At 36.9% G+C, this 130,831-nt stretch overlaps 2 protein-coding genes and 2 long non-coding RNA genes across 30 annotated transcripts; 2 read left to right on the top strand and 2 right to left on the bottom strand.

Annotated features, from left to right (window-relative positions):
• The first annotated feature begins 20,411 nt into the window (after nucleotides 1-20,411).
• On the top strand, nucleotides 20,412-24,330 carry MOS4 (modifier of snc1,4). 3 transcript variants are annotated; one of them, XM_079031999.1, is made up of 7 exons: nucleotides 20,412-20,785; nucleotides 21,437-21,612; nucleotides 21,766-21,849; nucleotides 22,445-22,514; nucleotides 22,611-22,744; nucleotides 22,825-22,885; nucleotides 24,026-24,330. In XM_079031999.1, the coding sequence occupies exons 1-6, from the start codon at nucleotides 20,537-20,539 to the stop codon at nucleotides 22,871-22,873; spliced, it is 762 nt and encodes a 253-aa protein (XP_078888125.1). In that variant the 5' UTR covers nucleotides 20,412-20,536; the 3' UTR covers nucleotides 22,874-22,885; nucleotides 24,026-24,330. The 3 variants fall into 3 exon arrangements, with proteins under 3 accessions (XP_078888125.1, XP_078888124.1, XP_078888123.1); XM_079031998.1 differs by having other exon boundaries at nucleotides 24,014-24,330; XM_079031997.1 differs by having other exon boundaries at nucleotides 23,997-24,330.
• A 790-nt stretch (nucleotides 24,331-25,120) lies between these two features.
• On the bottom strand, nucleotides 25,121-26,272 carry LOC145093761 (NDR1/HIN1-like protein 10). The gene has a single exon (XM_079031996.1). The coding sequence runs from the start codon at nucleotides 26,059-26,061 to the stop codon at nucleotides 25,315-25,317; it is 747 nt and encodes a 248-aa protein (XP_078888122.1). The 5' UTR covers nucleotides 26,062-26,272; the 3' UTR covers nucleotides 25,121-25,314.
• A 23,251-nt stretch (nucleotides 26,273-49,523) lies between these two features.
• Nucleotides 49,524-77,871, bottom strand: LOC145093758 (uncharacterized). Of its 19 annotated transcripts, none has more exons than XR_013703064.1 (11): nucleotides 77,097-77,658; nucleotides 76,843-76,920; nucleotides 76,592-76,675; nucleotides 76,443-76,491; nucleotides 76,148-76,325; nucleotides 75,988-76,026; nucleotides 75,825-75,896; nucleotides 75,526-75,571; nucleotides 74,981-75,015; nucleotides 74,750-74,902; nucleotides 49,524-49,642 (listed from the first exon to the last, which is right to left on the bottom strand). It is a non-coding gene; the product is annotated as an uncharacterized LOC145093758 (long non-coding RNA). The 19 variants fall into 19 exon arrangements; XR_013703065.1 differs by lacking the exon at nucleotides 49,524-49,642 and adding an exon at nucleotides 56,166-56,400; XR_013703071.1 differs by lacking the exon at nucleotides 49,524-49,642 and adding an exon at nucleotides 77,738-77,871 and having other exon boundaries at nucleotides 74,596-74,902; nucleotides 77,097-77,250.
• A 307-nt stretch (nucleotides 77,872-78,178) lies between these two features.
• Nucleotides 78,179-80,296, top strand: LOC145093759 (uncharacterized). Of its 7 annotated transcripts, XR_013703082.1 has the most exons (6): nucleotides 78,179-78,319; nucleotides 78,409-78,488; nucleotides 78,708-79,057; nucleotides 79,198-79,264; nucleotides 79,800-79,850; nucleotides 79,934-80,296. It is a non-coding gene; the product is annotated as an uncharacterized LOC145093759 (long non-coding RNA). The 7 variants fall into 7 exon arrangements; XR_013703080.1 differs by lacking the exon at nucleotides 79,800-79,850; XR_013703081.1 differs by lacking the exon at nucleotides 79,800-79,850 and having other exon boundaries at nucleotides 79,910-80,296.
• Nucleotides 80,297-130,831: the final 50,535 nt, after the last annotated feature.

The raw sequence follows: 130,831 nt of genomic DNA, 5'->3' as shown, positions 1-130,831 counted from the left end.
TGATATTATTTGTTCGGATCTACAGTTTGTTGCCAACCAGATCTGGAGACCTTATGTGTTTAGGATTCTAAGCGTATGATTACGGTATTAGAACTAGCATGTAAACGTTTCGGAGTGATATGGATGATTTAAATATTTATCATGAATGAGGATCTAAATTCACCTTATTCGGTGTATAGATCAAAAATGGAAAGAACTAGAAGCGGAGATGGAAATGCAAACGAAAACAAAAATCAACCACCTGTAATTGAACAAGTACCTGTTGTAGCAGTAGCACCTGAGCTAATGACATTGGCTAGGGTACAAGCGATGATTCAAATGATGTTGAATCGTTAAATAGAGGAAACTAGACATCTGCTTCAGCAAAATCATGAAGAATTTACAATACCAATTGAACAACAGAACTGAATGAAGGGCAGTCGGAAGGAGGAAACTTCAGTGGGATTGTTGGCCAAGCCAACCCACCAATAGATAGACGAAACAACCAAGATGGAGGAAATGATGGACTTGGATGCAAGTACAAAGATTTTTTGACTTTCAAACCATCGACATTCACTAGAAAGGAAGATCCGATCGAAGTAATGGATTGGATCTCGGAGATGGAGTTGGCCTTCATGACATGTGGTTGCAAGGGAAAACTACAAACCACATATGTAGTACGTCAGTTCAGAGGTGGCGCTGTTCGTTGGTGGAACACTCTGGGGAAGTCCCTAAGCCCTAATGAGCCACTGAAACTGACTTGGGCAGAGTTCTTGGTGCAATTCAAGCACAAGTTCTGCTCGGCCCAAAATTTGCTAGAGTTGGAGAACAAATTTCTGACATTGAAGAAAGACAACATGTCAATTGATGAATACACTAATGCCTTCACAGACAAAATGTATTTTGCTTTGCGCATCATCCCAGACGAGCAGACAAAAGTTGATAGGTACACAAAGGGACTCCTATGGGAGTACGCGGTGCCAATACGTCAGGCACTTACTCTGGAGGCAGCTATTTGGGCTGGCAAGTGTCACAACCAGGAAATTCTATGCTTTTGTAAGCATTAACAAGGACAAAATGGTAACCAAAACATGAAAGCATGCATGATGTTTATTCAATGACAACAAAATTCCATCAAAAACTCTATACAAATACTTCAAATGGTCAACAAAAGATTGGAAACCCTAAAAATCCCGATTTAAACCCATTATGGGCTAGGATTTCCTTATTGGGCCTAACGGACCAATAAGGTTCTAAATTGACTAATTTGGGCTTAGAACCCTTAATTGGGCTCTAATTGGACCAACCTTCATGAGATTTAACATTTTGGGCCATATTGGGCCTAAAATGGAATAAACTACTCTAATGAGCCTTATTGGGCCATAACTAACCTAATTAGCTTTAATGGGCCATAAAACCCATTCATTTATGCAATTTGGGTCGTGAACCATCCAAGGCAGCCCAATGGGCCGAAAAATAATAATTTGGGCCTTATGATTTCGAACTAAGACAATTAATGGCCCAAACTATTCAACTCCTTTCTCCTAGCCCAATTCTCGGTCGATATATATATATATATATATATATATATATATATATATATATATACAAAAAAATAGAAATGAAGTTAAATTGTGCACATCACACATCATCTTTGCATGGTGGTTCTCCATGCAACCATCACTTCAAGGTCTCTCTCTCTTTTCTCTTATTCTCGGCCGAGAACAAGCCCACACACACTCACATCTTCAAATTTTCTTTAAACCTCTCAAGAACACTCCTTCTTCCATCAAGATTTTCGAGATTTTGTGGGTGCTTTCAAGAGGATCCTTCACCAAAAATTGTCATCCTTGGTAAGTTTGTGCTTAGAACCATGGTTTAGTTTCTTGATTTCTTAAAAAATCTCCTCTTAACTCATGCAAATTCGTGATCTTGCTTCTTATAACCTATCTAAGCCCAAAGACCTCTCAAGAAGTTTGCTAGGGACGAGAATCACATCATCTTCTTCCATTTCTTTTTCAAAACCGAGAACAACTAAGAAAGGTGAGTTCATACCCCCCTTGTTTTCGGTTTTCACTTGTTTTTGGGGGAGAATACAAGTGTTATGTGTTGATCTATGTGTTTATGTATGTTTTATGTGATTTCTTTGGTTAATATTGTGAAAAATGTGATAATACTTGTTATATTTCGAGATCCATAACATAAATGTGTGAGATTTACAAACTAAAACATATTAAACAACATACTTCAAAGATAAAAGTGTTTACATGCTTAAGATATGAAAATTTTAAATAAAATCTTGTTAAGGATCTAATTTGTCAAGAAAACAAAAGTTAAGGGCAAAAAGTGATATTACGGTTCTAAAAGGACTAAACAGGTCCTACATATATGATAATAGATTTTATTGACAATCATTTTTTCAAAGGGTCAAAAATGTAAATTTTTAGCAAATTGGGCCTAAACAATGGGCCTCACGGTTTTGGGCCCAAATTGCAAAGTTGTGTTTGAGTACAACTTACCATCCACAGACTGATGGTCAGAGCAAATGAACGATACAAACACTTGAAGATATGCTGAGAGCATGTACCCTAGAATTCCTAGGTAACTGGGATGAACATTTACCTTTGGTAGAATTTTCCTACAATAATACTTTCCACTCGCGCATAAAGATGACACCTTATCAAACTTTGTACGGACAGAAGTGTCGTACGCCGTCTTGTTGGCTCGAGACATGGGAAAAGCAGTTAAGGGACCCGAGATAGTCCATCAGACTGTTGAGAAGTTGAAGGTGATAAGGGAGAGAATGTTAGCAGCTCAGGATTGTCAGAAGAGCTATGCTGACAAGAAATGACGACCGATAAATTTTGAAGTTGGAGATTCGGTTTGCTTAAAGTCTCACCGTGGAAGGGACTTATAAGGTTTGGTAAAAGGGGAAAGTTAAGTCCAAGGTTTATTGGACCGATTAAAGTTCTTAAGAGGATTGGGAACCCAGCTTACCAGCTAGAACTACCAGAAGAACTGGAGGGATTCATAACACATTCCATGTGTGTTATTTGAGGAGGTTCACGGGAGAAATTCCCGACATAATTCCAATTACTAAGTTAATGATTGATGAAAACAAGAGGTTAACTGAAGAACCATAGGCAATCATTGACCGTAAGACTAAGAAGTTGCGACACAAGATGGTCGAATTAGTGCTTGTCCGTTAGAAACATATGAATGGGCCAAATCTTACCTGGGAAAAAGAGAGTGATATGATGAGTTGTGACAACCCGATATTTCGAGACAATGTAATGTAACACCAGTCAAACTTAGGTCAAAATATAACATTCCTAAAAACTTATTTGGGTTATATAAAGTGGTAGGAATCGTAACAAGGTTTTTATACATATAAAGAACTAAAATCCGAGTTATAACGAAGAAGTTATAACCATTCTAAGATTCCCGACAAAACCGGCAATACGGATAGACGTAAAAGCGCAAAGTTTCAATACAATAGTTTTTAGCTTTAAGTATCTAAATGAAAGTTGTAGATAACATTAAACCGTAAACATACGTAAAAAGAACATCCAAATCTGACTTCGTATCAGGAAGTTATGATTTTTCCAAGATCCGGATATAGCAGTAGACAGCTAAAAACTCAAAATAGAGATCGAGAGACTGTTGTCCGAAACAACCTAAATAAGAATCGAAGGTATCAACAATGGTAGTGCAACGGTGAAAAGTCTGACGAAAACGGACGTCAGATGAAGGAGTTATGGAATTTAAACGGACTTTTCCAAGTCTGACCTGTTAAAAATAAATAATTAAAAATAAAATCATAATTAGCCGACGAAGTCTAAACGAGAGTTGTATAGTATATTCTCACCTACGCGTGCACATAAAGAATGTCGAAAACGGAGCTCGTACGCGAAAGTTACGGATTTTACAAGTTCGAGACTCGAAATCCGAGGCTGTCAGGCTTGCCACGATGTGGCACAGTTGGCAGCGACGTGGCAACATGACTGATGGCGTCTTGTCAATGGAAGAGGATAGGATTGCTCCCCACGACGTGGCCATCCCTTTCCAGGATGTGGCACCCAAAACTGAAGGCTATAAATAGAACTCAAGGGTTCCGGGTTTCATTGCTCAGTTCTCTTCTTTCTCGCGTCGAAGCTCTGCGTTTAAGCTCCCGAAGCCATCCCGAAGCCCCGGTTTTCACATTCAAATTCTGAAGGAAGACTTTGCATTCCCGAGATCCCCGAGATTCCCGAGATACCCGAAAAAATCAACTCTTCCAAGTCGAAGTTCTGCTCGATTATCATCTCGCTTTCTCCCAATCAATCAAGTGAGTTCATACCCCTTAATTAACCTTTTAAATGTTTTTAAATGTTTATAAATGCTTTATGGGGGGAATACAAGTTGAATCATGTTTAGTTATTATATCAATCACATGTGATTAATAACTAGCATGCAAATGGATCTACTATACGTTAACTATTTTACCAAACAGATTTCTTCAAATGACTTTCTTAAATGTTTTTACATGTTTAAAACTCTTTATCAAACTGTCTTACACACTGCAAGTTTCCTTTCAAACTCTGTTACAAAGGTGTTTTCGAACAAAGGTTTTCCTTATACTTAAACTGTCTTATCAAACAAAATACTTTCAATCGTTTTATAAACTGACATCAGGTCATCGTTTCTTAGTATTAAACTTTTCAAAGTTTTTACAAAACTTCTTTTGCGCTTTTATATTGTCAAATGCATGCCTACATATGTATAGTTGTATAAATAATGTTTAAAGGACTTAGGATGGTTAGGTCGCTTTATTTCCTTTTCCTCGTTGGGATGTGGCCTTAGGGCATCGGTTGCTCATCCGAATGTCGTCTAAATATTATTTATATATCATGTATACATATATAGGTATAAAGGTTCCATTAGTCAGTTCAGCACCTTTGGGTAGCAAAGGTATACTTCCGGTTATACTCGTACATTACTAGTAACTATAATAGGTATAGTTAGGAGATACTACTTACAATTCCAAGTACAAGGAATCACACATGAGTCAGTTCATTCATGAGTCTATACTAATACATTATATGTTACATGAATACGTTTACATATATACGCTTACATGAATACGTTTACATATATACGCTTACATGAATACGTTTACATATATATGTTACATGAATACGTTTACATATATACGCTTACATGAGTACATTCACATAGATACGTTTACATGAGTACATTTACATTGATACGTTACAGAGATACGCTTACATGAACACGTCTACATTAATACGTTTAATAGATACTATTACATAGGATCTGTTACAAATGTTTCGGGACTTACCATTCCACACCCAAAGCTGTTAGCTACAGTAGGGAAAAGGAGCGTTGACGGGTGTCCACGGTTGTACTGTTCGGCGAGTTTCCACGCCATGAATATCCTAATGCAAAAGGATACATCTTTAGTTATTATATTATTCTCCTTCCTTTACTTTGTGACACATTCACATGAACGACGAGGTAGGATATATTTGATATAGATAAACTGTTTTTCCTTATTACCTTTATATTATGACTCATACACATAATCGACGAGGTAGACTATAATTTTTATAATAATAGTTAAACAGGGAAAACTGTCACATTTACAATGATGCTTTCTTACAACACAGTCGGGTCTTGGTAGAAGACTACTTTCAAAACAGTCGAGTCTTGGTAGAAGACTACTTTTATACTAGTAGGAAATATAGGATTTCCTAGGGTTTTCAAACGTTTACAATTGCTTACAAACATTTTCCAACTTTTTCCAAATGTTTACAAGTCTTTACTTTACAGTTTTTACGAATCAAAGACACATTAATACTAATGAATTCACCGGCTTTATTGTTGATACTCGCTTTCAAAATAACTTGTCTTCTCAGGTCATCAGTAGACAGGTACGATGACCAGGTTTTGCGAAGACGGAGCAGTCAAGACTCGTCTTTTATTTTGATTACTTGTTGTAATGTCTTATTTCTATGAAAGAACACACATGTATTAAACTATTACTATTAATGCAATGGCCGATGTTGTTGCTTATTTACTAATTTGCATTGTTATGATACTGTATGTGAAGTCATCCACCCTCGAACGATTCCTCCGTTCTGGTTTGGGGGTGTGACTTGAGTCGTTATTTGTATTTCTTTGCTGATGTGTGATTCTGGGGACGGAATCATACTAAGGGGGAGAGAATTGTAACACCTGTGTTTCTAGGCTAGGCATTAATGACGATGTAATAGTCTAGGTTAACCTTTGTAACCCGTTTTGAAATAATAAAAAATGTATCATTTGAGTATTATGTGTTTTATGCTTAATTGTTGTGATTTAAATGAATTAAGGATAAAAATAAGCATCAAAATAAAATGTTAGATAAACCCAATATATATGCATAAAGACGTGGTGGTCATGAAAAGGATTTCGGATATATAAAGAATGCCGAAATCCGAGTTATAACGAAGAAGTTATGACATGTCGAAGTTTCGCAACAAAACTGGCACGACATTGCGCGATGTAAATCATGAATTTATGATAGAGTGATTTTTAGCCTTAGCGATCTAAACGAAAGTCGTAGAATACGTTAAACCGAGAGCGTTCATAAAAAGAACGTCCAAAATCTGACTTCTTATGAGGAAGTTATGGTTTTTCTAAGTTTCAGCTTAGCAGTGTACAACCCAAAATTCGAATATGAGATCGAATGATTTTCAGCCGAAACAATCTAAACGAGAATCAAAGATCTAGTTGTAACGCCCGCAGATCCGGGCTAGTTAATTTAGAGGCAATAGGGGTCGAAAACGACTTTTTGACAAAAAGATTATTTAGAATAAATAATCTTAACCAAGTTGTAGAATATGTCACAGGGTTTCCGTACATATAAAGAACGCCGAAATCCGAGTTATAACGAAGAAGTTATGACCCGTCGAAGTTTCGCGTCGGAACCGGCACGGCGCCGGGAAGCGTAAATAGTAAATTTATGATAGAGTGAGATTTAGATTTAGCGCTCTAAACGAAAGTCATAGAATATGTTAAACTAAGAACTTCGATAAAAAGAACGCCCAAATCTGACTTCGTATGAAGAAGTTACGATTTTTCGAAGTTTCGGATTAGCAGTGTACAGTCCGAAATTCGAATATTAGATCGAGCGATTTTTAGCCGACACAACCTAAACGAGAATTGAAGATCTCATTATTAGTAGCGTAGCAATAAAAAGACAGACAAAAATGGACATCGGATGAAGAAGTTATGAGATTTTAACGGACCAATCCTGTCCCGACCTGTTAAAAATATAACTTTAAAAATAAAGTCAAAATTAGCCGACGGAGTCTAAATGAAAGTTGTAGAGTACGTCTCCACCTACGCGTGGATATAAATAACGTCAAAAACGGAGTTCGTATGAACGAGTTACAAATTATAATAGCATATTTACGTATTAAAATAAAGTATAAATCATATATACGTACACATATATATACATATGTATATATCATTAGAAAGGTATCGACGATGCGGTCATTATAATACTAATGTTGAGTTCTTTCGACATTAGTTTAGTACAAATATCTTTAAATCTATTTAAAATAGTATTATAAAGGGGTGTTTAGTTGTTTATATAACTATAAGGTCATTAAGTAATTATGGGGGGTAGTTTTTGTAAATTCAATTACTATAAATAAGAGGCTTGGGCTCTCATATTTCTTGCACCATTCTCTTGATTCAAGAGTCTTTCTCTCCTTATCCCCCGAGCATTTCGGTCCCTCGTGATTCGACTTCTCTTTCTGTAGCTTAGTATAGTAAGGTGAGCGCTGAAGCGTTGTACGAATCTTTCTTAGAAAGATTCAGCGACGAAGTTCTGCCCCTGCAGAGCCCGACTCCTAGCTAAAATCCCCTTGTAAGTAAGTTATGCTTACCCTATTTTAAATATAGTTTATATTTAAAATTAGTATTGTTATTATAAATTTATAATAAATATTTGAGCTATTATTATGACTTATATAAGTGTCGTTATAATATCTTTTTAACTACTCGCGGTACGGGGAATCTGGTTTGAAGGGCCGCATAGGGTTGTTGGATTTCAGAAGTGCTATATGCCAAAATGGTCCTGCCCTCCGGTGTTTTATGTCTGGCCCCTGTCTGTACATAGTGGTTGGAAAGTATTGTTTAAACGCTTATATAATAATAATAATAAGAGTAATAATTAGTCACGGTAAATATTAGACTAAAATCTAGTGGTAATAATACTAGGTTTCGTCGAAGGAAATTACTTTAAAGTAAACGAAGCGCTGTTCGAGTACCGAGTCACCACCTTCTCAAGTGAGTGCATAGTTACTTTCATCTTACACATAGATATGAAGTATTTAATATATATTACGTGTTGTGAGTGCATAGTTACTTTCATCTTACACATAGATATGAGTGCATAGTTACTTTCATCTTACACATAGATATGAAGTATTTAATATATATTACATGTTGTGAGTGCATAGTTACTTTCATCTTACACATAGATATGAAGTATTTTATATAAACTACGTGCTATGTGTGCACATTATCTGAATACTTGCTGTCTATGCTGGTTGAACGTTTTATACATGTTTTAAAGGACTTAAACTGTATACGTATTTTATATATACGAAAATGTTGGGTATGAGATGGGTAGATGAATGATGAGAGATAGAAGATGACGTGAGTATACATTGGCAGCTACAGACTTAGTGCCTATGGGACAAACACCGGTAGCTATGGACTTAGTACCTTTTAGACGTTGGTAGTTATGGATTTAGTACCTGTAGGAATTGGTAGCTATGGACTTAGTACCTGTTGAACATTGGTAGCTATAGACTTAGTACCTATTAGATAAAGACTGGTAGCTATGGATTTAGTACCCGATGAATAGACTATAGCAGCTATGAAATTAGTGCTTTATGAACGAACATTGGCAGCTATGGATTTAGTGCCAGTCCCATAACCCTGGAAGTAAGGGACTTCGGAATAAACGAATGCAGGATAGATGACTCTTAGGTTAAATCCTTAAAGAGTAAAGAAGATAATGGGGATGGGTAATTGGGTTGATTGTTTGATTGAACATAATAATTATATTATTGTGGGTTGAAAACCCTATGTACTCACCAGGTTTCCCAACCTGACCCACTCAGTTTATGTATATCACAGGTGACGAAGTGAAGTGACATTACACTGAGAGATTTAAAAGAGATGTAGATCACTAGTATAAATCATTGTAAGTCTGTTTATGCTTATGTTTCGGTATTAACGATGACATCCCAAACATTTTAAAATGAAATAAATACGTTTCTTCGAAAATGTTTTAATAACGTATTTACCATGTTTTTCTGGGAACAAATTCCGCAACCTTTTTATAAAATGAAGTACTCTGATTTTTATAAAGCATAAACAAAATCGGTCTTTTCTGGCCGTGATTTTGGGGATGTCACACTAGTTAATAGTAGTGCAACGGTAAAAAGACAGACGAAAACGGACGTCGGATGAAGAAGTTATGAATTTTTAACGGACATTTCTTGTTCCGGCCTGTTAAAAATCTAATAATAATAATATTAATGAAGTCAAAATTAGCCGAGTGAGTCTAAACGAAAGTTTTAGAGTATAATCTCACCTACGCGTGTATATAAAGAACGTCGAAAACGAAGCTCGTAAGCGGTAGTTACGGATTTTTGAAGTTTAATAAATAGGAGTACGCCCAGGGTATAGGTGTACGCCCAACGTACTCGTGTTCATGGTTTGAGTTGGGCCACGAAGTCTACTCCATCACATGAGTGCTACGAGTTCGTAGCCTTGACATATCCGATCTGATCCACTTCGTACGCCCATCGTACCTGAAGATTACGCCTAGCGTACATGTCGATAAGGCAGTATGCCTAACGTACCAGGTGTACACCCAGCGTACATGTCGATGAGGCAGTACACCCCGCGTACAAGGATGTTATGCTCAGCATAATTCGAGACATTAGCCTCCTATAAATAGAAAGCAAGACCTCCAGATTTGGTTGCCAATTTCTAAACCTCTCTCCTACTTTTCTCATCTTTAAGCCCCTCTATACTGCCCCGAAGCCCCGGTTATATATCGACACCAAAAAGCAAGTCCCGAAGCCCCGAAGATCCCGAGAAAAAGAGTTGTCAAGCCGAAACTCTGCCCGCGTGAAGCCCGGTTTTTTAGAAGATATCCCGGTTTCATCGAAGAATATTACTTTAAGAGTCGTAGTGTTGTATGATCATCGTCTTATCAAGTGAGTGTATAGTCACTTTCTTCTAACACATAAATATGAAGTATTTTCTATAAAATACGTGCTATGTTTTTATATATTATTTGTTTATTTGAGATCGTTGTTGAATTAATGTTTTATACGGGTTTTAAACCGTATATGTATTTTTATCTACAAATATGTTGGGTTAAACATGGAGATAGTTGATGTGTGATGAAATAAAATGATGAGAGACCTCGATGTTGTTGTTGTTCCAGTCATCTAGCGGAGTATGGATGACGACCGCAAACTTTTCTAGACAGTCAAGTGGAACGCTGGCAGGCTCGCAACCTGTAGGTGTTATTGAACTTGGGTGTTCGTTTGTTGTACTCTATCCCTCCATGGTTGCCTTATTTGACATAAATTGCTGGGAAACCCCCAAAGCAGTGTTGTCGCCCGGATGAAAATCCTTAGGCTAGATCCCTTGTGATAGTTGTTTTAGGGATGTAAAGTGAGGATAACGAGAATGGGAAATTTATGTCACGCCCTAAAACCAAGAATGACGAAAACGTTCTGGGGCGGAGGACGTCATGTAAAGTATCACAACAGTGTAAAGTAGTAAACAAACAACAACATCATCCATTGCATTAATAGTAATATTTTAATACATGTGTGTTCTTTCATAGAAAAAGACATGAAAATAAGTAATCAAAATAAAAGACGAGTCTTGACTGCTCCGTCTTCTCAAAACCTGGTCATCGTACCTGTCTACTGGTGACCTGAGAATACAAGTTATTTTGAAAGCATAGATCGGCATAAAGCTGGTGAATTCATAAGTATTTTAGTGTCATTGATTTGTAAAAACTATAATTAAAGACTTGTAATTGTTTGAGAAAAAGTTTGTATAAGTATAAAAATCCTATAAAATCCCATATTTCCTACTAGTATAAAAAGTAGTCTTCTACCAAGACCCGACTGTTTTGAAGGTTTGAACCTCTGCAAAAATGAAGGTTTTTCCCTTGTACAACTATTATTATTAAAATCTAGTCTACCTCATCGATTATGTAAATGTGTCACAAAATAAAGGTAATAAGGAAAATAATATAATTATTGAAATCGTGTCCTTTTGTCTTAGGATAAACACTGCGTGGTAACACGCCGAATAGTACAACCGAAGACATCCGTCGATGTGCAGTTTCCCACTGTAGCTAACAGTCGGGTGTAGAATGGTCAGTCCCGTATAGTATGTAATAGTATCTCTTCATATAGTATGTAATAGTATCTCTTCCTATAGTATATAATATATTTGTATAGGCTCATGAATGAACTGACTCTTGTGTGATTCCTTGTACTAGGAATAGTAAGTAGTATCTCCTAAATATATCTATTATAGTTACTAGTAATGTACGTGTATAACCGAAAGTATGCCTTTTCTACCCAAAGGTACTGAATTGACTGATATAACTTTTATGTCTATGTATGTATAAATAATATATAGGCGTGCATTTGACAATATAAGAGTTTAAAATAAGTTTTGTAAAACCTTTGAAAAGTTTAATAAATAAAAATTGATGACTTGATGTCAGTTTATAAAATGATTTAAAAGCAGTTTGTTTGATAAGAACAGTTTAAAGTATAAGAATCCTTTGTTTGAAACACAGCTTGAAGTACATGAAAACCTTTGTTTGAAACGTAGTTATAACAGAGTTTGAAAGGAAAGGTATGGTATGTAAGACAGTTTGATAAAGAGTTTAGTATGTAAAAACGTTTTGAGAAATCATTTTGAAGTAGTATACTGAGTAAAACAGCTAAAAGTGTAGTAAATCCATTTGTATGCTAGTTATTATTCACATGTGATTGATATAATAACTAGTATGATTCAACTTGTATCCCCCCATAAAAAGCATTTAAAAACATTTAAAATGTTAATTAAGGGGTATGAACTCACATGTAGTGAGTGGATTGGATGGAAGTGTCAGACAAGGTGCTAGGTGTCAAGTGAAGACTTGAACACACACAATGATCCTAAATAACATATAATAACACATATATGTATCCAATTAGTCATTTAACAACTAATTAACTAAGTTAAGACACCCTTGGACATGAAAACACTTTGATTCAAGTGTTATAGATACCAAAGGGTTGCATCTAAAGGTTGTATGGCATTGCATTTGAGTTTATGGCCCAAGGACCACTCCTTGAGGAGTTTACGGCCTAAGGTCATTTCCCACATGATTTTACGGTCGTAAACTCATGTTACTTAGTACCATTTGGTGTTTTGAGGTCTTATAAGTCATAAATATGTATCCTTACTTCAAGTCTAAGCCTTAGGAAGCATTAGGGGCACAATGGCACCACTTTATAGAGTTTACGGCCAATGGACCATTCCTCATGGGTTTACGTCGTAAACTCTATGGGTTCATGGTTTTTTTGATGTTTAAGGTCCTAAACACTTCAAAGAAGTGATCTAGACTAGTATCCAAGGCTAAGGAAAGGACTAGGGTTCACTTTGTCCCATCTTTTAGGGTTTACGACCCAAGAACATTCCTTGGCCGTAAACACCTTTGATCTTGTGATTCATTGTGTTTTCTAGGTGCAAACAAGTTCATTTCAAGTGTATAATAATCTAGGATAAGTTTACTTACAATCTAGAAGCTTGGTTGGGTGCTTAAGGTCCATCAACACTAGTGTGTGTTCTTGGTGTTTTGAAGAACACTTGAAGATCTAAGTAAAAATGAAGAATTCATGGATGAAATGGAGTATACCAACTAGATGAAAGGTTATAACAACAAATCAAACAAGGAAAACACTTACATTTGGGAAGATTTGGACGAGAGGGGTTATGATACATGAGAGAAAACTTGGGAGTTCTTGAACTTGGAAGTGAAAAGTGAAGAGTTTGGGGAGTAAACTCATGCCTTAAGCATGAGTTCACGGTCAAGAAGAGTTTACGGCCCAAACTCCCCAAGTTTGGCCGTAAACACCTTGTTATGGTGGGAAGTGTTTATTTGTTATATATTAATCCTAGTAGATACTTCCTTTTATTTGTTCGTTAGACGAATAAATATTAAAAACACTCAAACGAACTTTAAACCGGCTAAAAATTAGCAGAAATGTATTTGACTTTTATTTGAAGTGCTTGACTGTAGGGTTTGTACGAATGAAAATTTCGGGTTGTCACAATCTGGTTATTGTTGTTTGATGAAATTAATAAATTTATTTATTGTGGGTTGAAAACCCTATATGCTCACCAGGCTCCCAAGCCTGAACCACTCAGTTTTCTTTGTATTACAGGTAGTGACACAAGAGCATAAGTTGGATGACTTGTCAAGATATTTTGGATTATAGACCAGTAGTTGTAAATTACTGTTGTAAGGTCTATATTATACTGTTTATGCTTTTGGTCTCTATCGAAACATGACATCCCGAGATTTTGTTATATATTGAAAATACATTTCCTTTAGAAATGCTTTGATAAATTTTTACCATATTTTGTTTTGGGAAAAAATTCCACAACTCTTTTAATCAAAGGATTACTCTGATTTTATTTTAAAATCATAAATTAAATCGGTTTTTTCTGGCCGTGAAATTGAGGATGCCACAATCTATATATATATATATATATATATATATATATATATATATATATATATATATATATATAACCATAAACCAAAACAAATACACTCAAACCCACTTTATTAGTTCTAAAAAAACATCTCATAAAAATGGCAAATCCATTAGAAAATTGTAAATTGTTGATGAGCGTTGGTTAGGCTGTTATGAAATCATGGGAAGTGATTATGGATACGGTACAAGAATAATAATAATAATAATAATAATAATAATAATAATAATAATAATAATAATAATAATAATAATAATAATAATAAATCAAACCTAGGACGCGGAAGATGCTTCTCAGAGATCATTGGGATGCACACACCCGTCTAATGGCACACTATTTCGATGAAAATTTTGTTTACAGGGAACACCGGTTTCGTCGTCGATTCTGAATGGCAAAACATTTATTTCTTCATATAGGTGGTAACGTTACTAACATTTCTGAATATATTAGACAATGTCGAGATGCAAGAGGTGCGGATGGGTTTTTAGAAATACAAAAATGTGCAATTGCGGTTCGTCAATTAGCTTACGGTTCTGTTTCTGATTCATGGGAAGAATATTTTCAAATGCCCGAGCGTGTAGCTAGGGACAGTTTAGATGAGTTTTGCATATGCGTTGTCACTATTTGCGGTCTAAGGTATTTGTGTAAACCCACTTTTACTAACGTTCAATCATTATATGCTCATCATGCTAATGTTCATGGCTTTCTTGGTATGCTTGGAAGTTTGGATTATCTTCATTAGGCTTGGGGTAGTTGTCGTAATGCATGACATGTTAGAAATATGGTTTAGTGGCACTTGGAAATCTGAGAATCGTGATAATCACTTTCAAATCGAAGTATATGGGTGGTACTCCCAAATCCTCAATTGGATAAGACTCAGATAAAATCAAAGAGAAAAGAAAGAGAGAGTGAGATGGTGTAATTTCGTGAGTACCAAAAAAGTGACTAAAATTGGTTATAAACCTTCCTTATCTGAAAAACTGTCAAAACTGTCATATAACAGTTTTTTTTAACAGTAAAAACTGTCATAAATCCGGGTTTTGTATAAAGATTAATTCAAAGTCAAACCCGTTCGTTCAGGGGCTTCGCCCCTAAATGACAGTATACTTTAATACTTGCTTAAACTTAAACAAGTGTTGTCACACCCCAAAACCGGAACGGCGGAAACGTTCTGGGTGGATGACGTCATGTCAAGTATCACAACACATGCATTATAGTAATCAAAGTACAACAAGACATTGCATTAATAGTAATAATTTTACATGGTTACATTACAATACATCAAAGAATACAAGTGAATATAAGTAAGTACAGCAAGGTACTAAGCCATCTTCATCAACAGCTCCGGGGGTGTACCTGTCTAATGCTAACCTGAGAATACAAGTTATTTGAAAAGTGAGTATCAGCATTTTTACAAATGCTGGTGAGTTCATAAGTATTTAGTGACATTTATCCAAATAACTTTATAAAGTAGTAGTTTAAGTGGTTGCTGTGTATTAGAGTTCTTTCCAGAAAATCCTATATTTTCTTTAATAAAGCAGCCTTCTACCAAGACTGGTCAGTGTTATGTGGTAAAAAGTAGTTTTCCCTTAATTGCTATCATTATCAAAATACTGAATTTGATTATTAAAGAAAGCACGAGTCGTCAGGGAAATACATATGCCTCATCAGTGAGGACTGCTGACTAAGGCAAAGGAATCATAGACTCCAGGAGAGTATCGAACAAACGACACGCCTGGTTCAATCTAACAATAGAGACTCAGACCCCAGAAGGTACCAAATGAAAGGTACAGCTGGTAAGGTCTAAAACAGTGAAAAACAGACCCCAGACAGTATCAAATGAAAGATACGTCTTGTAAGGTCAAAACAAAGAAAACAGACCCCAGACAGTATCAAATGAAAGATACGTCTTGTAAGGTCAAAACAGTGTGACTCTGAAAAAGTGTTACCAGCATACAGTGTAAATTGTCGGTGTGATACCGTTACCTTAAGGCCAAAGAATTATAAGGTAACTCGGGATACTCGTAACCATACTGACTAGAGTACTAGACGCCCTACGAGCGTCTAAGATATGACATTTGTCACCCGTTGGCTTGGTAGGTCGGGACTGTAGCTAGCAGTCTGGGTGCGGGGTTGTCAATCCCGTATAGATCTATACACACAATGTCCGCTCTCCCTACAGAAGATTCTGGTTACCAACTAGACGACGGAGAAGGCCGTGTCCTGAAGATGCATCCCAAATAGTGGGTAGAGACTTCCAAATAGTGGGTAGTGTGTAAGTGCTGAACTAGAGGTAGAGACTTCCCAATAGTGGGTTTCTAATGTAAGTGTAGACTAGAGGTAGAGACTTTTAACTGAACTGACTAGAGAATCCCTATATGTCCATACTTATATACATAATATATAACTAAAGAATCAAACGACCTTCGGACGGCCATCCGATCCCACCAGACCACATCTCAACGAAGAAAAGGAAATAGGGCGGAAGAGCCTTCCTAAGTCTTTCAATCATTACTTATATGTACCTATATAAGCACATGCATACATCTAACTACGACTGAGTGTGTATCAAGTAGAAGTGATTCTTGTGAAGTAAGAGTGTCTAACAAGTGAAGTAGGAGCGGTCGCAAGTGAAGTAGAAGTGTCGAATAAGTATAAGCGTATCATGAAGTAGAGACAACAATAAGTGAAGTAAGAGCATATCGAGTATAAGTGAAGTAGAGGCGATATCAAGTATAAGTGAAGTAGAATCGTATCACTAAGTAAGAGTGTGAATAAGTATAAGCGTCCATCAGGTATAAGTGTATCACGAAAGAATTGCGTTATCAAGTAGGAGTTTTAAATAAGTAAAAGCGAAGCAGCAGTAACAAACAAGTAAAAGTATACATCATGAAAGGAACTTTGATGAAAACCTTGGAAACCTTTATATTTAGGAAAATCGCATTTTGTATTCTTTGGTAAAATCAGTGTGAAAACCTTTAGAAATCCTTGGAACCATTATAAATCGGTTTGAAATGATTTTGAATAAAACAGTATAAGTAAGAGTTTGAAACAGTTTGAAAACCTTTTTGAAAGTCATCATAGTATCCTACTCGGTAAAACAGTGTACAGTGTGGTAAAATCTTGTGCATGCGGGTTATCAATCACATGTGATTGATATGATAACTGGCATGTTTAACTTGTATTCCCCCCTATAAAACATGTAAAAACATTTAAAAGGTTCATTCAGGGGGTATGAACTCACCTGGCGCAAGTAGGTCCGACGACGGTGCCGTTTGGGCGTTTGGTGTCACGTAAGGACTTGGACACACTTAGAGACCTATTTAACATATGATAACATATGTTCACATACAATTAGTATATTATATACCAATTAAACAAGTATACGCGCTCAAAGGAGCGGAAAACACCTTGGATAAGTGTTTGGGTGTCCCGGGTAGCGTCTAAAGGTGTGTATGGCTAAGGAATGGAGTTTACTCTCCAAGAGTAAACTCCCAAAGCTTAGTTTACGGCCCAGGGACATCTCACCATGAGTTTACGGCCGTAAACTCATGGTGAGGGTATCTAGTGTGTTTCAAAGCTTAATCTTGTTAGTAGGATTTTTCTAAGTACAATTCTAAAAAGGCATGAGTGGGTTTGAGGCTTCGAAGGGCATTTTAGAGGAGTTTACGGCCGTAAACCCTCATTCCTTGAGTTTTGTGAAGTTTCAAGCCCTTATATCACTTCTAGTAATTTATTCAAGGCTATAGGGGTGTTTGGGGTTCCAAGAGTGCATTCCTTTAGAGTTTATGGTCCAAAAGACCAATCATTGAGAGTTTACGGCCGTAAGCTCTATGGCTTGGCCGTGAACTCTCATACACCCACCATTCTTTGATTTTAAGCCCTTAATACCTTCCTAGCATTTTATAGAAATAGTCTAAAGCCATTTGGGGGACAAAACTTAATGTTTTGGCATGTTTAAGGGTGTTTACGGCCCTGGTACATGCCTGGGCCGTAAACTCCTTTTGTCCCTTCATTTGGTTGTGCTTTATGGCCCTAAGCATTTTCTAAGTTCATGTCTAAATTCTATCATGCCTTAGATGGGTTTTTGGGACCATTTAACATGGAAATTGGGTGTTTACGGCCTAAGCATAAGCTTGGGCCGTAAACCCTCTTTTAGGTCCTAAAAACTTGTGTTTTGGTGTCCAAACTCATCTAGGTATATCCCTTAATTAGCATACAAGCCTAAAGGATTGAAAAATTGGGGTTTGGCCAAGTTTTGGGGTGTTTACGGCCTAAGGAGCTTCTTAGGCCGTAAACTCCTTGTTTACCCCTCATGCTTATGATTTTCTAGATATAAACACTTAGATGTATGATTAGAACAAGTTAGGAAAGAAAATCTTACATTTGGAAGCCGGAATTCGCGGTTTTGGAGTCGGATTCGGGTCTAGAGAGAGAGAGTAGTGAGAGAGAGGGTGGAAAAGCTCCAAATGGAGTTTAATCTCCTTTATATATGGGTGGGAGTTGGAGCTCAGTGGAATTCTACCCAATACTGCCGTTATACGGGGCTTTTGGTCGCACCCGATTTAGTGGTCGTAATAATAAAACTTAACATTTTCCAAATAAATGGAAATGTGTGTTATGTGTTTTTATTTCCTTTTTATCACGACTTAACGGCATATTAAACATAAACAGCTGAAATGTTTATTTAATTGACGACCTCTAATTAACGGAACTTTTATAAACTGGATTATTCCGTTAACGGTAACGGGGAATTGTAACGGGACAACTTGGGTTGTCACAAGTGTGTACTCCACACCTTCCTTGTTTAATATTTATCAAGATCATTTTTAGTCAACAAAGTAATCCTTATTACACTTAAATAACATTGATGATAACAAATCACCAACATGACAAGGGCACTTTACACGGGGTGATAAGGGTCACCCGACAGTGATACTTGAAGTTGTTGCGTTACAGGATTTTTGGATTTGACATGCTTTTTTTGGTGCTCCCGGCTTAAACAACGATATTAATGTTTTAGACATGTCGCCCATATTTAATGGGTTTTGTGATGGGTCCGCACCTAAGTGTCCATTTCAAGTGAATGGAATGACGTACAATTATGGGTATTATCTTGTTGATGGTATTTACCCAGAATTTGTTGTGTTTGTGAAAACGCTAACATGTCCAGGTGATCCCACACGCATAAAGTATAAAACGTACCAAGAAAAGGCTAGGAAGGACGTGGAACGAGCATTTGGAGTCCTCAAGAAGCGTTGGCGCATACTACAACATCCGGGTCGTCCTCGAAGTGTAGACAAGCTCGCTTGTATTATGTATGCGTGTATCATTTTATATAATATGATTTTGGAAGACGAGCACAAAATAATTTGTCAGTTTTAACCAAATGACAACGCATCCTCAAGTGCATCATCTAGTACATCAATGCCGCCTGGTTCCATCCCATGGCGTGCAAGAAGAAGGGTGATACGTGACAATCAAAAACACCACGAGCTTTGAAACGATTTGGTGGAACACATATATCAGGTTAATGAAATTGATTTAAATCAGCCAATTGACAATGATATCGGTGATTATTCGGACTGAAATATTTTATTATGTTAGTTAATGTAATTTTCGTTTTATGATTGTTAAATCAAATGTAATGTTTTCAATTTATGAAATGTTATGTTAGTTTAATTAATATTTAATTTTAAGTTTTATGTAATTATTTAGATTTTTGAATTAAAAAAAATCGTAGGCACCACACCCTACCTCGTACGTAAAAAATCTAACAAAATGTAAAATCCTATGTGGCGCTTAGGTGACAGCCTTTTACCATTGGTACAACCCATTTATTTATACATGTTCACAGGTTGGCGAGTTTGTGAGTCAGATTTGGGTTTGTGGATCAGATTCCATAAATAAAATTGACAACTAAACATGAATAAATTCTTGATGGTTGATGCAAACATATCCGAATTTTAAACACTTAAGTCTTAAACATCCAAACGAAAATTAAAAAACTTCATAAAAACATGTTCAAACTAAATATTAATACAAACATAGATAATTCAAGTGCTAAAATATTAGCCACAATTCCCATTTTTTTCTCCTAAAAAACAAAGTCAATTCTCCAACACAATTTTCTTCTTTATAATGAACTTCAACATTCAAGTAGAAACAATAGTCAAGGTTAAAACACACACATGTAAAATTAAAAAAAAATGTATGGTTGTCCTTAACAATTTAAAGTTTATTAGAACTTGTAACCTTTGTTTAGTCTTCGGCAATGTTCATATCCATGACGGTTTGAATTAGTTTATTGATATTAAGATGAGTATTAAGTGGATAAGGAAGATAAAAATAAAAAAATAATACAAAATAATAATTAATATAAGTAAACAATAAATTATAAAATACTACATTTTTCTCCAAATAACCGATCATTATATAAATAAATTTAAAAATAAAATAATTTTTTTACTAAAAATATAAACGGGTTAATAAACAGATTATTTAATAATGGGATTGAGATATAAAAAACTAACCCAGTTTTAACCTCATCCGTATTTCCCTGCCCTATTCCTGGTTCCCAGTTTTCACTTCCCACCCGAAATTTTTTGCTCTTCTATTTTCAGAACCGATCGTCGTTTTATACTTGAAGAAGTCGCAAGTGCTAAAACAGCGCTCAACAATGGCGACGTCAACCACCATAAACAACGGAGAAAAGGTTTTGCTGCTAGACGCTCCGCCATCTTCGCGGCCTTCTTGGTCCAGTAGTGCTGCGCAAATCGACGCATTGCCCTACATCGATGACGAATACGGCGACCCCAAAGTGAAAGCAGAAGTTGACCGTTTAATCGAAGAAGAGATGCGTTGTAGCTCTAAGAAACCTTCGGATTACCTTAAAGACCTCCCTCCTGTTGCCAAGTTTAATTTTGAGGTATTCTCTCATCTTGCTAAATTTTCTAGGGTTTTACTACATCCCCCGATTCTTTTTGCAAAACTGTACTGTGTCTGCTTCTGAATTTGCATACATATGTGTACAATTGTGCAAGTGCAATTCTTATTTTGTTGTTATACGATAAGCGAGTTTGATAAGTGCAAGCTACCAATTGCAATTATGCTGTTGTAGTGCCTAGTGGAAGCAGTGTTCAACATAGTCTTTTAGCAAGTGAATACAAAAGGTTTTGAAACATATTATGAGATCTTTGATGTAAATCCGGAGAAATTGGATGAGTTGTGTACGAAACAGATCAATATTGTACAGAAGATGAAGGGAAAGAAGCGGATGCAGGTGAAGAGACAAGATTTAAACTGTGATGTCGCCATAGTTCTTTTTGGGCCTGAAAGAAATTTCCATTTGAGTTATTAGTGGTAGAATAGCATTGATCAAATTCATCACCTCCTTATGAATAAGAGAAGAACATGATCAACAACATCTCACTATTTTTAGAACATAAATTACTTATTTGGTTTCTAAATATGTTGTAAAGTACTCTTTGACAATGGAATTGATGTATGTAGCAAATTGTTAGTTATCGATCAAATGTTTTGATACATGTTCTAATTCTTTTTTTTTTCTTTTAAAAAGAATTATCCAATGCTTGCAAGGGAGTATGAAAGGGTGAGATCTGGTAAACCAATGGTGCCTCTTGATATGTCAAGATATGGACTTGAGACTCCATCACTTAACAAAAGGAATGATGAAACTGCTTGGAAACAAGCACTACAGAAATCTCAACGTTTGCTTCAGCATCAAGTTATTAGGTAACAATTAATTTATTTATTTGGTTTTTAAAGCTCTGTGGGATTTGGTTGGAATTGGAATTCAATTCCATTCCAATGATCCCATATTAACAGATTCATATTCTTTACTTTTTCAATTGATTTTGTATTTAACTTGCTCTTATGTGATGCCAGGCTGGAAAATCTGGATTTAATGTCAAAATATGGAGCTGATGTATGGAAACAACACAATCAGAGACTAGAAGCATTTTTATCAAGGTCAGTATAATCAATCTCCTTTCCTTTTAATATATATTTTTTAAAAAAATCTGTTTCTACGTCTCTGTTAAAATTCAATTTTTTCATCATCTTTATACTTATATTGCTTTAAGAATATAATTAATTTGATTGTTGGGTTTGAACCACAATTATCAGTTTTAAATTCTTTCTCTTATGTGATTATTTTAAAGCCCTAATTAAAATATTTTGTTTTTGTTATAAGGAAATTTATACTTACAACCTTAGATTGTTTTTAGAAAGAATGGAATCTATCAAAAGAATTGAATATGGAGATATGGTTAATGACTGAATTACCCTTGTATTGATTTTGTTTTATAATCTCTTGCTTGGTTTATATATAGTTATAATTTAAAAAACTCTTTCTGGTTATGATTAAAATTAATGTTGAAAAGACGTGAATGCCCTCCTCATCTTCATCATCAAAACAATGAGTTAAACATTCATTTGAGTTAAATTTGATGGAATTCAATTCCATTTCTTGACCCTTTGCATGTGAAGGACTAGAGTTTGATGAAAATTCAATGCTGAGGGTATTTACGTCTTTTTCACACACAACATTTGTTGTTTTCTACAGAATGCAAGCACAAGCAGCTGAGTTAAACGAAAAGATAGAAACCGTTAATCGAGAAAGAAAATATCATCAGGTAACTTTTATTTAAATATAGCAATTAATCTGATTTTTTGTCATATACATATTTTATTAATTTCAAATATACATTTTATATATTTATTTAAAACAGCAAAATACAGCATATGAGCTTAATGCATTGTCAGCACAATGGAAGGAGCTCTGTTATAAAAACATAGCAATTGAAGCTGCATGTGTCAAGATTGAAGCCAACCTTGAAGAATTAAAAGCAGAAGCTGCAGAAAAGTATCAAATTTCTTACTTTTTCCATTTATAAATTTTTGTTAAATTTAATATTAATCATGATTTTTTTTTAAAAAATGTAGGGGCTGGAATCTTGATGTTAATATGGAAAATGGCTCTTCGTTGCCTTGAGATTGGTAAAAGGTATGAAATTATGATTTAGATTTTGATTCTTGTTTAGTAGTAATGGGTTTTATTTTCTACTTAAAAATGTTTTTTTTTCTACATGATTTTGTAGTTGATTACATTTAGATTTTGATTCTTAACATAAAAGGATTTTTTTTTTTTTTTTTTTTTTTTTTTTTTTTTTTTTTATATTTTATTTTATTTAATTTCTATTACTTTGCATGTTTGTTGTATGTGGAGTGAAATTGTGATTGTTTTGGTTCTTATTAGTATAATATTGTATTTTGAAAAATCTGTTGGTTGAATTATAGTAGTGTCATCCAAATATAAAGTAATTATTAGTGTTTTAATGAGTAGATTTTTTTGAAGTATAGTGCCACTAATGATAAAAGAATAAAGTTTTTATGATATAATTTGGTAGACTTTTTGAAGTATACTAAATGTAATAAGAAAAAATATATATATATATAAAGTATAATGTGATAATATAAAGAAATAATAGTAACGTGTTACTATAATAAGAATATAGCTGAAAATATGTTGTTTCTTGCATTTAGTGCTACCTTTATATCGACATTAATGAGAAATAACTTTCATATGATTAATTTCTTATATAAAATTTGATGAAGACGATACGCATAAAGTTTTAAAGTACAATAAAATCAACCCAATATTACGAATATATATAAATACGCGATTAACAATTCAATGCTTTATTTTTTCTGTGGGATAATACAAAAATAACCACATGATTTTGGAAAATATAGGCAAATCACACAGTTTTATCCATTTTTGCCGAAATAACACATTCTGAGAACGAAAAATTCTGATTTTTTTCTCGTTTCCATAGAACACTTATATTATTTCTCGCATCTTAAATCTAAAAGTTTAACTATAATCATTTCATTTCAACTAATTGACATTTTTATGCTAGTGTATCTTAATCTACTTTGCTTTCTCAATATTTGTTAGATTTTGGATATGTTATTGAAATTTCGAAGTACTTAATATTTGCTATCAAAAATTCTTTTAATTAAGGGGCACATTTTATAACTATTTAGGTTGTGGTGACATAGTAAGACATGTAAAAAAAAATGTATAACCATGTTTAAATCCTAACACTACTCAGTCTTTGTGGCCATGGAGTTTCGTCTGCAGTGACTACAAGACAAGAGACATAATGTCATATTTACAGCGGGAGATTAGTCAGTGTGCGGAAGTTGGTCCAGAACCCATTTAAGGAAGTTCCCTTTCAAAATAAAAATGGTAAAATTGTGAATTAGAAATGTATTTTTTATAAAGTATATCTAAATGTTTCAAATGCACAAAGTTGATGCTATTTGGGAAATACGAAATTTAGAATTTCGTATTACCTTAGGAAAACAAAATTGTGTAGTTCTTATAATATTTCCAAAACTCATTGAAATTTCGTCTAAATTTTAACGCAATTGCTGCTTATTTCACATTATTTTCGGATTTTGTTGAAATTTTGGGTTGAACTTGGCACACCGGTTTCATCTTAGGGCACCCACTTGCAAACACAACCATAGCATATGAAGTAAAACAACACCACAAATGTATGTACAATCCTAAAATTTGTTAAATGCATGAATGTCATGATTTCATACAATCCAGAACGATGTGAAATGCATGAATATGTTATGATTACGTACATAACATGAAGCAAACAGTTTAGAAAACATGATAAAAGTATGCATGAAGAGGAGAATTGTTTTGAGCCTATATGAAGGAGTTTGTCCCACCATAAAGACAAGTACAAAAAAATTCATGAAAGAAGAAATGTACTCCTTTGTACAAGAATTACAAATGGGAACTTGTTGAAAATCCTATAAACCAAAGGTTATTAGACTTGTGACAAAAAGGGTACACACAATTGTTTAAGTTACAATGCCATATATTTGAAACGAATAAGTTAGTTTATCTTAAACTTATGAATCATACATTAATGACTTACACTTTTTTTAGTTAATCTAATGACAAAAACGTTATATTAGTATTCAATATTTGATAAAAGTATTATCTATACATAGTCAAGACGTGTATTAATGTATCTAGTTGCATGACCCAATTGCTTGTATACATACAAATTACCTCCAAATTATTTATCTCCAAACAAGAAAAAAGAAAACCTAAAACCTCACTTATGGATGATTGGATTCTCACCTCTTAACCATTAGCTAATAAGAGGTAATAATCAATCATTCAAAACATATACAAACATAGCCTCCAAAATCAAGGAATATATAAACATTATTAGAACCTAATCGAATTCGAATTCAAGATTCAAGAATATGCAATTGGTTAACATTATATCAAGATACCAAAAACTAGGGTTTATTCACATCATTCAAACTACCTCCAAATTGGTAGCTTTTCAATTGATAAGTTGAACAACACAAGAATATACCTTGAAACTCATTCACTACTCAAAGACCCACCCTGCATTCCTTCGAACCACCAATCAGAGTTCCACCATTACTATTTGAAGAAATCCCAATTGATAAATTAGGGCAATAAACCCTCAAGATCCTCCGTCTAGCCCACCAAGAACCAGCCCTAAATCGAACCCTAGCCATCATTCTGATATTGAAATTAATCGACCCATGACTCCTCTCTCCAGTAATGCTATCTCGATCATCAACATACGCTGTCAAAGAAGCGAATGTTGCTTTAATGGAAGTCTGATTCTTCGTCCCCTGCACAAAAGGTGGCACAGTAGTCTCTGAAATTGAATCCGATTTGTGGAAGACGGCAGCTTCAATTTGATCATAGAAAAGAGTAATTTTGGAATTAGGGTTCCGAACAATGAAACGCGCGTCCCAATCGCCGGAAACTAACGAGTTTGATGAAATATTGAAGTTAGAAAGGGTTAGTGTTTCGACTCGGAACTGAGGGATTTGTGGGCGGAGGATGAGCCACATGGTGAAGATGATGATACCGGTGATGAGGATAGAACCGATTAATATGGCGAAGAAACGGTGGACGAAGGTGGCGCGTTGTTGGGACGCGTATGGATCGGAGTAGTAACGGTTTCCGGCAACGTGGAAGTATGTCCCGTGATTCTGTGGGGCAGTTGGAGGGGGAGCAACGTAAGGGTATGCGGTGGCGGTGTTTGGGTAGCCGGTGGCGGAGTGAGCTGGGTAGCCGGTGACGGGTCTGGATTGATCCGCCATTGAAGAGGTGGATTGGGATTGAAATTATGGGGAAAATTTTGATGATTGGTAGTTGGGTAAAGTATATAAATCATTGTAGGGGAAAGAGGAGCATCAATTTATCTCTTTGTGATCCGAATCTTGAAGCCTAACTCCACTAAATATCTACAGGATTTTCAAAAAAATGTCTAAGCAAATTGCAATCTCTTTCTAAGAATTTTGGGTTTGTTTTGAAATTAATCAACCTCTAACTTTTTCTTTAAATTTCTATTCATTGATACGATGTTGACATATTTTTTTTAAGATGTCAAATTCGGTTTTGTGTCACATATATTTGAAACGAATAAAGTTATTCTTTTTTGAAAGATTGATATGATGTAACGAATATTGTTGTCAATGATATGGGACAAGTGTTTTCTTAATATTATATGGACACTTGATGATAAAAATTATTATTATGTATTATCTTTGCCACTTCCAACGGTGACTTATCATCACCATACCGATCTCTCAACTTTTTTTTGATGATCATTAGGTTTCTCTTTGAAAGGCTATAATGGATTGAATATTTTCAATTCTTGAGTTGGGTGTAACTAGTTTTAATAAATTCAAACCTTAATTAAATGACATTTTTTTATGAGATAATAATAATTTTCAATTTCCTCAACATCAAAATGTTATATCTCTCCAATTTAATTTCTAAATATCATATTTATATTTCATAAAATTTTAAAATATAGTATATATCATTCTTAAATGTGACAACCCGAAATTTCTATCTTGTACAAACCCTACATTTCAATCTAGTCAAACTTACTTCTGCTAACTTTTAGCACAGTTTAGAGTCTATTTGAGCATTCTGAGCTTAATTCATCGAAAGAATAAGTGAGAGGAAGTGTCAATTGAAGTTGTAAACTATCAAACAAGCCCTAGCCATCATCATGAGGAGTTTACAGCCACACCATGTGAGTTTACGGGCGTAAACACATGGTGGCCATAAACCCCTAGTATATATATGACACTTAGTCATTTTTCATTCATTCTTCACCTTCCAAGTTAGAGAAATCAGATTCTCTCCCAAGGATCTTCAAGATTTTTCTTCCAATCTTCACAAATGTAAGTAAATCCTTCCATCTATGTGTTGTTACATCACTTCTTCTTGATTCATCCTTGAATCCATCCACAAATTCCATCTTTTGATCTAGATCTTCAAGATCTTCAAGAACACCAAGAACACAAAAGTGTTTTGGGCTGAAAACACCCTCCATTAGTCTTGAAATTGTAAATCTTTACCTCCTTTACATGTTTATTAATTAGGATAATGAGTTAAGGACTTGAAAACACCAAGAATCCAAGAACAAAGGGTGTTTACGGCCAAGGCAATCTCCCTTGGTCGTAAACCCTAATGATGGGTGCAAAGTTGCCACAACTCTTTCCTTAGCCTTAGAACTTGGTCTAGAACACTTCCAACTTGAGTTAAGGACCTTAAACATCAAATGGTAGAAGTCACCATGAGTTTACAGCCGTAAACTCATTAGGGCCGCAAACCCTAGGCCGTGAACTCATGGAGAGTTTACTCTTGGACCGTAAACTCCAAAGCAAGACCCTACAACCCTTAGATGCAACTCTATGATCTTCTAACACTTGAATCAAAGTGTTTTCCATGTTCTAGGGTGTCTTTACTTGCTTAATTAGTGGTATGATCACTAATTAGATACATATATGTGTCTTTATATGTTAAATAGGATCGGTGTGTGTGTGTTCAAGTCTTCGCTTGACACCCATCACCTTATCCATCTCTTTCATCCAAACCACTCACTACAGGTGAGTTCATACCCCTTAATCAACCTTTTAAATGTTTTTAAATGCTTTTAGGGGGGGGGATACAAGTTGAATCATTATAGTTATAATATCAATCACATGTGATTTATAACTATCAAACAAATGGATTTGCTATACTTTTAACTGTTTTATCAAACAAACTACTTCAAACTATTTATCAAACTCTTTTATATGTTACAATCTTTATCAATCTCGTTCTTAAATGCCAAGCCGCTTTTAAATCGTTTTATAAAGTGACATCAAGTCATCAATATTTATTATTAAACTCTTCAAAAGGTTTTACAAAACTTCTGTTAAACTTATATATATATATATATATATATATATATATATATATATATATATATATATATTGTCAATACCATGTCTAATGCATATATAGTTATATAAGTAAGGTTTGAAGGACTTAGGACTGATAACTCACTTTACATTCCTGTTCCTTGTTTGGTTGTGGACTTAAAGTACCCGGTTGCTTGTCCGAGTGTCGTTTGATCCTTACTTATATATTATGTATATATGTATAAGACATAATAGTTTTTATCTCAGTTCAATACATTCAGTTATACTACAATTCAGCTAGTAGACTATAATAGGTATATTTTAGAAAGATACTACTCATTACTTCTAGTACAATGGAACATACAAAGAGTCAGTTCATACATGAGTCAGAACATACTATAATGAGAAACAAACATAACTTACTATTATGAGTAACAAACAAGAACACATACATATACAAGTACAGAGAAGAGAAAATATACATATACATTTACAAGAAAACAGAAGGAACATACACCAACATAACATTTAGAATATGGGATTTACTTCTACATGACGCGGATTCCACCGTTATCATGTTGGTAACCAGAGTCTCCTGAAGGGAGAGCGGGCATTGTATGTATAGATCTATACATGACAGACTATCCTGCACCCCGACTGTTAGCTATAGTCCCCGGCCAACCATGCCAAGGGGTGACAAATGTCACATTTGTTTCGACGTCTTTCATCGTCATGTCCTATAGCCGTCAATCGGTATGGTTACAAATCTCACCTTACCTTATAATTCATTGGCTTTAAGGTAAGTAGTACTACGGTGGTTTTCACATACAAAACTACAGTTCTATAATATTTTCCCTAATACATTTACCTTGAAACGTTTTCTCATTAAACGATAATGTACAAACTATATTTTGATAACGACAGTTAGACTTGGGAAAAATACATACTCTTACAAACAAACAAACCGAACATTGGGTCTTGGTAGAAGACTACAATTTAGTAGAAAATATGGGATTTTCTAGGAAGATACGAACATTTTACAAACGGTTTACAAACATTTATAACGAACATTTTACTACAAGTAAACACTTATAACTTTACTACAAACATTGACAAACTTATACATTCAAACACTCACAAACATTTTCATACAAATAATGACACTAAAATGCTTATGAACTCACCAGCTTTAAACCTGATAAACTCTATCAAAATAACTTGTATTCTCAGGTCATTAGTAGACAGGTACCGATGCCAGGTTTTGAGAAGATGGAGCTCATTCAAGACTCATCTCTTATTGTGATTTACATTTTTGGTGTCTTATAAAATTCATAGAACACACTTGTATTAAATTGTATTATTAATGAAATGGATGATGTTGTTGCTTGTTTACTACTATGCTTTGTTGTGATACTGTACATAACGTCCTCCGCCCCAGATTGTTTCCGCCGTTCCGGATTTGGGGTGTGACAGATTGGTATCAGAGCATCGTTTATAGTGAATCGAGTGTATCAACCCATAAAAGATATACAAACTATAAACACAGCGGGATTAAAATACTCTGATCAAGAGTTTATACTTTTAAATAGTAAAATATTTAACCAAGTATACATACCTGCATTCATACTAAAACCAGTGTCTCTAGGACAGAACAAAAGTATTACGATTGTTGAACATCACAAGTAGAATCGGGGATGTATGGTCAGTTCTGGGAGTGACATATCCTGATCAACTATGTTGATCCGAGAAGTGATTAGCATATGCTCGAGAATGGTTGTGATGTGGCAACAAGTCTAAAAACTTACCAATACTACTACAATGAAAACATTAGAACAAAGCATAAACCTAAAATACTATAAGAGTATTTTGTTACCTTAATTACTTATCTGAGAACTAAAGGTCTTCATTAGTAGGTCAATAATTGCTAAGTGGATACGCTAAGGTTATATGTAACTAGGATGTCATAAACTTAGAACCTGTGACCTTTGCTTTACTCCCTGTTCCTTGTGGATTTGGAGTTAGGGTCACTTATTCGAAGGTCTATCATGTTTTGATTTCATATAACTGGTATGCACTATACAAGTATTGATGTAAATGATAAAGATCATCTTATAATTATCTAATTAGTACGTCTATTAATTATTTCTTTATCCCTATTCTCGCGTAGATAACATGGCTGGATTCCATCCCCACGACGACCCATACTTCCCAAACGAAGACAATGATGGATGGCTTGAAGAAGAGCCATAAGATGATCATCCAATCCCTTTGAATGATCACCATGCTGAGGGATTTTTTGATGGTTCTAACTCTGAGCCAGAAGTTGAGAACCTACCCCTGGTGGCTCCTGTCCCAAATCCTAACCCTCGTCAGGCTTTTCAAGGCCCGACGCCTCCTTAGGTAGAAAGCTTGGAAACATGGAGCCAAGAGTAGAATCAACCTATGCCATTCAATGGAGACCGAAGCTTTTACGACCTGAGCGAAGGAGGCTCAACAGACATGGTCTTGCCAATCTTAGTCCGCCGGGTTGCCCGAAACGAAATCCAGGGCAGGACATCTCTCCATCGCATCACGGAGGTTGAAGCCAATGCAAGAATGCATACTGTAACGCCCGTGTTTCTGGGCTTGCCATTTTTAGCAATGTAATAGTCTAGGTTAACCTTTGTAAACCCAATTTGAAATAATAAAAATGTATTATTTGTGAATTATGTGAATTACGTGATTTATGTGTGTTTTCTTAATTTTTATAATTTAATGAATTAAGAATAAAATGAGCGTCAAAATTAAAGTGTGAGATAAGCCCTATATCTTTGCATAAAGTTGTAGTGGTTGAAACAAGGATTCCGGAGATATAAGGAATGCCAAAATCCGAGTTATAACGAAGAAGTTATGACCTGTCGAACTTTCGCGACAGAACCGGCACGACGCCGAGTGACGTAAAATATGAATTTAAGATAGAGCGATATTTAGCCTTAGCGATCTAAACGAAAGTCGTAGATTTCGTTAAATCGAGAGCGTGCATAAAAGGAACGCCCAAATCTGACTTCGTATGAGGAAGTTATGATTTTTCTAAGTTTCGACTTAGCGGTATGCAGCCCGAATACTCGATTTGAGATCGAGCGGTTTTTAGCCGAAACAATCTAAATGAGAATCGAAGATCTCGTTGTTAGTAGCGAAACGATGAAAAGTTAGGCGAGAACGGACGTCAGACGAAGAAGTTATGAATTTATAACGAAGTTTTTCTGTCCCGGCCTTCTAAAAATAAATAATAAAAAATAAAGTCAAAATTAGCCGACGGAGTCTAAATGAAAGTTATAGAGTATGGTCTGACCTTCGCGTGGATATAAAGAACGTCGAAAACTGAGCTCGTATGCGAAAGTTACGCAATTTAGAAGTTCGACGAGTCAATTATGCCCCGCGTAATTTGAGTACGCCCCGCGTACTCAGGCGGATGCAAGTTGCCTGACCAATACTCGAGTGCCACAGATCGACGCATGCAGTGACGTCAAAGTACGCCCCGCGTAACCGAGTACGCCCCGCGTACTGAGTACGCCCTGCGTAAATTGAGATTACGCCCCGCGTAATCCCAGACCCTCAGCCTATAAATAGAACTCGAAATCAGCCATTTTCTCTTGTTCAAACTCTTCCCTCTCTCTAAGTTTTGCCTCGATTTGCGTGCCAATCATATCCCGAAGCCCCGGTATCATTCCCGAGCCCCGAAGCAAGATCCGAAGCCCCGAGGATCCCGAAGAGCGTTATTCCCGAGCCGAAGCTCTGCCTGCGAGGAGTTCGATTTTGGTGAAGATCTTCCAGATCTATCAAAGTATACTACTTCTATAAGCCGTAGTGCTGTCGGATCATCTTCTGATCAAATGAGTGTGTAGTTATTTTCTTTCCAACGCAATATTATGAAGTATTTAATATAAAATACGTGCAACGTGTAAATATTTTGTGGTTATATGTGTGAATGTATATTCACTCTCTTCTATCTCATAGATCTAATATATTCTCTATGAAATACGTGATATGTGTGTATGCCTCATCTGTTATGTGGAATATGTATTGATTAAAACATGCTATACAGGTTTTTAAACAATGTATAAAAATGTATATTTTTATCTACTAATATGTTGGGTAGAACATGGGTAGATAATTGGTGTGAAATAAACAGATGAGAGGCCTCGGTGTTATTGGTGTTATTCTAGTCATTCAGCAAAGTATGGATGACGACCACAGACTATTCTAGACTGTCTTGTGGAACACTAGCAGGCTCATTACCTGTAGGTGTTGTGAACGACGTGTTCACCGGTGTACTCTATCCCCCACATGGTTGCCTTTAGGACACTTATTGTTGAGGAAGCCCCTCTGCAGTAATGTCCGTCCCGATGAAAATACTGAAATAAGTTCCTTATAATAGACGTTATTTTTAGGAACGTAAGGTGAGGATAACGGGAATGGGTAATCGGGTTTATTGTTGATTGTTGTAATTAAATATAATTATTTTGGGTTTGAAAACCCTATATGCTCACCAGGCTCCCAAGCCTGACCCACTCAGTTGATTTGTATTACAGGAAGTGGTGCAAGAGCTTAAGATGGGCGAATCATCAAGTTGTTTTGTTTACAAGTCTGTATATGTATATATTTGTTGAACGACTTGTAATGTTATCGTTTATGCTTTATGATCTATATCGGAACATGACATCCCGACTTTTGATTATGAAATGAAATCATATTTCTATATGAAATGTTTTGATAAATATCTATTTTATCATGTTTTGTTTTTGGGAACAAATTCCGCATCTCTTTTAAAATCAAACGGATTTACTCTGAAAATGTTTAAAAAGCATAAATGAAATCGGTCTTTTCTGGCCGAGATTTTGGGGATGTCACAGTTGGTATCAGAGCATTAGTTTAAGCGAACTAGGAGTTTGTAGGATTTCTAGACTTAAACTTAATATGCTAAGTGGAGATTGTGAGATGTGTGTCTGATAAATTTTAGACACGAGCACTAGTTTATTTTAGGAAAGTTGCCTAAAATGCTTTTATGTGCTAAAAGTTATATGTTGCCATATATGATATTATTTGTTCGGATCTACGGTTTGTTGCCAACCGGATCTGAAGGTTTATGTGTTTAGGATTCTAAGCGTATGTATACGATATTAGAACTAGCATGTAATCGTTTGGAGTAATAAGGTGAAATTATTCGGTGTGTAGATCAAAATGGTGAGAACAAGAAGCGGAGTTGGAAATGCTGATGAAAACAGGAATCAACCGCCTGTAAATCAACAAGTACCTATTGTAGCTGATGCACCTGAGCCGATGACAATGGCTGGTGTACAAATGATGATTCAAATGATGTTGGATCGTCAGATGGAAGAAACAAGACGCCTGCTTAGGCAGAATCGTGAAGAACCGTCAATTCAAGCGGAAGAGCCCGAGGAGAATGGAGGGCAGTCTGAAGGAGAAAACTTTAGTGGGATCATTGGTCAAGACGAACAACCAGTGGTTAGACGCAATAACCAGTATGGAGGAAATGATGGTCGTGGGTGCAAGTATAAGGATTTCATGGCATCCAAACCACCATGTCTATCCGGAAGCCCGACGCCGGTGCAAGTTATGGACTGGGTCTCTGAAATGGAGACTATGTTTGAAAGTTGCGAATGTAGCAACAGGCAGAAGACCGCTCTTGCGATCCCTCTGCTAAAATCTGGCGTGTTGAGTTGGTGGAAGCTGTTAGCTGACTCTATGCCCAAGGGAGAAGCAAGCAAAATGTCTTGGGAAGACTTTGTGGAACAACTAAAACTGCAATACTGCTCCGAGCAGGACCTTCTGGAAATCAGTAATGAGTTTTCAGAATTTGAAGAAAGGGAAATTGAGCGTTACTGAATATGCTGCAAGTTTCACAGAAAAGATGAAGTTTATCCCATATTTGGTGCCTACAGAACTCTCTAAGGTCAACAAGTTTGCCCTTGGACTACCAGCGGACTATGGTCCAATGGTTAAGCAAGCAACCACATTGAAAGCCGCCATCTGGGATGCTAGAAATGTTGAGACCCAGATTAGGGAAAAAGGTCTGGAAAGGTCAGAGGTTGGTGAAAAGAGGAAAATCGATGGATTTTCAGGTTCCAGCAAGAAAAGTAAATTTTCGAAGTCTAGTTCGAAGGGAAGTGGAGGAAAGGTAGAGGCGAAATGGTGCGACAAGTGCAAGAAGAAGCATCATGGGAAGTGTGGCGGGGAAACCACATGCTTCAAATGTGGAAAGCCAGGGCATTATGCCAATGACTGCACCTTCACCAACAATGTTTGTTATGGTTGTGGTGAGGAGGGGCACATCTCAAGGGATTGTCCGAAAAAGAAGGAAGCAGCAAGACCCAACATTCCGCCAAAGCCAAAGGCGAGAGCATTCCAGATGACACTGGAAGCTGCTAAAGATGAAGTTGATGTCGCTTCAGGTACCTTTCTCGTTAACAAATTGCCTGCCCAAATTTTATTTGATTCTGGAGCCAACTACTCCTTTATATCGCATGAATTTGGTAGAAAACTAGCCTTGCTTGTTGTTAGACTAGATAATGTTTTATTAGTCGAAGTTGCTAGTGGCAAGTTTGTACCTGTTAGCTATCATATGAAAAACATCTTAATTGATCTGAATGGGAATAAGTTCCACGAGGAATTATTGCCTATCGAACTTAACGGTTTCGACATCGTTTTGGGAATGGATTGGCTTAGCGCCAATGATGCCGAAATTTTATGTAAGAAGAAAATAGTGAAAGTGAATCCGCCTGGGAAGGAATCGTTTATGGTGTATGGAGATAAATGCAGAGTAAATTCTGGGATCATTTCTCTAATGAAAGCTAGAAAATGTTTGACCAAGGGGTGTACATCATACTTAGCATTCGTGATCGATGCTAAGAAGGAAAAGAAGGTGATGTAAAATATTCCTGTCATGTGTGATTATCCGGAAGTATTTCCCGAAGATCTTCCTGGATTACCACCCGATCGGCAAGTAGAATTTCGTATCGACTTGTTTCCCGGAACAACGCCAATTGCAAAAGCACCTTATCGATTAGCACCGACGGAGATGAAGGAGCTGATGATGCAACTTCAGGAGTTATTGGACAAAGGTTTCATAAGACCTAGTTCATCACCCTGGGGAGCTCCGGTGTTATTCGTAAAGAAGAAAGATGGAAGCATGAGGATGTGCATTGATTACCGAGAGCTGAATAAGGCAACAATAAAGAATAGATATCCGTTTCCGAGGATTGATGACCTATTCGATCAGCTACAAGGTTCAAGTTATTTTTCAAAGATCGACCTAAGGTCAGGATATCATCAGCTAAAGGTAAGAGAGTAGGATATAGAGAAGACTGCATTCAGAACGCGATATGGACATTACGAGTTTTTGGTTATGTCGTTTGGACTAACCAATGCTCCAGCAGCATTCATGGATTTAATGAACAGGGTTTGTAATCCGTTCCTTGATAAATCTGTGATAGTCTTCATTGATGACATTCTGATTTATTCAAAAAGCCAAGAAGAGCATGGCAGACACTTGCGAGAAGTGTTGGAAGTCTTGAAAAAGGAGAAGCTGTATGCGAAGTTCTCCAAATGTGATTTTTGGATTCGTGAAGTCCAATTCTTGGGTCACGTGGTCAACCAAGAAGGGATAATGGTTGATCCAGCGAAGATCGAAGCTGTGATGAAGTGGGAACAACCGAAAAGTCCCACGGAGATCCGAAGCTTTTTAGGATTAGCCGGATATTACCGAAGATTTATCCAAGGCTTTTCTTCGATCGCTAGTCCATTAACAACTTTGACCCACAAAGGAGCTACTTATGCTTGGAATGATAAGCATAAAGAAGCATTCGAGAAGCTAAAGAAGAAACTATGCGAGGCACTGATACTTTCTCTACCCGATGGAGTTGAAGACTTCGCTGTTTATAGCGATGCATCTGGGGTTGGATTGGGTTGTGTTTTGACCCAAAGAGAAAAGGTGATAGTATATGCGTCTCGACAGCTGAAAGAGCATGAAAAGAACTACCCGACTCATGATTTGGAGTTGGCAGCGGTAGTTTTCGCTCTGAAAATATGGAGGCATTACCTCTATGGCACGAAGTGCAAACTTTTCACTGATCATAAGAGTCTCCAATATCTCTTTATTCAGAAAGAATTGAATATGAGGCAACGACGATGACTGGAATTACTTAAAGACTACGACTGTGAGATACTTTACCACCCCGGTAAAGCCAATATTGTTGCTGATGCTCTCAGTCGGAAAGTCAATCTTGAAAGGAGAAGGCCAAGAGCGTTGAGAATTGAAGTTGTCTCGACTATTTTGGAAAGTATCAAGAAAGCTCAAAGCGAAGCTTCTGAGAAGAATGACCGAAAGGAGGAACGTTCGTTGGTGTTCGGTATAAACAGTCACAGACTAAAGGTGTTCCAAGATCGGATTTGGATACCTAAGACAGGAGGAGTCAGAGATCTTCTGATGGAAGAAGCTCACAAAACCATGTACTCGATTCATCCCGGTAGCACAAAAATGTATAGGGACCTGAAACCCTATTATTGGTGGCCGACGATGAAGCTTGACATTGCGAAGTATGTGGCCGAGTGTGTGACCTGTGCAAGAGTCAAGGCACAACATCAGAAACCATACGGCGGTTTAGAACCATTACCTGTGCCTATGGGTAAGTGGGAAGACATTGCTATGGATTTTGTCACTAAACTACCCAGAACAAAAAGTGGTCATGACATGATTTGGGTGGTCGTTGATCGATTCACTAAGAGTGCGCATTTCATAGCAGCCAACTAGAAATGGTCTATGGAAAAGCTTGCGAATTCTTACGTGAAGGAAATTGTGAGGCTTCACGGTGTTCCGCTAACGATTGTGTCGGATCGTGATAGTCGTTTCACCTCACGATTTTGGAAAAGTCTACAAGAGGAATTGGGTACCAAGTTGTGTTTAAGTACAGCTTACCATCCGCAGACTGATGGTCAGAGCGAAAGAACGATACAAACACTTGAAGATATGCTGAGAGCGTGTACCTTGGAATTCCTAGGTAATTGGGATGAACATTTACCTTTGGTAGAATTTTCCTATAATAATAGTTTTCACTCGAGCATAAAGATGGCACCTTATCAAGCATTGTATGGACAGAAGTGTCGTACGCCGTCTTGTTGGCTTGAGGCTGGGGAAAAGCAGTTTATGGGACCGGAGATAGTCCATCAAACTGCTAAAAAGTTGAGAATAATTAGGGAAAGAATGTTAGCAGCTCAGGACCGTCAAAAGAGCTATGCTGACAAAAAGCGAAGACCGATGACTTTTGAAGTTGGAGATTCAGTTTTGCTTAAAGTCTCACCGTGGAAGGGACTTATAAGATTTGGTAAAAGGGGAAAGTTAAGTCCAAGGTTTATTGGACCGTTTAAAGTTCTTCAAAGAATTGGGAATCAAGTTTACAAGCTCGAACTACCAGAAGAACTGAATGGAATTCATAACACTTTTCATGTGTGTTACTTGAGGAAGTTCACGGGAGAAGTTCCCGACATAATTCCACTTTCGGATTTGAGGATCGATGAGAACAAAAGGTTGATTGAGGAACCGGAGGCAATCGTTGACCGAAAGACTAAGAAATTGCGACGTAAGATGGTTGAGTTAGTGCTTGTCCGATGGAAACACACGAATGGGCCGAATCTCACCTGGGAGACGGAGAGTGACATGATGAGTCGCTATCCGCATTTGTTTGCTGGTGTGTGATTCCGGGGACGGAATCATTCTAAAGTGGAGAGAATTGTAACGCCCGTGTTTCTGGGCTTGCCATTTTTAGCAATGTAATAGTCTAGGTTAACCTTTGTAAACCCAATTTGAAATAATAAAAATGTATTATTTGTGAATTATGTGAATTACGTGATTTATGTGTGTTTCCTTAATTTTTATAATTTAATGAATTAAGAATAAAATAAGCGTCAAAATTAAAGTGTGAGATAAGCCCTATATCTTTGCATAAAGTTGTAGTGGTTGAAACAAGGATTCCGGAGATATAAGGAATGCCAAAATCCGAGTTATAACGAAGAAGTTATGACCTGTCGAACTTTCGCGACAGAACCGGCACGACGCCGAGTGACGTAAAATATGAATTTAAGATAGAGCGATATTTAGCCTTAGCGATCTAAACGAAAGTCGTAGATTTCGTTAAATCGAGAGCGTGCATAAAAGGAACGCCCAAATCTGACTTCGTATGAGGAAGTTATGATTTTTCTAAGTTTCGACTTAGCGGTATGCAGCCCGAATACTCGATTTGAGATCGAGCGGTTTTTAGCCGAAACAATCTAAATGAGAATCGAAGATCTCGTTGTTAGTAGCGAAACGATGAAAAGTTAGGCGAGAACGGACGTCAGACGAAGAAGTTATGAATTTATAACGAAGTTTTTCTGTCCCGGCCTTCTAAAAATAAATAATAAAAAATAAAGTCAAAATTAGCCGACGGAGTCTAAATGAAAGTTATAGAGTATGGTCTGACCTTCGCGTGGATATAAAGAACGTCGAAAACTGAGCTCGTATGCGAAAGTTACGCAATTTAGAAGTTCGACGAGTCAATTATGCCCCGCGTAATTTGAGTACGCCCCGCGTACTCAGGCGGATGCAAGTTGCCTGACCAATACTCGAGTGCCACAGATCGACGCATGCAGTGACGTCAAAGTACGCCCCGCGTAACCGAGTACGCCCCGCGTACTGAGTACGCCCTGCGTAAATTGAGATTACGCCCCGCGTAATCCCAGACCCTCAGCCTATAAATAGAACTCGAAATCAGCCATTTTCTCTTGTTCAAACTCTTCCCTCTCTCTAAGTTTTGCCTCGATTTGCGTGCCAATCATATCCCGAAGCCCCGGTATCATTCCCGAGCCTCGAAGCAAGATCCGAAGCCCCGAGGATCCCGAAGAGCGTTATTCCCGAGCCGAAGCTCTGCCCGCGAGGAGTTCGATTTTGGTGAAGATCTTCCAGATCTATCGAAGTATACTACTTCTATAAGCCGTAGTGCTGTCGGATCATCTTCTGATCAAATGAGTGTGTAGTTATTTTCTTTCCTACGCAATATTATGAAGTATTTAATATAAAATACGTGCAACGTGTAAATATTTTGTGGTTATATGTGTGAATGTATATTCACTCTCTTCTATCTCATAGATCTGATATATTCTCTATGAAATACGTGATATGTGTGTATGCCTCATCTGTTATGTGGAATATGTATTGATTAAAACATGCTATACAGGTTTTTAAACAATGTATAAAAATGTATATTTTTATCTACTAATATGTTGGGTAGAACATGGGTAGATAATTGGTGTGAAATAAACAGATGAGAGGCCTCGGTGTTATTGGTGTTATTCTAGTCATTCAGCAGAGTATGGATGACGACCACAGACTATTCTAGACTGTCCTGTGGAACACTAGCAGGCTCATTACCTGTAGGTGTTGTGAACGACGTGTTCACCGGTGTACTCTATCCACCACATGGTTGCCTTTAGGACACTTATTGTTGAGGAAGCCCCTCTGCAGTAATGTCCGTCCCGATGAAAATACTGAAATAAGTTCCTTATAATAGACGTTATTTTTAGGAACGTAAGGTGAGGATAACGGGAATGGGTAATCGGGTTTATTGTTGATTGTTGTAATTAAATATAATTATTGTGGGTTTGAAAACCCTATATGCTCACCAGGCTCCCAAGCCTGACCCACTCAGTTGATTTGTATTACAAGAAGTGGTGCAAGAGCTTAAGATGGGCGAATCATCAAGTTGTTTTGTTTACAAGTCTGTATATGTATATATTTGTTGAACGACTTGTAATGTTATCGTTTATGCTTTATGATCTATATCGGAACATGACATCTCGACTTTTGATTATGAAATGAAATCATATTTCTATATGAAATGTTTTGATAAATATCTATTTTATCATGTTTTGTTTTTGGGAACAAATTCCGCATCTCTTTTAAAATCAAACGGATTTACTCTGAAAATGTTTAAAAAGCATAAATGAAATCGGTCTTTTCTGGCCGAGATTTTGGGGATGTCACACATACCATCCACACAAAATTCATCTTGAAGATGCTCGTGAGAGGTCTTGGAGAGACCACGAGGCCCTGCTACAAGCACTAGTTGAAACTCGAGCTGAAGTCATAGAGCTCCGAGTACGCTAGAGGGTGTATGAAAGACATCTTCTTGATATGGAGCACCAACTAGCTGAACTAAGGGTTCACCCGAGGGATAACCGTCACCAGTAGGAGATGCTCTACCTTTCTTCCTTAGGTATAAGGAATCGTTTTCCTATCTATGCCCCATGTAGCACTTTTCTATGTAACTATCCCTGTATTGTAAGTACTTTTTAGTTAGGATTTTATGCTGTCAAAGCTTTTCTACTTCGGATATGAAGTAAGACCTACTCCAAGGTTAATTTTCCCAAACTTATTACATCTTAAATATCAATGATATTGACAGCCGGCTAATTCTTGTGACAATCCTGGTTCAAATACTTTCATTCTTCTATCAATAGAATTCTATCTAAAGCTCACTTTCGTCAAATTATTGAGTTGTGGTAATTTAGCTCAAGGATCACTTCCAAATCTTGTCAAAGGTTGGATCATGTTATCCACCAACCAATGATAGCCGAGTTCGAAATAGCAATCGTCTAGTGACCATTCTACGAACTTACTTCAACTCTTTACCAGTACTGCATCATAGGGATGTAGGTCAAACCATCGAGAACAGTTTAACAAAACGAAAAATTTACATTCACGTGAAAAAGTAGAATACATCTAGTACGAATCACTCACGAACTCCTTTATTTCGTATAATCATGTCGTCATCCAGAAATAGTCAGCCGAACGACGAAACCCCGATCCTTCATATAGACGCCACTACCTTCCAAGCCATGGTAACAGCTGCCGTGGCAGCTGTCCTTGCACACTACAGCGCTGGCAACGCAAACAAGGCTGGCAAAGGTGTTGAAAGTTCAAATTGTTGTAACAATCCGGGAAGTCAACAAATGATAACAATCATATAAACACAAAGCCACAAATCTGAGCATAAGAAATGAAAGCGTCAAGCCCAAAAGGAGCGTAAGCGATCCCAAAGACTTGCCATGCAACAACAGCAAGTGGCGACCCCTGCCACTTCAGCACCGATCAAACCATATAAAGGAACACTCCCGGAGTGTGACAAGTGTAATTTTCATCATAAAGGTGTTTGTCGTGATTTGCAATGCAACAATTGCAACTGAATGGGGCACACTACTCGTGTCTGTAGAGCGCCGTCACGAACCATCTTCCAGACCACTAGCATCGGAGTCAGCCCAACTTGCTATGGTTGTGGTGAAACCGGACACTATAAAAGGAATTGTCCAAAAGGGAGGAACAACGAAAGCACTCGTGTCCACATAACTCCGACCCGACACATCACTTCCACCACCGACGCTGGTACAATCCAGATATGTCATATATGCGGTGGGATAGGACATCTCAAGAAGGATTGTCCAATAACAAAGAACTCTGGCGCAGACGGGAAGATACTAAGGATCACTGCTGCAAGAGAGACTACTCCGGACCCACGTTGTAATACTAGGGCATTTCAATATAGTAGACTTATAACCTGTTAAAAACTAGTGCAACTCGAGTCTTAACTTTTGCGAGATCCCTTCAGTCAAGGGACTCTCGTGCTACGTATACTTGCTTTTTGTAGTATACTTTGTTCGCAACATTAGTTTCATAGATAAAACTAAAATACTAAAACTCCGTCAAAGTTGAACCATTATGTTTTGTAACACCTTTATGAACTAGTCTAACGCCTCTTATTCCGAGTAGTCCAACATTATCATGTAACTTGAGTCAATTCGATCCTCACAATGCCAGTTTCGTGCGCAAATATCTTTTCCCCGTAATCGCCTTTCTAGCGAAGCCGTCATTCCAAAACTCCGAGGTACTCATGCGTAGAGTATCTTATGTTTCGTATCCTTCTGAAGGAACCTCAACAAACCTCCTCGATATACCGCTCATGCAGTACATCAAGTTTAATCCGAAGACCCATACGGTTAATCTATTGCTGATGAATGTATACGCAAGGGTGGTATATAATCAAGCTTCTACAGGCTGAGAATTGATGATTCCGCTTTAATTTCTTTTCCTTGTTTGGATGTGAGCTTAGAGAAGAATCATTTATCCGATTGCCTTTTCAATCTTAATTATATACGACTCGTATACGTGAAGCTGTGATTGATGAACCAAATATGACTTCTATTATGAACTTCAGGACGGAGACTGCTCAAGACTATGAGTGATCGTGCTGCCATGCGAATAAACTTAGGAGCCAAACAAAGGCCCTTCCCGCCGATCGGGACAAGAGATACAGATAGAATAGAAGTACTTATCCTTTCTTTAATTCATGAGTAATTGTACTTTCTTTTAGAATTCCCCGACACCTTTCCAGGAGAGCTTCCACGATTTACCTCCGCTATGTCAAGTCGAGTTCAGAATCGACTAAATTCCAGGGGCTACCCCAGTAGCCAAATCGCCCTACCATCTAGCACCTGCAGAGATGCAAGAACTATCCGGTCAACTTAACGAACTGCTTAGCAAGGGCTTTGTAAGACCAAGCTTCTCACTCTGGGGAGCTCCGATCTTATTCGTCAAGAAGAAAAATGGATTGTTTCGTATGTGCATCGAAAATAGAGAAGCTCTATGCGAAGTTCTCTAAATGCGAGTTTTAGATTCGAAGAGTTGAATTCCTGTGACAAGTTGTTAGTGAAGAGGGAATTCATGTGGACCCTTCCAAAATCAATGCCATTGAGAACTGGTCAACACCGAAGACGCCTACAGAAATTCGCAAATTTCTAGGCCTCGCTGGCTACCATCGTAGGTTCATTTAGAACTTCTCTTGATTCGCGAAACCTCATATGACTTTGACCCAGAAGGGCGTGGCCTTTGACTGGGAAGAAAAGCAAGAGAAAACATTCAAACGCTAAAGTGAGCCTTATGCACCGCACCGATACTATCCCTCCCATAAGGAATAGAAGACTTCGTGGCCTGCTGCGATGCATCCAATCAAGGGCTTGGTTGTATTCTGATACAACGAGGTAAGGTCATTGCTTATGCCTCTCGGCAGCTTAAGACACTCGAAACCAGCTATACAACACACGATCTGGAGTTAGGGGCAGTGGTATTTGCTCCGAAGGTCCGGGGATCATTCGGGAAACGACAGAGAAGATCGTTCAGATTCGTGAACAATTGAAATCCTCTAGAGACTGACAGAAAATCTAGCTAACAAGAGAAGGAGACCTTTGGAATTCCAGGTGGGAGACCGTGTTCTTTTGAAAGTCTCACCCTGGAAGGGCTTGATATGCTTCAGAAAGCGTGGAAAGCTAAATCCAAGATACGTAGGGCCTTTCGAGATTCTCGTTAGAATTGGCCCTGTAGCTTACAAAATCAATCTACCCCGCGAACTCAGTAACATACATTTTACTTTCCACGTCTCGAACTTGAAAAGGTGCCTATCTGACGAGACTCTTGTTATCCCACTTGACGAGATCGAGATCAACAAGAGCCTCAACTTCAAGAAAGAACAAGTAGAGATCATGGACCAAGAGGTCAAGCAAACGAAACAAAGCAGTAGCCCGATAGTGACGGTTCATTGGAGCGCCAAGCGAGGACCTGAATTCACATGGGAGTGCGAGGATCAGTGAAACTGAAATATCCTCATCTTTTACTTAGTTATTTGTAACTATTTATTTCTTAAACTCTAATTTCAGGACGAAATTCCCTCTAACAGGGGGATGATGTGACAACCCAAAATTTCTATCTTGTACAAACCCTACATTTCAATCTAGTCAAACTTACTTCTGCTAACGTTTAGCACAGTTTAAAGTCTATTTGAGAATTTCGAGCTTAATTCATCATAAGAATAAGTGAAAGGAAGTGTCAAATGTAGTTGTAAACTATCAAACAAGCCCTAGCCATCATCATGAGGAGTTTACGACCACACCATGTTAGTTTACGGTCATAAACACATGGTGGCCGTAAACCCTTAGTATATATATGACTCTTAGTCATTTTCATTCTTTCTTCACCTTCCAAGCTAGAGAAATCAGATTCTCTCCTAAGGATCATCAAGATTTTTCTTCCAATCTTCACAAATGTAAGTAAATCCTTCCATCTATGTGTTCTTACATCACTTCTTCTTGGTTCATCCTTGAATCCATCCATAAATTCCATCTTTTGATCTAGATCTTCAAGATCTTCAAGAACACCAAGAACACAAAAGTGTTTTAAGCCGAAAACACCCTCCATTAGCCTTGAAATTGTAAGTCTTTACCTCCTTTACATGTTTATTAGTTAGGATATTGAGTTAAGGACTTGAAAACACCAAGAATCCAAGAACAAATGGTGTTTAAGGCCAAGGCAATCTCCCTTGGCCGTAAACCCTAATGATGGGTGAAAAGTTACCACAACTCTTTCTTAGCCTTAGAACTTGGTCTAGAACACTTCCAATTTGAGTTAAGTACCTTAAACATCAAATGGTAGAAGTCAACATGAGTTTACAGCCGTAAACTCATTAGGGCCGCAAACCCTAGGCCGTGAACTCATGGAGAGTTTACTCTTGGACCGTAAACTCCAAAGCAAGACCCTACAACCCTTAGATGCAACCCAATGATCTTCTAACACTTGAATCAAAGTGTTTTCTATGTTCTAGGGTGTCTTTACTTGCTTAATTAGGGGTATGATCACTAATTAGATACATATATGTGTCTTTATATGTTAAATAGGATCGGTGTGTGTGTGTTCAGGTCTTCACTTGACACCTAGCACCTTATCCAACTCTTTCATCCAAACCACTCACTATAGGTGAGTTCATACCCCTTAATCAACCTTTTAAATGTTTTTAAATGCTTTTATGGGGGGGGGGGGGGATACAAGTTGAATCATTATAGTTATAATATCAATCACATGTGATTTATAACTATCAAACAAATGGATTTGCTATACTTTTAAATGTTTTATCAAACAAACTACTTCAAACTATTTATCAAACTCTTTTATATGTTACAATCTTTATCAATCTCGTTCTTAAATGCCAAGCCGCTTTTAAATCGTTTTATAAAGTGACATCAAGTCATCAATATTTATTATTAAACTCTTCAAAAGGTTTTACAAAACTTTTGTTAAACTTATATATATATATATATATATATATATATATATATATATATATATATATATTGTCAACCATGTCTAATGCATATATAGTTATATAAGTAAGGTTTGAAGGACTTAGGACTGATAACTCACTTTACATTCCTGTTCCTTGTTTGGTTGTGGACTTAAAGTACCCGGTTGTTTGTCCGATTGTCGTTTGATCCTTAGTTATATATTATGTATATATGTATTAGACATAATAGCATTTATCTAAGTTCAATACATTCAGTTATACAAAAATTCAACTAGTAAACTATAATAGGTATAGTTTAGAAAGATGCTACTCATTACTTCTAGTACAAAGGAACATACAAAGAGTCAGCTCATACATGAGTCGGAACATACTATAATGAGAAACAAACATAACTTACTATTATGAGTAACAAACAAAAACACATACATATACAAGTACAAAGAAGAGAAAATATACATATACATTTACAAGAAAACAGAAGGAACATACACCAACATAGCATTTAGAATATGAGATTTACTTCTACATGACGCGGATTCCACCGTTATCATGTTGGTAACCAGAGTCTCCTGGAGGGAGAGCGGGCATTGTGTGTATAGATCTATACGGGACAGACTATCCCGCACCCCGACTGTTAGCTACAGTCCCCGGCCGACCAAGCCAAGGGGTGACAAATGTCACATTTGTTTCGACGTCTTTCATCGTCGTGTCCTACAATCGTCAATCAGTATGGTTACAAATCTCACCTTACCTTATAATTCATTGGCTTTAAGGTAAGTAGTACTACGGTGGTTTTCACATACAAAACTCTTATCTTATTGTGATTTACATTTTTGGTGTCTTATAAACTTCACAGAACACACTTGTATTAAATTATATTATTAATGCAATGGATGATGTTGTTGCTTGTTTACTACTATGCTTTGTTATGATATTGTACATGACATCCTCCGCCGCAAAACGTTTCCGCCATTCCGGTTTTGGTACATCACTAAATCACTGGCTGGAGTATATAGCAACATCATGAATTTGATACATCACTAAATCACTGGCTGGAGTATATCAGCAACATCATGAATTTGATACATCACTATCGATTTTTTGTTGCTTTCACTAGAATTACGTAGATGAATAGTATCAAAAGTGTCTCCATGATAAACGTCATTGTTGTCATCGCCCACTGCTTCATGAAGAGAAAGAACATCGACCAGGAACTCCATGAATCATAAGCCGATCACTGTAATACATGTTCAGAAATGTGATCGAAAGTTCATTCACCTTCGACTTTCTTTAAAAATTAATCTAAATTCCTAAAAATTACTAAAAAAATCATAAATGATCCCACTCTTTAATCTACAACAAAAAATTTACAATTCATATAATCATTCATAGAAACATATTTTTAAATCACAAACCAACAATCGACATGATATGAAAAAAGTCAGCAGGAAACCGTTTCAAAGCAACAAAATTGTAAATCACAAATCAACAATCGACATGATATGTAAAAATCAACAAGAAACCGATTGAAAGCAACAAAAAATCGATTTGAGAAGTTATCAGAGGCTGAAAATTTTGGATCAAAAGTGTCGGAAATCGATTTGATTGTAACTTACCTGGTTCGTTGTGAACGAAGACAAACTTCCAGATTGTGCATGCGATTTCATTCCCCAGTGTCTTAACAATCTATGAAGTGGTGTTTGTAGACAACGATTGTAGGGGGAAATTGGTGGTGATTGTGGCGTAAATCAGTACTGACTGAGGTTAACAATCGATCCATAGTGAGTGCGTCCAATTCGATCCTCAGTGTGGTGTTGAAAGTGGTGGAAATCAACATCAGAGACATTCGTCGGACGGAGGCGAAGACTGGAGAGGGGAGGCATGAAGAAGATGAGATAAGAGAGAGAAAGAGAGAAAGAAGACGTAATAGGAGAGAGAGAGGTTCAACTAAAATTAATTATAACTAGAAAGGTTACCCCCGCTACGCGGGGGCCAAAAGCTTTCAATGTTGTTTCCGAATCGATAAATATGACAGACGTAGAAAGTGCGAGGATGACAAGCCCGGGCTTTGCCCCGGACTGTTTTGTTCATGTTTTTATGAAAAAATGTAAAAGTTTTGACTGCAAGGACCAAAAGTGTGAAAATGGATAAAGAATTAAAGCGGTAGGAATTCGCAAGTTTTTAGAATAGGGATCTAAGTTGTCGAACCGTTAAAGTTTTGTGGCCAAACTTTAAATATTAAAAGGTTCCTAAATAGAAAAGGGATCAAAGTTGTCAAACTGTTAAATTTTTGTGGCCAAACTTTAAATATTAAAAGGTTCCTAAAAAATGTAAAAATATCGATTATAAGGACCAAAAGTGTCAAAATGGCTAAAAAATAAGGACCAAAGTTGTAAAACCGTTAAAGTTTTGTGGCCAAACTTTAAATATTAAAAGGTTCCTAAAAATGTAAAAATATCGATTATAAGGACCAAAAGTGTCAAAATGGCTAAAAAATAAGGACCAAAGTTGTCAAACCGTTAAAGTTTTGTGGCCAAACTTTAAACATTAAAAGGTTCCTAAATAGAAAAGGGATCAAAGTTGTCAAACCGTTAAAGTTTTGTGGCCAAACTTTAAATATTAAAAGATTCCTAAAAAATGTAAAAATATCGATTACAAGGACCAAAATGGTCAAAATGGCTAAAAAATGAGGACCAAAGTTGTCAAACCGTTAAAGTTTTGTGCCCAAACTTTAAATATTAAAAGTTTCCTAAATAGAAAAGTGATCAAAGTTGTCAAACCGTTAAAGTTTTGTGGCCAAACTTTAAATATTAAAAAGTTCCTAAAAAATATAAAAATATCGATTACAAGGACCAAAAGTGTCAAAATGGCTAAAAAATGAGGACCAAAGTTGCCAAAGTACAGGGACCAATTCTGCAAAAAAAAACAACATAAAATCCAAGGAATAAAATAGACAAAAATTGTGGAAGTTCACTATTCATAAGAAACAATTTCCATAATATATATATATATATATATATATATATATATATATATATATATATATATAATTAGTTAATAAATTGAAATATTGATATGTTTTATGTCCATTGTGCCCTTGTGATCTTTTTCAAAAAGTCTAACATACCATTAAGATTAGCAATAATTACAGTTATACCATCATCAATCTAATCCGTCCAAAAAATTGATCAAACGTTTTTAGTTCTTGGAAAACTTTGAGTTCTCAAATAATCATTCCTCTCTCTCTCTCTCTCTCTATATATATATATATATATATATATATATATATATATATATATATATATATATATATATATATATATATATATATATATATATATATATGCTAAGTTAATTTCCTTATTTGCCCTTTAACGAAAAAATTAGTTGTCCCTATTAATATGCTATTCCTTAATCCTCAATTTATGGATATCATATTTCAAATCTTCCTATCTTCCTATTATAATAAAACTGCATTAAAAATCACATAAAATCAGTATGAATTTTCGGATTTCGTATTCTATACAAATTTAGCTCTAAAATGTAATCACCTTAAAGATAAGGGAAATCTCCGGAAAAGTCCCAATATTTTACCCTGGTTTACAAAAATTACCAAATTAAAATTTGTTTACGAAAAAGTCTCAATTACTAGAAAAAAATGACGATTTGGTCATTTTTTCCCGGTTTCATTACTTACTCGTTTTTAATAAAGTCCCATTATTTTACCATAATTTACAAATAAGTCCTAAATTATGGTAAAATAATGGGACTTTAATGAAAATTATGGTAAAATAATGAGACTTTAATGAAACCGAGTAAGTATTGAACCGATAAACCGGAAAAAAGGTCAAATCGTCATTTTTTCCGGTAATCGAGACTTTTTCATAAACCAGTTTTAGTTTGGGACTTTTTCGTAAATTAGGATGAAATATTAGGACTTTTCTGAAGATTTCCCTAAAGATAATGCAACATCTTACCTTAAATTTTCGGATTTCAAATTTCAAATCTTCCTATTCCAATAAACATGCATTAAAAATCACATAAATGCAGGAATAATTTTTCAATTATATTTCGTCTATCTATATCTATATAATTCTATACAAATTTAGCACTAAAAATGTAATCACCTTAAAAGATAACGGAACATCTTACCTTAAATTTCGTAAACATCACAATCCTTTCAGTTATTGAATTATATATTCACCGGTTACTTGGATATATGGTATTCTGCTTCGTATTCTTTCTATTTCGACTGCATCTCAGAATTTCTGCTTCATCAAAGTTCAACGCATAAGGTTAGTATTTATTCTATCGTTCATATTTCTACATTTATTTGCTTCTCCTTCATCTTCTTCATGGTTTGTGTTTGATATCGAACCTTCATTCTTATAAAATATACTATACATGATTAATGGAATTAGCATTAATCATTTGATTCATCCTATTTTGCTGGAAATAATATAGCAATTAGTATAATGTGATGCTAAACCGTCTTTTTTTTTTCTTCTGTTTTTATTCCACTATAAATGATTAATGCAATTAGCATTAATCATTCGATTCATCCTACCTTGCTGGAAATAATATAACAATTAGCATAATACTTTGCTAGAAACAATATAGCAATTAGCATAATGTGATGCTAAACCGTTTTTTTTGTATATACTCAAAGTAGTATCCAGAAAATACGAAAAATAGACAAAAAGAAACTGTAAACATGTTCCAAAGTTAACAATGTACTTTTATGAAATCCAACTTTATCCATCTGAATTGGATACATTCGATTTTGTGTACATCTTACTTTCCATATCTGGTTTCTTTTTTTTCTTGAATATATTTTGTGTTTTTTGGTAGGTTAGTGTACATTATGTTTTTTTTATTAAGACAAAATAATTTGTTATTTTGGAGATTTTGAAAAACTGGTTGAATATGGATGTAAAAACATATGCGAAAAACATCAATGGATGAGAATTTTCAGAAAGTAGAATTTTATAGTGTTTTTTCTACTCTTGCTGTATTTCAACATTGTACTTTGATAATCTTCTTATTTTATGTTTGGTCCTATTTCTACCATTTTCAACATTGTATATTCATAATCTTCTTATTTTAGCATTATACCTTGAATCTCTTGCTAAAGTATAATAACAATGAATATTGTTATATTTTTCAAATAATCTGTTATTTATGTTCTCAAGGAACTTGAATTCAAGCTAATGGTTTCCAAAAGTTTGAATGATTACATAAATAAGGTGGTGGTAAATACAGTATAAATCTCACAATAGTTGAGAATGTTAACAACTTTAAGTGTGTTGATCATTCACACAAAGTTAGCAAGGTTATAAAGAAACCGTGTATTACACATGTTTTAAAGAAGTTTTTAGAAATTTATAAATAATTTGTGTATTTTTATTTTTTATATAACCTTTTACTTAATATAGTAAATCAGACTTTATCATTTTAATTTATAATTTATTGTGTTATATTTATATACGTTTATTATTGTTATGTTTACTTTTTCATGTATCAAAGTCATTACATCGTTATTTGTCATGTTATTTCATTGTAATTTTCATGCTTAAATTCATAACTATAATTATATCTTTGTAAATTAATAATTTGTTTTGCAAATATTTTATTACTTATTAGGATTTCCAATTATGATTATTATTATCTAACAAAAACATATATAGATTATTAAAGTTTCTTTCTAACATACAATTTTATGTATATATTCAACCTACTTCTCAAAATAGTCAAAACCACACAAAAAAAATTATAAAATCTGCTTTCAATAATGATTTATTCATGTATGAACATAGGCAATTTAGGTGTACCATTTCTTTGTTTTATCATTCTTAAAATCTGCTTTCAATTGTTTGCAGGAAATGAATATAGGTAATAAAGTATACCTTAAAAACATTGAGCATATTAATGATGATTCCTATATCAAAGTGCGAGTGTTAAAGATGTGGAACTTTATAAAGAATAATGCGATTTTAGCAATTGAAATGATTGTAATGGATGTGGAGGTTTGTTGTACTATTTTTTTAATATACCACTCAATATTAAATATGTTTCAAGCAATAAAATAATTGTTATGGATAACTTCGTGATTGTGTTCATTGATGATAAACTCGTTTATTCACGAAGTAAAGAAGAACATAGCCAACATTTGCCGTGGGTTTTAGAAACACTCAGAGCGGAGAAGTTGTACTCAAAATTCTTCAAGTGCGAGTTCTGGATCCACAGAGTGGACTTTCTGGGACACGTGGTTAGTGAAGAGGGAATACATGTGGACCCATCCAAGATCAAAGAGATTGAGGGTTGGGCAACCCCGAGAACCCCGACGGAGATTGGACAATTCTTAGGCCTCGCTGGTTATTACAGGAGGTTCATTCAGAATTTCTCCAAGACCGCCAAGCCACTCACCGTTCTAACCAAGAAGGGTGTACCCTTCACCTAGGAGATGAGACAGGAGGCTTCCTTTCAAACCCTGAAACAAGCCCTCTGCGGTGCTCCGGTGTTGTCTCTTCCTGAGGGAACAGAAGATTTTGTAGTGTATTGCGACGCATCCAATCAGGGGTTAGGCTGTGTACTTATGCAGCACGAAAAATTTATTGCCTATGCGTCAAGGCAGCTAAAAACCCATGAAGAGAACTATGCCACTAACGATCTTAAGTTGGGAGTTGTGGTCTTCGATCTAAATATTTAGACGCACTACCTCTATGGGACGAAGTGCACCATTTTCACAGACCACAAAAGCCTCCAATATATCCTTAACCAGAAAGAACTAAACATGAGACAGTAGCAATGGGTTGAGCTGCTGAACGACTATGAATGTGAGATCTGGTACCATCCGGGCAAGGCCAATGTGGTGGTCGATGCCCTAAGAAGAAAAGAATACTCGGGTCGCCGAGTGAGAACACTAACGATGACCCATCCATTCCCACTAATCTTCACAAATCAATGAGGCTCAGCTGGAAGCCTTGAAACTAGAAAACGTCACAAACAAAGCCATGCATGGAATGGATAAGAACCTTACAATCAAGGATGACAGAGCCTACTACCTCATGGATCGGATCTGGACCCCTAAGTTCGGAGGTTTCAGAGATATGGTCATGAATGAAGCCTACAAGACAAGATACTCCGTCCATCTGGGTTCTGAAAAATGTACTTGGATCTCAAACAACATTATTGGTGGCCGAATATGAAGGCTGAAATTGGTACCTACGTGAGCAAGTGTCTGACTTGCGGTAAAGTAAAGGCAGAGTATCAGAAGCCCTTGGGTCTACTGCAACAACCCAAAATAACCGAGTGGAAATGGAAGAGGATAACGATGGAGTTCATAGCCAAATTACCCAAGATGGCAGACGGGTTGGAGCTGTCTGGGTGATTGTCGATCGGTTGACCAAATCTGCCCATTTCCTGCCAATAAAGGAAACATATAAAATGGAAAGGTTGACGTGAATCTACATAAAGGAGGTTGTAAGATTACATGGCATTCCAATATCCATTATCTCGAACAGGGATAGTAGGTTTACCTATCTGTTTTGGCAGTCGCTACAGAAGTTGTTGGGAACCCAGCTCGATATCAGCACTACCTACCATTCCCAGACAGATAGGAAAATTAAGAGGACCATCCAGACATTGGAGGATATGATAAGGTCCTGTGTGATAGACTTTGGCAAGGCATGGGATGTCCACTTACCACTGATTGAATTCTCATACAACAATAGCTATCATACAAGCATAAAAGTTGCTCCCTTTGAGGCCCTTTACGGACGAAATGTCGATCACCTCTCTGTTGGGCGGAGGTAGGAGACACACAATTGGCGAAGGGACTGGTACCCAACAGCACTCTCACAGGTCCTGAAATTATCTGAGAAATAACTGAGAAGATCGTGTAGATTAGGGAACGACTGAAGGTGTCCAGGGACCGATAGAAGAGCTACACGGACAAAAGGCGAAAGCCTCTGGAATTTTAGGTAGATGATCACGTGCTGCTCAAGGTCTCTCCCTGGAAAGGGATGATACACTTCGAGAAGCAGGGGAAATTAAATCCTAGGTACATCGGACCCTTTGAAATCCTTGCTAGGATTGGTCCGGTGGCTTATAAACTCCAACCGCCACCTGAACTCAACAATATACACCTTGTCTTTCATGTGTCAAACCTGAAGAAATGCCTATTTGACGAAACTCTCGTTGTTCCACTTGATGAGAATGAGGTAAATGAGAACCTTCATTTCGTTGAGGAACTAGCCGAAAAAATGGATAGAGAAGTGAAACGAACAAAGCAAAGTCGCATTCCCATTGTGAAGGTCCGATAGAGCGCCAAAAGAGGACCCGAGTTCACCTTGGAACGCGAAGACCAAATGATGCAAAAGTACCCCCATCTTTTCTCTAGTTCTTAAGGGCTACTCTCAAATGAACTTCGGGACGAAAATCCCTCAAACGGGGGGATGATGTCACAACTAGCAAAATTAGGGTAAGAGGGTGTTTCCTGTACAAAAACTTCCTCTATGTAAGCTTGCAACATCAAATTAGTGAAATTCAAACTACAATGTTATTTGAGTTCATACGTTCATACATTTAGAATCAAGTTAAAATAGCCTCATGCAAACCCAAACTTGATCCAATAGCTAAGCCCAATCCATTTTGGGTCTTGGTCCAAGAATTCTCGGCCCAACACCCTATTAGGCCGAAAACTCTTTCCTTGGGCCTTATTTGGCCGAAAATTTCTTTTTTTGCCTTCCATTGGACCGGAAACTCTCTTATTGGACCCAAATAAGCCCGACAGCTATACACATCTTATTGGGCCGAAAACCTCTCCTTTTAGGGCTTTCCTTTGGTCGAAAACTCCTTTTACTTGACCTAGTTACACCCAAAAAGCCCCTACAATCTTCGAAACCGCAAACCCTTATTGGAATTAAGGTGTTTTCGGCCACCATTAAAACCAAAAACCCCTTGAGAAGCCCTTAAGGCCGCAAACCCCATAGTTTCGGCTAGAGCTTGAGTAAAACAAAAAAAACAAAAAAAAAAGAAAAACCAAAAAATGCCCTTGCCACCTCATGTTTACCTCACGTACAACCAAGGAATGGACCAACATGCATCCATGCTAATTTCACATCAACCATCAACAAAGTTAAACCCCCTCCCTCTCTCTCTTATGTAACAACCGAACATCACCATTCACATACACAAAACATTTCCATTTTCGCAATTTGCTCTCAAGAAAATCCTCTCCTTTGTTCTCTCAAAATCTCGAGCTTCATCACCACTAAAAGTCAGTTGTAGGCACCTTGGTAAGTTCTTTATGAAACTCAAAGTGTTTTGTTACATATTTGTGCTAAAATCATTGCATTCATCCACCATTTTCGTGTGTATGACTCTTAGAACTCCATCTATTTTCTAGTGGTCTTCAAGCTACACAAAGTTAGGTCCAACAACTTCTTCTTCTTCTTCTTCTACCACTCGAAATCTTCAAGGTGAGCTTCATATCCCCATGTTTTTGTATTTTTCATGTTTTTCGGGGGGAGGGGGGTGAATACAAGTCCAATTTTGTTTAAACTTTGGATAATTGCATGGACCTATATGTTATGTGTTTAATCTTTTGGTAATTGCATGCACATTAGTTATGTGTGAAGGATGGAACAAGAACTTATACAAAAAAGGGGATTTTATCTTATGCATCTTCATAAAAATCATGAGAAATGTGTTTGTTAACATATATGTTACATGAAAACTTGTGGATATGGGTTGCACACTAAAAAATGGCGAAAAATGAGTGTTGTGCTTAAACATGCTTAACTTTTGGACATATACATTTTAACACTTATACACTCACACAGATATATGCATATAATAAATTTCATGGTCATATATGTACTTTGTAGAAATCGTGACTTGCTAGAGTCACAACAAATTAGAATATTTTGTGTTACAAAACTCTCAAACTAATTTTTGGTGTATTAAACAAACTACAAAACTTGATATTTTGCTAGAAATAATTTTATTTGTAAAATATTCTTAACTATGTTGCCACTATTTTTGGATGGCTTAAAAACTTGAGAAATTATGCTATATGACATGTTCACTAAGGATTATTTACAAAAAGTATTATAAGTAATCTAACTAAGATGATATACAAAACAGTTCATGACAGAAAAATAGGCGTGTCGTAAACTGTGTGTCATAAAAACTCTAAAGGCATGAATAATAATATGCGTGTCATAAAATTTGTAAAACATGCGTCATAAACTGAATAATATGAAATCTGCCAATCCTGTGTCATAAAACATCCGTCACGAGTTAATCGATAAAGGGACTCAAAATTTGTGTAAATTCGTTAATGCTCTAGTGAGACACTTTCTTTCATCGTACCTACCTAGCATACACCGTAAGTGCTTTAGTTATAACTAGAGTCTCATGGAGGGAGAGTGAGGTAATTGTGTATAGATCTATACGGGGGTTGACACCCCTATACCTGAGTTGTTCGTTATAGCTAGACGGGGCCAGTCTAGGGTGACAAATATCTTACCGAAATCGACGCCTGAAGAACGTCAGGACATGCATAACAGTCACATCAAGCATAATTATAATGACTCACATAGGGAATGACACCATTATTTTGGATTTGCATAAAATATACACTTCACTGGTTTATAAAATACTAAACTACGCTACATTTCTCAGCACACCATTATTACCACTCTAGTCTTAGGGTTTTAAGACTACAATTTTGCAAATAACAGTAAATATTGGACTTTCTGGGAGCATACACTTTACAACTACAAATAAAAGAAAACAAAGGACATGTATGCAATTATTCACAGTTTTAGAACGAGACTTACAAACCATTTTCACCGAAAATATTGGATTTTCCTGAATCTTACAAATTATTACAAACAAAGATGTTACAAATCTTTTCATACAAATATGCTTATGAACTCACCAACATTCAATGTTGACGATTTTCAAATGACTTGTATTCTCAAGAAACCAGTAAGCAGTTACCTAGGAACCGAATTCGCTGCATTTTGAAATTTCATACATTATGTCATTTTTGTTTAATTTCATGAACATATACAACATGTAAACAATGTAAGTCTGTTATCTCAATGTATGTTGTTTGGTTGTTATGCTTCATTTATATTCACTTGTTGGGATACTATACAATGACATCATCTACCCCCGAACGTTTTGCCGTTCTTGTTTGGGGGTGTGACAATAATATTAAGTATAATTTTGATACCTTGAAAAGTTTCAAAGTATAGCAGAACGAATAAGCAAAATCCATTGGGTAGAAAGTTAAAAGTTGCTCCAATCTGAAAGGAAAGGAGTGTACTTTAGTATCATGTTTTATGATCATCTTAATGATTTAGGAACCATGTCAAAATTGATCCTCTAAGGACACCTTAGTGCATTTATATGACTAACAATAGGAATTAGGAATTTTTGTGTGACAACCCGAAGTTCATTCCGTTATTGTAACCCGTTTCTGTAAATTAAGCCGTTACGTTCCAAATTTTCCGTTAGCTTTGTTTTAAATTAATTTATTGCGACTTCTATTTGGGTTTTAAAAGTGTCGAGAATACATTTTTAAAACATTAAAATATTTTCTATTTTCATGTAGAAAATATTTAGTTTCATCTAAGTCGTAATTACGGCAACTTTATCGGGTGCGACCAAAAGCCTCGTCTAACGTCAGTATCGGGTAAAATTCCACCGAGTCTCAAACCCAACCCCTATATAAAGGTTGAGTGGACAACTATTGAAGAATTTTGCCCATCTCACAACTTTCTCTCACTACTCTCTCTCTAGAACTCGAAATTGGTCCAAACCCCCCCCCCCCCTTTCAAGCCTCAATTTGGTAAGCAATCTATCCTAACTTGTTGTCTAACTTGATTGACATACAAATCTATGTTTGAATCACTCAAAAACACCATGAACATGTGTTTACGGTTTGGGGACCCTCCCAAAACCGTGAACACCCCTAAGGAGGGTTTTGAAGCCCTAAAACCCCTCCAAACCACTTCTAGTGCTTAGATATGGCTTAGAAACTTGCATGCATGAGCTTAGGACCCAAAATCACACCATTTGAGGCATGGACACGAGTTTACGGTCCGAGAACATGCTTGGACCGTAAACCCTCATACATAGACCTTAAACACCTTTTAAGTTGCTAGTTTGCCCCTAAACACCTCCAATGAACTTTCATGAGTGCATAGAACCTTATAATCCTTCAAGAAATGCACCAAAACATACACAAATGGAACAAACTTGAGTTTACGGTCCAAGAACATTCTTAGACCGTAAACTCATCTCCTTAGACCATAAACTCCTCAAATGGGTGTTAAAGTGCCTTTAACACCTTGTATGGCTTGGAATTGGACCTAGAACCTTGTATGCTTAACCTACAACCACTAAAACCCATGAATCTTGGAAAAACATGAGTTTACGGTTGTAAACTCATGTGTTTAAGGTAGTAAATGCCCAAGAACATCTTCATAGACCGTAAACTACTTTTCCAAGGTCAATTCAAGTCCCAAACACTTCCTAAGCCATGGAATCCACCCTAGAACCTTCCTTTGTGCATTGTAATTGACCCAAGACCACCAAAACACATTAAAACATGTCACACAAGTGTTTACGACCGTAAACTCATATTTTACTGCCGTAAACTCCTCAAATGGTCCTTAGGATGTTCAAATCTCATTCAAAAGCTTTGAAACCAAGTCTAGCATCAACCTGCAAGTGTTATAAGGCTATTTAGCAACCAAGAACACCCCACCATGAGTTTACGGCCGTAAACTCATGGGGAATGGGTCATTTGGACTGTAAACTCCCAAAGGAGTTTACTCTTGGAGAGTAAACTTCATATCCAAACCATACTTGTCCATAGATGCTACCCGAGTCACTCCAAACACTTGGATTGAAGTGTTTTCACGTCTAGGCAGATGCGATTGGAACTGCCTGATTTACCCAAAATCGTTCCATTCTCAATAATCGATTCTCTGTCACTCCATAGGAAATCATAAATAATCGCAAACCTAATGTCAAGTTTTTCCATGTTTTTGGTTCCAGGTGCTTTATCTTCAATTCAAAGGAGCAAAGGAACAAATTCGATGAGAAAGCTGATGAAGGTATTTTCTTGGGGTATTCTTTGACTTCTAAAGTGTATAGGGTTCTCAAAAAAAGGTCGAAAAGGATAGAAGAAACCTACTACATTCCTTTCGACGACAATTACTTGAAGAAGTTTCAAAAGAATAACAGTCTGTCACAGGAGATCTTTCCCAAACCGAATCCTGCCACCATTCCACTCTCCAATGTCTACGAGGAGTTCATAAGCTTATTCGACAAACCTGAAAAGGCCATCTCCTCAGAATCCAAAGCAACAGAAAACAAGGAAGATGAACTGAAGAAAATCATTGAAGATGCTGCGAAAGATATGGAACACGAGCACCCCACTCTGAAAGAACCTGAAGTTCCATCTCAACCAACAAGTCCGAATGCTACACCACAAGGGGAAGGGTTCTACTTCCACCTCCTGACCTGATACACCTGTTCAGGGGGAGAACAAAACCCCTAATGTCAGCTCAGAAGTTTCCAGGGGGAGAATCCAAATCCAGAAGAAAATCATCATCAATCATTCGAGGGGGAGAATGAGAATACGAATGATGATTCGGATGTACAGTCTGAGTTTGAAGATGTAAACGCTGAATTGGATCCAACATATGATCCTAATTACCCTTCGTTGGCTAAATGGACCAGAGATCATCAAAACACTCAAGTTATAGGAGATTCGTCTTCAGGAGTTCTTACGAGAGCACAACAAAAGGCGAAACGAACTACATTGTTCTCTAAAGTGGAATATTGAATGTTCAATTCCTTTATCTCCAAGAATGAACCTAAAAATGTAAAAATTGTGCTTGATCATTCTGATTGGGTAAATGCAATGCAGGAGGAGCTCAATGAATTCGAACGAAACAAGGTCTGAAGACTTATTCCCACTCTAGAGGATGCATCGGTAGTTGGTCTAAAATGGGTATTTCGCACCAAGCTAGATAAAGAAGGAAATGTGATAAGGAACAAAGTGTGACTCGTTGTTAAGGGATACTGTCAGGAAGAAGGCATCGACTACGAAGAAACCTTCACACCCATTGTAAGGTTGGAATCTGTTCGCATCTTTCTGGCATACGCAGCACACAAGAATTTTGAAGTATATCATATGGATGTCAAGTGTGCATTTCTGAATGAGGAACTAGAAGAAACAGTGTATGTGGAACAACCACCAGGGTTCATAAACGAAAAGTGTCTAAACCACTGTTACATTCTGGACAAGGTAGTTTATGGTCTAAAGCAAGCTCCGAGAGCCTGGTACGAAACTCTAACTCGTTTTTAAAAAAAGGCTAAATTTAAACAGGGATCGGTCGACCCAACCTTCTTTCACAAGAAAGATGGTGACCACTTGATGATCGTCCAAATTTACGTTGATGAAATCATCTTTGGGTCATATAAACCCAGCTTAACAGTTGAGTTCCGAAAGTTGATGGAAACTAAATTTGAGATTCGCTCCATGGGTCCGATTAACGTTTTCCTTGGCTTGAATATAAGATAGAGTCAGGAAGGTATCTTTATCAATTAGGAGGCTTATACAAAGACCTTACTCTCCAAGTTTGGAATGGTGGGAGATTCAAAGGTGAGGTTCCATTGGCATTCGAAACGAAACGAAACACATCTCTGGACAAGCCAGCTACTGATATGACTCTCTATCATCAAATGATAAGTTTATTGATGTATCTGACTGCTACTCGTCCAGATATCATATTTTCTGTCTGCTATTGTGCCAGATTTCAAGCGAATCCTAGTGAACCTCACATGACCGCAGTTAAGAATATCTTCAGATATCTCAAGCGAGCATCCTCACTTGGAATATGGTACCCTTCAAGTTCGGGTTTCTTTGTGCAAGTGTTTTCGGATGCTGATCTTAGAGGTTGCAGTTTAGATAGAAAGAGTACAACGAGAGGATGCTAATTTCTTGATGACAAACTCGTAAGTTGTCAATTGAAGAAGCAAACTTGCATCTCCCTGTCAATTGCTGAAGCAGAGTACATAGCCGCTGCCTCTTGTACTTCACAAGTAATATGGATTCAAAGTCAGCTTCGCGACTATGGTATCAACATGAAGCGAATCCCCTTATATTGCGATTCTGAGAGTGCCATTCGTATTTGTCACAACCCAGTGCAACATTCAAAGACGAAACACATAGCATTGAGGTATCACTTCATCAAAGATCATGTGGAAAATGGTCATGTAGAGATACATTTTGTTAGATCCACTGATCAATTGGCCGGCATCTTCACGAAAGCCTTGCCTGAGCAAACCTTCAATCACATTATTCAAGGCCTAGGAATGATAAAGGTTGAATCTGTTCCGAAACAACCTTCACATTCGTAATGTTTTAACTGCGAATTGGTGCGAACGCTCGTAGTGACTTGCAGTCTACTTTTCATACTGTGAATTGGTGCAAATGGTCGTAGTGACTCGCAATCCACTGTTCATTCGAAGGTTCAGAACTTCATGTATCCTTTGTACACTTTGTTAATTATTTGTTTCTGTTTCTTTTTCAGAAAAAAACAAAATCCAAAAATATTTTATTTGTTTACGTTTTTATTCATTTTCAGAAATTCAAAAATACAAAAATATTTTCTTCATTTTTGTTCTTATTTCTTTTCATAAAATAATCAAAAAATATCAAAAATATTAGATAATTGAGCAGGTTTGAAGATCCATATCTTGGTGATCTCAATTACAAATGATGGGGTAGATATAAAATTCTTAATCTATGAACCAGTTAAGTGTCCCTAGAAGCATGTTGTTACATGTAGTCCAAAGCCTCAAAGACTCTATGTTGAAGCCTTAATGAATCGATAACACTAATAGTTTCTTCCCAATTAGGCTGTTTATTCACATAAGTCATGAGCTACCTTACTCATCCCGCTTTGAGTTAAGAGTTTGCTGCTTAGTCACTTTCGCATAGTAGAGGTACACTATTTCTTTGGAACCACCTCCTACTACTTCTCCATCACTTTCGCATTCATGAACGTAACCCTTGAGACTCTTAGAAATTACCACTGAGGTTTATGGTTACACAACTTATGTGTTTATGATCTTAAATTTCTTATTACCACAAATTGAGTGAAACCCAAAATTCAACACATACTTACGAATTGATGGTGAACAATTACATGTTCTAGATTTTTCACCAAGGAATTAACGAATCTCCACTTTCGTGGTCTGTACCAAGAAATTTATTTTTCTTTTTGTGAGATCTTCATGAAATGTTCTAGTCCTAAGACGTTTTTGCCAATAGATCCAGTTTTATTTTTCTTGAGATTTCTATATTTATCCTAGTCATTGAAAATTATTCCCAAGGATACTTGTTTTTATGGCTACACTGGTCAAACAAGTACTTCATACGAACGTTCAGACCTATGTTGAGTTTTGGATTTAGTTGAAGAAGAAGCCACCAAATTTGCCTTATTAAAAGAAGCCTTTCACTGTTTCTCTACAAACAAATGATCGTAATTCAACGAGACACCACAAAAGCACTTCAAAGTCTCTCTTGAGTGGGAAGGAAAAGACCGTTTGTGACAACCGTCAAATTTCCGGTCAAGTCAACGTCAACTTAAGTCAACAAGTCAAACCGGTCAACTCAACTAACCCTTATGTACTAGGGCTTACGTTGTATGATTACTAAACAACTCGCTATTCTAATGGGAGATCATAAATCGAAAAGTGCGTACATCTAGATCTTCTTAACCTAAAATTGTGGAACGTGGCGAGCCAAACCGATAAAACAATGTTGCATACTCATCGGGAGTGTGTAAGATCCTTAAACAACGCTTAACGGGGTTTACGAACCTTGCATTGCGAAGCCAGACACTCAAAAAGGTCACAAATGAAACCTCTCTCAATCGTTTTCACTCTATCTCTCTCTATTTGAAATCTCTCCCAAATCTCTCCAAGTATGTGAAATCTCTCCCAAATCTCTCTAAGTATGTGAAATCTCTCCCAAATATCTCCTTGTATGAGAAATCTCTCCAAGAATGTCAAATCTCTCCCAAATCTCTCTAAGTATGTGAAATCTCTCCCAAATATCTCCTTGTATGTGAAATCTCTCCAAGAATGTCAAATCTCTCCCAAATCTCTCTAAGTATGTGAAATCTCTCCCAAATATCTCCTTGTATGAGAAATCTCTCCAAGAATGTCAAATCTCTCCCAAATCTCTCTAAGTATGTGAAATCTCTCCCAAATATCTCCTTGTATGAGAAATCTCTCCAAGTATGTCAAATCTCTCCCAAATCTCTCTAAGTATGCCAAATCTCTCCAAGTATGACAAATCTCTCCCAAATCTCTCTCAAAATCTCTCTCAACTTTCTATAATCACTCGGGGCATCCCGACCCTCGAATTTGGCGAAAACAGCCAAAAAACGGAAGTCTACGCGAAAAACGAACTTAAGGTGCCGAAACCTCTCTTAGGACCCGAAAGTCCTCTTAGGGACCGAAACCAAGAAGACCTGAACCTGAAGGTCCTCTCAGGGCCGAACCTCGCTCAAGGGAACCGAACCCGAAGGGTCCTCTCGGGCCCGAACCTCGCATGCCCACCCGAACCCGAAAGTACTGTACACTTCGGTCTATTTCGCTTCTTGCTGGTTCGTTTCCTAATGCCCCGCCTTCGCTTCGGACCCAGCATCAGAAGGGACCGAACCTTCGGCCCCCTTCCGAGAAGCTTCGCTGTTAGCTATTTTCCTTCCGGTTTTCGACTACGACTTCATTTTAGCTTCGTTTTTAATTGTTTTAATGCGGGATTTTCACAAGAAAACTTTATTTTAACATATAAGGACCCATAATTATTAAATTATCACGTTTTTAAGGATAAAACCTTATCCAAAAGAGTGGGTGAAATACAAAGGTGGAGTGTTGACTTTCCTTTATTTTATGACACAAGCAACCTCCCATACCCACTCCATGTCCCTATTCCCCATCAGCCCTTACCTAGTCACTTCATTGTACTTTTCTCATCTTTTTCCAACCACACAATTGGTCAAAGGCTAGAAAAGTCTCATCTCTCCTCACTTCTCTCATTTTCTCTCTTTTCACCAAAAAGATCAAACTCTTTTCTCTCTCATTTCCCCTCTCTTGAATTCGAGATTCAAGGGCTGATCTTGGGTTTTTCCTCCACATTTGGTAAGCATAATCCATTCTCCTTATGATTATTTCACTTCTTTCTACTCAAATCATGGATATCTTACACAAACTCCATCATAATGGTGTTAGATCTTCGAATCTTCAAGTGATTCTTCAAGTGTTCTTGGGTTGAACACTTCTCTTCTTCAACACTTAACTACTGAAATCACTCAAGGTGAGTTCATACCCCTACAATTTCATGTTTTCTCAAGTTTTTAGGGGGGGGGGGGGGGGGGGAATACAAGTTAAAACACCAAGAACATAACTAAACTTTTCTAACAGCCTTCATCAGAAAAGTTCAACTCCATTCACGGACTCTTTTGGACAACTTAAACATTTTAGTTTTCAAAACTGTTTTAGGTGCAAGTAGTTCCACTTCTTAGCTTTAAAATGACTACTTGCACATCTCCATACGATTTTTCTACAATTTATGGTGATTTTTACAAAACTGCCTATCATTTCAAACATCAATCCGGACCAGTCTGTGAATTTGAGCATTTTAATACAAGTTAAAGGCTTCCAAAAATCATGATAAAAATTATGAACAAACTAGACTCATTTTCCAAACTCTCAGAATTTACGGATTCTGATTTGCACCTTTAGTTATTTTTCTATGAATTTTCTAAAAACAGAATAGAAATGGCAATACTAGAAAAATGTTTTCAATTTCATATACACCTTGTAACTTGTTGAGCAAGGTGTGTACCTTCATGTGAAGATATGTTATTACCATATGTGTCGTCTTGTCTTATTATATAGACATACATCAGAAAACAAATGGATTCTTACCTCCATAAGTATGGTAAATACATAAAAGATATTACAATGCTATATCCATTAAAATACAAACATTGGTAAACTATGACAAGTAAGGCTTATTGTAACGCCCGCAAATATGGGCTAGTCAAATTAGAGGCAATAGGGGTCGAAAACAACTTTTCGACAAAAGATTATTTAGAATAAATAATCTTAACCAAGTTGTAGAGTATGTTACAAGGTTTTCGTACATATAAAGAACGCCGAAAACCGAGTTATAACGAAGAAGTTATGACCCGTTGAAGTTTCGCGACGGAACCGGCACGATACCGGGAAGCGTAAATAGTGAATTTACGATAGAGCGAGATTTAGCCTTAGCGATCTAAAAGAAAGTCGTAGAATATGTTAAACTAAGAACATCAATAAAAAGAACGCCCAAATCTGACTTCGTATGAGGAAGTTATGATTTTTCTAAGATTTAGCATAGCAGTGCACAGCCCGAAATCTGAATTTTAGATCGGTCGATTTTTAGCCGACGGGATCTAAATGAAAGTTGTAGTACTCGTAAATACCAACGCGTGGATATAAAGAACGTCGATAATAGAGCTCGTATGCAAAAGTTATGGACGAAGCTTAGTCCCTACTTTTCGAGCGCGGCGAATTCGATACAGTTTCGTAAATACGCGATAGAATGAGAATTAGCCAACGAGGTCTAAATGAGAGTTGAAGATCTCATTAATAGGAACTCAACGGTAAAAAGACAGACAAAAATGGAGCTCGTATGCGAAAGTTATGGGCGAAGCTTAGTCCCTACTTTTCGAGCGCGGCGAATTCGATACAGTTTTGTAAATCCGAGATAGAATGAGAATTAGCCAACGAGGTCTAAATGAAAGTTGAAGATCTCATTAATAGGAACTCAACGGTAAAAAGACAGACAAAAACGGAGCTCGTATGCAAAAGTTACGGACGAAGCTTAGAGACTACTTTACTATAAAACTCCTATAAATACAAGGGTGAACTCCTCATATTTTCTTCACACCATAAGCCTCTCTTTCTCTCTCTAACTTCTCTCTAGCCTCCCTAAACCCCTCCCAAGTCTACGGAACCTCCCTAGCACGAGAAGAAAGCCCCGGAGCGCCCGACGGCTCCGAGAAGAAAAGCTTTCGGCTTGGAAACGCTGCTCCAGCGAAGACCGGTTTTTAATAAAAACTCGCTGTAAGTGAGCTACGCCTATACTATATTTAATATAGATTTTATTTAATTATAGTAACATTATTAGGACCTTAAAATAATTATTTGGGCTATTATTATGAGTTATATTGAGTGTTATTTAACGCTTATATAATAGTAATAATAGCTAGACTATTAATTAGTCGTGGTTAACGTTAAAAACTAAACCCTAGTGGTATTGATACTAGGTTTTGTCGAGGAAAATTGTTTTGAGATAACGAAGTGCTGTCTGAGTTCGGAATCACCACCTAATCAGGTGAGTGCATAGTTACTTTCATCTTACACATAGATATGAAGTATTTTATTATAAATTTACGTGCTATGTGTGCATATTGTCTAAATACTTGCTGTCTATGCTGGTGAAAGATTTTTATACATGTTTTAAATGACAGCAGTGGACCTAGTACCCTATAGATGAGCCCTGGCAGCTGCGCCACAACCCGTAGATGATTTAGATCTACGGTAAACGTCCTAGCAGCTGCGCTCCAAGGATAGTATCGGCAGCTGCGCCTAATAAGGAGCCTTATGACCATGACAGTAGTGTTTAAAGGTCAATACCGGCAGAAGCGCCTCATAGAAAATGTCCTAATTCTGGCAGCTGAGCCTAAGTGACAATATTAGCAGCTGCGCTTGACCAATGTGTCATTGGCAACAATGGACTTCATGTTGTTTCCTTAGGATGATCCTTAGGAATGAATGAATGAGAAATAGCTGATTCTTAGGGTAGATCCTTAAGAATAAAGAAGATAATGGAGATGGGTAATTGGGTTGATTGTTTGATTGTTTAAACATAATAATTATATTATTGTGGGTTGAAAACCCTATGTACTCACCAGGTTTCCCAACCTGACCCACTCAGTTTATTTATATCACAGGTGTTGATATGAAGTGACATTACACTGAGAGATTTAAAGAGATGTAGATCACTAGTGTAAATAATTGTAAGTTCTGTTTATGCTTATGTTTCTGTATTAACGATGACATCCCAAACGTTTTAAAATGAAATAAATACGTTTCTTCGAAAATGTTTTAATAACGTATTTACCATGTTTTTCTGGGAACAAATTCCGCAACATTTTTATAAAATGAAGTACTCTGATTTTTATAAAGCATAAACAACATCGGTCTTTTTTGGCCGTGAAAATGGGGATGTCACACTTATGCTCACTACCCAAACAAATAATTGATAAACTATAATAGGTATAGTTTAGGGTTCTTTTACATAACAAACACATTATTAAAGGTATTACACATACAAAAGAGTTACTACGACTATGAATAATTATGATAAACTATAATAAGTATAGTTAAGCCATTATACCCCCCACAAACGAACACGCTAATTATAATCGGTATAGTTATGGCATATATACATTACAAACAAAGTGATGAACTATGATATGTATAGGTTATATTCACCATCACCACTACTTTTGATAAGCTATAATATGCATAGTTCATGTTCACTACCATTATCTCTATTTTATGAACTATGATATGTATAGGTTATATTCACCATCACCACCACTTTTGGTAAACTATAATATGTATAGTACATGTTCACTAGTCACTATCACTATCCGATGAACTATGATATGTATAGTTTATGTTCACAGCCACTATTACTATTTCGTACACTACACTAGGGTTTGGTTCCGGTTTTTGGATTTAAGTCCACATTCAATTTCGTATTGTTAGTTTTCGGCTATAATTTCTAAGTGTATATGCTAGAGTTATATAGAATCTAGTCGTGATTGGCTTAGAATTGGTGGCTCCGCCTTATTTCCTGTTCCTCGTTTGGTTGTGGGCCTAGGGTAGACCCATTACATTCGACGTTTTATCTAACTTTAATTTTATATAACTTATATACACAAGGAAATTATAGAAGGAATCTATAGGGAATTCTAGGATGCACTATTTCATAACATAGAAACTTACATTTCACATTTTGAGGAAAAGTACCGGGTCTTTATATAAATGGGGTACATTCCAAAGTACCAGGTTTACGTAAAATAGTTATTATGATATTAAAACCATATTTTTCATCCAGAATTGTTAGACTTCAACTATAATCGTTGAGCGTATATGCATGAGTCGTATAAGAATTTAGTCTCGATTGACTTAGAATTGGTGGGCCCGCCTCATCTCCTGTTCCTCGTTTGGTTGTGGACCTAGGGCAGACCCACTATATTCAACGTTTTATCAACTTAAATCTTATATAACTTATATACGTTGGACGATTATAGGAGAAGTCTACGGGTCATTCTAGGGTTCATTAACGCATCATATAGGAATGTTCTATTCATACTTCATTAAGAAAATATTGGATTTTCTGGAAATCAAACTCTATCGATTTTACAAGGAAAACGGTTTCTACTTCAAACAAAACTCTTATGAACTTACCAACTTAACTGTTGACACTTTTTCAAAACTACTTGTATTCTCAGGAAATCAGTGAAACAGGAAAACTTCAGCGCCTTGAGGATGGGACATTAAACCTTCAACAATTTATTTTTGTCATCATAATGTAATTGATTTTGAAACATGTAAACATATACTTTGGTGTAACTTTTTCAATTATATTTATGATGGTTGTATTTACTTTGAACACTATTATACACGTTGTTGTGATACTGTACATGAAGTCCTCCACCCCCGAACGTTTCCGCCATCCTTGGTTTGGGGGTGTGACACCGTTGCCCGAGGTCCATCTGTTTTATGTCTTAAATGACATCACTAGAATCCCTAAGAAAACTCGCTTTATTTCTTTATCTTTGGCACACTCTTGCAAGAAGATCTTTATGATTTTCAAAATTCTGGTTCGTCATCCTATTGGTTACTTTCAGGTTCGGAGTACTATCAATGGTGATCAATTGTGAATGTATGCGGTTGCGAAAGTCAGAATCTGAAAGGACGATTCTAAAAGATAAGATTTGAAATTTGGGCGCGTGGAATTTGAAACGGCTCCTGACTTGATGCCTACTTTACCGCCGTCTGACACACACGCCTGACGTAACCTCTGTCAGTCACACCTTTTTAGGCGACTTTTCAGTAACCGATGCAACAAATCGACAAATTTCTCTCACCTCCTAGACCGTATAAAAGGATTTTAATGCTTCATTACTTAATTACCACTTTCAAAAAACAAACAAAATCCTCCGGCAATTATTCTCTCTACTGTTCATCTCCTTCAACAAGCCTCAATGACAGGTTCTTCAAAAACCCCTTCCGTCCAAGAAAAATCAATGTAGTCTTCGATTCTCAACATAAAGGCAAACCAAAACATGATACTCGACCTTGATCCATTCAAATACGACGGGTTTCTTCAACCCATTGTCGAATGTTTGAGGTATTCTCAACTGGTCATTGCTCTTACCAAGTCAAAAATTGTTCTGTTGGTGCATCTCTCCAAAGCCTACTCCACAGCCAGTTACCAAAAGGGAGAGGAGCTAATCACGTTCGAAATCCAAGACCATAAAACCCAAACAACCAAATCGAGGTTCTGTAACCTCTTAGGGCATCCACAGGGTCGTGACCTAATTGACCCTGAGAGCGTCTCTAACTCAACAATTCTGGAGATGTTCTACCAGATAGGCTACAAGGAAGTGTTGGCCGTTGTTTCAAAGTTCAAGAAACCCCACTTGCTGCCAATGTGGAACGGCCTCTTTACCCTTTTGTTCAAGAGCTTTTCGGAGAGGGTTACTGGCTTGGACTGTGCAAGCAAATTATTTATGACCATGAGGTATGGCATCTACTACGACATCAACTTGGATTATGGCTCGGTGCTTTGGACACAATGAAATCTCCTTTGCTCGTTTCTGGACCATCGTCGTGCAACGGGGGATCAAGAAGCTCAACATCCCTATTTTGGAAGGTTCGTGTATGGCTTCAATCGAGATCTTTCACACCACGAACATCATACTTGCTGATAACTCTAAGTTCAGCTTCATCGATTCCATTTATGAAGTTATGCTGTGAGAGGTTCCGACTGCGAGCGAAGTACTGCGAGCCTATCGCAGTCTACTAGTCTCAGGCTTTCACCCATTGATTGATGAATTCCAACTGATTCTCGTAGAGGTTGACAAACCCAAAAAAAGGGGAAAGAAGAGGGATGTGAAATTTGGTACATCCGAACCTCCTTAAGCACCTAAAAACAAGAAGATCAAGAAAGTGGCTCGTAAGCCAAGATCTCTAACTCCGAGTGACCACGAGGACTCGCAATCGCAAATGGTTTTGGAGGTTCCTATTCAACAAGAGGTTTGCAACGAAGATGACGCTACATCTCAACCGAAGGTTTCGAAGCCTTTAACTACGAATCCTGAGGTAATTTTTGAGATCCCTACCTCCACTCCAATAACAGATGAATTTTCCATGATTTTTCTATCTCTTCACCCATTGCCAATATCTCAACCCCTATCAAGATTGCTCTTTGCCCATCGGTGTCAATGGGTGTTTCGCAAGTCCAAACCTCACCTTCATAGATTCCAGTGCCACCATCACTACCTCATCTGTTGAACCTCCAATAATTGTCAACACATCTGATACGGGGGCAGGTGCTTCAGGTTTCTCAGTTGGTCATTCTACTCCACCCATCTCTCCTTTCTGCCAGGATGATCCAGACATGATTTATGGTGGTGATGACTAGGACTTTGGAGGATTCACCTACAGTCCCTTCAATATTCGGACTAAAAGTGATGACGAAGCTCCCACCACAAAAGGGCAACTCAAGGCTGTCAATGAGAAGCTGGATTCGTTGCTCCAATCATCTAAAGCATCATCCAGTGAAGACTATTCTCAAACAATGATCAAGTCCTTCCTCGAGACCCTCATGAAATAACACTCAGATAACCTTGAGAAGAAAAAAAAATATGTGGATGCTACAGCTTCAGTGTGCCAGGAAACGAATAAAAAGTTGATAAACTAATTATAGATGCTCGTTCTTTCATGAGAAAATTTCAGAGCTCATTCGAGTCCAACACTGCGATGGCTAACGAAGTTATTTCTAGCCTTGGATCTACACTTAGAACGGAGAAGGCGAAACTCGAAGAGGTTCGTATTGGCCTCCAAACAGACAATGCCTAGCTCAACTCCTCCATTTCATCAAAGATTACACAGCTTCAGGATGACTTGGCCACTGAGAGTAAGATTATGGATGCTCTCATAGTGAAGACGGAGAAAGTAAAGGTACTCACTGTCAAACTTGAGCAAGCCGAAACATGAATCAACGATCTCCTATTTGAGAATGTTGTTATGAAAAGATGTATCTCAGACATGAATGCACTGCTTTTGGATATCATCGAGACTCATGACTCGATGATAAAAAACACAGCCAAGAAGCACCCGTCTGAAAAGCTAAGGCCCATATTCGCTATGCTCAACTGACTGGAAGGTGTTCCAGAATCAAGCTCAATTCTGAAACAAGGGGAGAAGGTGTGAAACAATCCAAGAAGGAAAACCCTAAACCTACAGTCAAGCTCATTGTCAAGCCTAAGAAAGAAAATTAACCAAAAGGGAAAGAGAAACCGATTAATGAATAACCAATAATTGATGACAGTGAAGAAGAAGAGCCTGATGAACATGAGCTTAAAAGAAGAAAAGATTGTGAAGCTAAAATGGATGAGCACCAAAGAATTGTTCATTAGACCGAAGAGAAAGAAAAGGTTGAACGCGAGGCTCAAGTCATGCTAGAAAGAGAAAGATTTTGTTTCTTGCATGGACTTTGAAGCGAATCCTGAGTGAAGTTGTGGATATGCCGAGTCAATATTGGTTGGAACCACTTGTGTCTTTTGATCTTCAAAATACACAAGATTCATAACTGGATCTTCAAGTTTCTCAGTTTTGTCAAAGTTACGAATGTCCCTCTAACAGACTACGGTGCAGATCACTTACTTTTCTCATTCTACCTAAAGCACATGAAGCCTCAGTACGAGACATGGAGTGCGAACAAGATCACGACTGTGAAGGTTGTTGGTCCAATTGAAACTGATAGCTTCCCCAATGCAAAATTTAGGGTTACTAGAGGTTCAACGAGTCAGGTGCATGCATTTACTCTTGCTGATCTTCCATGCCTGAACCCGTATGATTGGATCCTACTATACAACATGCTGCTAAGGGATTAACAGAAGTACGAGCCTGTTGTTTGTCACCTAAAGCGAATGCTAGTTTCGTACATTCAAGAAGTTAGGAAAATGGATGTCGAAGTAGTCGTTGTGTTGTAAAGGAAGCCAATTGTGCTCCCTAAAGTAGCCCCTAAAAGTTTTGATAAAATGAAACTAGGGAAGATACGAAAGGAAGGATGGTGTGTGGCCTTTCAAATGAAAGAGAGAAATAATGTAGACTTTCACAAAGTTTGTTTCTTCCTCAACGACAAACATTTGTTCACCACTTCGTGCGTGGAGTATATCTTGTACCTCGTCAGCAAATACAAAGGGAACAACAAAAGCGACAAGAAGTGCTTTTCGGATATGATTCAACGGTATATCCAAGTTCGCAAGGCTCTGCTAAGCGTGATTTCGAAAGTATTTGAAGTGCAGAAGCGAACTACTCTCGCCTCAATCTACGTAAAGGGGGAGATTGTTAGAACTTAAAGTGTTGCGTCATTTTGGGCCTTATGTTTTGTAAAGCTTGTATCCGGGTTGGGCCTGTCCACCCGTTCTTTATTTATTAGGGTTTTACTATTTAAGGTGCATGCATGCACTGTGTCTCGTAATCGTTTTTTTGCATTGTAAACCTTACATAGCCTCTATAGTAGCAGTTCTTTATCGAGCTCTTCTGAGGCTGTGACTTTTAATCATTCGACATACTCTTGATTCATATTCTGTGTTTGATTGCTTTTTCCTGTTGGAATCTATTCGATCTTTAGAGTTTTAATCTCAACATCCTCTCACTAATATAACCAAAAATATCCTTAATTAGAAATTATGGTGAAATTCCACAATTAAGCGCCCTTAACCTGTTCACCTTAGGGTAAATGACCATTTTACCCTTTGATGAATATGACCCAACCATAAGTCAACTAGGACGCAGAGTTAACCCATAAATTCAAAGCCATCAGACAAAAATCATAACATCAAGTCTCACGTCGTGACCAGCCCTTGGTCACGTCGTGAGATTCCACTCAGTCTGATTCCAACTCATCGCAACTCAAATCGGGCAACTCATACATGAAAAGTTATTGGAACTGATCTCATGAATGAGCAGTGTTCGGTCACGTCGTGAGCCTCAGATGACTCCACAGAAACGGGTCCTTCGAATCTCACGTCGTGAGACCTTGTGTCTCATGTCGTGAGCACAAATTGAAGCCAAAAATCAAGGTTTTAGGTCCTTAATCCATTAATCCATTACACCCAACTCATCTAGCAGCTAAAAGGGATACATATGGTCCATAAAAATGGTTGCTTTATGGTCATGCACACACCATGAATGAACTAATCCATTCTAGGTCAAAAGTGGGAAAAACAAGCATCAAACTCTCATGCATGGCTCTTAAACCCCCTCTAATTTCTAGATCTGGACATTATGATGATAAAGGAACCTTTAATATCCATAAAGTTGCTAACTTTATGGATTTCCTTCACTGAAGCATGCAATAATATGAATAAAATGGACAAAACCCAATATCCATCCATAATATGAAATAAAGTTTGAACATTTAATACTTACAAAGGCCCAAAAGTAGGAATAGATGAAGATGATGATGGTACTTTGCCCACTCCACCACTAGAGTACTTATTTCCTCTTCTCTTCTTCTTAAACCTAGAAATGCGCTAAAAATGGCTAAAGAACTCAAGGAGCAATCTAATTAGGGTTTCCAGAGGCTTATAGAGTGAGAGAGGCTGAGGATGGGCAACCCTAACCCTCTCATTCCATTAAATACGGAAAAATTAGTGTTTTGGTAATCAGGCTACTCTCATGTCGTGAGCAACAAGGGCTCACGTCGTGAGACTCCAAATATGCGGGTCAACAAGTTAACCTTTTCTCATGACGTGAGAGGCATTTCTCATGTCGTAAGTCCTTCCAAAATCTAGAATTGATTCTTGAAATTATGTACCATAAAAATCTGAATGTTATAGTGAAAAATATTTAGGCCAATTATGTTATTTTGAAGGTTTATAAAGGTTAGAGTACGTTACAGAAATGGTCATTGAGGTTTGGTCGAATTCGTAGTTTTGGTCCTTGCTCTATATAAAATAACCAAATTACCCTTCCTTTCTTTTGTCTTTTTCTTCTAACAATATATATATATATATATATATATATATATATATATATATATTAGTCGTTTATTAGTCGTTCTTGAGGATTTCGCACTTGTATGAAAGATGATTGATGGAAAAATGATCCATAAAGTTGAAATAAATGACAAGAGGGGTTGATATAATTGTTGCTATCAAGAAAGAGCAACATATTCTTGCACTGAAATGTAATAAAAACGGTCTATAAAGGTGAAATAAATGACAACAAGTAATAGAAATGGTGTCTGTTACATTACATACACGCAGTAGCAACATACTTTGCATTTTAGGCAAAGTATGTTGTTATTATATGTAAATCAACTATTTTTTTCCAAAAAGAAGAATAAAAAGAAAACACCGTAGGTATAAGGACAACTTAACTGCAGGGACAATTTGGTCATAATTGTAGCAAAAAATGTAGGGGCAATTTGGTCATAAAACGGTATATAATAACGTAGCAAAACCAACAATTTGGTTAATTTAATATTTTTACAACATAAAATTTAAAAATACAAAAACAAAATTTTGAAAATACAAGGCATAGAAATCTATTATCATTTATTGTATCAGACCTCTTAAAACCCACAAACATGGGCAATTCGGTCATAATTGTAGGAAAACCAACAAACAGGAAGAGACAATTTTTTCATAAAAGCAAAAAAACATACTTTTTTCGTTACTTAAACCTTTTCACATTATAAACCCCTACAAATAATTATATGACATGCAGGATAAGCATTCTGTCGTTACTTGACTGAAAAAAAAGTGTCATATTCATTTAGGTTGTGCAAAAAAGTTTATAGAACTACAGAATTGGAATTTCGATTCTGTTCCAATGCATTTTACTTGCCAGATGGACGGAATTCAATTTGTAAAATTCATTCAATTCCTAAGTTTGAGGGATTTTACCATTCATAGAAGTGGAGTGGAAGGAATTTAAAGTTGATAAACTCAGAAACACACTCCTGGACTAGTATCACCAATCCCCAAAATTGGCCATCAAAAACTCAAAACCCTCCTAATGGGTTGTTGCCCCCTTTAATCAACATATTACCTCCAAACCTAGGCCCAAAAGAAAACATAAAAGAGTAAAAAACAAAAATTAAAAAAGAAAATATTATTTTCATTTTGGTAGCTTACCAAATATTGTGTAGCAGATCAAACAATTGTGGAGCCTGAAAACAAACCACATAAATTTTAATCTGAATGTCATTATATCCATTGTCTAATATTACTAATGAGTAAATGATTATATGAAAGCATAATAAAAAATAACAACATACTTAATATATATTACCTATAATAGCAACATACTTCATGTTTTTATCGTTAACAGAAATATAACCTGAAACTTGTAAAATTCTTACAAATTTCGTTTTACATATTACTATTATTGGTAACAAAATAGAAGTAAGTTGCTATTATGGGAAGTAAGAACATATAAGCACTTCGCCACATACCATAAAACATCATATTATTGAAAAAGAATCAAAGAAATCAAAAAAGATTATTGAAACCGAGTACAAATGAAGTATAAAATTAAGCAAAAATTATAATTCCAAATGAAGTATAAAATCAATGAAAGGTAGTTGCTATTTCTGAATTTATGACCTATAATACATCAAAAAGAAAACATAGTAACCAAAAATAAATGACTTCCAAGTAATGTAGGTTTGAAAGTTGACCAAGATGTAGACCAACTGAATAGAGAAGTTTGCGTTTCCAAGATCACTGTGGTTGATAAACACCAAAAAAACACAATTATTTTTTTAATAACAGAATCATATGGAATAAAACAATAATAATTCCAAATTTTTATAAGGTTATGGTATGGGGTGTTTAGTTATTTATTTATTTATTTTTTTTGAAAATAACAGTACTTTGGTAGACACAACAAATGAAACAACATTTCCTATGACCTAAAATCACTTAAAAAACAAATGACATCGAATTAAATGAAAGTAAAAATAGAAAGGAATCATACCTTAATTTTATAAGCAAATTATAGTCCGGATTGTAGGCGTACAATATTGATTATCATATCCACTTCCACTTCCTACAAATACGTCAAAAAGATCTGTTATGCACATTTATTTTACTATGAACAAAAGAGTGGAAGAGACATGAAAATACTAAAAAATTGTTACATGAATGGTGTTAATTAGCAAGATCCAGCAACCAGAAACCTATGATGAAAACAAAATATGCCATTGGTCATGTAACTTTATACATACTGCATTATGTTACTATGTTATAGAATTAAGTATTATGAAATATATTGAGAGATATGAAGAAGCAAGTGGAAACCTGAAATGTTCTTTTCAATCTTCAATCAAGTATCCAATGTCTGCAGAAAATGTGATAGTTATCAACTATAGTTCAAAATGTAGTTTAGTGGATACAAAATATAGTAAAAGAAGTATGCTGAAAAAAATATTTATGGCATTCAAAATATAGTAAATACGGCCCGGTTCCACATTGCAACCTACACAACGAAAATAAATTTGAAGACATTATAAACATAATATCAAAAGTACAAGGAAGAGATGTCTTTTTCAGAGTACTTATTTAACAAAAGATGAATTAACTACTGAACTCTTACAGCTCATAACCAAGTAAAAGAGTGGAAGCAGGTGTAAGGCTGCCATTTTCTTGAATTTTCACAAAAATAGAAAAATAATAAATGAATTGATAAAATGATATGGTAAAACTCCAAAATCATATAAAAACTAATGCTACAAAAATTAATACCTTTTCATGAAGGTTCATACAGCGCTTCTGAATTTCGTGAGTTCAACTACAGACATTTTCCATAAGCTATCATGATTTCAGTCACTACTAACATAACCAAAACTACATTAACTATAACAGAACGAAAAACTATTTTTTTGAGATAAAAAATATTTAAAACACTAATGAATCTATCCAACAAAATAATATAAAACACAGGTAAAGCGATGATAACAACACAGAAAAAGAGACTTAGGCATTTCATCGAATACCTAGTGGGTAGCGGCCAGAACTTCATCCATATCAGTAAACAACTCATTATTATATCTAAATCTTGTTGGATTTTTAGGCTGGTCATGAAATGGAATACAAAAATAAAGAGCCTGAATTGAATATGTAGAGCAACTATAAAAAGATACAAGATTAATAAAACATAGAAGCAAGAGCAACAAATTGATAATCCATGTAAAAGATCAAATCCATGTAAAATACGTGAATAAAAAGTGCAAAAAAATTGATTAATTACCTTTGGCATCATCAACGACTGCAGTACGCCCCACTCAAGTTAGAGAACCAAAAATCCATGGATGGAGATGAGAAGCCCACAGTCGGAAGTCATGAGCCAGAAATCCCAATTTTTGGAATCAAGCAATCATCGTGTTGTTTATAATTTTACACACCTATATGGTTTATAGAATCAAGAAAGATAAATAACTGGGATTAAAAAACAAATACCCGAAAATTAAATCATATTGAGAAATTCAGAGGGTTATTGGGATTGTTTTGGGTGTCGATTTGTTGGTGAAGCAGATGACTTCCCATAGTCGTAGGAAGAAATGGAAAAGAAACTATTGTCAATGTCATAGGGCAACAGAATAATCGAACACAGAAGATGGAGAAAAAAAGAAATGAAGAAAGACCGGAGATGAAGCAGAAGAAATCAGCTTGGAAAATGAAACATCAGTACTTCATTCACTGAACACAAAGTGGAAACGACGAATCAATTTGGGAGAAGAAAATGGAAGTTGTGGAAGGAATTAGATGTAAAAGGTACCGGAAGGTAGAAAGAGGTGGTGGATATTGGTACAACATAGCTCATGTACAATAATATTATTAAGCATATAACCAATATACGTATTATACTACACGGATGATATAACGTATTACCTAATCTCCTAAACACGACTGCCATCTAACCTATTCACATCGACAGTCGACACCACCAAAGATGCAGTGAAGACTTCCCCTTTCCAACTTCATCCGATGCTTCGAGGGAAACAATGCCCGTGTGGAGTGGAAAGAAACCCCGGAGGCGTACGTAGATCTGGTCCGACGCACGTAGATCAGGGCAATATTCTTTAGATCTGTAACGGAGGCGGTGATGAACCGATCTGTGCGTCAGGCGAATTTTAAATTTGGGTTTTTACATCGATTTGGGGGAATTTTTAGATGGAGACGATGATTGATCATCTGGCGACGAAGATCAAAAACTACAAGCACAATCATGCCCTCTTCTTTCCGTCTCCTTCCTAATCGCTTCCACCGTCGGTGACCCACTGGCCATTCACCTGCCAAGCTTCTTTTTCCGCCTGATTTATCCATAATCGAAGATGTTTCGTTGCTTTCCATCAGAGATATTTATGCAGTAATCGCGCACCCGTTTCGGCCACTCTCACTTTCTTCGCCCTCCTATCTCGACCTAATAAACGATGTTTTACTGAGCAAGAAATCCAAATTGAAGATGTTGAGGTGTTTCTCTTTCTCCATCTACATCAACGATGTTTTACTTTGTCCTTTCTCCATGTATGGGTTTCAAATTTTCTTACTTTTGTGATTAGGGCTTGCAGAACACCAGCAAAATGCTTACGAGATTTCAATTTCTCTTTATCTACATCAACAATTCTTGCTAGAATAAAAGGTAACAAAGGAAATGCATTATCCTTTTTGGTTCTTTTTTTGAGTACCGAGTTGTGTTTCATTTAAATTGTAGTAGTTTGGTTTACCAAATTGTCTTTTTTATGATTAATGTTGAGGTTGATGGGTTTAATGGTTTTAATATTTGGATGGGGGTTAGAATTTGAACGATCACGTATTTTAGGTTCAACATCAAAGTTTTACGTTTTGAATCCTTTTTTAGATGCAAGGGTTAAGGGGAATCAAAGAAAGAAAGACTTTTATGATGTTTGCAACTAATAACACTGGGTCGGTTTTTGCTTTCAACTAATAACACAAGGTCGGCATTTGATTCCCGATCCAAGTCGTTGTTTACATTAGCCCTAAATCACAAAGAGAATTGTAAAATACAAGTCGTTGCAGGATGATTTGGATTCTCCTACTGGGCAACGTTATAAATAAAAGCTGTCCCCTTCAGTAAGAATCAAGAAGCTCATCATTGGATGCTCCTCCTGGGCAGAGTTGTTTTGTTGGAACTTCAATTGTTGGTGTTTGTTTTTCACTCTGGGATAGCCTCTGAGGCTCAATATCAAGGTACTTTTAATTGTTTCAATTTCGTGTTGATATTATTGCAAAACATTTGTTTAATAATGATTATCTGTGTGCAATTATCTTATTTGGATATTAACTTAAACACTAGGTTCCAATATAAGTGCTAAACTTTGGTGTTTTAGGCATTGATTTCTGGAGAGATCTTTTCCTGCTGTTGGTCATGTTTTGTCGTTCAACTACATTTGAGAGGTATATATGTTAGTATATCCCATCATAAAACGTGCAGTGTTTAAGATTTCTTTTTATTTAGATTTGTGTAGGTTATAAGTGACCATCAAAATTCCTAAATTTATGTATCTTTTGACAATTTTAGTTAGTCTTATGTATGTTCAGTTTTTTTTTGTCCTTAAAGAAGGTGAGGAAGGCCACAAGAACAGAGTTCATGTCTTCCTGATATCTTTTGCTACATATGACGTTTCTCGGATATAGCAATACATATGTATGATAATTGATGTAGTAATTTATATTATATATGTATGTATGTATTTATTTGTTTCTTTAGGGAACTGTTCCATTCGTCAGGTGATGGTTTATTTTTTGTAACGTAGCATTATGGTGAAATGTGACTTTAACAAATGGCACAACCAAAGAAAGTTGGAAAAACTGAGAAAGTTTTGGACTATAATGCTTTAGTGTCCAAATAAGATAGTTTTGGACTATAATGCTTTAAAAGGCATACTTTTTCAAAGTACAATAAACATGTTCTTTGATAATGGCTTTGCAGGTTGCAGCCAAGCATGTTCTTATCTTGTTGGTTTTTTCTATAGAAAAAAAAGTTAGTATGTATTATATATTTGTCTAGATGACAAAGTTTTTATAGTAAATTTGATGCAGAGATGGAGTTTTCGTTCTTTGTAGGAACATACAGCCTCTACTTTCAACTAGAATTTGGGAGGTCACCAAATGGTTCAGGGTGGAGGATCTATAATTGTGTTCAAATTTATGGGTGATATAAAATTCCAGTAAGATTCCAGATCTTAACCACAGATGCTCAACAAGTTATAACCCAAAGCTATCTTATTTCATTAGGAAATTGGAATTTTTGTCATGTTGGTAGTTTTGTAGTGGAAGACTGAAGTTCTTAATAAAGATCAAATTATTAATGATGCATATGGATAATACCAACACTAAAAACGAACTGGTTGTATTTGTGCTTGTAAGTCATAAGTTAAACAAGTTTCATGACTTTATTGATATTTTAGAGGTTATGGCATTTTTTTATCACGTGCAAATAACCTTGGGTATAGAAATACGCCTATTTTTTTGATTTGCGAATATGAAGTAGTATTTTTGTATGTATGTGAGTGATATACAAGGTTGAATTTGTACCAAGATGCTTAGAATGATTGTCTGAGATTTGTATTTTGTCATTAATAAAATACCTTCCGAAATAATTTACTACTATATGTATAATTTAAGTTTTGTTGATTTGGTTAAATTATAAGTCTATTAAAATTATTTTAGTTATGCTATACAAGTTTGGGTTATCAGGAGTTTAACATAATGAGAAATCTTAAAGATTATTTTAAAAGAAAGAATAATATCTAAATTATTATTATATAAATACCATATTTTGGCTAAGCTAATAGCAAACCTAACTAGAATTGTAAATCAAAGCGGAACTAAAAGAACCGAACGGAGTAAACCCGGTTCGAATCTCATCATGGTTTCAGCTGAATGGTGACACCAGCCTCCCAAAAGGATTAGAGTATATTGTTAGGTGGATAAGGAAATGAAGGTTGTCCTTCTAGGTCATTGGTGAATACTCATGTCAGACTAACCCTAATTCTAAATAATAACTATTAACCCTTATTATAAGGGCATGAACTTGTGCATACTAAAAAATTATTTCTCTTTGTATGGAGAAGGTTACAACTATTCGTTGCCGCAAAACCAAATGAGGTCTATGTATTTGCCTTGTGTTCCATGAAATTGAACATATTTTAGAATGTAACTAATTGTCAAAAAAAACTATTCATCGCCTGCTGTCAACAACGTAAAACATCAAACCATTTGTGGCAAAAAGAAGTAATCGTCTTTACAAACTAATTTATAAAAAAATTATTTGCACCCGTCGCTTGGCGCGGGTAAACGGCTAGTATGTATATATATATATATATATATATATATATATATATATATATATATATATATATATATATGTGTGTGTGTGTGTCCTATATAATAATAATATGATTCTATATAATTTAGATGATTGATTAAAAAAATAAAAATATTTTTATAAATAATCTATATTAATTCTATTAAAATAATAATAATAATAATAATAATAATAATAATAATAATAATAATAATAAATTGTTAAAAGAAAAATAAAAAAGAAAGAAATAGTAATTTGGTCTTTTTTATGGAGTAAGGACCAACATTCCAATATAAACAAACCATATGGATGTAACCTATCAAATTTTAAACATAGGGACCAAAACTATAAATTCGATCAAACCATGCGAGATTTAAACTTTTAACCACACTAAATTAAACAACTTATTAGATGGATTAATGTAGATTGAATTAAAGTAAAAGAAAATAAATAAATTATCAAAGATTAAATAAATGAGTGATATATGGCTCTTTATTACCAAATTTTATTTAGTTATTTTCAATGCTATTTTAGTTTTAATTAATAATAAAAAATCCTTTTTTTTTTTTTTTCATATTTTTTGTTTTATGACTAGTATGTGCCTTTCGTAAAGAGACATTGACCATTAGACTGTGTCTCTGAGGATTCAACACTGCTTCCCTGTGCTATTTTTAGTGCATTCGAGGAGTGAAATTTTATTTGCTTAAATCGTGCGCGGCAACAGTTTAACGAATTGGCATCGTTGTCAGGAAACGGTGATGCTAATAGTTTGTATGCCAAGAACTTTTCGTATAGGTACACCTCTAGTTTTCGATCTAGAAATTGAGAAAACCGCAAAGAGGTTGAAGAAGATAGCTGAACTTCAGAAGCAAAAAACGAGTTTCTTAGTTTCATCCTTCCAACCACCTGGAATCACCACACCACAAGGAAATCCCCTGTGGAACGAACCAGACCCGACTTTTGCATACTTCCCGAAAGTACCTCCTTCCTTACCTTCCTACAAACCAGACAAATTGACCATTAGACTGTGTCCTGAGAATTCGATCATGCTTCCCTATGCTATTTTTTAGTACATTGGAGAAGTGAAATTTTATTTGCTTAAATCGTACACGACAACAGTTTAACAGATACATATTTATAATTCTACCGTGCAAAGCAAGCAATTAGAGAGATGAAAAACAAGAGAAGAGCAATTGAGATGTTTATTAATAACTTTACAAGTCCAAGCTCTAACGACATTCAAAACTAAAAGACTTGAGGGAGAAAGAAATTATGACAAATAGGGACAAACATGATGGGATTAACATCATTGGAAGACATCGACGTTGAATAGGGTGAAGATGGACGACAAGGGCAACAACAAAAGATGTCTACGATGGAGTATGTTGTGTCATTCGAGCGTCGGAAGAAATCGACGCCCATAGTGTCAATGTGTAAAATGGGGGCAAAGCGTGTCTTTTTCCTCGTTCAGTCAATCAAATATATTTCCTTTTTTTTTTTCCGGATCAAGTTAGTCATTTTTGTGGACCGAATCGAACACGTGTGGGTTGGGTCAAAGTGCACAATCTACATGAATAAAACACCCTGGTCGGACCCAAATTAGACAAAAACGTCCGACCAGACCGACAAATCAAACAACCCCTAAGTCGAGCCGAACCACAAGACAGTTTATAAAATTTACTTTGCAAATAAGTTAATATATGATGACTAATTATAATACCGAAGGAGCTAATAGTACAAATATTTTTTTGTTAAACTACTACAATGAACACTATTAAACGAAAAAACTAGATCATTTGTTGAAACCATTAATATCGAGTAGTCTATTGATGATCATTAAATATACCAAAATGAGGTGAATTGACGGAAAAGAAAACGCCGTCGGCCATACAGTTCTTCCAACCACCGATCATTTTTCCACCATGACTTTTTAAAGAAACATCCACTTGTAAGCCATGGCAATAAACCTTGAAGGACTTTCGTTTAGCCCCCCAAGCACTAGACCGATACGTAGCCATCATCCTAAAATCGAAATTTATCACCACATGATCACTCTTACTCTCCCCATCAAAGAAAAACTCATGGAAACAAGAAAATCTGGTCATAATTGCAGTCTTATTCTTGGGTCCCTGCACGAAACCTGGCACACTATTCCTATCTAAAAGTGCATGCCAATACCAGACAGCAGCTTGGATTCCATCGTAGTGAAGGGTATCTTTCGAATTTGGGTTGCGAAGGATGAAATGGACGTGCAAATCACCCGCAGTTGAAGCCTCATGGAAGTTGGATATGGTTATCGTTTCGAGATGGAATTTGGGAAGACTGATGGAGATGAGCCAAAACTGCCATATTAGGAGGATTAAGATGCCGATGCAGAAGATAGAACGGAAGAGAAAGCCGAAGGAACAGTGCTCGATGGTGCGTTGTTTGAATGCGTATAGATTAGAATAGTTTGTGGGTTGATTCTGTGGAGCATTTGGAGGAGAGGAAACAGGGTGTATGGTGGCGGAGTTTCGGCTGCCGGAGGCAAAGGGTGGTGGATCCGCCATTGAAATTGTGTACAGGATTGATGATTGGTAAGTGGTTATAGGATGAAATCAATTACAATGTAATCTCTTTGGAATCCGAATCTTCAATTACGAGTTTCACTAAAGAGCAAAGCAATTGAAAATTGGTGATTGCTTTTGAAGGATGTTTGGTTTGTTTTAGAAATAATCAACGTCAACATTTAATTTTTATATTTCTATTTGATTCCTAAAATCCGAGCTCCATTACATAATTTTCTTTGAGTTTTTCATTTTCTTTGGAAGCTTACAACATCTTCTCAACAAAATGAAACGCAATTTTCTTGTTCGATTGAGCCTTTTAAACAATGAATATTCTTCATGTTCCTTTGAGTGTCTACACTGTTAACACTATGGTCAAGTGGCTATGTCTTCCTGCTTGATCGAAACACTGGAAAGCTGATGTCATGGGGACACATGTTTGTATTGGATATTCAATTCAAACGGATCATAAGTGCATATTAGTTTTTGTTAATCCATTATACATTGAAGAAATTTCTAGTGTGATCAACTTTATACATTGCATAGAAGTGATTATGGGAAAGAATGGAAATATACTATCATCATCCAAACCATCATTTGATTTCCTAATGTGATATAAGTTACAAATTTGTTTATTCTATGGTGATGCATTTCGTCACAACTTTGGAGCCATTACTCCTTGATTCAATGATTTGGATAGTTATACTAAGCTTTTTTAATACATCAATTATTTTGATGAACTAGTACATGCTTGATGAATTTGGAGTTTACTATCATTGATTGTGGGTTTATAGTTTAAATTAAGGGAAATTGAGTATACTAACTATTTTTAATGTTATTTTAATAATAATAACCCTTTTTTTTATATTTTTTTTTGCAAAATGACAACTCGGTCTGGAATATGGGTCATTTCGGACCCGATTTTGTATTTGATGAATGGATAATGGATCTGATGTGGTAATGTGGTTCCCCTTATAAATACCATTTTAACCTGTTTCGGACTTCATTTCGAACTGTGTCATTCGGATTACCCTACAGAGCATTCTGAACACCACCAAACTAAGAAAATATCTTCTGATAGCGGTGAAGAGATGCATTTTTTATATGTAAGTTTCCATTACGTTTATAATTATATGCATTTATTTTAGATTATATGTTAAAACATGTATAATTTATTCTTTTATATAGATATTATCAGTTTTTCTTTGAATATTATTGGTTTAAAGACAATTATAGGATTACATGTAGGAATGTATGTATGCTACATAAAAAAAAGCTTACCAAAAATTTTCATTTTGTCTAGCCCCGAAACAAGTCTCGAATCCAATAAACTTGTCCAGCATATAAGAACTCCTCCGCATATATGTTGTCTGGGGGTCCAACTCGTCGAGTGCACGAACAGACTCGGCAAGTTGGATGCATTTTGCCTTGGACTCGGCAAGTCCATCAGTGGACTCGGCGAGTCTGCTGAGCAAACAGCATAAAAACTCGATTTTCAGCCAATTTTGCAAGTATAACAAGAAAACAGGCCTAGGCTCTGATACCACTGTTGGGTTTTGAGCATTCTAACACTCCTAAGTGTACATGCAACCCTAAATACCTTGGATCTATGTTTTCTCTATTATACATACAACTATGAATATCCAAGGTATTACCCTATCTAGCATACAATCATTGATACTTGGGTAATCAAATGGATAGAATACATACCTCTTTGATGTAGAATGTCTTCATGAAGTTTGAGTGCCTATTGTGTGACATCCCCAATTTCACGGCCAGAAAAGACCGATTTGTTTATGCTTTGTTTTATAAATCAGAGTGATCGTTTAAAGAAAACGGTTGTGGAATTTGTTACCAAAACAAAATATGATAAGAGTTTATCAAAGCATTTCTTTAAAGAAATGTGTTTTCATTATATAACAAAATCTCGGGATGTCATGTTCAATACAGACCAAAAGCATAAACAGAACAAAATAGACCTTACAACAGTTATTTATAACTACTAATCTATAATCCAAAACCTCTCGTCAAGTCCACCAACTTATACTCTTGTGCCATTACCTGTAATGCAAAGAAAACTAAGTGGGTCAGCCTTGGGATCCTGGTGAGCATATAGGGTTTTCAATCCACAATAATTAATTAATTTAATTTCATCAACCAATAATAACCCAATTACCCATTCCCGTTATTCTCACTTTACATCCCTAAGACAACTAACATAAGGGACCTAGTCTAAGAATATTTCATCGGGGCGACAACACATGCTTCAGGGGTTCCTCAGCAATATAAGTCAAATAAGGCAACCATGAGGGGGATGGAATACAACGAATGAACACCCAAGTTCATTAACACCTACAGGTTATGAGCCTGCTAGCGTTCCATTGGACTGTCTAGAAAAGTCCGTGGTCGTCATCTAAATTCCGCTAGATTACTGGATTACAATGACATCGAGGCCTCTCATCCTTTTATCACAAGACAACTATCTACCCATGTTCTACCCAACATTTTATTAGATAAAATATACATTTTATAGACATAGTTTAAAACCTGTATAGTATGTTCATTCAAAACACATTCCAAATAAAAGATGAGGCACATAAACATAACACATATTTCATAGAGAATAAATCATATCTATGAGATTAGAAGATAACATCGATACACTCACATAACACATATACTTAGTACATTCAAACAATACTTGTATTAAAATCGTGTTTATGAAAGGGACTATACACTCACACATATAAACAACTTTATATTATACACATAACATGTATTTCATAGCAAATACTTAATATTTATGTGTTAGAAGAAAGTAACTACACACTCACCCATATAAACAACAATATATATACACATAGCACGTATTTTATAAAATACTTCATATCTATGTGTAAGATGAATGTGACTATACACTCACACATATAAACAACTTTATATTATACACATAGCATGTATTTCATAGCAAATACTTAATATTTATGTGTTAGAAGAAACTAACTACACACTCACCCATATAAACAACATTATATATACACATAGCACGTATTTTATAAAATACTTCATATCTATGTGTAAGATGAAAGTGACTATACACTCACTTGATCAGAAGATGATCAGACAGCTGTAACGCCCGAAAAATTTCAACCAATTTAAATTTTTCAAAAACAACCCGATTCCATTAAAGTTATTACAAAAAGGTTTTCAATACAATTTATTTAAAGTATTCCCAGAATCACATCACGACAACAACATGAGGAGCGGTACGATCACGCCTTCGCCTAGCCACGGACTCCTGAAGAACCTGAAAAACGTTAAACCACAACTGTAAGCACGAAAGCTTAGTGAGATATCCCCAAAATACCAACCACATATACCATACACGTATAACATGCCACAACATATCCGATCACAGAACAGCCATGCACCTCGAGTCTACAGTGTGATTGGTCCGCCCGCACCGGGCCTTCAATCCACCTGGTCCACTCTCCGAATCTAGCCACATACATCGAGTCTGCAGTGTGATTGGTTTGCCCGCACCGGGCCTTCAATCCACCTGGTCCACTCTCTGAGTCTACAGTATGACTGGTCCGCCCGCACCGGGCCTTCAGTCGGCCTGGTCCACTCTCCAAGCCTCGACACGTCTAGTCCGCCCTCTTGGGGCCTACAGCCTATCCGGACCGCTCGCTGGGCCTTCGGGACAACCGGTCTGCCCTGGGTATCTTGGCCTACAGCACAAAGCAGGACCCGCCTCAACCCAACTCCAGTCCAAACAAACATGTGCACATAAACATACAATCATATAACAATTCACAGTCAACAAACTGATCAACAGATCATAGAACATATCATCATCCTAACCAGGATACCGACCTAACCGGTCACTAGCATAGCATCACCCTACATCTCAGGATACCGATCTCAACCAGGTCTCTAACATATACCATCCTAGCTACCAGGATGCAACATATCAAAGCAATAACATACAATCAAATACCCGGATCTCAATCCGATAAAGGGCCTGCCTTGGTGCCTTAGACCCTGTTGATATAGTGAGGATAACTCACCTCGAAACTGCCGACTGAACAGATAACCCAAGCTGCTCCGATCACTGACATGATCTCCACCGCTGGACAACCACCAAGGCACTGAACTCAAAACAATATCCAACAATTACCAAAATGCCCCTGGAGATCACTGGTCAACCCTTGGTCAAATTCAAAGTCAACCCCTGACTGACTCTACTCGCGGAGTCAACCCGATGACTCGCCGAGTCCCCATGCCCAACATTTCCTTCAATCCGCGACCCAACTCGCCGAGTCACCCCGAGACTCGCCGAGTCCAACAACTCTGAGTCCACTCACACACAACTCACCGAGTCATCCCTTGACTCACCGATTCTCGGCTCAACCAGAAAAGATTGGGACTCTTCGACAAGACTCGCCGAGTCCAAGAACAGACTCGTCGAGTCTAAGGCTATCTTCAACCTACTCGCCGAGTTGTTCTTCCAACTCGTCGAGTTCCAGGCCACCTTCATCCAACTCGCCGAGTTCCAGCCTATCTTCAAGCAACTCGCCGAGTACAACTTTGTGACTCTCCGAGTGCCTCTCAATCTCATTCCATACAGAAGAATTCCAAGCCATGCAATTGATCCAAAACGTAGATCTAGCCTCCTGCAACTCATCCATCACGTAAAGTGGCAAACTTTACGTGAATCCAAAGAGATCTTGGCATTTTCACTCTAGGGTTTGGGTTTGGGACAAGATAGCTCCTTCAATCACTCATAAACAGGGACTTTCATGCACTCTAATCCTTCTCCATTCCAGATCTGAGGTAGCAACCTCAGATCTAACCTCCAAACTCAAAACATCACAAGATATGATTCCCCATAAACCCCAAAATGATGCATCGAGAAGAATAACAGCCCAAGAACGAGATAATACCTCAAAAGGAAGCCCCAACATCAATGAAACCCGAATCTAAGCAAAGCCCCTTGCTCCAAGCCTCCTAACCTTCAAGATTTCCTCAACAATCACTTCTTCAAGCCTCCAAATGCACTTTGATCCTCTCACACACGAAACTAGGGTTTCTGGACTTAAGAGAGAGTAGAGAGGCTGGGGGAAAGGATGTTATGTTCTTTATATAGGGCTCATCCTCCGGATTTAGGTTTTTCTCCACTCAGCGCCTACTCGCCGAGTCCATCCACTGACTCGCCGAGTCGGCCACTTAACACGCGACCAAATTCGCGACCCTACTCGCCGAGTCCACCCATGGACTCGCCGAGTTCCCCTTCCCAATTTACTCTTTTATCCCTTCAACTTTACTCTGGATATTCCGGGGTGTTACTGTTGGATAAGGTGTCTAAGTCCATAACTTATTTGGTATATACTTGACCCGACCCGGCATGGTCCATTTGGGTTGCACTTCACCCAAACTATTTATGGATAATTTTATGAGAGTTATACACATATTTTTATTAATATATTGTAAGTTATAATATATTAATATGAAGTTATTTAATTAGTCTTAGTCTTAAATTAATTATGAATTAATTTAGAGATTAAAAGGAAGACTAATTAAATTGTGGGCTATTGTTTTATATGGTGTGGGCTAACACTCATTTGTTAATGGGCTAGGCTTATATGGAAGTCCATGGAGCTTTTAACCCATGGATCCTTGGAAAAGGAAAGGTCATGGGTTATTAGGGTTTCACCCTAACCATGCATACTATATAAGCATGCTTATGTTGCATGAAATAGCCACTAGTGTGGTTTTGTGTGTGTGGCCGATTTTATAAGTGTGTATACACTCTCTCAAAGTTTTCCAAGAGTTTGTGGTGATTTGTGATTCCATTTGAGGCATTCACACTATTGGTGCTTGGCTCTCAAACTCCAAACAATCAACCATCATCAAAAGGTATGTATTTCTACTAGTACTTTTATGATTCATAATCTTTATGCTATGCTAGTTAGGAAGAAACCTTGGAAATTATTATTTGCATGTATTTTAGAAGAAAACATAGATCCAAGGTTTATTAGGGTTGCATGCACACTTAGGAAGTGTTAGATTGCTCAAAACCCAACAGTTACAACAGCACTACGGCTTGTAGAAGTAGTATTCTTCGGTAGATCTGGAAGATCTTCACAAAAACCGGACTCCTCGCGGGCAGAGCTTCTACTCGGAAACTCTTTTCTTCTCAGGATCTTCGGGATATTTCTTGCATGCAAATCGAGGTAAAACGGGAGAGAGAGGAGAGAAAATAGCAACCCTAAACGGCTGGCCCTTTAAATCTATTTATACGGCAAATTTGGCCTTTGCCACGTCGTGGCACCCTTTTTCCATGTCGTGGGCTTGGTCATCACTGCATACGTCATCGCAAGTTGCGTTTGGGGGACTCCCGGAGATGTCAGAAGACTTGCCACGTCGTGGTCTCTGACACAGCTTTGGGGTTCGCGCCCCGAACTTCAGAAATTCATAGCTTTTGCATACGAACTCTGTTTGCGACGTTCTTTATATCGACGCGAAGGTGAGATTATGTTCTACAAATCTCATTTAGACTCCATTGGCTAATTTTGACTTTATTTTTAATATATTATAAATATATTACTTATATATTATTTTTAGTAGGTCGGGACATGAAAACTCCGTTCGAAATTCATAACTCCTTCATCTGAACTCCGTTTTCGTCTGTCTTTTTATCGTTGGAATACTATCGATGATATCTTCAATTATCATTTAGAAATTTTTCGCTAAGTATCACTCGACCTCAATCTCAAGTTTCGGGCTGCATACTGCTATTGCTAAAACTTCGAAAAATCATAACTTCCTCATCTGAAGTCAGATTTAGACGTTCTTTTTATGCACGCTCTCGGTTTAACTAACCCTACGACTTTCGTTTAGATCACTAAGGCTAGATATTTCTCTATCTTAAATTCATATTTTACGTCATTCGGCGTCGTGCCGGTTCTGTCGCGAAACTTCGACATGTCATAACTTCTTCGTTATAACTCAGATTTCGGCGTTCTTTATATGTACGAAATCCTTGTAACATATAACACAACTTAGTTAAGATTAATCCTTCAAATAATCTTCCATCAAAAAGTCATTTTTTGATGCTTATCATATCTAAATTGACTAGCCCGGATCTACGGGCGTTACAATTATCTCCCCCTTAGGATGATTACGTCCCAGAATCATCAACGAAACTTGATTCATATACTGACTCCATACGTTATCTCTCCATCCTAAGTAATAACTGTAAGTTCTATATTTCCTCGAAAGAGTATCCTTCGATAGGTGTCATTCAACACATCAGATAACAAAACCAGGGTTTATATTAATTCATGAAACTATTACACAAAAGTTCAAGTTCACCCTATACTATGCCCCTAATAGGCTACACTTCCTGATACTAGCTATACCTTGATACGAAGTCTTCATCCTTGATTCCTCGTTTTATCATCTGCTTCGTCAAGGATCATTTAAAATGCTTCTGCCTTTGGCTGTGGCAGTGCATTTGGTTTTGCTCCCTCGTTCTTCTTTGGGCAGTCCCTAGATAAATTCCCTTCTCCTCAGCATTCATAACACACCCTCTTTTTGGATACACACTTGTTGGCATAATGCCCTGTCTTTCCACACTTGTAGGAAGTCACCTCTTCATCACATTTCTCAAAATGTTTTAGTGGAATATTTGGCTTTGTAGCTTCGTCCCTCTTTGGGCAGTCCTGCTTGAAGTGCCCTTCCTCATTACATCCGTAACATACCTTTTCGTTGAATCTAAATTCATTGGCACAATGCCCATGCTTTCCACACTTAAAACATGTCACCTACTCACCACTTTTTCTCGAGTTTTTCTTTTTGCATTTCCCGCACCATTTTTCTTTATCTCCTCGTTTTCTAGGCTTCGAGAACATGTTGCTCTTGTCAGAATTTGAAGACCCCTCAAATTTCCTCTTCTTGCCAACTTCAACCTTGTTGGCGATACAACCATTGATCACTTCTTCGACTGACTTAGCAACCCTGATAGTTGTCTCAAGAGTAGGTTCCTAGCGTACTGGCACAGTATGTTCATCCTTACTTTATTGAAGTAAACGCCTTGTTTCCTCCATCTGATGATCCAACATCATTCTCACCATTGCGTATACTCCCGCCATCGTGATTGGCTCAGGAGCAGCTGATAGCTCTGGTGCACTCCCAATCACGTGTGGCTCAGGCTGCGGGTTATCATTTCCCAATCCATTTTGTGTGTTTTCCATTTCGATCTATACACCAAATTAGGTGAATTTAGATCTCTATTTCGATAGACGTTCAAATCATCCTTTTCACTCCGAAATGTTCACCTGCTAGTTCTAATACCGTATTCACACGCTTACAATCCTAAACACATAAGGTTTCCAGATCCGGTCGGCAACAGACCATAGATCCGAACAAATAATATCAAATATGGCACCATATAACATTTAGCACATAAAAGCATATTAGGCATCCTTCCTAATATAAACTAGTGCTTGTGGCAATTTAAGTGTACTACCTAACATATTTTAGACACACTCCTCACTATCATTACTTAGCATTCTAAGTTTAAGTCTAGAAATCCTACAAATTCCTAGTTCGCTTAAACTAATGCTCTGATACCAACTGTGACATCCCCAATTTCATGGCCATAAAAGACCGGTTTGTTTATGCTTTATTTTAAAATCAGAGTGATCGTTTAAAGAAAACGGTTGCGGAATTTGTTCCCAAAACAAAATATGATAAGAGTTTATCAAAACATTTCTTTAAAGAAATGTATTTTCATTATATAACAAAATCTCGGGATGTCATGTTCAATAGAGACCAAAAGCATAAACAGAACAAAATAGACCTTACAACAGTTATTTATAACTACTAATCTATAATTCAAAACCTCTCGTCAAGTCCACCAACTTATACTCTTGTGCCATTACCTGTAATGCAAAGAAAACTAAGTGGGTCAGGCTTGGGAGTCTGGTGAGCATATAGGGTTTTCAATCCGCAATAAATAATTAATTCTATTTCATCAACCAATAATAACCCAAGTACCCATTCCCGTTATTCTCACTTTACATCCCTAAGACAACTAACATAAGGGACCTAGTCTAAGAATATTTCATCGGGGCGACAACACATGCTTCAGGGGTTCCTCAGCAATATAAGTCAAATAAGGCAACCAAAAGGGGGATGGAATACAGCAAATGAACACCCAAGATCATTAACACCTACATGTTATGAGCCTGCTAGCGTTCCACTGGACTGTCTAGAAAAGTCTGTGGTCGTCATCTAAATTCCGCTAGATGACTGGATTACAATGACATCGAGGCCTCTCATCCTTTTATCACAAGACAACTATCTACCCATGTTCTACCCAACATTTTATTAGATAAAATATACATTTTTTAGACATAGTTTAAAACCTATATAGTATGTTCATTCAAAACACATTCCAGATAAAAGATGAGGCACATAAACATAACACATACGTCATAGAGAATAAATCATATCTATGAGATTAGAAGATAACATCGATACACTCACATAACACATATATTTAGTACATTCAAACAATACTTGTATTAAAATCGTGTTTATGAAAGGGACTATACAGTCACACATATAAACAACTTTATATTATACACATAACATGTATTTCATAGCAAATACTTAATATTTATGTGTTAGAAGAAAGTAACTACACACTCACCCATATAAACAACAATATATATACACATAGCACGTATTTTATAAAATACTTCATATCTATGTGTAAGATGAAAGTGACTATACACTCACTTGATCAGAAGATGATCAGACAGCACTACGGCTTGTAGAAGTAGTATTCTTCGGTAGATCTGGAAGATCTTCACAAAAATCGGACTCCTCGCGGGCAGAGCTTCGGGTCGGAAACTCTTTTCTTCTCAGGGTCTTCGGGCTGCGGGATATTTCTTGCACGCAAATCGAGGTAAATCAGGAGAGAGAGGAGAGAAAATAGCAACCCTAAACGGCTGACCCTTCAAATCTATTTATACGGCAAATTTGGCCTTTGCCACGTCGTGGCACCCTTTTTCGACGTCGTGGGCTTGGTCATCACTGCATACGTCATCGCAAGTTCCATCTGGGGGACTCCCGGAGGTGTCAGAAGACTTGCCACATCGTGGAACTGCTTGCCACGTCGTGGTCTCTGACACAGCTTTGGGGTTCGCGCCCCGAACTTCAGAAATTCATAGCTTTCGCATACGAACTCCGTTTTCGACGTTCTTTATATCGACGCGAAGGTGAGATTATGTTCTACAACTATCGTTTAGACTCCATTGGCTAATTTTGAATTTATTTTTAATATATTATAAATATATTACTTATATATTATTTTTAGTAGGCCGGGACATGAAAACTCCGTTCGAAATTCATAACTCCTTCATCCGAACTCCGTTTTCGTCTGTCTTTTTATCGTTGGAATACTATTGATGAGATGTTAAATTATCATTTAGAAAGTTTTGGCTAAGTATCACTCGACCTCAATCTCAAGTTTCGGGCTGCATACTGCTATTGCTAAAACTTCGAAAAATCATATCTTCCTCATCCGAAGTCAGATTTAGACGTTCTTTTTATGCACGCTCTCGGTTTAACTAACCCTACGACTTTAGTTTAGATCACTAAGGCTAGATATCACTCTATCTTAAATTCATATTTTAAGTCGGATTTCGGCGTTATAACTCGACAGGTCATAACTTCTTCGTTATAACTCGGATTTCGGCGTTCTTTATATGTACGAAATCCTTGTAACATATAACACAACTTAGTTAAGATTAATCCTTATAAATAATCTTCCATCAAAAAGTCATTTTTTGATGCTTATCATATCTAAATTGACTAGCCCGGATCTACGGGCGTTACAATTATCTCCCCCTTAGGATCATTACGTCCCGGAATCATCAACGAAACTGGATTCGTATACTGACTCCATACGTTATCTCTCCATCCTAAGTAATAACTGTAAGTTCTATATTTCCTCGAAAGAGTATCTAACTCTTGGACTTCTCAATAGCAGGTAGTGCTCAATCCTGCATCTGCTCTTCGTACTATGTTGTACTTTCAATTGTAACCTTCGAGTTACAAAATAAATCCTTATTGTGACTCCTTCTTCTTCTTAGGATAAGTACTTTCCTTTATCTATTGTAACAGACCGATGGGTCATGTTCTAATGACCTCTCATCGTATGATGCAATGCTTACACTCAAGTCTCTTAGAGTCAAATTCCAGAATGGATTATACCTTCCTTCATATTCTAATGTGATATAATCACATTTTAGCATGTAACATTTCTAGCTACTAACTTCTTTAACAACGAGCGCGATGCTATCGATCGCATTGATTTCAATCTTCTGACTTAAGTCAGATGCTACAACAAACTCGGTTCTCGGAACCACGTAACAAACTCATTGCAGTCGGACTCAATTTGTCATGACCGCTAGGGTCAGAATAACAACCCTCTTACTAGTCATTACCGAAACAATGGTAATGACATACATGAATAAAACGGAATCAATTACTAGCTTCTTGGTAACCTTGTGACTTTCCCTAATCCAAGCGTGAGTCCTGTGCTTCCAGTAGTATAGATCTCTACTACTAGTCACACCTACTCATACTCGTCCCAAGTATTGTCTCGCATTCCCTAAGTCCTAAAATCGCAAAACAATTTAACACATACTAATGTGTCCAATTAATCATAAAAATTCTCCTAGACTCTACTAGGATTTCTTCCATGCGTATCTTCAATCATTAATTCTACTTCAACTCGGTTGGTGATGGAAATTACAGACGATGGGATAACTTCAAGAATTACACCAATCGTTCCATCATCTTGCCAATCGTAGGTGTACTTCAGACATATCATACTCCTGTTAACATTCTGTCATTTTATCATACATATTTTGAAGGCAAGATACCACTCTTACGATATCCTTCGATAGGTGTCATTCAACACATCAGATAACAAAACCAGGGTTTATATTAATTCTCGAAACTATTACAAAAAAGTTCAAGTTCACCCTATACTATGCCCCTAATAGGCTACACTTCCTGATACTAGCTATACCTTGATACGAAGTCTTCATCCTTGATTCCTCGTTTTATCAGCTGCTTCGTCAAGGATCATTTAAAATGCTTCTGCCTTTGGCTGTGGCAGTGCATTTGGTTTTGCTCCCTCATTCTTCTTTGGGAAGTCCCTAGATAAATTCCCTTCTCCTCAGAATTCATAACACACCCTCTTTTTGGATACACACTTGTTGGCATAATGCCCTGTCTTTCCACACTTGTAGCAAGTCACCTCTTCATCACATTTCTCAAAATGTTTTAGTGGAATATTTGGCTTTGTAGCTTCTTCCCTCTTTGGGAAGTCCTGCTTGAAGTGCCCTTCCTCATTACATTTGTAACATACCTTTTCGTTGAATCTACATTCATTGGCATAATGCCCATGCTTTCCACACTTAAAACATGTCACCTCCTCGCCACTTTTTCTCGAGTTTTTCTTTTTGCATTTCCCGCACCATTTTTCTTTATCTCCTTTTTTCTAGACTTCGAGAACATGTTGCTCTTGTCAGAATTTGAAGACCCCTCAAATTTCCTCTTCTTGCCAACTTCAACCTTGTTGGCGATACAACCATTGATCACTTCTTCGACTGACTTAGCAACCCTGATAGTTGTCTCAAGAGTAGGTTCCTAGCGTACTGGCACAGTATGTTCATCCTTACTTTATTGAAGTAAACGCCTTGTTTCCTCCATCTGATGATCCAACATCATTCGCACCATTGCGTATACTCCCACCATCGTGATGAGCTCAGGAGCAGCTGATAGCTCTGGTGCACTCCCAATCACGTGTGGCTCAGGCTGCGGGTTATCGTTTCCCAATCCATTTTGTGTGTTTTCCATTTCGATCTATACACCAAATTTGGTGAATTTAGATCTCTATTTCGATAGACGTTCAAATCATCCTTTTCACTCCGAAACGTTCACATGCTAGTTCTAATACCGTATTCGTACGCTTACAATCCTAAACACATAAGGTTTCCAGATCCGTTCGGCAACAGACCATAGATCCGAACAAATAATATCAAATATGGCACCATATAACATTTAGCACATAAAAGCATATTAGGCATCCTTCCTAATATAAACTAGTGCTTGTGTCAATTTAAGTGTACTACCTAACATATTTTAGACACACTCCTCACTATCATTACTTAGCATTCTAAGTTTAAGTCTAGAAATCCTACAAATTCCTAGTTCGCTTAAACTAATGCTCTGATACCAACTGTGACATCCCCAATTTCACGGCCAGAAAAGACCGGTTTGTTTATGATAAGAGTTTATCAAAGCATTTCTTTAAAGAAATGTATTTTCATTATATAACAAAATCTCGGGATGTCATGTTTAATACAGACCAAAAGCATAAACAGAACAAAATAGACCTTACAACAGTTATTTATAACTACTAATCTATAATTCAAAACCTCTCGTCAAGTCCACCAACTTATACTCTTGTGCCATTACCTGTAATGCAAAGAAAACTGAGTGGGTCAGGCTTGGGAGCCTGGTGAGCATATAGGGTTTTCAATCCGTAATAAATAATTAATTTAATTTCATCAACAATTAATAACCCAATTACCCATTCCCGTTATTCTCACTTTACATCCCTAAGACAACTAACATAAGGGACCTAGTCTAAGAATATTTCATCGGGGCGACAACACATGCTTCGGGGGTTCCTCAGCAATATAAGTCAAATAAGGCAACCATGAGGGGGATGGAATACAGCGAATGAACACCCAAGTTCATTAACACCTACAGGTTATGAGCCTGCTAGCGTTCCACTGGACTGTCTAGAAAAGTCTGTGGTCGTCATCTAAATTCTGCTAGATGACTGGATTACAATGACATCGAGGCCTCTCATCCTTTTATCACAAGACAACTATCTACTCATGATCTACCCAACATTGTATTAGATAAAATATACATTTTTTACACATAGTTTAAAACCTGTATAGTATGTTCATTCAAAACACATTCCAGATAAAAGATGAGGCACATAAACATAACACATATTTCATAGAGAATAAATCAAATCTATGAGATTAGAAGATAACATCGATACACTCACATAACACATATACTTAGTACATTCAAATAATACTTGTATTAAAATCGTGTTTATGAAAGGGACTATACACTCACAAATATAAACAACTTTATATTATACAGATAGCATGTATTTCATAGCAAATACTTAATATTTATGTGTTAGAAGAAAGTAACTACACACTCACCCATATAAACAACAATATATATACACATAGCACGTATTTTATAAAATACTTCATATCTATGTGTAAGATGAAAGTGACTATACACTCACACATATAAACAACTTTATATTATACACATAACATGTATTTCATAGCAAATACTTAATATTTATGTGTTAGAAGAAAGAACTAAACACTCACCCATATAAACAACAATATATATACACATAGCACGTATTTTATAAAATACTTCATATCTATGTGTAAGATGAAAGTTACTATATACTCACTTGATCAGAAGAGGATCAGACAACACTACGACTTGTAGAAGTAGTATTCTTCGGTAGATCTGGAAGATCTTCACAAAAACCGGACTCCTCGCGGGCAGAGCTTCGGCTCGGAAACTCTTTTCTTCTCATGATCTTTGGGCTTCGGGATATTTCTGGTACGCAAATCAAGGTAAAATGGGAGAGAGAGGAGAGAAAATAGCAACCCTAAACGGCTGGCCCTTCAAATCTATTTATACGGAAAATTTGGCCTTTGCAACGTCATGGCACCCTATTTCCACGTCGTGGGCTTGGTCATCACTGCATACGTCATCGCAAGTTGCATCTGGGGGACTCCCGGAGGTGTCAGAAGACTTGCCACGTTGTGGAACTGCTTGCAACGCCGTGGTCTCTGACACATCTTTAGGGTTCGCGCCCCGAACTTCAGAAATTCATAGCTTTCGCATACGAACTCCGTTTTCGACGTTCTTTATATCGACGCGAAGGTGAGTTTATGTTCTACAACTCTCGTTTATACTCCATTGGATAATTTTGAATTTATTTTTAATATATTATAAATATATTACTTATATATTATATTTAGTAGGCCGGGACATGAAAACTCCGTTCGAAATTCATAACTCATTCATTTGAACTCTGTTTTCGTCTGTCTTTTTATCGTTGGAATACTATTGATGAGATCTTCAATTATCATTTAGAAAGTTTTGGCTAAGTATCACTCGACCTCAATCTCAAGTTTCGGGCTGCATACTGCTATTGCTGAAACTTCGAAAAATCATATCTTCCTCATCCGAAGTCAGATTTAGATGGTCTTTTTATGCACGCTCTCGGTTTAACTAACCCTACGAATTACGTTTAGATCACTAAGTCTAGATATCGCTCTATCTTAAATTCATATTTTACGTAATTCGGCGCCGTGCCGGTTCTGTCGCGAAACTTGGACATGTCATAACTTCTTCGTTATAACTCGTATTTCGGCGTTCTTTATATGTACGAAATCCTTGTAACATATAACACAACTTAGTTAAGATTAATCCTTCTAAATAATCTTCCATCAAAAAGTCATTTTTTGATGCTTATCATATCTAAATTGACTAGCCCGAATCTACGGGCGTTACAATTATCTCCCCCTTAGGATGATTATGTCCCGGAATCATCAACGAAACTGGATTCGTATACTGACTCCATACATTATCTCTCCATCCTAAGTAATAACTGTAAGTTCTATATTTCCTCGAAAGAGTATCTAACTCTTGGACTTCTCAATAGCAGGTAGTTCTCAATCCCGCATGTGCTCTTCGTACTATGTTGTACTTTTCATTGTAACCTTCGAGTTACAAAATAAATCCTTAATGTGACTCCTTCTTCTTCTTAGGATAAGTACTTTCCTTTATCTATTGTAACAGACCGATGGGTCATGTTCTAATGACCTCTCATCGTATGATGCAATGCTTACACTCAAGTCTCTTAGAGTCAAATTCCAGAATGGATTATACCTTCCTTCATATTCTAATGTGATATAATCACATTTTAGCATGTAACATTTCTAGCTACTAACTTCTTTAACAACGAGCGCGATGCTATTGATCGCATTGATTTCAATCTTCTGACTTAAGTCAGATGCTACAACAAACTCGGTTCTCGGAACCACGTAACAAACTCATTGCAGTCAGACTCAATTTGTCATGACCGCTAGGGTCAGAATAACAACCCTCTTACTAGTCATTACCGAAACAATGGTAATGACATACATGAATAAAACGGAATCAATTACTAGCTTCTTGGTAACCTTGTGACTTTCCCTAATCCAAGCGTGAGTCCTGTGCTTCCAGTAGTATAGATCTCTACTACTAGTCACACCTACTCATACTCGTCCCAAGTATTGTCTCGCATTCCCTAAGTCCTAAAATCGCAAAACAATTTAACACATACTAATGTGTCCAATTAATCATAAAAATTCTCCTAGACTCTACTAGGACTTCTTCCATGCGTATCTTCAATCATTAATTCTACTTCAACTCGGTTGGTGATGGAAATTACAGACGATGGGATAACTTCAAGAATTACACCAATCGTTCCATCATCTTGCCAATCGTAGGTGTACTTCAGACATATCATACTCCTGTTAACATTCTGTCATTTTATCATACATATTTTGAAGGCAAGATACCACTCTTACGATATCCTTCGATAGGTGTCATTCAACACATCAGATAACAAAACCAGGGTTTATATTAATTCTCGAAACTATTACAAAAAAGTTCAAGTTCACCCTATACTATGCCCCTAATAGGCTACACTTCCTGATACTAGCTATACCTTGATACGAAGTCTTCATCCTTGATTCCTCGTTTTATCAGCTGCTTCGTCAAGGATCATTTAAAATGCTTCTGCCTTTGGCTGTGGCAGTGCATTTGGTTTTGCTCCCTCATTCTTCTTTGGGAAGTCCCTAGATAAATTCCCTTCTCCTCAGAATTCATAACACACCCTCTTTTTGGATACACACTTGTTGGCATAATGCCCTGTCTTTCCACACTTGTAGCAAGTCACCTCTTCATCACATTTCTCAAAATGTTTCAGTGGAATATTTGGCTTTGTAGCTTCTTCCCTCTTTGGGAAGTCCTGCTTGAAGTGCCCTTCCTCATTACATTTGTAACATACCTTTTCGTTGAATCTACATTCATTGGCATAATGCCCATGCTTTCCACACTTAAAACATGTCACCTCCTCGCCACTTTTTCTCGAGTTTTTCTTTTTGCATTTCCCGCACCATTTTTCTTTATCTCCTTTTTTCTAGACTTCGAGAACATGTTGCTCTTGTCAGAATTTGAAGACCCCTCAAATTTCCTCTTCTTGCCAACTTCAACCTTGTTGGCGATACAACCATTGATCACTTCTTCGACTGACTTAGCAACCCTGATAGTTGTCTCAAGAGTAGGTTCCTGGCGTACTGGCACAGTATGTTCATCCTTACTTTATTGAAGTAAACGCCTTGTTTCCTCCATCTGATGATCCAACATCATTCGCACCATTGCGTATACTCCCACCATCGTGATGAGCTCAGGAGCAGCTGATAGCTCTGGTGCACTCCCAATCACGTGTGGCTCAGGCTGCGGGTTATCGTTTCCCAATCCATTTTGTGTGTTTTCCATTTCGATCTATACACCAAATTTGGTGAATTTAGATCTCTATTTCGATAGACGTTCAAATCATCCTTTTCACTCCGAAACGTTCACATGCTAGTTCTAATACCGTATTCGTACCCTTACAATCCTAAACACATAAGGTTTCCAGATCCGGTCGGCAACAGACCATAGATCCGAACAAATAATATCAAATATGGCACCATATAACATTTAGCACATAAAAGCATATTAGGCATCCTTCCTAATATAAACTAGTGCTTGTGTCAATTTAAGTGTACTACCTAACATATTTTAGACACACTCCTCACTATCATTACTTAGCATTCTAAGTTTAAGTCTAGAAATCCTACAAATTCCTAGTTCGCTTAAACTAATGCTCTGATACCAACTGTGACATCCCCAATTTCATGGCCATAAAAGACCGGTTTGTTTATGCTTTATTTTAAAATCAGAGTGATCGTTTAAAGAAAACGGTTGCGGAATTTGTTCCCAAAACAAAATATGATAAGAGTTTATCAAAACATTTCTTTAAAGAAATGTACTTTCATTATATAACAAAATCTCGGGATGTCATGTTCAATAGAGACCAAAAGCATAAACAGAACAAAATAGACCTTACAACAGTTATTTATAACTACTAATCTATAATTCAAAACCTCTCGTCAAGTCCACCAACTTATACTCTTGTGCCATTACCTGTAATGCAAAGAAAACTAAGTGGGTCAGGCTTGGGAGTCTGGTGAGCATATAGGGTTTTCAATCCGCAATAAATAATTAATTCTATTTCATCAACCAATAATAACCCAAGTACCCATTCCCGTTATTCTCACTTTACATCCCTAAGACAACTAACATAAGGGACCTAGTCTAAGAATATTTCATCGGGGCGACAACACATGCTTCAGGGGTTCCTCAGCAATATAAGTCAAATAAGGAAACCAAAAGGGGGATGGAATACAACAAATGAACACCCAAGATCATTAACACCTACATGTTATGAGCCTGCTAGCGTTCCACTGGACTGTCTAGAAAAGTCTGTGGTCGTCATCTAAATTCCGCTAGATGACTGGATTACAATGACATCGAGGCCTCTCATCCTTTTATCACAAGACAACTATCTACCCATGTTCTACCCAACATTTTATTAGATAAAATATACATTTTTTAGACATAGTTTAAAACCTATATAGTATGTTCATTCAAAACACATTCCAGATAAAAGATGAGGCACATAAACATAACACATACTTCATAGAGAATAAATCATATCTATGAGATTAGAAGATAACATCGATACACTCACATAACACATATATTTAGTACATTCAAACAATACTTGTATTAAAATCGTGTTTATGAAAGGGACTATACAGTCACACATATAAACAACTTTATATTATACACATAACATGTATTTCATAGCAAATACTTAATATTTATGTGTTAGAAGAAAGTAACTACACACTCACCCATATAAACAACAATATATATACACATAGCACGTATTTTATAAAATACTTCATATCTATGTGTAAGATGAAAGTGACTATACACTCACTTGATCAGAAGATGATCAGACAGCACTACGGCTTGTAGAAGTAGTATTCTTCGGTAGATCTGGAAGATCTTCACAAAAATCGGACTCCTCGCGGGCAGAGCTTCGGGTCGGAAACTCTTTTCTTCTCAGGGTCTTCGGGCTGCGGGATATTTCTTGCACGCAAATCGAGGTAAATCAGGAGAGAGAGGAGAGAAAATAGCAACCCTAAACGGCTGACCCTTCAAATCTATTTATACGGCAAATTTGGCCTTTGCCACGTCGTGGCACCCTTTTTCGACGTCGTGGGCTTGGTCATCACTGCATACGTCATCGCAAGTTCCATCTGGGGGACTCCCGGAGGTGTCAGAAGACTTGCCACGTCGTGGAACTGCTTGCCACGTCGTGGTCTCTGACACAGCTTTGGGGTTCACGCCCCGAACTTCAGAAATTGATAGCTTTCGCATACGAACTCCGTTTTCGACGTTCTTTATATCGACGCGAAGGTGAGATTATGTTCTACAACTCTCGTTTAGACTCCATTGGCTAATTTTGAATTTATTTTTAATATATTATAAATATATTACTTATATATTATTTTTAGTAGGCCGGGACATGAAAACTCCGTTCGAAATTCATAACTCCTTCATCTGAACTCCGTTTTCGTCTGTCTTTTTATCGTTGGAATACTATTGATGAGATCTTAAATTATCATTTAGAAAGTTTTGGCTAAGTATCACTCGACCTCAATATCAAGTTTCGGGCTGCATACTGCTATTGCTAAAACTTCGAAAAATCATATCTTCCTCATCCGAAGTCAGATTTAGACGTTCTTTTTATGCACGCTCTCGGTTTAACTAACCCTACGACTTTAGTTTAGATCACTAAGGCTAGATATCGCTCTATCTTAAATTCATATTTTAAGTCGGATTTCGGCGTTATAACTCGACAGGTCATAACTTCTTCGTTATAACTCGGATTTCGGCGTTCTTTATATGTACGAAATCCTTGTAACATATAACACAAATTAGTTAAGATTAATCCTTATAAATAATCTTCCATCAAAAAGTCATTTTTTGATGCTTATCATATCTAAATTGACTAGCCCGGATCTACGGGCGTTACAATTATCTCCCCCTTAGGATCATTACGTCCCGGAATCATCAACGAAACTGGATTCGTATACTGACTCCATACGTTATCTCTCCATCCTAAGTAATAACTGTAAGTTCTATATTTCCTCGAAAGAGTATCTAACTCTTGGACTTCTCAATAGCAGGTAGTGCTCAATCCTGCATCTGCTCTTCGTACTATGTTGTACTTTCAATTGTAACCTTCGAGTTACAAAATAAATCCTTATTGTGACTCCTTCTTCTTCTTAGGATAAGTACTTTCCTTTATCTATTGTAACAGACCGATGGGTCATGTTCTAATGACCTCTCATCGTATGATGCAATGCTTACACTCTAGTCTCTTAGAGTCAAATTCCAGAATGGATTATACCTTCCTTCATATTCTAATGTGATATAATCACATTTTAGCATGTAACATTTCTAGCTACTAACTTCTTTAACAACGAGCGCGATGCTATCGATCGCATTGATTTCAATCTTCTGACTTAAGTCAGATGCTACAACAAACTCGGTTCTCGGAACCACGTAACAAACTCATTGCAGTCGGACTCAATTTGTCATGACCGCTAGGGTCAGAATAACAACCCTCTTACTAGTCATTACCGAAACAATGGTAATGACATACATGAATAAAACGGAATCAATTACTAGCTTCTTGGTAACCTTGTGACTTTCCCTAATCCAAGCGTGAGTCCTGTGCTTCCAGTAGTATAGATCTCTACTACTAGTCACACCTACTCATACTCGTCCCAAGTATTGTCTCGCATTCCCTAAGTCCTAAAATCGCAAAACAATTTAACACATACTAATGTGTCCAATTAATCATAAAAATTATCCTAGACTCTACTAGGACTTCTTCCATGCGTATCTTCAATCATTAATTCTACTTCAACTCGGTTGGTGATGGAAATTACAGACGATGGGATAACTTCAAGAATTACACCAATCGTTCCATCATCTTGCCAATCGTAGGTGTACTTCAGACATATCATACTCCTGTTAACATTCTGTCATTTTATCATACATATTTTGAAGGCAAGATACCACTCTTACGATATCCTTCGATAGGTGTCATTCAACACATCAGATAACAAAACCAGGGTTTATATTAATTCTCGAAACTATTACAAAAAAGTTCAAGTTCACCCTATACTATGCCCCTAATAGGCTACACTTCCTGATACTAGCTATACCTTGATACGAAGTCTTCATCCTTGATTCCTCGTTTTATCAGCTGCTTCGTCAAGGATCATTTAAAATGCTTCTGCCTTTGGCTGTGGCAGTGCATTTGGTTTTGCTCCCTCATTCTTCTTTGGGAAGTCCCTAGATAAATTCCCTTCTCCTCAGAATTCATAACACACCCTCTTTTTGGATACACACTTGTTGGCATAATGCCCTGTCTTTCCACACTTGTAGCAAGTCACCTCTTCATCACATTTCTCAAAATGTTTTAGTGGAATATTTGGCTTTGTAGCTTCTTCCCTCTTTGGGAAGTCCTGCTTGAAGTGCCCTTCCTCATTACATTTGTAACATACCTTTTCGTTGAATCTACATTCATTGGCATAATGCCCATGCTTTCCACACTTAAAACATGTCACCTCCTCGCCACTTTTTCTCGAGTTTTTCTTTTTGCATTTCCCGCACCATTTTTCTTTATCTCCTTTTTTCTAGACTTCGAGAACATGTTGCTCTTGTCAGAATTTGAAGACCCCTCAAATTTCCTCTTCTTGCCAACTTCAACCTTGTTGGCGATACAACCATTGATCACTTCTTCGACTGACTTAGCAACCCTGATAGTTGTCTCAAGAGTAGGTTCCTAGCGTACTGGCACAGTATGTTCATCCTTACTTTATTGAAGTAAACGCCTTGTTTCCTCCATCTGATGATCCAACATCATTCGCACCATTGCGTATACTCCCACCATCGTGATGAGCTCAGGAGCAGCTGATAGCTCTGGTGCACTCCCAATCACGTGTGGCTCAGGCTGCGGGTTATCGTTTCCCAATCCATTTTGTGTGTTTTCCATTTCGATCTATACACCAAATTTGGTGAATTTAGATCTCTATTTCGATAGACGTTCAAATCATCCTTTTCACTCCGAAACGTTCACATGCTAGTTCTAATACCGTATTCGTACGCTTACAATCCTAAACACATAAGGTTTCCAGATCCGGTCGGCAACAGACCATAGATCCGAGCAAATAATATCAAATATGGCACCATATAACATTTAGCACATAAAAGCATATTAGGCATCCTTCCTAATATAAACTAGTGCTTGTGTCAATTTAAGTGTACTACCTAACATATTTTAGACACACTCCTCACTATCATTACTTAGCATTCTAAGTTTAAGTCTAGAAATCCTACAAATTCCTAGTTCGCTTAAACTAATGCTCTGATACCAACTGTGACATCCCCAATTTCACGGCCAGAAAATACCGGTTTGTTGATGATAAGAGTTTATCAAAGCATTTCTTTAAAGAAATGTATTTTCATTATATAACAAAATCTCGGGATGTCATGTTTAATACAGACCAAAAGCATAAACAGAACAAAATAGACCTTACAACAGTTATTTATAACTACTAATCTATAATTCAAAACCTCTCGTCAAGTCAACCAACTTATACTCTTGTGCCATTACCTGTAATGCAAAGAAAACTGAGTGGGTCAGGCTTGGGAGCCTGGTGAGCATATAGGGTTTTCAATCCGTAATAAATAATTAATTTAATTTCATCAACCAATAATAACCCAATTACCCATTCCCGTTATTCTCACTTTACATCCCTAAGACAACTAACATAAGGGACCTAGTCTAAGAATATTTCATCGGGGCGACAACACATGCTTCGGGGGTTCCTCAGCAATATAAGTCAAATAAGGCAACCATGAGGGGGATGGAATACATCGAATGAACACCCAAGTTCATTAACACCTACAGGTTATGAGCCTGCTAGCGTTCCACTGGACTGTCTAGAAAAGTCTGTGGTCGTCATCTAAATTCTGCTAGATGACTGGATTACAATGACATTGAGGCCTCTCATCCTTTTATCACAAGACAACTATCTACCCATGATCTACCCAACATTGTATTAGATAAAATATACATTTTTTACACATAGTTTAAAACCTGTATAGCATGTTCATTCAAAACACATTCCAGATAAAAGATGAGGCACATAAACATAACACATATTTCATAGAGAATAAATCAAATCTATGAGATTAGAAGATAACATCGATACACTCACATAACACATATACTTAGTACATTCAAATAATACTTGTATTAAAATCGTGTTTATGAAAGGGACTATACACTCACAAATATAAACAACTTTATATTATACACATAGCATGTATTTCATAGCAAATACTTAATATTTATGTGTTAGAAGAAAGTAACTACACACTCACCCATATAAACAACAATATATATACACATAGCACGTATTTTATAAAATACTTCATATCTATGTGTAAGATGAAAGTGACTATACACTCACACATATAAACAACTTTATATTATACACATAACATGTATTTCATAGCAAATACTTAATATTTATGTGTTAGAAGAAAGAACTAAACACTCACCCATATAAACAACAATATATATACACATAGCACGTATTTTATAAAATACTTCATATCTATGTGTAAGATGAAAGTTACTATACACTCACTTGATCAGAAGAGGATCAGACAACACTACGACTTGTAGAAGTAATATTCTTCGGTAGATCTGGAAGATCTTCACAAAAACCGGACTCCTCGCGGGCAGAGCTTCGGCTCGGAAACTCTTTTCTTCTCAGGATCTTCGGGCTTCGGGATATTTCTTGTATGCAAATCGAGGTAAAATGGGAGAGAGGAGAGAAAATAGCAACCCTAAACGGCTGGCCCTTCAAATCTATTTATACGGCAAATTTGGCCTTTGCCACGTCATGGCACCCTATTTCCACGTCGTGGGCTTGGTCATCACTGCATACGTCATCGCAAGTTGCATCTGGGGGACTCCCGGAGGTGTCAGAAGACTTGCCACGTTGTGGAACTGCTTGCAACGTCGTGGTCTCTGACACAGCTTTAGGGTTCGCGCCCCGAACTTCAGAAATTCATAGCTTTCGCATACGAACTCCGTTTTCGACGTTCTTTATATCGACGCGAAGGTGAGATTATGTTCTACAACTCTCGTTTATACTCCATTGGCTAATTTTGACTTTATTTTTAATATATTATAAATATATTACTTATATATTATTTTTAGTAGGCCGGGACATGAAAACTCCGTTCGAAATTCATAACTCCTTCATCTGAACTCCGTTTTCGTCTGTCTTTTTATCGTTGGAATACTATTGATGAGATCTTCAATTATCATTTAGAAAGTTTTGGCTAAGTATCACTCGACCTCAATCTCAAGTTTCGGGCTGCATACTGCTATTGCTGAAACTTCGAAAAATCATATCTTCCTCATCCGAAGTCAGATTTAGACGTTCTTTTTATGCACGCTCTCGGTTTAACTAACCCTACGACTTTAGTTTAGATCAATAAGGCTAGATATCGCTCTATCTTAAATTCATATTTTACGTCATTCGGCGCCGTGCCGGTTCTGTCGCGAAACTTCGACAGGTCATAACTTCTTCGTTATAACTCGGATTTCGGCGTTCTTTATATGTACGAAATCCTTGTAACATATAACACAACTTAGTTAAGATTAATCATTCTAAACAAGCTTCCATCAAAAAGTCATTTTTTGATGCTTATCATATCTAAATTGACTAGCCCGGATCTACGGGCGTTACAATTATCTCCCCCTTAGGATGATTATGTCCCGGAATCATCAACGAAACTGGATTCGTATACTGACTCCATACATTATCTCTCCATCCTAAGTAATAACTGTAAGTTCTATATTTCCTCGAAAGAGTATCTAACTCTTGGACTTCTCAATAGCAGGTAGTTCTCAATCCTGCATCTGCTCTTCGTACTATGTTGTACTTTCAATTGTAACCTTCGAGTTACAAAATAAATCCTTAATGTGACTCCTTCTTCTTCTTAGGATAAGTACTTTCCTTTATCTATTGTAACAGACCGATGGGTCATGTTCTAATGACCTCTCATCGTATGATGCAATGCTTACACTCAAGTCTCTTAGAGTCAAATTCCAGAATGGATTATAACTTCCTTCATATTATAATGTGATATAATCACATTTTAGCATGTAACATTTCTAGCTACTAACTTCTTTAACAACGAGCGCGATGCTATCGATCGCATTGATTTCAATCTTCTGACTTAAGTCAGATGCTACATCAAACCCAGTTCTCGGAACCACGTAACAAACTCATTGCAGTCGGACTCAATTTGTCATGACCGCTAGGGTCAGAATAACAACCCTCTTACTAGTCATTACCGAAACAATGGTAATGACATACATGAATAAAACGGAATCAATTACTAGCTTCTTGGTAACCTTGCGACTTTCCTTAATCCAAGCGTGAGTCCTGTGCTTCCAGTAGTATAGATCTCTAGTACTAGTCACACCTACTCATACTCGTCCCAAGTATTGTCTCGCATTCCCTAAGTCGTAAAATCACAAAACAATTTAACACATACTAATGTGTCCAATTAATCATAAAAATTATCCTAGACTCTACTAGGACTTCTTCCATGCGTATCTTCAATCATTAATTCTACTTCAACTCGGTTGGTGATGGAAATTCCAGACAATGGGATAACTTCAAGAATTACACCAATCGTTCCATCATCTTGCCAATCGCAGGTGTACTTCAGACATATCATACTCCTATTAACGTTCCGTCATTTTATCAGACATATTCTGAAGGCAAGATACCACTCTTACGATATCCTTCGATAGGTGTCATTCAACACATCAGATAACAAAACCAGGGTTTATATTAATTCTCGAAACTATTACAAAAAAGTTCAAGTTCACCCTATACTATGCCCCTAATAGGCTACACTTCCTGATACTAGCTATACCTTGATATGAAGTCTTCATCCTTGATTCCTCATTTTATCAGCTGCTTCGTCAAGGATCATTTAAAATGCTTCTGCCTTTGGCTGTGGCAGTGCATTTGGTTTTGCTCCCTCATTCTTCTTTGGGAAGTCCCTAGATAAATTCCCTTCTCCTCAGAATTCATAACACACCCTCTTTTTGGATACACACTTGTTGGCATAATGCCCTGTCTTTCCACACTTGTAGCAAGTCACCTCTTCATCACATTTCTCAAAATGTTTCAGTGGAATATTTGGCTTTGTAGCTTCTTCCCTCTTTGGGCAGTCCTGCTTGAAGTGCCCTTCCTCATTACATTTGTAACATACCTTTTAGTTGAATCTACATTCATTGGCATAATGCCCATGCTTTCCACACTTAAAACATGTCACCCCCTCGCCACTTTTTCTCGAGTTTTTCTTTTTGCATTTCCCACACCATTTTTCTTTATCTCCTCTTTTTCTAGTCTTCGAGAGATGTTGCTCTTGTCAGAATTTGAAGACCCCTAAAATTTCCTCTTCTTGCCAACTTCAACCTTGTTGGCGATACAACCATTGATCATTTCTTCGACTGACTTAGCAACCCTGATAGTTGTCTCAAGAGTAGGTTCCTGGCGTACTGGCACAGTATGTTCATCCTTACTTTATTGAAGTAAACGCATTGTTTCCTCCATCTGATGATCCAACATCATTCGCACCATTGCGTATACTCCCACCATCGTGATTAGCTCAGGAGCAGCTGATAGCTCTGGTGCACTCCCAATCACGTGTGGCTCAGGCTGCGGGTTATCGTTTCCCATTCCATTTTGTGTGTTTTCCATTTCGATCTATACACCAAATTAGGTGAATTTAGATCTCTATTTCGATAGACGTTCAAATCATCCTTTTCACTCCGAAACGTTCACATGCTAGTTCTAATACCGTATTCGTACGCTTACAATCCTAAACACATAAGGTTTCCAGATCCGGTCGGCAACATACCATAGATCCGAACAAATAATATCAAATATGGCACCATATAACATTTAGCACATAAAAGCATATTAGGCATCCTTCCTAATATAAACTAGTGCTTGTGTCAATTTAAGTGTACTACCTAACATATTTTAGACACACTCCTCACTATCATTACTTAGCATTCTAAGTTTAAGTCTAGAAATCCTACAAATTCCTAGTTCGCTTAAACTAATGCTCTGATACCAACTGTGACATCCCCAATTTCACGGCCAGAAAAGACCGGTTTGTTTATGATAAGAGTTTATCAAAGCATTTCTTTAAAGAAATGTATTTTCATTATATAACAAAATCTCGGGATGTCATGTTTAATACAGACCAAAAGCATAAACAGAACAAAATAGACCTTACAACAGTTATTTATAACTACTAATCTATAATTCAAAACCTCTCGTCAAGTCCACCAACTTATACTCTTGTGCCATTACCTGTAATGCAAAGAAAACTGAGTGGGTCAGGCTTGGGAGCCTGGTGAGCATATAGGGTTTTCAATCCGTAATAAATAATTAATTTAATTTCATCAACAATTAATAACCCAATTACCCATTCCCGTTATTCTCACTTTACATCCCTAAGACAACTAACATAAGGGACCTAGTCTAAGAATATTTCATCGGGGCGACAACACATGCTTCGGGGGTTCCTCAGCAATATAAGTCAAATAAGGCAACCATGAGGGGGATGGAATACAGCGAATGAACACCCAAGTTCATTAACACCTACAGGTTATGAGCCTGCTAGCGTTCCACTGGACTGTCTAGAAAAGTCTGTGGTCGTCATCTAAATTCTGCTAGATGACTGGATTACAATGACATCGAGGCCTCTCATCCTTTTATCACAAGACAACTATCTACTCATGATCTACCCAACATTGTATTAGATAAAATATACATTTTTTACACATAGTTTAAAACCTGTATAGTATGTTCATTCAAAACACATTCCAGATAAAAGATGAGGCACATAAACATAACACATATTTCATAGAGAATAAATCAAATCTATGAGATTAGAAGATAACATCGATACACTCACATAACACTTATACTTAGTACATTCAAATAATACTTGTATTAAAATCGTGTTTATGAAAGGGACTATACACTCACAAATATAAACAACTTTATATTATACACATAGCATGTATTTCATAGCAAATACTTAATATTTATGTGTTAGAAGAAAGTAACTACACACTCACCCATATAAACAACAATATATATACACATAGCACGTATTTTATAAAATACTTCATATCTATGTGTAAGATGAAAGTGACTATACACTCACACATATAAACAACTTTATATTATACACATAACATGTATTTCATAGCAAATACTTAATATTTATGTGTTAGAAGAAAGAACTAAACACTCACCCATATAAACAACAATATATATACACATAGCACGTATTTTATAAAATACTTCATATCTATGTGTAAGATGAAAGTTACTATACACTCACTTGATCAGAAGAGGATCAGACAACACTACGACTTGTAGAAGTAATATTCTTCGGTAGATCTGGAAGATCTTCACAAAAACCGGACTCCTCGCGGGCAGAGCTTCGGCTCGGAAACTCTTTTCTTCTCAGGATCTTCGGGCTTCGGGATATTTCTTGTACGCAAATCGAGGTAAAATGGGAGAGAGAGGAGAGAAAATAGCAACCCTAAACGGCTGGCCCTTCAAATCTATTTATACGGCAAATTTGGCCTTTGCCACGTCATGGCACCCTATTTCCACGTCGTGGGCTTGGTCATCACTGCATACGTCATCGCAAGTTGCATCTGGGGGACTCCCGGAGGTGTCAGAAGACTTGCCACGTTGTGGAACTGCTTGCAACGTCGTGGTCTCTGACACAGCTTTAGGGTTCGCGCCCCGAACTTCAGAAATTCATAGCTTTCGCATACGAACTCCGTTTTCGACGTTCTTTATATCGACGCGAAGGTGAGATTATGTTCTACAACTCTCGTTTATACTCCATTGGCTAATTTTGACTTTATTTTTAATATATTATAAATATATTACTTATATATTATTTTTAGTAGGCCGGGACATGAAAACTCCGTTCGAAATTCATAACTCCTTCATCTGAACTCCGTTTTCGTCTGTCTTTTTATCGTTGGAATACTATTGATGAGATCTTCAATTATCATTTAGAAAGTTTTGGCTAAGTATCACTCGACCTCAATCTCAAGTTTCGGGCTGCATACTGCTATTGCTGAAACTTCGAAAAATCATATCTTCCTCATCCGAAGTCAGATTTAGACGTTCTTTTTATGCACGCTCTCGGTTTAACTAACCCTACGACTTTAGTTTAGATCACTAAGGCTAGATATCGCTCTATCTTAAATTCATATTTTACGTCATTCGGCGCCGTGCCGGTTCTGTCGCGAAACTTCGACAGGTCATAACTTCTTCGTTATAACTCGGATTTCGGCGTTCTTTATATGTACGAAATCCTTGTAACATATAACACAACTTAGTTAAGATTAATCATTCTAAACAAGCTTCCATCAAAAAGTCATTTTTTGATGCTTATCATATCTAAATTGACTAGCCCGGATCTACGGGCGTTACAATTATCTCCCCCTTAGGATCATTACGTCCCGGAATCATCAACGAAACTGGATTCGTATACTGACTCCATACGTTATCTCTCCATCCTAAGTAATAACTGTAAGTTCTATATTTCCTCGAAAGAGTATCTAACTCTTGGACTTCTCAATAGCAGGTAGTTCTCAATCCTGCATCTGCTCTTCGTACTATGTTGTACTTTCAATTGTAACCTTCGAGTTACAAAATAAATCCTTAATGTGACTCCTTCTTCTTCTTAGGATAAGTACTTTCCTTTATCTATTGTAACAGACCGATGGGTCATGTTCTAATGACCTCTCATCGTATGATGCAATGCTTACACTCAAGTCTCTTAGAGTCAAATTCCAGAATGGATTATAACTTCCTTCATATTATAATGTGATATAATCACATTTTAGCATGTAACATTTCTAGCTACTAACTTCTTTAACAACGAGCGCGATGCTATCGATCGCATTGATTTCAATCTTCTGACTTAAGTCAGATGCTACATCAAACCCAGTTCTCGGAACCACGTAACAAACTCATTGCAGTCGGACTCAATTTGTCATGACCGCTAGGGTCAGAATAACAACCCTCTTACTAGTCATTACCGAAACAATGGTAATGACATACATGAATAAAACGGAATCAATTACTAGCTTCTTGGTAACCTTGCGACTTTCCTTAATCCAAGCGTGAGTCCTGTGCTTCCAGTAGTATAGATCTCTAGTACTAGTCACACCTACTCATACTCGTCCCAAGTATTGTCTCGCATTCCCTAAGTCGTAAAATCACAAAACAATTTAACACATACTAATGTGTCCAATTAATCATAAAAATTATCCTAGACTCTACTAGGACTTCTTCCATGCGTATCTTCAATCATTAATTCTACTTCAACTCGGTTGGTGATGGAAATTCCAGACAATGGGATAACTTCAAGAATTACACCAATCGTTCCATCATCTTGCCAATCGCAGGTGTACTTCAGACATATCATACTCCTATTAACGTTCCGTCATTTTATCAGACATATTCTGAAGGCAAGATACCACTCTTACGATATCCTTCGATAGGTGTCATTCAACACATCAGATAACAAAACCAGGGTTTATATTAATTCTCGAAACTATTACAAAAAAGTTCAAGTTCACCCTATACTATGCCCCTAATAGGCTACACTTCCTGATACTAGCTATACCTTGATACGAAGTCTTCATCCTTGATTCCTCATTTTATCAGCTGCTTCGTCAAGGATCATTTAAAATGCTTCTGCCTTTGGCTGTGGCAGTGCATTTGGTTTTGCTCCCTCATTCTTCTTTGGGAAGTCCCTAGATAAATTCCCTTCTCCTCAGAATTCATAACACACCCTCTTTTTGGATACACACTTGTTGGCATAATGCCCTGTCTTTCCACACTTGTAGCAAGTCACCTCTTCATCACATTTCTCAAAATGTTTCAGTGGAATATTTGGCTTTGTAGCTTCTTCCCTCTTTGGGCAGTCCTGCTTGAAGTGCCCTTCCTCATTACATTTGTAACATACCTTTTAGTTGAATCTACATTCATTGGTATAATGCCCATGCTTTCCACACTTAAAACATGTCACCCCCTCGCCACTTTTTCTTGAGTTTTTCTTTTTGCATTTCCCACACCATTTTTCTTTATCTCCTCTTTTTCTAGTCTTCGAGAACATGTTGCTCTTGTCAGAATTTGAAGACCCCTAAAATTTCCTCTTCTTGCCAACTTCAACCTTGTTGGCGATACAACCATTGATCATTTCTTCGACTGACTTAGCAACCCTGATAGTTGTCTCAAGAGTAGGTTCCTGGCGTACTGGCACAGTATGTTCATCCTTACTTTATTGAAGTAAACGCATTGTTTCCTCCATCTGATGATCCAACATCATTCGCACCATTGCGTATACTCCCACCATCGTGATTAGCTCAGGAGCAGCTGATAGCTCTGGTGCACTCCCAATCACGTGTGGCTCAGGCTGCGGGTTATCGTTTCCCATTCCATTTTGTGTGTTTTCCATTTCGATCTATACACCAAATTAGGTGAATTTAGATCTCTATTTCGATAGACGTTCAAATCATCCTTTTCACTCCGAAACGTTCACATGCTAGTTCTAATACCGTATTCGTACGCTTACAATCCTAAACACATAAGGTTTCCAGATCCGGTCGGCAACAGACCATAGATCCGAACAAATAATATCAAATATGGCACCATATAACATTTAGCACATAAAAGCATATTAGGCATCCTTCCTAATATAAACTAGTGCTTGTGTCAATTTAAGTGTACTACCTAACATATTTTAGACACACTCCTCACTATCATTACTTAGCATTCTAAGTTTAAGTCTAGAAATCCTACAAATTCCTAGTTCGCTTAAACTAATGCTCTGATACCAACTGTGACATCCCCAATTTCACGGCCAGAAAAGACCGGTTTGTTTATGATAAGAGTTTATCAAAGCATTTCTTTAAAGAAATGTATTTTCATTATATAACAAAATCTCGGGATGTCATGTTTAATACAGACCAAAAGCATAAACAGAACAAAATAGACCTTACAACAGTTATTTATAACTACTAATCTATAATTCAAAACCTCTCGTCAAGTCCACCAACTTATACTCTTGTGCCATTACCTGTAATGCAAAGAAAACTGAGTGGGTCAGGCTTGGGAGCCTGGTGAGCATATAGGGTTTTCAATCCGTAATAAATAATTAATTTAATTTCATCAACAATTAATAACCCAATTACCCATTCCCGTTATTCTCACTTTACATCCCTAAGACAACTAACATAAGGGACCTAGTCTAAGAATATTTCATCGGGGCGACAACACATGCTTCTGGGGTTCCTCAGCAATATAAGTCAAATAAGGCAACCATGAGGGGGATGGAATACAGCGAATGAACACCCAAGTTCATTAACACCTACAGGTTATGAGCCTGCTAGCGTTCCACTGGACTGTCTAGAAAAGTATGTGGTCGTCATCTAAATTCTGCTAGATGACTGGATTACAATGACATCGAGGCCTCTCATCCTTTTATCACAAGACAACTATCTACTCATGATCTACCCAACATTGTATTAGATAAAATATACATTTTTTACACATAGTTTAAAACCTGTATAGTATGTTCATTCAAAACACATTCCAGATAAAAGATGAGGCACATAAACATAACACATATTTCATAGAGAATAAATCAAATCTATGAGATTAGAAGATAACATCGATACAATCACATAACACTTATACTTAGTACATTCAAATAATACTTGTATTAAAATCGTGTTTATGAAAGGGACTATACACTCACAAATATAAACAACTTTATATTATACACATAGCATGTATTTCATAGCAAATACTTAATATTTATGTGTTAGAAGAAAGTAACTACACACTCACCCATATAAACAACAATATATATACACATAGCACGTATTTTATAAAATACTTCATATCTATGTGTAAGATGAAAGTGACTATACACTCACACATATAAACAACTTTATATTATACACATAACATGTATTTCATAGCAAATACTTAATATTTATGTGTTAGAAGAAAGAACTAAACACTCACCCATATAAACAACAATATATATACACATAGCACGTATTTTATAAAATACTTCATATCTATGTGTAAGATGAAAGTTACTATACACTCACTTGATCAGAAGAGGATCAGACAACACTACGACTTGTAGAAGTAATATTCTTCGGTAGATCTGGAAGATCTTCACAAAAACCGGACTCCTCGCGGGCAGAGCTTCGGCTCGGAAACTCTTTTCTTCTCAGGATCTTCGGGCTTCGGGATATTTCTTGTACGCAAATCGAGGTAAAATGGGAGAGAGAGGAGAGAAAATAGCAACCCTAAACGGCTGGCCCTTCAAATCTATTTATACGGCAAATTTGGCCTTTGCCACGTCATGGCACCCTATTTCCACGTCGTGGGCTTGGTCATCACTGCATACGTCATCGCAAGTTGCATCTGGGGGACTCCCGGAGGTGTCAGAAGACTTGCCACGTTGTGGAACTGCTTGCAACGTCGTGGTCTCTGACACAGCTTTAGGGTTCGCGCCCCGAACTTCAGAAATTCATAGCTTTCGCATACGAACTCCGTTTTCGACGTTCTTTATATCGACGCGAAGGTGAGATTATGTTCTACAACTCTCGTTTATACTCCATTGGCTAATTTTGACTTTATTTTTAATATATTATAAATATATTACTTATATATTATTTTTAGTAGGCCGGGACATGAAAACTCCGTTCGAAATTCATAACTCCTTCATCTGAACTCCGTTTTCGTCTGTCTTTTTATCGTTGGAATACTATTGATGAGATCTTCAATTATCATTTAGAAAGTTTTGGCTAAGTATCACTCGACCTCAATCTCAAGTTTCGGGCTGCATACTGCTATTGCTGAAACTTCGAAAAATCATATCTTCCTCATCCGAAGTCAGATTTAGACGTTCTTTTTATGCACGCTCTCGGTTTAACTAACCCTACGACTTTAGTTTAGATCACTAAGGCTAGATATCTCTCTATCTTAAATTCATATTTTACGTCATTCGGCGCCGTGCCGGTTCTGTCGCGAAACTTCGACAGGTCATAACTTCTTCGTTATAACTCGGATTTCGGCGTTCTTTATATGTACGAAATCCTTGTAACATATAACACAACTTAGTTAAGATTAATCATTCTAAACAAGCTTCCATCAAAAAGTCATTTTTTGATGCTTATCATATCTAAATTGACTAGCCCGGATCTACGGGCGTTACAATTATCTCCCCCTTAGGATGATTATGTCCCGGAATCATCAACGAAACTGGATTCGTATACTGACTCCATACATTATCTCTCCATCCTAAGTAATAACTGTAAGTTCTATATTTCCTCGAAAGAGTATCTAACTCTTGGACTTCTCAATAGCAGGTAGTTCTCAATCCTGCATCTGCTCTTCGTACTATGTTGTACTTTCAATTGTAACCTTCGAGTTACAAAATAAATCCTTAATGTGACTCCTTCTTCTTCTTAGGATAAGTACTTTCCTTTATCTATTGTAACAGACCGATGGGTCATGTTCTAATGACCTCTCATCGTATGATGCAATGCTTACACTCAAGTCTCTTAGAGTCAAATTCCAGAATGGATTATAACTTCCTTCATATTATAATGTGATATAATCACATTTTAGCATGTAACATTTATAGCTACTAACTTCTTTAACAACGAGCGCGATGCTATCGATCGCATTGATTTCAATCTTCTGACTTAAGTCAGATGCTACATCAAACCCAGTTCTCGGAACCACGTAACAAACTCATTGCAGTCGGACTCAATTTGTCATGACCGCTAGGGTCAGAATAACAACCCTCTTACTAGTCATTACCGAAACAATGGTAATGACATACATGAATAAAACGGAATCAATTACTAGCTTCTTGGTAACCTTGCGACTTTCCTTAATCCAAGCGTGAGTCCTGTGCTTCCAGTAGTATAGATCTCTAGTACTAGTCACACCTACTCATACTCGTCCCAAGTATTGTCTCGCATTCCCTAAGTCGTAAAATCACAAAACAATTTAACACATACTAATGTGTCCAATTAATCATAAAAATTATCCTAGACTCTACTAGGACTTCTTCCATGCGTATCTTCAATCATTAATTCTACTTCAACTCGGTTGGTGATGGAAATTCCAGACAATGGGATAACTTCAAGAATTACACCAATCGTTCCATCATCTTGCCAATCGCAGGTGTACTTCAGACATATCATACTCCTATTAACGTTCCGTCATTTTATCAGACATATTCTGAAGGCAAGATACCACTCTTACGATATCCTTCGATAGGTGTCATTCAACACATCAGATAACAAAACCAGGGTTTATATTAATTCTCGAAACTATTACAAAAAAGTTCAAGTTCACCCTATACTATGCCCCTAATAGGCTACACTTCCTGATACTAGCTATACCTTGATACGAAGTCTTCATCCTTGATTCCTCATTTTATCAGCTGCTTCGTCAAGGATCATTTAAAATGCTTCTGCCTTTGGCTGTGGCAGTGCATTTGGTTTTGCTCCCTCATTCTTCTTTGGGAAGTCCCTAGATAAATTCCCTTCTCCTCAGAATTCATAACACACCCTCTTTTTGGATACACACTTGTTGGCATAATGCCCTGTCTTTCCACACTTGTAGCAAGTCACCTCTTCATCACATTTCTCAAAATGTTTCAGTGGAATATTTGGCTTTGTAGCTTCTTCCCTCTTTGGGCAGTCCTGCTTGAAGTGCCCTTCCTCATTACATTTGTAACATACCTTTTAGTTGAATCTACATTCATTGGCATAATGCCCATGCTTTCCACACTTAAAACATGTCACCCCCTCGCCACTTGTTCTCGAGTTTTTCTTTTTGCATTTCCCACACCATTTTTCTTTATCTCCACTTTTTCTAGTCTTCGAGAACATGTTGCTCTTGTCAGAATTTGAAGACCCCTAAAATTTCCTCTTCTTGCCAACTTCAACCTTGTTGGCGATACAACCATTGATCATTTCTTCGACTGACTTAGCAACCCTGATAGTTGTCTCAAGAGTAGGTTCCTGGCGTACTGGCACAGTATGTTCATCCTTACTTTATTGAAGTAAACGCCTTGTTTCCTCCATCTGATGATCCAACATCATTCGCACCATTGCGTATACTCCCACCATCGTGATTAGCTCAGGAGCAGCTGATAGCTCTGGTGCACTCCCAATCACGTGTGGCTCAGGCTGCGGGTTATCGTTTCCCATTCCATTTTGTGTGTTTTCCATTTCGATCTATACACCAAATTAGGTGAATTTAGATCTCTATTTCGATAGACGTTCAAATCATCCTTTTCACTCCGAAACGTTCACATGCTAGTTCTAATACCGTATTCGTACGCTTACAATCCTAAACACATAAGGTTTCCAGATCCGGTCGGCAACAGACCATAGATCCGAACAAATAATATCAAATATGGCACCATATAACATTTAGCACATAAAAGCATATTAGGCATCCTTCCTAATATAAACTAGTGCTTGTGTCAATTTAAGTGTACTACCTAACATATTTTAGACACACTCCTCACTATCATTACTTAGCATTCTAAGTTTAAGTCTAGAAATCCTACAAATTCCTAGTTCGCTTAAACTAATGCTCTGATACCAACTGTGACATCCCCAATTTCACGGCCAGAAAAGACCGGTTTGTTTATGATAAGAGTTTATCAAAGCATTTCTTTAAAGAAATGTATTTTCATTATATGACAAAATCTCGGGATGTCATGTTTAATACAGACCAAAAGCATAAACAGAACAAAATAGACCTTACAACAGTTATTTATAACTACTAATCTATAATTCAAAACCTCTCGTCAAGTCAACCAACTTATACTCTTGTGCCATTACCTGTAATGCAAAGAAAACTGAGTGGGTCAGGCTTGGGAGCCTGGTGAGCATATAGGGTTTTCAATCCGTAATAAATAATTAATTTAATTTCATCAACCAATAATAACCCAATTACCCATTCCCGTTATTCTCACTTTACATCCCTAAGATAACTAACATAAGGGACCTAGTCTAAGAATATTTCATCGGGGCGACAACACATGCTTCGGGGGTTCCTCAACAATATAAGTCAAATAAGGCAAGCATGAGGGGGATGGAATACAGCAAATGAACACCCAAGTTCATTAACACCTACAGGTTATGAGCCTGTTAGCGTTCCACTGGACTGTCTAGAAAAGTCTGTGGTCGTCATCTAAATTCCGCTAGATGACTGGATTACAATGACATCGAGGCCTCTCATCCTTTTATCACAAGACAACTATCTACCCATGATCTACCCAACATTGTATTAGATAAAATATACATTTTTTACACATAGTTTAAAACCTGTATAGTATGTTCATTCAAAACACATTCCAGATAAAAGATGAGGCACATAAACATAACACATATTTCATAGAGAATAAATCAAATCTATGAGATTAGAAGATAACGTCGATACACTCACATAACACATATACTTAGTACATTCAAATAATACTTGTATTAAAATCGTGTTTATGAAAGGGACTATACACTCACAAATATAAACAACTTTATATTATACACATAGCATGTATTTCATAGCAAATACTTAATATTTATGTGTTAGAAGAAAGTAACTACACACTCACCCATATAAACAACAATATATATACACATAGCACGTATTTTATAAAATACTTCATATCTATGTGTAAGATGAAAGTGACTATACACTCACACATATAAACAACTTTATATTATATACATAACATGTATTTCATAGCAAATACTTAATATTTATGTGTTAGAAGAAAGTAACTAAACACTCACCCATATAAACAACAATATATATACACATAGCACGTATTTTTAGAAAATACTTCATATCTATGTGTAAGATGAAAGTTACTATACACTCACTTGATCAGAAGAGGATCAGACAACACTACGACTTGTAGAAGTAGTATTCTTCGGTAGATCTGGAAGATCTTCACAAAAACCGGACTCCTCGCGGGCAGAGCTTCGGCTCGGAAACTCTTTTCTTCTCAGGATCTTCGGGCTTCGGGATATTTCTTGTACGCAAATCGAGGTAAAATGGGAGAGAGAGGAGAGAAAATAGCAACCCTAAACGGCTGGCCCTTCAAATCTATTTATACGGCAAATTTGGCCTTTGCCATGTCATGGCACCCTATTTCCACGTCGTGGGCTTGGTCATCACTGCATACGTCATCAAAAGTTGCATCTGGGGGACTCCCGGAGGTGTCAGAATACTTGCCACGTTGTGGAACTGCTTGCAACGTCGTGGTCTCTGACACAGCTTTAGGGTTCGCGCCCCGAACTTCAGAAATTCATAGCTTTCGCATACGAACTCCGTTTTCGACGTTCTTTATATCGACGCGAAGGTGAGATTATTTTCTACAACTCTCGTTTATACTCCATTGGCTAATTTTGAATTTATTTTTAATATATTATAAATATATTACTTATATATTATTTTTAGTAGGCCGGGACATGAAAACTCCGTTCGAAATTCATAACTCCTTCATCTGAACTCCGTTTTCGTCTGTCTTTTTATCGTTGGAATACTATTGATGAGATCTTCAATTATCATTTAGAAAGTTTTGGCTAAGTATCACTCGACCTCAATCTCAAGTTTCGGGCTGCATACTGCTATTGCTAAAACTTCGAAAAATCATATCTTCCTCATCCGAAGTCAGATTTAGACGTTCTTTTTATGCACGCTCTCGGTTTAACTAACCCTACGACTTTAGTTTAGATCACTAAGGCTAGATATCGCTCTATCTTAAATTCATATTTTACGTCATTCGGCGCCGTGTCGGTTCTGTCGCGAAACTTCGACAGGTCATAACTTCTTCGTTATAACTCGGATTTCGGCGTTCTTTATATGTACGAAATCCTTGTAACATATAACACAACTTAGTTAAGATTAATCCTTCTAAACAATCTTCCATCAAAAAGTCATTTTTTGATGCTTATCATATCTAAATTGACTAGCCCGGATCTACGGGCGTTACAATTATCTCCCCTTAGGATGATTATGTCCCGGAATCATCAACGAAACTGGATTCGTATACTGACTCCATACATTATCTCTCCATCCTAAGTAATAACTGTAAGTTCTATATTTCCTCGAAAGAGTATCTAACTCTTGGACTTCTCAATAGCAGGTAGTTCTCAATCCTGCATCTCCTCTTCGTACTATGTTGTACTTTCAATTGTAACCTTCGAGTTACAAAATAAATCCTTAATGTGACTCCTTCTTCTTCTTAGGATAAGTACTTTCCTTTATCTATTGTAACAGACCGATGGGTCATGTTCTAATGACCTCTCATCGTATGATGCAATGCTTACACTCCAGTCTCTTAGAGTCAAATTCCAGAATGGATTATAACTTCCTTCATATTATAATGTGATATAATCACATTTTAGCATGTAACATTTCTAGCTACTAACTTCTTTAACAACGAGCGCGATGCTATCGATGGCATTGATTTCAATCTTCTGACTTAAGTCAGATGCAACATCAAACCCAATTCTCGGAACCACGTAACAAACTCATTGCAGTCGGACTCAATTTGTCATGACCGCTAGGGTCAGAATAACAACCCTCTTACTAGTCATTACCGAAACAATGGTAATGACATACATGAATAAAACGGAATCAATTACTAGCTTCTTGGTAACCTTGCGACTTTCCTTAATCCAAGCGTGAGTCCTGTGCTTCCAGTAGTATAGATCTCTAGTACTAGTCACACCTACTCATACTCGTCCCAAGTATTGTCTCGCATTCCCTAAGTCCTAAAATCACAAAACAATTTAACACATACTAATGTGTCCAATTAATCATAAAAATTATCCTAGACTCTACTAGGACTTCTTCCATGCGTATCTTCAATCATTAATTCTACTTCAACTCGGTTGGTGATGGAAATTCCAGACAATGGGATAACTTCAAGAATTACACCAATCGTTCCATCATCTTGCCAATCGTAGGTGTACTTCAGACATATCATACTCCTATTAACGTTCCGTCATTTTATCAGACATATTCTGAAGGCAAGATACCACTCTTACGATATCCTTCGATAGGTGTCATTCACCACATCAGATAACAAAACCAGGGTTTATATTAATTCTCGAAACTATTACAAAAAAGTTCAAGTTCACCCTACACTATGCCCCTAATAGGCTACACTTCCTGATACTAGCTATACCTTGATACGAAGTCTTCATCCTTGATTCCTCGTTTTATCAGCTGCTTCGTCAAGGATCATTTAAAATGCTTCTGCTTTTGGTTGTGGCAGTGCATTTGGTTTTGCTCCCTCATTCTTCTTTGGGAAGTCCCTAGATAAATTCCCTTCTCCTCAGAATTCATAACACACCCTCTTTTTGGATACACACTTGTTGGCATAATGCCCTGTCTTTCCACACTTGTAGCAAGTCACCTCTTCATCACATTTCTCAAAATGTTTCAGTGGAATATTTGGCTTTCTAGCTTCTTCCCTCTTTGGGAAGTCCTGCTTGAAGTGCCCTTCCTCATTACATTTGTAACATACCTTTTCGTTGAATCTACATTCATTGGCATAATGCCCATGCTTTCCACACTTAAAACATGTCACCTCCTCGCCACTTTTTCTCGAGTTTTTCTTTTTGCATTTCCCGCACCATTTTTCTTTATCTCCTTTTTTCTAGACTTCGAGAACATGTTGCTCTTGTCAGAATTTGAAGACCCCTCAAATTTCCTCTTCTTGCCAACTTCAACCTTGTTGGCGATACAACCATTGATCACTTCTTCGACTGACTTAGCAACCCTGATAGTTGTCTCAAGAGTAGGTTCCTGGCGTACTGGCACAGTATGTTCATCCTTACTTTATTGAAGTAAACGCCTTGTTTCCTCCATCTGATGATCCAACATCATTCGCACCATTGCGTATACTCCCACCATCGTGATGAGCTCAGGAGCAGCTGATAGCTCTGGTGCACTCCCAATCACGTGTGGCTCAGGCTGCGGGTTATCGTTTCCCAATCCATTTTGTGTGTTTTCCATTTCGATCTATACACCAAATTTGGTGAATTTAGATCTCTATTTCGATAGACGTTCAAATCATCCTTTTCACTCTGAAACGTTCACATGCTAGTTCTAATACCGTATTCGTACGCTTACAACCCTAAACACATAAGGTTTCCAGATCCGGTCGGCAACAGACCATAGATCCGAACAAATAATATCAAATATGGCACCATATAACATTTAGCACATAAAAGCATATTAGGCATCCTTCCTAATATAAACTAGTGCTTGTGTCAATTTAAGTGTACTACCTAACATATTTTAGACACACTCCTCACTATCATTACTTAGCATTCTAAGTTTAAGTCTAGAAATCCTACAAATTCGTAGTTCGCTTAAACTAATGCTCTGATACCAACTGTGACATCCCCAATTTCACGGCCAGAAAAGACCGGTTTGTTTATGATAAGAGTTTATCAAAGCATTTCTTTAAAGAAATGTATTTTCATTATATAACAAAATCTCGGGATGTCATGTTTAATACAGACCAAAAGCATAAACAGAACAAAATAGACCTTACAACAGTTATTTATAACTACTAATCTATAATTCAAAACCTCTCGTCAAATCCACCAACTTATACTCTTGTGCCATTACCTGTAATGCAAAGAAAACTGAGTGGGTCAGGCTTGGGAGCCTGGTGAGCATATAGGGTTTTCAATCCGTAATAAATAATTAATTTAATTTCATCAACCAATAATAACCGAATTACCCATTCCCGTTATTCTCACTTTAGATCCCTAAGATAACTAACATAAGGGACCTAGTCTAAGAATATTTCATCGGGGCGACAACACATGCTTCGGGGGTTCCTCAACAATATAAGTCAAATAAGGCAAGCATGAGGGGGATGGAATACAGCAAATGAACACCCAAGTTCATTAACACCTACAGGTTATGAGCCTTTTAGCGTTCCACTGGACTGTCTAGAAAAGTCTGTGGTCGTCATCTAAATTCCGCTAGATGACTGGATTACAATGACATCGAGGCCTCTCATCCTTTTATCACAAGACAACTATCTACCCATGATCTACCCAACATTGTATTAGATAAAATATACATTTTTTACACATAGTTTAAAACCTGTATAGTATGTTCATTCAAAACACATTCCAGATAAAAGATGAGGCACATAAACATAACACATATTTCATAGAGAATAAATCAAATCTATGAGATTAGAAGATAACGTCGATACACTCACATAACACATATACTTAGTACATTCAAATAATACTTGTATTAAAATCGTGTTTATGAAAGGGACTATACACTCACAAATATAAACAACTTTATATTATACACATAGCATGTATTTCATAGCAAATACTTAATATTTATGTGTTAGAAGAAAGTAACTACACACTCACCCATATAAACAACAATATATATATACACATAGCACGTATTTTATAAAATACTTCATATCTATGTGTAAGATGAAAGTGACTATACACTCACACATATAAACAACTTTATATCATACACATAACATGTATTTCATAGCAAATACTTAATATTTATGTGTTAGAAGAAAGTAACTAAACACTCACCCATATAAACAACAATATATATACACATAGCACGTATTTTATAAAATACTTCATATCTATGTGTAAGATGAAAGTTACTATACACTCACTTGATCAGAAGAGGATCAGACAACACTAAGACTTGTAGAAGTAGTATTCTTCGGTAGATCTGGAAGATCTTCACAAAAACCGGACTCCTCGCGGGCAGAGCTTCGGCTCGGAAACTCTTTTCTTCTCAGGATCTTCGGGCTTCGGGATATTTCTTGTACGCAAATCGAGGTAAAATGGGAGAGAGAGGAGAGAAAATAGCAACCCTAAACGGCTGGCCCTTCAAATCTATTTATACGGCAAATTTGGCCTTTGCCACGTCATGGAACCCTATTTCCACATCGTGGGCTTGGTCATCACTGCATACGTCATCGCAATTTGCATCTGGTGGACTCCCGGAGGTGTCAAAAGACTTGCCACGTTGTGGAACTGCTTGCAACGTCGTGGTCTCTGACACAACTTTAGGGTTCGCGCCCCGAACTTCAGAAATTCATAGCTTTCGCATACGAACTCCGTTTTCGACGTTCTTTATATCGACGCGAAGGTGAGATTATGTTCTACAACTCTCGTTTATACTCCATTGGCTAATTTTGACTTTATTTTTAATATATTATAAATATATTACTTATATATTATTTTTAGTAGGCTGGGACATGAAAACTCCGTTCGAAATTCATAACTCCTTCATCTGAACTCCGTTTTCGTCTGTCTTTTTATCGTTGGAATACTATTGATGAGATCTTCAATTATCATTTAGAAAGTTTTGGCTAAGTATCACTCGACCTCAATCTCAAGTTTCGGGCTGCATACTGCTATTGCTAAAACTTCGAAAAATCATATCTTCCTCATCCGAAGTCAGATTTAGACGTTCTTTTTATGCACGCTCTCGGTTTAACTAACCCTACGACTTTAGTTTAGATCACTAAGGCTAGATATCGCTCTATCTTAAATTCATATTTTACGTCATTCGACGCCGTGCCGGTTCTGTCGCGAAACTTCGACAGGTCATAACTTCTTCGTTATAACTCGGATTTCGGCGTTCTTTATATGTACGAAATCCTTGTAACATATAACACAACTTAGTTAAGATTAATCCTTCTAAACAATCTTCCATCAAAAAGTCATTTTTTGATGCTTATCATATCTAAATTGACTAGCCCGGATCTACGGGCGTTACAATTATCTCCCCCTTAGGATGATTATGTCCCGGAATCATCAACGAAACTGGATTCGTATACTGACTCCATACATTATCTCTCCATACTAAGTAATAACTGTAAGTTCTATATTTCCTCGAAAGAGTATCTAACTCTTGGACTTCTCAATAGCAGGTAGTTCTCAATCCTGCATCTGCTCTTCGTACTATGTTGTACTTTCAATTGTAACCTTTGAGTTACAAAATAAATCCTTAATGTGACTCCTTCTTCTTCTTAGGATAAGTACTTTCCTTTATCTATTGTAACAGACCGATGGGTCATGTTCTAATGACCTCTCATCGTATGATGCAATGCTTACACTCAAGTCTCTTAGAGTCAAATTCCAGAATGGATTATAACTTCCTTCATATTATAATGTGATATAATCACATTTTAGCATGTAACATTTCTAGCTACTAACTTCTTTAACAACGAGCGCGATGCTATTGATCGCATTGATTTCAATCTTCTGACTTAAGTCAGATGCAACATCAAACCCAGTTCTCGGAACCACGTAACAAACTCATTGCAGTCGGACTCAATTTGTCATGACCGCTAGGGTCAGAATAACAACCCTCTTACTAGTCATTACCGAAACAATGGTAATGACATACATGAATAAAACGGAATCAATTACTAGCTTCTTGGTAACCTTGCGACTTTCCTTAATCCAAGCGTGAGTCCTGTGCTTCCAGTAGTATAGATCTCTAGTACTAGTCACACCTACTCATACTCGTCCCAAGTATTGTCTCGCATTCCCTAAGTCCTAAAATCACAAAACAATTTAACACATACTAATGTGTCCAATTAATCATAAAAATTATCCTAGACTCTACTAGGACTTCTTCCATGCGTATCTTCAATCATTAATTCTACTTCAACTCGGTTGGTGATGGAAATTCCAGACAATGGGATAACTTCAAGAATTACACCAATCGTTCCATCATCTTGCCAATCGCAGGTGTACTTCAGACATATCATACTCCTATTAACGTTCCGTCATTTTATCAGACATATTCTGAAGGCAAGATACCACTCTTACGATATCCTTCGATAGGTGTCATTCAACACATCAGATAACAAAACCAGGGTTTATATTAATTCTCGAAACTATTACAAAAAAGTTCAAGTTCACCCTATACTATGCCCCTAATAGGCTACACTTCCTGATACTAGCTATACCTTGATACGAAGTCTTCATCCTTGATTCCTCGTTTTATCAGCTGCTTCGTCAAGGATCATTTAAAATGCTTCTGCCTTTGGCTGTGGCAGTGCATTTGGTTTTGCTCCCTCATTCTTCTTTGGGAAGTCCCTAGATAAATTCCCTTCTCCTCAGAATTCATAACACACCCTCTTTTTGGATACACACTTGTTGGCATAATGCCCTGTCTTTCCACACTTGTAGCAAGTCACCTCTTCATCACATTTCTCAAAATGTTTCAGTGGAATATTTGGCTTTGTAGCTTCTTCCCTCTTTGGGAAGTCCTGCTTGAAGTGCCCTTCCTCATTACATTTGTAACATACCTTTTCGTTGAATCTACATTCATTGGCATAATGCCCATGCTTTCCACACTTAAAACATGTCACCTCCTCGCCACTTTTTCTCGAGTTTTTCTTTTTGCATTTCCCGCACCATTTTTCTTTATCTCCTTTTTTCTAGACTTCGAGAACATGTTGCTCTTGTCAGAATTTGAAGACCCCTCAAATTTCCTCTTCTTGCCAACTTCAATCTTGTTGGCGATACAACCATTGATCACTTCTTCGACTGACTTAGCAACCCTGATAGTTGTCTCAAGAGTAGGTTCTTGGCGTACTGGCACAGTATGTTCATCCTTACTTTATTGAAGTAAACGCCTTGTTTCCTCCATCTGATGATCCAACATCATTCGCACCATTGCGTATACTCCCACCATCGTGATGAGCTCAGGAGCAGCTGATAGCTCTGGTGCACTCCCAATCACGTGTGGCTCAGGCTGCGGGTTATCGTTTCCCAATCCATTTTGTGTGTTTTCCATTTCGATCTATACACCGAATTTGGTGAATTTAGTTCTCTATTTCGATAGACGTTCAAATCATCCTTTTCACTCCGAAACGTTCACATGCTAGTTCTAATACCGTATTCGTACGCTTACAATCCTAAACACATAAGGTTTCCAGATCCGGTCGGCAACAGACCATAGATCCGAACAAATAATATCAAATATGGCACCATATAACATTTAGCACATAAAAGCATATTAGGCATCCTTCCTAATATAAACTAGTGCTTGTGTCAATTTAAGTGTACTACCTAACATATTTTAGACACACTCCTCACTATCATTACTTAGCATTCTAAGTTTAAGTCTAGAAATCCTACAAATTCCTAGTTCGCTTAAACTAATGCTCTGATACCAACTGTGACATCCCCAATTTCACGGCCAGAAAAGACCGGTTTGTTTATGATAAGAGTTTATCAAAGCATTTCTTTAAAGAAATGTATTTTCATTATATGACAAAATCTCGGGATGTCATGTTTAATACAGACCAAAAGCATAAACAGAACAAAATAGACCTTACAACAGTTATTTATAACTACTAATCTATAATTCAAAACCTCTCGTCAAATCCACCAAC

Source organism: Lactuca serriola, chromosome 3 (genome assembly GCF_051521515.1).
Source record: "Lactuca serriola cultivar US96UC23 chromosome 3, Lser_US96UC23_V15, whole genome shotgun sequence".
Classification (NCBI taxonomy): domain Eukaryota; kingdom Viridiplantae; phylum Streptophyta; class Magnoliopsida; order Asterales; family Asteraceae; genus Lactuca; species Lactuca serriola.
The sequence above is the reverse complement of the archived record's forward strand: the minus strand, read 5'-3'. Positions and strand labels throughout refer to the sequence as shown.

What these genes read in the sequence shown, in the direction of transcription:
- MOS4 (XM_079031999.1), top strand. Translation starts at nt 20,537, where the DNA reads ATGGCGACGTCAACCACCATAAACAACGGAGAAAAGGTTTTGCTGCTA. An exon ending in TTGCCAAGTTTAATTTTGAG is followed by an intron (nt 20,786 to 21,436) that starts GTATTCTCTCAT and finishes TCTTTTAAAAAG; the next exon opens with AATTATCCAATGCTTGCAAG. An exon ending in AAAGCAGAAGCTGCAGAAAA is followed by an intron (nt 22,745 to 22,824) that starts GTATCAAATTTC and finishes TAAAAAATGTAG; the next exon opens with GGGCTGGAATCTTGATGTTA.
- LOC145093761 (XM_079031996.1), bottom strand. Translation starts at nt 26,061, where the DNA reads ATGGCGGATCAATCCAGACCCGTCACCGGCTACCCAGCTCACTCCGCC.